The following is a 138,240-nucleotide window of genomic DNA, read 5'->3' on the forward strand; positions in this document are numbered from 1 at the left end:
AAATTTAGAACCATATTTATACTAATTACCCAATATAATCATATAACACAAATTAATCATATATGTATATTCATTTTAATTGCATAATCTGTTTTCATTTCTTATTTGGTTAATTTAAGATGATTAAATTAAATTGCAACAAATCACAATAATTGTAGTGAGCTTCTCTGAAATAATAACTTCTAAAATCAAATTAACGTGTGTTAATATCCAAAATGAGATTAGAATCTTAATACTGCTATTACACATTTCCAGTATGCTAAAGTATTTTTTCTTTGAAAAACCAATTCAATAATTGGAAAAATTTTTAATATTATATTTATTTCTTAGCTCAGTCATCACATTTTGCCTTCCTTAGAAAAAATTAAAAAAAAAAAAAAATCAGATTTAATGCAGGTACCAAAAGCTCTTACATTGACTTACTGTATAATACAGAAAACTATAAATATCATTATATAAAATAATAGTGACATAATATTTAATTCTAAATTTATTCTCCTGCTTGTATTGTAGATATTAATATTCTAAAAATAAAATCCATCATTTATATTGCATTTTTAAATATACATAATTAATCTATCAATAATTAGAACTGTTCATAAAATATATAATGCAGATTTGCGTGGGTGGGTATGATACAAGGCAGGGGTGTTTACAAAAATGTCACACAATGCTAGGATCTTAACCCTTGAATAATACTCTTAGAACGATTCATTTTAGTTCCTGAAGTGTTGCATGCTGAACCATATTGTTTATATCATTGTTTTGTATGTTATACATATAATCAATAAAATAATGCAATATTTGGTACCACATGCTGCATATTATTACAATTAAGACAGTTGATCAAGGATGTATTACATAATTTCAGGAGTGGGTTTCTACAATAGTGTTACAAAGTGTCACATAACATGAGCTGATGGTTGAAAAGTATGAAAATAGTGTTACAAAATGGATTGTCCATAAATTACATATATACAGAAGTTCTTATTCATGCAAAATATGGATTTATAAATATATTATCGATTAATATAAATTTTATGAAAAAAATATGTATTACGATGAGTGAAATGTATGTACATACTGTAACTAAATGGACCTGAATAAATAACAATGAATACATCTTGTAAGATTTGGTATGTATTTCAACTAAATATACAGGTTGTTTCAGAAATTTTGGCCAGGATTTATAAATTAAGCCTGATGAATTCATATAAAGTGCATCCTTCACATACTAACGAGTCATCCTTGCTATGGCACATTGCAGCAGCCTGACCAAGATTCCATGAAATCTAATGTACTGTTTCTCAAAATGTAAGAAGTTATTCTATTCAATAAAATTATTAGCAATGAACTTGCAATAAAAAACTGTTATTCACCTAGAATTAATTTAATACTAATGCAACTTATTACAGTAGATTAATAAGAGCAGCATAATTATATCATTATTTATAGACTATATTGCAGTACATATTTTGATAATTAAATTCTAAGTAATGCAAATACCCAGAAAATTAAATAACTGAAAATTTTGTGCTATAAATCATGAAGAGAATTCAAAATTTTAATTTTGTTAATGATAAATAGAACAAAATTAAACTATAGAATTATAAAATCAAATGTTCTGTTTAACACAATATATTTCAAATTTTTGGAAGGAAAAAGTTCTGTGAAATATATATAGGAAAGTGTCATTTGTTTAGTTAGAAAGATTATTTACTCAGCAATAAATTAAGATTAATATCTTGGAAATTCTTAAAACATTAATGTATTTAGAACAATAGAAACAATGTGTTAAATAACAACTTCCAGGAATGCGTCAAAAATCAAAATTTGTTCGGATATAAAGAAACATTAAATATTTTTCAACATAATCATCCCAAGCTTTGACACATTTTTTTCAAATTCAGAAGAAATTTTGCAAAATCATTTTCTTTCAAGATTCATAAATTTTTTCTGATTTGTCATGTATGAGTTCCACTGACTCAAACCATTCCTTCTCTAAAATTTTTTTACTTTGATTTATTTCATTGTCATTCAGTGCTAGATGAAGGAAGAGGGTGGTCGCAGAATAAGTTTCATATCTCGCCAGATACACAATGATTATAACTACTGCATATGCCATTGTTCTGAAGTATCCAATTTTTCTGTTGGGTTGTTTCAAGTGAATTACTTCACATAATTGCCTTAAAATGTTAAGAAAAACGTGTTTTTGTTGAAAATGAGAAACAAACTTTGCTGTTGCACATATTGGTTTAAAATCTTGCTATGCTGGCATAACATGTTACTATATCTATGATTTATTCAATTTTTGTGAAAAGTACAGAGTGAGAATAATAATAGAGAAGAAGGTAGTATTATGGAACCCCTCCATTTCAGACTGATAATAGATGGAAACTCTAGCAAATTGTGGCTGAACTGCACTAAGCAGACATCCATAACAAGGGGAGGACACTTCCCACTTCAGTTATGTGGTTGCGCTCAATGAAACAGGATGTTTGTTTTCAACAATTCCAAACTTTTGAATGGTAAGTGAATTTAATTATTTCTAAAATATAAATCATGTATTTTTTCAAATTGATTTTTTTTAATTTTCAGATACTTAGAGCCTATCTGAAAAAGCCAAAGAGACAAAGATGGAGCCAGGAGAAAATGACAGAGGTGGTGAGTATGGTAAGGGACAAGAAAATGGAGCTGAAAAAATCTGCAAAATTTTACGAGGTGCCAAAAACTACTTTGCAAACTTTCCTTTTGCAAGCAGACATTCGTCCAGAGCAATTTGTAAAAAGGACACTAGTTAGAAAGCCAATTCTTCCTGAGAACATCGAAAAAAGATCTGGTGAAATATATATATATATATATATATATGTTGATGGAGGTCATATTTTTCTATTATTAAAGCATTTTTCGATAAAATACATTGAAGTAAATGATTCTGTAATTAACTTTTTTTTGTACTTTTCTAATTGTTTTTGAATACATTAAAGCATTTTTTTTTGAAAACATTCAATGGGTTCCATATTACTACCCGGCTTCCCAAAAACTACTTCCTGACTTTTCTTACAGAAACCTTCAAAAACCATACTTGTAGTTATGCTCACAAAAAAGCCAATTAGTAACATTTAGTTTAGTAGTTACCAGTACTTTCACACAAAAAAATGTGGACATAGTTACGATACCTTGTTCACAATTCACCATAATGTAAATGGAGTTCCGTAATACCACCTTCTCCTATAATAATAATAAAGTGCATAACTCAAAATGATCATTAAATTTTGTCGTTTTGAAAGCTGTTTTAGTTCTTTAAATATCAAAGCTAAAATTCAAACATTTAAATCAAAAAATCATGACAGTAATTCCAAAAAATTACTGACTGCAACTTGTGTTTATATTATATAAAATATCTTTTTTATATTAAAAATTTGATTTTCAGCATATTGCTGTAACACATCCCTAATTCTGTTGAAAACAGTGTCATTACTTAAAGTAATTTTCTCCTGTGTCTCTTTTCCAAAGTCATTTTTATGAAATTAAAGATTTTGAAAATCATTTCTAAAAATTTTTTCTACATCATTAGAAGTGATGTTCCCAATATGTTTATTAAAATGTTGTTTCCTTAACCATTATCAATACAATACTGAAACTTTTCTGGATTTCCTTTTTCTTTTTTATTAGTTTATCTTTTCTACTTAATAATAATTCTGAATTTGAAATACTAATCTTTCTAATTTACAAAAAATTTTGTCTCAAATCTCTCTCTTCACTTAAATTCATTGTCAGTCAGTTTTAATTAAAATTTTTGTCAAATGCTTCATAAGTTTGAGAAATTCATTGTACTTTTTAAAATATTATATACAGTGAAACCTGTCCAAAGCATAACCTGCCTAAAAGGAAAAAAAATTCTTCAGAATGGCATGATTTTCTATGTTAAAAGAAAACCTGCCAAATGAGAGAAAAGTATTCAGTATTTTGATTCTGGTTTACACAGGTTTTACTGTGTATATATATTAATATATATAAAATAACGAAAACCATAATGATCTAATGCACATGCTTAAAGATTATAAAGGTTTATATATTAATTTATAACAATAATTTCCATTTTAATTTTTATATGTATATATATATATTTAACATAATGCCTGAAACATATTTTAAATTTAAAAAAAATAATAAAATACATATATGATAAGCTAAATAAATTTAAGAAGAAGATACAGCAGAGGAACAAAAAATTTTATTATGTGATGTGATGTAAATCTACACTTATGCATCATGATCACAACTGAAAACACTGACAAACTGAAGAAGCAACAAATAAACAAAAGCACAAACCCAGCTATAATTTACTGATATTTTCAATTAATCATCACATATAAAAATTAATACTACAATGCAATTTTACATTTGAAAATGATACATTTAAATTTCTTATTGAAACACTTATGCCAAATGACACTTCAAATGCAATATACTGAATGATGAAATTTTTTTCTTCCCGAAATTCAGAAAACAAATCCAGTTCAGTATGAGATAACTTACTAAACACAAATATAGTCAGAGTTGGTTGACTGCTATATAAACAGTCAAGTTTTATAAACCATTCTTTCTTCGGTAATATCCTAACTAACTAGATATTAGTTTTTTCGTGCAGTAGCAAATGGTATTGCATTTCAGCAATGACATCTTGCATGTCGATTACATGTCAGGATATAAACAATGTTAAAATGCAAAAGAAGAGATACTTATGCTTTCACCATTTTAGAGATATCACATTGTGTTTCTCTTCTCATCAAATCTTTGACCCACCTAGATACCAATGAGATGAAAAAAATCCAAATTGTTTTTTCACAAATACTACTTGTAAAAGTGGACAAGATGCTGAACATTCACAAATACCAGTATTCGTACTGATGTTTGGTGAGTTATTTCTAAATGGGGTGGTGCAATAAACATTTTCACAAAAACTTAAATTTTCTGATGTATACAGTGACATTGGAAAGTTTGGTAAAGTACAAGGATCCAAGAGGATCATTCCTGGCAGGAATACAGATGATAGGAATTTTCCATTTTATGATTTACCCAAACTTAAGCTCCAAAACTAACTACAGTGATATAATATACTACAACAAAGATTTTTAACTAATATTAATTTCTGACGTTGGTTCAACCTTCATAAGAACACTCTCACAAGATGTAAAGTTATCACAATTAACATCCACATTAATACAATCATGAACTGATGATCTACTTAGACATGAATCCAAATGACACGATTCCTGTTTGATAAGCTGTTCTTGTTGAATAAATTCACATTCCTCAAAGACACCATTACTTTTCTGTGGTTCACACATTTCTTCAGTTGATAATGAAGTATTAAACTGTTGAGATTCTTTTTCTGCATTTGAATTTTCATCTTCACTTTCTAATTTTACCCCATTTTGCCTATGTGTACAATGAGGACAAATATAATCTTCAGATTCACTAATATCAGTGACATTCAATCCAACACATAATAAATGAAACCATTCTTCACAACCACCATCACATTGGACCCAATTAACAGCTTCTCCTAAAAAATATACAAATAAATATAATTAAATTCTGATTAAAAAGATACATTTTTTAAAAATAATAAAATGTTCCAGATGTTCTAATATAGTTCCAACTTTAAGTTTCACAAAATACAGTGAGTCCTTCATATAATAAAGCAATTGTTCACTGTCCCATTATTCATTGTTTTGTTAATCTGTCATTGATGAAATTCAGGGGATCTGACAATGCAGACTAGTTATTAAAAGTCAATAACAGATTAACTAAGTATATTTGTTAATTATCAATAGACAGCATAGATATATTTACCAGGATATGAAGTATACAGATTATGTAAGGTATACTGTGCTATTACATCATCAATAATAAGGACTTACTGTATATTATTTTTACAATTTTATTTAAATGTACTTGAACAAAATTAAAAATCACTAAATATCATTAAACATCAGTAACAGTACAATATGTATTGTAATTTGAGTTTAATAAGAAAACGTCAATGAGAAATCAAACAAAACTAATATAGAAGTCAACAAATTACTTATGAAAGTTTTGAAGTTTGTGATTAATCTAAAAATTAATGATTTATAAATTAATGACATCTATATCAGTCTATATTTATTTATTTTGAATAAATATAAGACTTCATTTCTCAACTTTACATTAAAATTGATAAACAACAACTTATAATTTCTCTGTAAAAAATTGTAGAACTTTTTATAGTTTGAAAAAAATTATAACAAATATAATTTTTGAAAATTTCAAGGATGAAATATAGCATTTAAATAATTTATTTTGGATTACATTTGTAATATAAATTTTTAAATTTCTGTTTTTAATTAAGAAATAAAAAACATCTAGCACAAGTACTTTATATATATATAGTGTGTGTGTAATGTATATAAAATATATACAGCATATTAGTATGCTGTATATATTTTATGTATAAAAAAATAAAAATAATACAAGTTTTAAAAACATTCATTATGAAAATAATCTACTAAAAGGTTGAAAGTTAATATAGTACAATAATTTATAAAAATTTTGTTACACACAATAATAAATGTAGTAGTATATTTATATAACAGACAGTAATGAAAATATAAAATCCTTACGAAACAGTTAAGATTTCATAACAACATTAAGAGTAAAAATGAGCTAACTTAAAAATCTAAGTTTGAAAATATTTAAATATAATGAAAGTAAGGTAAATCTTGATGTACAAGGTCAAAAATAAAATAACATCTATTTATATTAAGAAATTTCACAGAAAACTCAAGTAATATAGTCACAATCAAAATTCAGGCATTGCATTATCACTATGAATCATTCATATCAATGCCTTGTAAAAAGCTAAATTCATTTCAAATCTTTCATTTCCCTCAAAAGAACCTCAAAGCCTAACAGGCCAAAAAGAATCCTTCAAAGACCAACTATACAATTTTCTAATTTTTACTGCTTACTCATGCATCACACTAAATTTATACTCATTTCCAAGATAACAGTATACTCACAGAACAACAGAAAGGTTGCCGAAGAAATTCATAGAGTTGTAAGCAACAACTCCTGATCGACTCAATGGTTCTCCGGCAGGCCTACAGAAGACATACAGAAGACATTTACACAACACACATTGACTTAATACATAAAAAAAAAACAACAAAGAAAAAAAAGCATCATTCATCAGTGAAATCACAAATGATTATTAATCTGCTAATGCTCTATTATACTATAATCAACTCTCATTAAAATATTAGAATACAGTAAATATTTAAAAACATTTGACTAAACAAAACAAATAAAATAAATATTTGATACAAAATCTAAGGTTTTTTTTTTAAAATTCAATTCAATTAAAAATAAATGAAAAAAAAATCTAATAAATATGGCCATTTAAAAACAAATTTTCAGACTTGAAAAAAGCACTTATAACTAACCAAATTATTTGTATTGACCAATCAGTTAAGCAGAATATTTAATTTTTAATTACTCAAGCAAGGAATCATGAATTCTGACAAGAATATAAATAATTTTCATCCCTTGTTGGACTCAAAGTAAACAGCAAAAACAATAAAACTTAACCTCAAAGCAGTATTCCTGTTGTGTGATACAAAATTCAAAAAAAGTTTTAAAATTAAATTTAACTTTTTTTTTTACTAATTAGAATTTAATGCTGGGTAATACTTCTGAGAAATAATTTGTTTACATTATAAATATATTCATCTGCAATACCTTGTGTTTAAGAAAAAAAAGTAATTGGAACTAGATAATGAACACTATTACTTAAATAATATCATATCCTCGTAGTTTTATGTTCTTAGCACACAGTGATTAAATATTTATACAAACAGAGAAGAAAGATTTAAAGTAATGCAAATAAAAATATATACAATTGTGAGATAAGCTGGGGGTTATAGGGGGTTACCCTAGTAACCACCTAATCGGACAAGTTGTTAAAACGCGATCTCCGTGTCTGCTGGACAGCTGAATTTCGAGTGGGGAAGTCACGTGGGATAAGTCGCCAGGCGTCATTAGATAGACAGGAGACAGGTTAGACAAATAAACAAAGCGTTTATTAAAATCTAAGGTTAACAAGGTCTACAAGGCTATACTCGGTTAAATGCGATTAACAACTAGATATATATATAAGAGCAGCTCTTAACTAAGCCTATTCTCGTAGAGAGAGAGTTCACAATGCTCTAACAAAAATACCTCTAAGAAGAAATGAACGATGTGTGTTGAATGGTTCGTAGGAATGATTTGTAGTAATAGTTGATATGGCAAGCTGTATGGAAGTTCAAAGCCATGATCTGTCTTCTATTGGAGTCTTCTCCTTTCGTTGAGCCAGGAGACAAATGTATCACCTGGACAAGTATAACTTCCGTTGGATCGGCCTGAGCTTCTGGGGGCTCGAGCTTTTATTCGCTTGTCATGGGAAAGGAGTCACATGATAGTCATATGTTGACAATAACGGTCCTATGTGTCAACTTCCCCATCTAATTGTTATCACAAATGGTGACCTCCAATCTAATTCTCACAAGGAGTGTTTTTTTTCTAATCGAAATTGTTTACACTTTTTTTCGACAACTGCATTAAATTTGCAGATTTCACACATTGAAATTATAAAATGCTATAGTTAAGCACAACTATAAATAAGATTTTTTTCAAAGAATTATTTAAGTACAGAAAGTATTTTCACTCATATTAATTTCAGAATTTCATTCAAACTCATGAAATTCAAAATCATAATACAACGAAATCCTGGCATGTAAATATCCTATTTTGTATTTTAGGAATTTGAACAACATCAAGCCATACATTAACCTATTTATGGCCAATGGTTTGTATGTAAACAATTTTTAAAATGGACCTATTATAGATATACGTACTTAACACCTTACTCTTGCCGAGAAAAAATATATTTATTTGCAACAAACAAACAAACGTTTTCAGCCTGCTTCACAGGCTATCTTCATGCTTGGAATACATTTGAAATTAAAATTCAAAATTAAATAAGGTACAATCAAAATAAAATATTGAATAACTAACATAAAGCAAAAAATAACAAAAAATATATAAAAATGCAACAAATGAATACGTAAGCATTAATAAATGCAAATTTCTAAGACATACAATAAAACCATTATATTGATTGGTTAGAGCCCTTATTAAACTTCTTAACCATAAACTTCCATGCAGAGGGAAGACTTTCTGCGTCCCTCGCATTAAGACAGCCTTCTTGTAATCTACTTCTAAAAATCTGCAACTTTTCCGCTGTCAAGGCTAATGATGGAGACGATAAAGGATTTATGATGGCCGCCTCATTCCATTTGACCGTAGCTCCTGGCGCTTGCGCCATTTGGGACAAAACTGTTGCATTAGACCCCTTTCTGATATTATAACTATGCTCCTTGATTCTAATTCCTAAACTTCTAGTGGTTACTCCGATGTAATCTTTTTTAACGCCCAATTGCATGTTTTCATACGGAATTTTATAAACTCCTGCTTTCTCTTCTGCCTTTATAACATCTTTATCATTCCTGAGGATTTTGTATAAATTAGGGGCCCTTTTTATAAGCATCTTCGAACTTTTTCTGTGTGCTATTTCTTTCATGACTGTATTCATACTTTCATTATATGTAAACTTTACAAATTTATTGGGAGCATTCTTAAAACATCCTTTCTTGATGTTGTGTTCATATTTCTTAATTATTCCTAGAATTGTACTTTTTTGGTAACCTAGGGTCCTGGCTACATTTATTATTCTATTTATTTCTTTCGTCCTGTCTTGTACTCTTTCGCAATACAAAAAGGCTCTTCTTATTAAAGCCCTGAAAGCTGCAATTTTATATTTATACGGATCCTTGGATTGGGAGGGAATATACAATGGGCTGTGGGATGGTTTAATAAAAACACTAGTGGACAAGTGGCCTTTTTTGAATGTGATATCGATGTCGAGAAAATGCAGATTCAAGGAACTTTTCTGCTCCAATCTTAAAGTAAGGCCATCATTGTTATCATTGATCTTATCTAAAAAATCCTTAATTCTGCTGTTACTTCTCCATAATATAAGTAGGTCATCAACGTATCTGCTGAAATACACGATATCATCCTTAAAACCATGAAAAATTCTTCTTTCCAGCCTCCTAACTACCAATTCGCATAGGATCCCTGAGAGTGGACTTCCCATAGGGACCCCTCTTCTCTGTCTGTAGACCTGTCCATTAAACACGAAACAAGACTCCCGGCAGACCAAACTAGTTAAACTCTCTACCTCTTCCGTATAACTAAGCAATTCCGAGTTATTGCTGTATAAGAAATCCAATAGTGCCTCCTCGCACGATTCTATCCTTACTGACGGATACATGCTCTCATAGTCGAAAACCGTTGCAACCTCATCCTCCATTAATGCTATACTTTGCAGATCCTTAACCACCTTCATAGGATCACGGGCAACAAGAGTATCCGTGTCTAGTTGCAAGGATAAGTATTCATGCAATTTCTTTTCTAACACAAACGTGGGACCCCTGCACTTCTCTACAACAGGTCTTATTTCTTTACCGGTTTTATGCACCTTCGCGAAAGCAAATAATCTAGGTGTTCCTGGCCTAGGGTTCCTGCATTTCTTGAGAAAAGGCAAAACTTTGGAAAGCTTAGAGACCTCCAGTTTCCTGACCCTTCTATCCAAGCTTCCAATAAGATTGCTGTTGATCTTTTCACACTCCGTCTTTTCGATGTAATCCATTAGTGCTTCGTTATATGTACTCCTTTTCATGATGACTAGTTGTTTACTTTTGTCAGCCCTAGTCAAGACCAAATCATTATGTTTTAACCAATTCTTCGTGAGCCGGATGTCACTACTCCTAAAATCCTGCTTACGGCCCCTCTGCCTGTTGTTGAGGACTGCTTTCCATCTGAAGTACTCTTTTTCTAAATCGTCTAGCCCAACAATGCCTCTTTCAATTTCCTGTACTGAGGTTTCCCAATCCATAGCCTCCACAGGCACAAAATTTGGGCCTTTTATTAGAAGCTTCTTAATTCTTCCTGGTACCTCAATTTGGTCCCACGCGCGGAAAGCAATAAGATTTTTCTTTGTACTTCTAACCTTTTGTTTATGTATAATCCATTTTAATTTCTTTACATAATTACTAGTAGAATTCTTCTGGACTGCTTTCAGCTAGATCTGAAATTCAGGTTTTGTATGGCTTGCCTGAAGAAGTCTATTCGGATTGCGAAGAACAAAAAATTCGGATTATTGAATGATCTCGTTAGCCTAGAAAACGCTATATACAATGAAGATCCAGAGAAACTAGTTGATGTGAATAAAAGAGTGGTCGATCTAGCTGAAGCAGTCCAGAAGAATTCTACTAGTAATTATGTAAAGAAATTAAAATGGATTATACATAAACAAAAGGTTAGAAGTACAAAGAAAAATCTTATTGCTTTCCGCGCGTGGGACCAAATTGAGGTACCAGGAAGAATTAAGAAGCTTCTAATAAAAGGCCCAAATTTTGTGCCTGTGGAGGCTATGGATTGGGAAACCTCAGTACAGGAAATTGAAAGAGGCATTGTTGGGCTAGACGATTTAGAAAAAGAGTACTTCAGATGGAAAGCAGTCCTCAACAACAGGCAGAGGGGCCGTAAGCAGGATTTTAGGAGTAGTGACATCCGGCTCACGAAGAATTGGTTAAAACATAATGATTTGGTCTTGACTAGGGCTGACAAAAGTAAACAACTAGTCATCATGAAAAGGAGTACATATAACGAAGCACTAATGGATTACATCGAAAAGACGGAGTGTGAAAAGATCAACAGCAATCTTATTGGAAGCTTGGATAGAAGGGTCAGGAAACTGGAGGTCTCTAAGCTTTCCAAAGTTTTGCCTTTTCTCAAGAAATGCAGGAACCCTAGGCCAGGAACACCTAGATTATTTGCTTTCGCGAAGGTGCATAAAACCGGTAAAGAAATAAGACCTGTTGTAGAGAAGTGCAGGGGTCCCACGTTTGTGTTAGAAAAGAAATTGCATGAATACTTATCCTTGCAACTAGACACGGATACTCTTGTTGCCCGTGATCCTATGAAGGTGGTTAAGGATCTGCAAAGTATAGCATTAATGGAGGATGAGGTTGCAACGGTTTTCGACTATGAGAGCATGTATCCGTCAGTAAGGATAGAATCGTGCGAGGAGGCACTATTGGATTTCTTATACAGCAATAACTCGGAATTGCTTAGTTATACGGAAGAGGTAGAGAGTTTAACTAGTTTGGTCTGCCGGGAGTCTTGTTTCGTGTTTAATGGACAGGTCTACAGACAGAGAAGAGGGGTCCCTATGGGAAGTCCACTCTCAGGGATCCTATGCGAATTGGTAGTTAGGAGGCTGGAAAGAAGAATTTTTCATGGTTTTAAGGATGATATCGTGTATTTCAGCAGATACGTTGATGACCTACTTATATTATGGAGAAGTAACAGCAGAATTAAGGATTTTTTAGATAAGATCAATGATAACAATGATGGCCTTACTTTAAGATTGGAGCAGAAAAGTTCCTTGAATCTGCATTTTCTCGACATCGATATCACATTCAAAAAAGGCCACTTGTCCACTAGTGTTTTTATTAAACCATCCCACAGCCCATTGTATATTCCCTCCCAATCCAAGGATCCGTATAAATATAAAATTGCAGCTTTCAGGGCTTTAATAAGAAGAGCCTTTTTGTATTGCGAAAGAGTACAAGACAGGACGAAAGAAATAAATAGAATAATAAATGTAGCCAGGACCCTAGGTTACCAAAAAAGTACAATTCTAGGAATAATTAAGAAATATGAACACAACATCAAGAAAGGATGTTTTAAGAATGCTCCCAATAAATTTGTAAAGTTTACATATAATGAAAGTATGAATACAGTCATGAAAGAAATAGCACACAGAAAAAGTTCGAAGATGCTTATAAAAAGGGCCCCTAATTTATACAAAATCCTCAGGAATGATAAAGATGTTATAAAGGCAGAAGAGAAAGCAGGAGTTTATAAAATTCCGTATGAAAACATGCAATTGGGCGTTAAAAAAGATTACATCGGAGTAACCACTAGAAGTTTAGGAATTAGAATCAAGGAGCATAGTTATAATATCAGAAAGGGGTCTAATGCAACAGTTTTGTCCCAAATGGCGCAAGCGCCAGGAGCTACGGTCAAATGGAATGAGGCGGCCATCATAAATCCTTTATCGTCTCCATCATTAGCCTTGACAGCGGAAAAGTTGCAGATTTTTAGAAGTAGATTACAAGAAGGCTGTCTTAATGCGAGGGACGCAGAAAGTCTTCCCTCTGCATGGAAGTTTATGGTTAAGAAGTTTAATAAGGGCTCTAACCAATCAATATAATGGTTTTATTGTATGTCTTAGAAATTTGCATTTATTAATGCTTACGTATTCATTTGTTGCATTTTTATATATTTTTTGTTATTTTTTGCTTTATGTTAGTTATTCAATATTTTATTTTGATTGTACCTTATTTAATTTTGAATTTTAATTTTTGTATTCCATGGATGGAATTTTAATTTCAAATGTATTCCAAGCCTGAAGATGGCCTGTGAAGCAGGCTGAAAACGTTTGTTTGTTTGTTGCAAATAAATATATTTTTTCTCGGCAAGAGTAAGGTGTTAAGTACGTATATCTATAATGATTTGCTGAGTGCTTTATAATATTATGGACCTATTATAGCAATATTTTGCATTTTTACTTATAATTTTTTTAAGTATGTTGAATTAAAAAGGCTTATAATGATGCCTACTTAAGTATCTCTTAAATTAATTAATTAAATATAAGCAAAAATTTACAAAAATTCTTAAAATGCTATTATTTAATTAATAGCTTTTACAACTTATAAAATGAAATTGACAAAAAGAATCATATATGCTTTGTAAAAGTTTATCTGAAAAAAGAAAAATTTGTCAAAACTGTTGAATGTTTCATTAATTACAAAATTTATATTTATGTAAAATATTTATTAAATTTACATCATCATGTTGCAGGCTGAGAACCACTTTGTTCAATCTTTACTTTAAAAGTTTTTGAAAAATTGAGTTTGAAAGTTTAAAAGGACTATGAAGACAATCACCAGCATGAATTATTCTTGCTCTAGTAGCATCTAGTAGAGAGGAATCAAAATGAACTCAAGTGAAGATAGAGATTGGAAAATGGAACAATATAGTATTAAAAATCTCAAAATATACAAAAATAGAGAGAGAACAAAATTGTAAGTGATACTATTATAAATTAAAAATCAATAATATTTTAAATTTAAAAAAGTTTTACTTTTATAAAATTTTTTTTTTATATAAGACAAATATTAAAACACAAAACACTCCTTTAATTAATTCATCTTAATTCGCTACTACTTGAAACAATCATTTTAGGCTCAAAGCTAAAGAAGGTTTACTTCAAAAAATCAAATATAGAGATTAAACATTCATTTCTGACACAATGAAATAATTTAAAATTAAATTTACATTAACATAAAATAACACTATCAGCAAGTGAAAAGTCAATCAATTCATTAAAATTGCTTTTGAATATATTGGAACGACAAGCATTTGCTAAATATAAAAAAAACTTTTTCTACAAAATTAATTATATCGATAATACAATAATAAATTTGAAGAGAAAAAAATATACAAATAATTTTATTAAAGACAGCAATAACAATGTAATCAGGGAATTACATAGCTAGAAACTAAATGATTGTTTACATCCACTTTAGCACTTATTCTATCCTGTTTATGTAAGTGGCAAAATTGATATACGAGACTGAATTATTTTTGCTATCTAGACAACTGATAAACTTTACATATAAGATACACACAAACACACACACACACACACACACACACACACACACACACAGTAGAGCATTGATTATCCGAATCAATTGGGGACTGGGGTTGTTTGGAAAATCAATTTTTCGGATAACTGATTATGTACGAAAAAATACATTATTAATATAGTATACAGTGATACCTCATATAACGTATGCCTCAAATAATGGACGCTGTGAACAATGAACTGGCTGCGAACAACAGACTTTCCGGCATAATTGGTGACTGCTCCATGGGTGCTCTAAACTATGAGTTTTAAAAGGCAAAAGAAGGGTCCCAATTGTAAAATTTAACCATAAAATGGATTATTTGTTGGAAGAGCATTCAAAATAGCCTGGAAAAAAATTCATAAAGACACTTACATCACCGCGTGCGCTAACTCGCGTTTTCAGTTTCTAAATTCTCATTCATAAAACCACATAATGGACCCAGAAACGAAACCGTCTGAGCCATGGAAGACGCCATGTTGTTTTCCACCATAAACTACTGCTACAAGCGGCCGTTTTTGCCATTCAATGGCTTGCACTCCCACTGGAATTAAACAAATGTCGCACGCGCAGAGTTATGCGGAGGAATAAAAGAACGCACCCCATGTTCATTTTTTTTATGATACAGTATGGTTATTTTATGCTGCGGAATGAATTAGATGTTTTAACATGTATTTCTATGGGAAAATGCGTTTCATATAACGGACGTTTCACTTAACGGACGTGCACCTGGAACAGATTAAGTACGTTATACGAGGTACCACTGTATTAGTATATTAGTATATCCCATGTTGAAATTTTTTTCTGTTGCATGTCACTTTGTGTTGAATTTTCGTCAGTGTTAAGCCTAACAAAAATTTTTATAATAATCATTGTGGCTATTGTATCATTAAAAATTACTTCTTTATTTTGTACAACACAAAATAAATATATTGAAAAATATAAAAACAAAAAAATTATACTTTAGAAGTTCATCTAGTATCAAAAACATTTGATTCAGCAGGACACACGTCCTGACACAGAACACTTTCAGTTAACCAATGTTTCCATTGATCAGTGTTCGGATAATCGATACTCTACTGTGTGTGTATATATATATATAATTATAATGAAAAATTATGAAAATAAGTTTATAACTAACTAAAAGAATGATATTTGAACCTAGATTTTTAGATGCAAATTACTACTACTACTCATTCTCTAACATTTAATATTTCAACGAATTTGCATTTAATTCATCAAATTGATGTTCAAAAATATTCAGTAAATATCAATAAAGTCAATATTATTATTATTCTTTTACTGAATATTTTCGATGGATGAGAACCTACAATTGTTAAATTTAACATGAATATTCAAAATATGATATAGGAAGACAATGTAGTATTTGAATGCAAAATTAAATGTTACATCAATTTGATGAATTAAATGGAAATCATTAAAATCTTAAATGTTAGAGAATGAGTAGTAGTAATAATTTGCATCTAAAAATTAATAATAATAATATTAATAATTATTATTATTATTATTAATGACCACAAATTGATATAACATTCTAATGTTTCATTCCACTAACTAATCAAAGAGTATCTTTTAATTTTACATAAATTATTCTTAAACAATGACAGAAAAATGATTTTTAATGAGAACAGTGCCAACACACTACCAAATAATCATATATATCAACAGCTAATAGTCTGCTAACATATTTGGTGAGAAATACCAAATATGCCAGTAGACATTTAAATAATTGTTATAAAAAAAAAACAATTTAATTCAAAGTTGAATGATAGCCATCATTAAATAATAAAGAAAAATAATTTTTCTGTAGCTTAAAACAAGGCTGACTTTTAATGTTTTGTTTGACTAAGAAATACTTAACTATAATCTTAAATATACTGGCCAAATTAAAAATAAAACACCAAGAAATACAGTGAACTCATCCTATAACAACCTTTAAGGAACCTATCAAAAACAAACCTTTATCAAATAATTGTTACATTGTATTTTCTGATTAGAATAGATTATGTCATACAATTTCATGTCAACATAAGAAAAATACTCTGAAACTTTGAGTGTACAAATCACATGTGCAACACACACATTTGTTTAATGGCAAAGGTTTTAATATGATTGAATACAGAGGGGGTTTCTTTATTCTGAAAATGATCCCTATTTTAATAAGGATTTAAAATTATACAGGTACACATAAGGGACACAGAAATATATGAAAATGGACTATATTTCTGTCCCCCTTATAATAAAATATATTATATACTTTTTCTTTCACAGAAATCTGGATAAATAGAACAACTATATTAAGTAAAAGTTATGAACAGAAAAAATACAATCATGTCTCTCTTGTTCTTCACCTTAACACTGAACGCATGCTTCTTGCTTGTGTAGTCATGGTGTCTACAGCAAAGATAAAATTTTGTGATGATGCTTTTCCATTCTGTGCCATATGTTGGCATCCAGCTTTGAAAGAGTTGGTAAAAAGGGCTCAATCAACAGCAATTCTTGAATGCCATTCCTCTACAATCCCTGGTACAATCAATTATAATAGCAAATCAAGTTTACTTCAGTGGTGCAATGAATACCCACAGATGTGTGGAATGTGTGGTAAACTCAGTGTTCATACCCTTTTAAGCCCATTAATAAAAAGTGGAGTTTTTCAGGATAAAACCTACCAATAAATATTGTAACAATATCATGGAATGCTATTAAAAAAAATTGAGATAATGCACTGTCCAGATAAATCCTTAAATCTGTTCTCTATTGAAAACATCCACAATACGATAAAACATTGCATTAAATTCAAGTCCTAAATTGCAGCAAATCTGGATACTTTCTTAAAGAAAACATTTAGACAACTTTTCAACTCAATACCAAATTGCATTGAAGTCAAAGGCAGTCACACTGATAATTTCAATGAATATTTTTAAGGAAACTAATTTTTTTCATGTTGTCAACCTAATCATTTTACTAGTAAACATTACTCTTTATTCAGGCAATATTTCATTAAGCTGAGACAAACAGATTTTGATATTTCATTTTTAATTTACACCAATGTACACTGTATAATATCTTGCATGAAAAAAAAATTTTATTAAAGAACTAACACATCTATTCAAGTTTTGTATAAATATAAAATTTAAAAAAATATTACAGCAAAAGTAATATAATTTTTTTTATAAATATAAACTATATAAAATTTCAAAAAAAAACTTCAGTTTGCCTCTAGACATATATAGTTAAATAACAATATAGTGACTATGTCTACAGACACATGTAGACAACAATGTACTATCATCCCACTGCAATCTAAGCACACAAATAAATTTAATGATTACATATGGTCTTTGTATTTAATATTTCCAATTGAATATAAAGAAATCAATTTTGTAGTGTCTATGAGTTAAAAATAAGACTAACATCTTAATAGAACAAAATAGTGAGTTTAATAAAATAATAAATTAATGTAAACAGTCAAAACTGTTTGTTTATGAAGAATAGTTTAATAATAATAAACTTTACCTGTAGGACGTAGACATCTTGTTGCTGAACAAAAGTCGTCTCCAGCATCATCACCATTATTTTCTCTTCTTCCCTTCTTTGAGCTAGTTATTTTAGCCCTAGTTGTTAAACTGCTTTTTTTAATCTTTGGTTTTTCAAGCAATTTTTGCTTGGTCCTATTAATTTTTGGTCCATCTTTTTTGATAGTTGCACCATTTTCTTTTTTTTCTTTTAAGTCGTTAGGTTCATTTTTAATTTTCAATTGTTTTTTTACTGAGTTTTTAATCTCATGTTCAGCATTATTATTTCCCATATTTACACTATTATTTGATCTTGTATTGTTTGTATGTGCTGTACAATTCCCCGTTTTCTCATCATTTAATTTATTAATTTTCATTCGTTTCTTCCTTGGTTTACCATTTTCTTTAATACTGGATATTTTAGATTTAGTTTGAAACTGAAAAATGAAATATTAATATTTGAAAACAGATTAGTATTTATATATAAATTTACATGAGATACAGTGCACTTTTGCTTATCCAAACTCTGCTTAATTTAAACATTTCACATCAAATGTTCCAGCAAAAAAACAAAAGAAATCAAAGATTACTTTTTTTTTATTTATTATAAAACAGTAATCTGTGAAATTAATATATACTACACATTTTAAAATAAGTAAATGTACCAAAAAAGTTTAAAACTATGTTTATCTGTAGTGCTTTTTTACATTTTTATATCTGTATAAACCCACTAAACAAAAAAAAAACCCCTGTAAAGTAATCAGTTCAGCTAAGTAAACATGCACTGTATTTATTAAATTTTTATTTATTTATTATTTATTTAACTAACTATTATTATTTAATTAACTAACAAATATGCCATTTATTATATATTCTTAAGAATATAAGAATCAAGACAAACAAAAATAATACTGAATAGATGTATTATACTTTACCTTAAAAGAATAAAGCTGAAAATTACTCTCACAATAACTCAGAAAACTTATTCTTTATTAGATACAAAACATTTATTTTTTAATTGGCCACTCAATCTTTTAATTAATTTGAATTAATTCATAAATACCGTAAAACCTGTGTAAACCAGAATCGCATAATACCAAAAATATTTTTTCCAATTTAAAAGTTTCCATTTTAAACAGATTCTTTTTTAACACAAAAAATCATCCTGTTTGAGAATTTTCCCATTTAGGCACGTTTCTGCTTTATTCAGCTTCCGTTTTGGACAGATTTTACTGTATAAATTTTTACATAAAAATCATACAATAAACTACAATTCTAGATTAGAATATTGCAGAGTGATTTGAGCAATAAATAAAAACAGGCAAGACTGGAACAAAAATTGAAGTTAATAAGAATGATTTACAACTTGCATGTTAATTGTGGCTAAAATTAGAATCATCGTCAAAATAAAAGTAATGTAAGTAGAGCAAATGTAGTATTAAAATCATAAAATTTCAATAAATGAAAGTAAATATCATTTATGTACTTCACAAAGAGAGATATTCCAGAATATTATAAAAGAAAAACTTAGATCAGACAAGTTGGCATTTGACTATAAATATTGCATAATGTTGCTTCAAAGAACACTTGTGATTAATCACAAGTAAATCTTAGGAATAGGTTCAATAATTATTGCAATGATCACTTTTTTCAGCAATTCAGATTCAACAATTTGAAGGCTCCATCAAGTGTGTTTATATGAGTGATGTCACAAATAACATTCAAAATACAACATTTGTAAGGAACTGAGTTCGAGCGTTATTTTTATTTTATTATTATTTTTCGTTTTATTATATTTTGTTTGGGGCTTATGTTTAGTTAGGACGAAGGTTCCCTACCACTCTCTTATTAGTAACCAAAAAAGATGATGATAAACCAACTCACAAAAGAACGAGCGCCGTAGGAAAAAATCACGCGCACTTGCGCTGCCCAGCGGAAATAAAGAGTCCGCAGAAAAAAAATATGGAGGGGGAAATCCCCACACTCACTAGAAAAGAAATACTTACTAAACCGTCATAAAACATCCCAGAAAATTGTGCTAAATGCTTTGTAAACGGTTTATAAGATTTTGTCGGAGAATTGAAGCTGCCAGAAAAAAATTTGATGTTAGAAAAACTATGTATGTAAATAAGGGGAGTAACCTAGCTGAATTGTGACGTCACCTCACAGCATAAAACCAGCATGCTAATCGAAGATGATCGAGGCGATTCCTGATCAAGGTGTACTACTGAGTGAAAAATTTGAGGCAAAGTCCAGATTGAGAATTAGGCGATCCAAAGTGTTTAAAGAGGAATTCGACTTGTTGATAGCAAAAGGATTGAGGAAACAGGTTCCTAGTATAGTAAAGTGACGGATAGACATTTAGTTCGTAAGAAATTTTGTTCACAGTTCTTAAGTATTTGATTTGTCGAATTTTCAAAGGGAAATTAAGATTAAGTTAAGCTAAGTAGCTGAGTTTTATTGTCGGGTTGACTTGTTGATTTTCGTTAATAAATTTTGTTTTGGATTATAGACTATTGTACATAGTTAAATTCAATTTACTAATTAAATATATTTGAACTTTTGCTTTGACTTGATATTTGTCATTATTCTTACTAATTTTTTCGGTACACGCGTAAAAGCCCAGGCCTGGCAAACTAATCTCGAATCCGCGTAAAGTACCCGTTAGGTTAACAGAAGTTTTACCGGCCGCAATTAGTGTCGGTTTCCTAAGATACTAAAAATAGTACTTTACACATTGAATGCTGTTTAATGAATTAAGTTGAATGTAGATGATATTTTAACAAAGCAAAACTATTATAATATATTTATTTCAATACATGATAATTTTTGAACAGTGTCCAGTCTTCATTATAGAAATATAAACACCAACCGAAACCCGATGCACAGCAAATAGACACCTACAACTGCCATAAATAGTCAGGCTTATTAGCCCGATTATTTATGGCAGTTGTAGTTGTCTATTTGCTATGCATCGGGTTTCGGTTGGTGTTTATATTTGTATGTTTATGCCTTGCTGAATATGCAATGACTGACTGAGTGCCTTGAGTGGATGTTCCTGGATGAGGGTGCAATTGCGTCCCCAGTCGACACCATAATAACTGATAATGGCCATATCTTAAACTTATATATACCGAAAGAGAAGACTGAACCAGAGATCCAGGTAGCATAACTGGCAATGCATCCACATGGTAAGCAGGAGTCGTGGGTTAGTGTCTCGTTTCAGGCCAATTATTTTTTTCCAGTTTAAGCTAAATTATTAAATTAATTACAATAATTATTAATTTTAATATGAGATGGCACCTAACACCTCCCTCTAGTGTCAAATTCATTTGTAATTCTTAATTAATATTTCCAAATTATAGCCCGATTATTTACAGCAGTTGTGGGTGTCTATCTCCATTATAGACTTCATAAAAACTTTAACATTCAGTAAGTTTAATTAACAATAAATATTTAAAATAAATATTTTTATAATGTGAATATGTTGAAAGCCATGTTATTAAATGACTGTATTAAATGTATTAACCTGTAATTACATGCAGTTTTTTTTTTATATTTTTTACAGGATCACATGCATAAAGCAGCAATTTTCCACTGATTTTTCATGTAATTGCTGTTCCTCAAATTTGATGATTCTGAAAAATTCTGTACTGTTGTCTTTTCTGCATATGCAAAATTTCACTGTCATACATTGTTTAGTTGTTTATGATATATTATTTTGTTTATGGATCAATGTCCTTGACTGGGTTCCCAATGGAAGCCCTTCAAACTTTACGATAACGACTAATATGAATGAATTCAGCTGGAAATAATAGGAGGGTTGAGGTGTTCCTCAGAAAGATCAGAAAATGATTTTTCTGTTTTTTTTTTGTGAACACAAAATGAACCTGTGAAAACATTTAAATTGTTGATGATTATATTAACCTAGGCTACCTTATGGAGACAAACAATCAAGATAGTAGCAACACACACACACACGCGCGCAATCATTATGTCATTCAAAACTGACACATCCATGAGCCATGCCTACCTCTTGTCACTATTGTGAGAGATTTCCATGACAAGAGCTTACCAAAAGTAAGTGTGGAAAATCCCCATATTACACATGCAGTCATGTGACAACAGGAAAAAACTGTGCGCAATCACATGCAAAAGGTACTGATTTTCTGCAGCAGTTTTATGAGATCTGTGATTAGCAATAAAAAAAATTATTTTTTTAATCAAAATTTTGAGCCAGATAGATAGCTTGTAACAGGAGGATATCATGGAAGTACAACTAAGCAACTCAATGAAAAATGATTCACAAAAATTTAGTAGGTACAGAAAATTGCCACTATCACATGTGACCATGGATTAATAACATAATTGTTCAGGTGACAGTGAGTTTCAGAATTTGTTACCATAAACTAGTTACACCAGTTTTCAAGAAGACAAAACTTGTCTTTATATAGACAGACAGCAGCCATTAAATTAAAAAATTAGTGATTGCTAATTTTTAATTTTCACAAAATATTAAGCCAATAAAACCTCTGAAAATGTTCAAGTTTATTAAATAATTTTAGATAAAAAATTTAATTTTTTACTTTGTCAAAAAAAAATTTTTTTTTTTTAAATACTTTATTTATGACTTACATCTCAAAAATCAAACTATAATTTAAAATTTGATCAAATTTATGATCATTCATAATAATTTCATTAAATTTTATAAAAAATAATGAATACAAGCAAGATAACAATAGAAAATTACTTAGTATGTAAAGCATGCATGCAAGCACAAATGCAGGCTTTTGTTTTTTTTTACAAAATATAAAATTGAGTTTCATAAATTCAAAAGTTAAGCATCCTGAAAATTCATAATTAACAATTTTAACATTAATTTTAAAATATTAAAAAAAACTTATATGTTGCATAAATAAAACATGATATATATTAATAATAATTACATTTAAATAACTTACTTTCATTTTCTCAATTCCTTTACAATCTTCAAGCTTCCTTTTCTTAAATTTCTTTTTGTGTGTTTGATTAGATGAGTCAGTTTCCTAGAAACAAACAGATTCAATTAAATTAAAAATAACAGTGATTAAAATGAATCTAAAAACATTAAACTTAAATATCCTACTTCAGGTTCAGAAAATGGATCTAAGGATGTTAATGGATCTCTATTAAGTCTAGTTGCTTGAAGAATTCGCCAAATATGTTGTGTTTCATCTAGAGATACTTCTAATAAATCACCTTCCATCATCAATTCTTCTAACTGAGCTTTTGCTACATCAGATAATTGTAAAACTGGACTTTCTAACTGTCTAGGTATTAATGGAGATTTTCTTGCATGCTTTCTTGGAGTAATTCCTGTTAAATGCATGTAAATTATTAGTATTATGAACTAAGAGAAAAATTAAATAAAGTTTTAGTTAAAAAAATAAGGTCACATTAAACTGTGCTAAATTAAAACTTAATAAAAGTTATACCATAAAATTTTCAACATTTTAATTGATTAACTAACTACCTGTTGTTGATTTTGATGCTGAAGAATAAGCATGTTCCAAATTATAATTTAATGGGATCTCTGAATCATCATGTCCATTAGCAATATTAGTAATATCATTTCCGTTTTCAACAGTTGTTTCAACATCCATAATTAAGGCTGGTTCACTCTATAGAAATTAGCAAAAACATATTAAAAACTTATAATTTAAAATGTAAAATCATTATAGGATTTGTTATTAATGAAAATAATTTTAGAATTAATTTTCAAATTTTCAACATACAGATGGTACTTCTTGTTCAGTTGCTACAGGTGGTACTTCACTTTCAGGAATATTTCCTAATGAATTACCAATTTCTAAAAAGAAAAAAGAAATTATTAAATGTCAATCTTAGGAAAAAATATATTCTGGAGAAATAAAAATTTCATTCTTATAAAAAAAATCCACTTAGTCACAACCAATACATTCAATAATTCATTAACTCAGAAGAATAATTCCTATTATTATATAATAATGATAGATTTATTTAACATATTTAATTTTGAATAAATTTATATTAACTCTTTCATTTTTTAGTTTATTTCAATTTTATTATATAACTAATATACTGATTAAATTTTAAATGCTTCTCTAATGTAGGATTAATGTAGGAAGGCATTTCCCCTCGCATAACATCATGCACAAGAGAAGGCAACGAGGAACAACTCTGGTTGTAACTTCCCCCAAGATACACCTTGGCGCTTTACTAACCACTTATTAACCTGCGCCAGGTGCTCATCGATGTCAGGATTTCTGATATCGCATGCAGAGAGCGAGAATGTAGGATTAGCATCTTTCTAGAGGGTGTCCCACATAAAACTAGTGAAATGAGTAAATTATTGTAATCTTCATATTGGGAAAAAAGGGACAAATAAAACAAAATAAAATTAGACAAAAAAAACTATTTTGAAAATTTGGTTTTATTCAATTGATGAATGAAGTTGGTTTTATGTGGGACCCTGTATTCAGTTAATTTCTTCAATTACAATCAAATAATTACAAAACTATTTTATTAGTAAAATAATACTGATATCAATCACAATAGAAATATATTATTACTGAAAACTGTAAATAACTGATGAATTCTTTGGTATAAAATATAGCTAAACATAAAAAAAAAATGTAGATAAATTCCATAATAAATATTCCTTCAGACAATTAAAAACTAAAAAGTAATTAAAAATAAGATTATTTCCCCTAATGAAAAAAAAAATTACTTATTTTAATATAATTTTTCAATATTGCAATTAAAATATTCTTTAGATTAAAATGTATCTTACTATAAAATTACCATTTAAAAAAAAAAAAAAAAAAAAAAAAAACAGGTTCAGCAGCTTTATATCTGTCTTTTAAGTTTATTTATTTGAATGATTTATATCTTATACTTACAATTTCTTAAACAATTAAGTTTAAATTTTATTAAATTTTCATTCTTTAATGTATAATACCTTTCTCATCTATTTCTTTGTTAGTTTGCTGCAAACCAGAAAATGCAGTTTGGGCTACATTTTGAAGATGAGGTTTCAATTCTGGATTGCTGGCAGCTTTCATTAATTCTTTGCTAATAATTTTTTCTGTTTTTTCTCTTGCTGCTTGTTCTACTTTACGTTGTGAAATAACTGATAACTTTGCCAAAGCAGCTGCCAATTCTTCTGTTGCAAGAGCTTGTCTTGCATTATCCTAAAAATGTATTAACAACAGAATAATAATTTATAAAAACTTTAACAGTTAAAATATTTTATAAAAAATTATAATAAATTTTATATAAATAATATTTCAAATTATTATAAAAAACATAATATTTTAAAAGTTGTTTTTCTTCTAAATGTTTCTATTTATCAAATCTTATTAATAATTTTCATATAATTTAGCATGTGCTGAACTCTTAACTGCTGATTCTCTTCTATATTTAAATAATAGCATTTATTCTGTTTACCTAATTATTCTCAAATATTTTATGACAACTATTTTGAAGTCAGAAGAATCAAGAAAATAAATAACATGGTAAGTTGCAAATGGTTAGTTGGTTTAATGCATTTTAGCCATGCCTCATGGTAAACAGAGAGAGACTCAAAAATAAATAAAATTTGCATCATTTAAGAAAGACTGTACATGAGTATCACTGAACTTGCTAATAAGCTGTGAACTGCCATTTTACAAAACAAATGAAGAATCTGTGTTACAATGTGTTTGTGGCTCAGTGTCTATATATAAGTTTACATGTAATACTTTTTTCATATATTTTGTGTATAATAAATCACAACTTTTAATATATTTATAATAACTTATAGCAAATCAAAAAATGTTTAACTTTATCTTTCAAAAAATTAGAAAAAAGTATGAAAACTACTTTTTGAAAGCTATAAAAAATAATTATTTATAATTATTACTAGTAACTGTGATAGCTCATAGCCTATAATAATAAAAAAATACATTTTACAGTAAAATTAGGTTAAGGTATGATATTTAGTTAAATATTTAAAATTTAAACATTAAACTAAAACACTTAACTGAAATGGTTCTGAAATTATAAAGAAAACACTGATATGGTTTTACATTTATTTAACAAACAGAATTTACCTGCCAAGTCATAGCTCTTTCTGTTAAATTTTGCAAAGCCTCTCCTTCTGGCAACCTTACTGGTAATTTTTGTAAAGATACTAAAAGTGCTAGTATTGTTTCTAAACGTGGTCTTCTTGAACGCATACACATAGGACATAGGAACTTGACCTCATGTACCAAATGAGATACTGTATTTGTTGCAGATTGTTTCTTTGAAGAGGCAGATTTTGGAAGAGGCACACAATTAGCTAAATAAGATTCCAATTATAAAGATTTAATCAATAGTTTATTTATATTTAAAAAATGTAAAAATATTTGATTGTAACATGCATTTTCATAGATTATAAAACTAATAGTATTTTATGTGTATTTTATAAATTTAACTGAAAAGTTTTTTTTAATTGAAATTACAAAATAGTAATTTAGCAATGTCATCACATTAGAGTTTATTTGTATCATGATATCTATTCTTATTTTTCAATAAAGACAACATACTTTTAATACATAAAGGAGTTAAATATTGTCAAAATTTTTCTTGATTAGATTAGAAATTAATTAATATAATTGAATCTTTTTAATTTGAACATCAAGAAAATTAATAAAAAATTTGAATAGCTAACCAAACTTTTTTGATATTCAAATGTTTTTGAAAGTTAAACTTGTTTTCTGCAAGTTTCTAGCATTCACTAATACTTCCTTCTCTGATAAAATCCCATATTTTTCTTTATTTTTTTTAAAACTTTAAACATCAACTTTTTAAGGAAAAGATAAAGTTAAGTATAACACATTCCTCACCTAAATCTAAAAACATAGCTAAACAATTCTGCAAGCTAGATACAATGTCACTGAAAACACATGACAATTTCATCTATATCCCAAAAGTTTACAGAAAATATGCATTTTGGAGAATCCTCAAAACACACAAAATTAATTACATGCTATTTTCCCTTTTAAAATTTAAATAATTCAAGTTCAAATCAACCAGATTCAACTTATATAATTTGCCTTAAAGATAAACAGCTTAACTATTTCTATATCTATTATAATTATTAAAACATTTAGTTAATTATTTAGAAATTTCTACAAGAAAAAATTAACTTATTGTAGGAATTTATGATTTGAGTCCAAGTTAATCTTTCCTTATAAATAAGATACATGTACAATTTAGAATCATCATATAAGTCCTGTTGTATTATGCTCCATATACATTATATTCTTGTTATGCCAATCTGGCATATAATGTTCATTGTCTTCCCTAAAGTATTCAACAAGAATCTAGACTTGTCTGGAAATCTCTAAATTATTAATCAATTAATTCTAAATATTCAAATGTTTATGTTTGCAATATTAATAAATTTAATAAATGAAAAAATTCATTACATAGTGTTTATGATAAATTACAATGAAGTATAAAAATAATATCAAAAAGAAAAACTTATTACATCTGCAAGTGTATTTTGTAATAATTTCAAAATTGCTATATGGTAATTATTAACTGAGAATAAAAATATTAAGTTAATATGAAAAGACACTCTTTAAAACAAAAATCTTTAAATTTCATTATCAAATGAATGGTATCTTACAGTACAAACCACTAACATGCTCAGTTCTTTCAAGAGGAAAAAACCATTGCAGGATGTCAAATTTTTCATATATTAATGATATGCTATTTTTTTTTTTTTTTGAGACAAAATAATATTAAATACAAGCAACATTGTTGGCATTAAGTTCCTTGTTAATTTTAATTTCAACTGAGTATCTCAACAGGTTATTTTTTAAAATACACATCAAATACCAGCTATCTATTTATTTGCTTATTTTCATTTCTTGTAAAAAAAATAAATATGGCATGTATAGATGTCATAGCATATTGATTTTATTTTCAATGTGCTTTTTATTGATCTTAATTTTAATTATAAAAGAATTTACAATTTTTCTGTATTTAAATTTATATATTAACATGATACTTATTTACATTATTTTAAATAAAATGTAAAAAAAATGAAGCAAGTGCAAAAATACTAATTGCATCTAAATGCTATCTTTAGTTTAACTTTTAAAAATGCATTATACAGTTATTCTGTATCATATTTTGTTTTAAATAATAATTTTAAAAAAATTATATATAAAAATATACATAAAAAATTATATCAGATGTTTATTAGACAAAACATAAATCTGTTAACTTTTAAAATTTTATTCACAATTACTCTGATTTCTTAAATCAGTATTCTAATTTCCATAGTAATTTAAGTAGTCATTAAAAGCTATTTTTCCGATTTATGACATTTTCCATAAAAATAAACACTCAGTTTTTCTGCCAGGATCTATTCTAAGAATTCATTGATGTTACAGAAATTTTGGGTATAAAAAAATTTGCAGAAAAATTGGGTGTTATATATCAGGCTTTAAGTTAACAAAACTGTCACATCCACTTAAACATTTAATTACATTTTCACTTACCACTTTAGTTATAAATTAGTACACTAATCTTTTTTTCTTCAAACATTGTCTTTTAGATTGAACTTTCTTAAAATTTTATTAACTTTTCATAAAAACATATTTTCATTCTCAATTCTCAAATATGTTAGTTAATAATATAATTATCATTAGCAGAAACTGTTTACCATGAAACCAATCTTTGCATAATTCACATTGCAACATATTGTTTGTAAGTCCTTTATGACAAATACAGTAACGAGAATCACCAACATCCTCAGCACGCTTCCTCAAATTTTTTATTCTTAGTTGATGCATAGCTTCTTTTTCTAATTTTTCTGCCTGTTTGAATCCAGCTACCTGAAAGTTAATTTAATAAAATAAGATTTTAAACAATTTCTCATTTCATTTATGTAAAAAGTTTCCTACAATTGCTGCTGGATTTTTTATTTCTTCTAATTTTACATCCAAATTCTGTATTTGCTCATTTTCTTTATCAGATGTATCTTTACCTCTTTTTCTCTTATTTTTTAATGTAGGATGAACTCCAATATCTGATTTTGGAGATAAAACCTATAAAATTAATATTTATTAAACATATTTACTGAATATATATATTTAAAAGTATTCAAATATTACAATATATATTACACCAAAGAAAGTTTATGACTAACCAGCACATTTGAAATTTAACGAAATAATTCAACAAAATGAAATTCATAACCAATATTTATATTCAATCAATCAATCAGGTGATACCAATTTCAAATTTTAAAATTCCCTGATCACTTCTACCCTATTTTGCAGATTGTTGGGCATGTTAGTTTATCCGAGGAGACCATGAAATCAGATATTTCCATATGGTAAACACTGGCATCCCTCTCCAAAGAGTGCATGAAATTCACAAAGCATTTTTTCATTATAATATTGTAAAACTGTCAGCATTACATAAAAAATAACAATTATATGTTTAATTTCTGCATTTTGTCTTCTTTCTAATGACATAAAATACTTGTGGACCACTGAAAGTGCTTTTTTATGTTTATTTTATTGTAAGTTGAACCAAACCTGCAAAACTGAACATATCAAATTTCAGAAACTCACTGTAAATTACCTCAACCTTCATCAATTAGCATCCACTTTGTGTGAAATTTGAGAGGAAGGTGTTATTTTTCAGAGTCAGGGTAGATTGTTAGTGCAGCCCTCATTGACTTACTACTACTACTACTACTACTACTACTACTACTACTACCAGCAATAAGCCACTAATTGTTTTATTGCCCTATAAACAAAAACTTTCTTCTGACAGTTAAATTACAATGTTGTTACTTTATAGTTCTGCAAAGAATGTTTTCTTTAACATTAGTATCATAATCTAAGAAATGTTCTCTTAAATTGTAATTTACATTTTAGTATTATTTTCAATAATTAACTTACATACATATATTAGTTATATAAATATTGTTTACCTCCATTAATGTGTAGTAAGAATTTTTTTTCAGAAAAGTGCGAGCTGTTCTTTCTTTCCATGCAGTTGCAACTTCTACTTGAACTTCTAAATGTTGCAGCTGCTCTAAATGTACAGGAATGGGTCGACCTTTATGTACAAGATATTCAACTATTTCCAAATACGTGTAGTGATCTCCATTCTAAGAATAAAATTAATTATATATTGCAAATAATTTATAACAATAAATTTCGTAAATAAAATATGTTCTTACCATTACTTGTTCAACTTTTGCAATCCATTCTTTCGCTTTCTTCACAGCATCTTTAACATTGAGTGTATTTGGTAAATGTACAGGTAAAAGACTTGTTTCATTCACAATTGTTTCTAACACTGATAAATTATTATATGGTCTGTAAAACAAATGTAATTACAAAAAATAAAGAACTTCATAAAGTAAATTAAATATGTATTCTCAATGAAATAAACTTGAAATCATATTTTATTTTAATTTCTAGTATGGGGACTTTAAATTTGTATTATTTTGAAGTGTATAATCTAAAAAAAATCTAATTACACACCTGTAAAAAAAGTTTAACAAGAAAGTCAGTGAAACATGATAATATTTAATATTTGTTTTTCTGTGAAATGAAATAAAAAACTCAGTTGATGGAAACAATTCTGTAAATTAACTGAATTTTTTATTTAAAAAGTTGTTATAATATTAAACTTTTAATTAAGTTTATAATAAAATCTCATAACAGATGGCAACACACAATTTTATTTATGATTAATAATATGATTTATTTTTTAAATAAAATCTCATAACAACTGAGAAAGTTATGCAACTCATTGCTGGATTTTATTTTTGTTAATATATGCTGATTCAGAATAACTCTATATATATATATATATATTTAGGTTAAATATTATATCTGAAAATGTAAGAAAAAGTATTCAATTTGTTTTTATATCCTTCCAGAACTATTTTATTTTCTTTCTAATGCAAGTTTTCTATAAATGATGGAATTTATATATTATCAAGTGTGCAAAACAGTTATACAACAGATGATTTTCTATCAATGCAAATATAAAATTTCGTTTTCAAAACTGGGATATATGAACAATTGCTGACAATAAAATAGTTTAATAACTTTTTAATATTTAATGTTATTTTAATAATAAAATTCAGTTATTGTGTACAAATTTTTAAAATGAGACTATTACCAGGATAATTTCTTTTATACTTAAAAAGAGTAAATTTTAATTTAAGTAATAGCTTTGTTGAATTCTTATTTATCAAAAAGTTAACAGTTTGAGACTTCAAACTGCTTAAGATTTTAAGTTTTACTGTCATCAATTTTTTGTCTTCATAAACTTTAATGTATTAAAAAAGAAAAGTCTGTTCAAATTCTATACAATAAAATTTTCTCAAGAGAAGGAATTATTGATTATTGACAGAATGAAAAGAATTACTGATCTATAAAAGAAAAAAAGTGTTTTGTAAAACTTTCATACCCTTTTAAATATTCTGTTGTATTTTCTGAATTTAATTTTGTTGTAAATTAATGCAATTTAGAAAAATTCTAGTATCTTTTTTATTTGTACAAAATAAGGGAAATTATATATCTAAATAATCATAAATTAAGTATTTATAAATATCATCATGTATCAAATCTTAAATAGTAAGTTAATAGTTATTAGTAGCAAACTCTAGCATTAATACAATTACATCACATCAGTATAATAAAGAATAATGTAATTATAATGTAATGTATACACATTTTACTACATCTATTATTACACATGATTTATAAGCATATCATGAATCTGTAATCCCAAATACATTACCTAAACTAAAAAATCATTGATACAGACAATTCAAAAAAAGTGATATGGTCTGATATGTAAGAAGCAATTAATGTTAATGATATAACAAGACATTTTGAAAGGCTCCCTCAAACTTTTTCTAATTCCAACTGATTCATCCCTTTCTCCAAAAGTGCAAAACATGTTATAAAACACAAAGTATAAAATGTAAAATTGTTAAAATTTTTTTAAAAAGTTATAAAATTGAATAATACATACTTTGCTTGAAGACATGTCTTTGCCTTCTCCTCCCATTTTTCGCCTGTAGTTAGCATTTCTTGTAGATCTCCCATAGTTTTCTCTACTAGCTGATGTGGTGGGATATTAACACCCATATCTAAGAGTTTTCTTAACGTATCTAATGTTACTTGTTGTGGATTAGATAATGAAATTCTGACTTCCTCTAACCATTGAGTTTGTTGTAATTTCTAAATTTGATTTCAATACGTAAACAAACATTTATTAACAGATTATATATGTATGTATATTCTCTAAAATATAGTAATTCAAATTAAACTAACTTGTTTAAGTTTAGGAATTTCAGGCAGATCAACATCCAAACTCAGTCCAATATCTAATTGTTTTTCAAGTTTTTTCAAATCAGTCATATCTTCAGAAAGCAAAACTTTTGCATCTCTTTCAAAACCAAGAACTCTGTCTAATAAATCCTGAAAATTAAAATTTTAAATTAATATTTCCAGCACGAAATTAATAAGTGGAAAATAATTAAATCCAATTCCTTATCAATAACTTATTTATCAACAATATCTACTATTACTGAATTCTACAACTATTGAAGATAAATATGAATTATAAATTGAAAATATCAATTAATAAAAATTACAAATAAGATAAGAAAAGATGAATGCATGAATGTTTTTAGTCACAATTAGTAAAATGAAGAAAAACTTCTAAACCAATATTTTAAACATATCTAAAATATTAATAATTAAAAATAATTCTTACTAGTTTTAAAAAGAAAAATTAACATATACAGATCTATATTTATAAAATTTATATATAAATATTATTATAAAGTTTAAAAATAAACTTATTTATTTATATTTCAAACTTTATACAGAAAGTTCATGAATAAAATATCCCCTAGAAATAAAAACAGCTCTTAGACATTGCTTATTATGATAATTAACTTTTAATTATGAAAAAATGCTTTTGGCTTTATTTAAGCTATCTGCAGTTATACAACTTGTTCCAATAAACATTCAAAGTTAGAGTTTAATAATAAATGAATCAAAAGAATAAAACATCAATTTTATTATGATGGTGCCAAGGTTTGCAGATTTCAAAGATTCCCTAAAAATTTTTAGAAAGTCTTTGATACTTTATTCTTAAGAAAATGTACAGTTTTAATCAAAAATCTCAAACACATTTTAAAGATTTTTCTAATTTAATAATATACAGTATATTAATTAACAGTCAAGTGTGAAGTTATAAATGATAAAAGCTTAATTTGAAAAAAATATGGAGTGATCGAATCTTTTGTCTAATAATTTTTTCTGTATTACATGTATAATTTATTGAGCAGTCTAAAATGTATAATAATTGGTAAGAATTCTATTAGAACTATTACTTTAAATAAATCTATCATCAAAATTGTTTTGTTGTCAACAATCTAGAATTTTAAGAGATTTTTCATTTTTTACTGTGCCCCATGTGGGCTAATGAGAACCTTTTATCCTAGTCTATTGTGGCTTGGCTAGGCACACAAAGAAATGGCTGAGTGATGAGTCCAAAATATCTGGACAGACAACCCACAAAAAAATCCTGAAATTGCCAGTCCAGATTAATCCTGGGACTGTAGAGCAATAGGAAGATACCTTTACTGTACTGCCACCTGACTAGTTACTATAGAAATTAATTTCATTAAAAATTGATATTATTGTTATACTATTGCTAACAATAAAATACAAAAATGCTAATGTAATTAAGTGCTGAACAAAGAAAATCTATAAAACTGTCCTACTTTTGTGCAAATGACATCTACCATATTGATGAAATAGATATATTTTATTGTGCAACAATAATACATAAAAGGTTTTCGAAATGACAAACATGCAATATTGTTGACTGATCGCATAAATGATGTTATGTCATTCAAAACATCTCAAAAAATGGTAAATAAAAGCTTTTTATGACCAGAAAAAACACTAAACCTTTGTATTTTAATAAACTTAAAATAAAACAGTTTAATAATCTCTATTATACAAACAAAATTTTTTGCATTTTTTCTCTGAAATTTTTTAGAAATAGCTAATGCATTGAGATGTGGAATTATAACAGAAGTCAAGAAAAGTTCTGTTGGTTCTTATCAATTATATGACACATTCTCAATTAGTGCATTTAAAAAAAAAAACATTTAACTTGGAATATCTCTCTCTCAAGATCACATCCTTGATGCAGTCAATAAAAATGGGAATAATAAAACCTTTGTCTTTTATTTTTTGATGTTAGCGATAGGGTTCTATTGCTAACAGGAACTATATGATGTATAGGGCATTGACATGTATGATGTGCTGATCATCTATCTAACTCCTTTCAGGGAAAAATTTTTGAATTGAAATAGTGTGACTTCCAGTGCAAACTGAAGTTCGTATATAGTTAATCGGAACCAACAGCCCTAAGCTTTCCATACCTGATCCCAATTTTCATATATTTAACTCTTCTCAAGATTAAGGAAGGACAGACTGACAGTGGTAATTTAGGTCTACAATTTTTTCAAACTGCAGCCCAACAAATTGACTTATTGGTGATTTTATAATTTTTTTCAACTGAGTAGATTGATGGTAACTAATAAAAACCATTTCTTTTTCCTTTGGAAATCCAGGAAATAAGAGATAATTTTGACTGTAATAGTCACCTCAAATAACCATGTGAAAATGAGATTCATAAATAACATTCATAAAAATCATAAGATTATAACTGTTATTAAGAATATCAATGTTAATATATTTAATATTAAAGTATTTAAATGTTTCTATACATGTAATTAAACTTACTTTAATAAGAACTGTTTCCTTTATTTCACAGGCAAGATTACATATCTTTTCATAAAATAACTGAAGATCTTCTAATGTCAATTGAGAACTGCATTTGTTTTCATTTGACTGCCGATTTCTAAATGGGAAATTTAAATATATATTAATTATGTATATACAACTTGGATAATGTATGCATAATTGCTATTATATTCTTATAATTTAAACAAATGATTTGCAAATAATATTAAAATTTTATTCTAAAAACTCAAAAACAAAAATATTAAAACTATATATTTTTTATTTCAATCAATAAAACAATGCACAAACAATGTAATTTTTTTTTACCATTAAGGACAAGAAAAAGCACTTGTAATGTCAAATGGCAAACTATAATAATATAAACTGTATAACTGTGTTAAAAAAGTATTGTAAGTAAACTATGTAAATAAAATACGAAATATAATATAAAACTACACAATAATTATGTCTTGTTTATTGTTAAATATATTATTTTACACAAAACTCTGCAAGCAAGGATTACTTAAATTCTTGATATTCTTTGTTTCTATTAAAAATTACAAAAAAAAAAAACATATTACTGATATTTCTAAACATATCAAATAAAATATTTTTGCAATTATAAATTGATAAGAATCAGTGAAAGAATGGTAACTTAAAATAATTCATGTATTATCAGTAATGAATTCATTGCAAAAATTACAGATTAATCTTTGTCTGAATATAAAATATAAACCATATTTTTAAAATTAAACAGTTTTGAAAAAATACATTTTACTTTTAAAATTCCAAATTAATATATATTGGTATTAATTAATAATTTTTTAATTGTGCAATGAATTGTTTCACTTTAAATATGAATTTGTTCATTTCACAAAAATCACTAAGGTCCGATTTACTATGTAATTTGTAGTACTTATTTTTATGTTTTACTTCAAATTTTTAAATATTCAAAAATATATAATTTTGTGTGATATATTTTTTAGATTATTTTAATAAATTTTTATTAATTGCTAAAAAGTGAATTTATATATCAGTACTGATATACATAAATATGCAAATTTCAGGAGATACTTGATATAAATTGTCTATTGTATCTACACAAATGGGTATAAACTGAATGTTTAAGTATAGAGACATTATAGAATTACTTCAAACATAAAATGATTATGGGTGAAAATGGGTGCAGAATATTTCCAGGATAAAGAATTTTACACACAAATTTTTCTGAAAATTGTTGCATACTAGCTAGCAAACAAAATAATATTTTATGAAAGGATTAATAATAATTACTATATAGTTTGAAGTATTTTAATTAAATCATACAAAAAATAACCTATAGTATAATTTGCTGTGCAACACTAAAGTGCTAAATTAATACAAAAATGTTTTCAAAATTAAAAGAACAGTTTAAACATATATCATCACAGTATTTAGGAGGATGCACACACGTGGTGTGGCAAGGAAAAGCGGTATTGCAAACACATCTTGGCCGCATGGCAGAACAACCACACAAGCGGCAATCCACTTACATTTTGGCGCATGCGTTCAGTATTCAAGATGGGGAACGATACCGACACTGTTGCTATCCACGTATTTACAAATTTTGTTTTGTACGGCTTGCTTTATTTAGCTAAAAGATTTTATTGAAAATTTAAACAAAGATTTTGGATTACAGATATTTTCTTGGATCAAGAAAGAACTGATGTACAAAATATGCTTATTCCTTGATTAAGATCTCTTGATAAAGAATACTATTTCGAGTAAGATTTGGTTGTTTTGTTCTTTGAATTACATTATATATGATTATTTGTGTAGAATGTGTGTTAAATTTATTATCCTTTCCTCTTTATTCTGATGTTAGTTATCTTGGTTAACCACGTCAAACTTTCAGTCATTAAAACACCGCATAATTTTATTTTCTCACGTGACTACCAGATGAACTGTTATTGGCTGATAGAAACACGTCTGGGCGGCGGTTGCTGCAAAAAAATAGAATTCAACCAACTTTTGCAGCACAAGAAAAGCGGTACAAAATAGACTTCTGCGGCAAAAAAGTGACATCATTCTGCCGCTTTTCCTTGCTGCACTGCATGTGTGCATTCTCCTTTATATACAATTTGTAAACTTGATGTACTATGTTGATTAATTGAAATAAAATTGAAGTCAAACACAATTAATCTCATCACCATGTGATGCATTTTAATTCAAGCTCATATGAAATGTCATCCATTAAATAGTATTTCAAAGAGTTTTGAAATAAAAAGATTTTCAGTTTTTTTAAACTAAACCACAGCTTCAATTTTTATGAAAACCAAAACTGCCTAACAGAGACCTGACTTATTGTACATAACTGAAATTTAACAGATAAATGAACTGATTAGAAACAAATTAAACAACAACACTTGCACTCCCTTCCTGCTATCCCTCACTACAAAATCATTCTGTAGGATTGGGGGGGTCATGATTTAAATCTGAACCAGATGCTATAGCAAATATTGCAACGTAGACACATGCATTTCAAACTCATTATGAGTGTGCACACTTAATTTTCTTTTCATTTTTTAACCTACCACTTAGATACTTAACACTCAAATTTCACTTTCAAAACAGGATCTCCCTGCATTTTTGGCAGAATTTTTCCAATTAATGTCTATAGACTTTAAAATAGCATGGATGCTGCTTTATTTTAGATTTTTGCAGCTATTTGATAATATTAATTTTCTACTGCAAATTTTTCCAGGGCTGCTTTATTTTTCCTGTACCTTGTTAGTGGATTTGGACATATTCTGCACCACTGCAATAGATAGATCATAATCAGTTTATTACACAAAAACAGATATGACTATCTCAATATTGATTGTATGCTGTGCCATTATGTTCTCAGAACTTGGAATAAAAAAAATGCAGCTAATATTTGAACTAGCAGTGTATGTTGAATTAACTTACCTTGTCCTGACCTTACGACTTAACAACTGTTGTGCAACTGATGCACATTTTTCAGCATCTTGAATTGCTGTTTCTAATGCTACTAGCAAATCACTTTTTGGAAATTTCTTTTCTTCTGCTTCTTGAATGAGTTCCTTTAATTCTAAAATTTCTAATTATGGTAAGAAAAATTATTAGAAATTAGAAATGTTATTTTTCTTAACTTTACATACATTAATACACGATAGTTTTATTATAAATTTTATATTTTTATAGTTCTATGCCTCTAAATAAAGAAAATAATTCAAATGTTTTAAATGACTAAAACAATAACGAAGCATCAGTGTGGATACTTCTATACTCATGTTTTTTAAAAAAATATAAAAACTGATTAATTCATTGAATATATCTATATTATCTTATTGAACAATCTAATCAATGATAAAATTTGGAGGAATGCACAGTACCGGAAATATGTATTGTAAATTGACAGCAAAGAATTTTACAATGATGATTCACAAAGAACTTTACAAACTTTGAAAGCATATATAATTTTAATTAGAAGACTTACAGAATAGGTTGAAATGTTAATTTATAGCAAAACACATTAAGTTCTACCTCAAACAATCATTTTGGTTTGATATGAGAGCAATTAGTGATATAGCAGATATCACAAATTCAATTTCTTGCAAAACTAATCAGCATATCTGTTGTCACTTCAGTAACTGCAATCGTTATTCATGTTTTGAGCTCAGCATGATTTACAGGTATGATACAGAAACACAATCTTTAATGAAACCCCAGAAGTGAAAAAGTTGAGGCGTGTCAAATCTGGGAAACAAGATAATCATGCTATCAGTCCTGTTTGACCAATCCATTGACCTGAAAAACATGTATTTGGGAAATCCCAGATATCTATATAGTTGTGGGGTAGTATGCTGTCTTGCTGAAAGTGCATCTTTCTGTATCATTGTCATTTAACTGTGAAATAAAATAATTTTCCAGCATACTCAGATTTATGATATTCTCAATGATTCTTTACAAGGCTCTACACTATGTGCTAATGATAGTGTACAAGGCTCTACACTATCTTTGCTAAAAGAAAAAAAAATATTCACACAGACTGCATGAATTTCTTCCATAGCTACTTATAGATTTCAAAGCCCAAAATTCTGCACTTAACAACTGAGATGAAATGTTAACTGATAACTGAAGGACATTGTTGATCTTGCTCTTCTTCAATCTTATGCAATATATTTGCACAAAATTCATGATAAGCCACCTTTTCTACATATGTATTTTTTGAAGCATTTCAAATTTATGTGATTTTAAGTGCAAATGTTTTTGAAAATGTGCCAGACTTAGTTGAAACTTGCATTTCACAAGACATATGGTGTACTGATTTCCTAGGATTATAAATAAAGCTCATCCTCATGTGTTCATTAAAAGATTCAGAAACACTTTGTCATGACAAATTCCCTGAATGCCTAAAGCCTTGGTCACACTATGCGATTTCCAGCTGCGCAGGCAACTGCAACCGCAACAAGCGCGAGTCGTGCGCATCTTCTCGTGGTCACACATTGTTCGTTGACGTTGAAACTCGGAAACACGTGACTATAATAAACTAATAAAATTACAGGGTAGCTTGTTTTTGTCTACTTTCGTGAGTGTACTGACATTTTACATTCTACTTCAGAGTATTTACAGAATTTTAGCCACTTTTCTTATTAAAATGGCAAGCAGTTCCTTTTCTGGAATGAATAAAAGGAATAAAGAAAAAATGCAATAATTTTGTTAGAGCTGGCGAGAATATACAAAGAGAAAAATAAGAAAAAAACGTTCATGCTGGGTTAAAACTTGGCAAAATGAAAATCAACAGGCTAAACAATTGTGCTTTCACCAGCTGATGAATGAATTAAGGCTTTTGGATGCCGAAGGTTATAAGGGATATATCCGTATGAATATAATTTATACTTATATATAATTTAGGCAAAACGTTTCATAGTTTGGCATGCCAATTTAGAGTGGCCCATAATTCGATATCAGTCATTATCCTAGAAGTTTTGGATGCTATTTATCAATCTTATAAAAATGAATATTTGAGGGTAAGTGTTGTTTAGAGGCAAGCTTGAATGATTTAAATTCATTTATAATCGATATATTTTTTTCTTTTATATCAGCATTTATTTTATTCAATTGTATATTATTAAAAGTAATCAAACTTTTTAAAATAAATCTAACAATAACTTTTATAAATTCAGATTTGATTTATATCAAATATAGCATTTAAATGTACTGAAACTAAGTTAATACGAATGTTATAATCAAGATATGTTGACAAATATACAACACAAAGTATGACGTGGCACATAGACGTTTTCTGATTGGATGCGTGTTTGCAACCGTCGCAAGTAGAACAAACTTTTTGTTTCTAGTTGCAGTTGCAGTCGTGCCGGTTTTCGAGGGGGGATTACTAGTTAACGGGAACAGCCGTCGCGGTTGCAGTCCCCTGCGCAGCTGGAAATTGCATAGTGTGACCAGGGCTTAACAGAACAACCAATCTCAACAAAATTTTGATGTTAAGAGCAAGTTTCAGGTCTACTAGCATAATCCCCACACTACTTATTGCAAAGATTTCATTTAATTTCAGGGATTTTGTTTCTCAAACCAACACACAGAACAAGTAACCATTTTCAAATGCATGCCTCATAATGATGGAATTCAGTACTATGACACTACATGAGACAAACTTGATGTGTTTACTATAAAACGTCAACCAAATCTCAGTCTTCAAATTAAAATTCTAATGCTTTTAAAGTTGTAAGGTTTTTTAATTATTCTGTACAATCAATTCTCAGTTCAATGGGGGTGGATTTAGTTTGATTAGTGACAGCAGGAATGCAAGCACAAATAAGTTATCATATTGTTCATAATAGTGCAAATCTAATTAAATTTAGTGAAGTGTTTACTTTGTTGTAGTCCTGTCATCCATGCTGTTTTATAGTTATGTTTCTATACTATAAACCATTTAGTAGTGTCTTGGGGCTGCCAAGAAAAACAGAAAATCCTTATCATTGAAGAAAAATTACATTCAACAGCTAGATAAAGGAGCAAATGTTAAGCAGTTAATGATGCAATATGGAACTGGATAGCAAACTGTATGTGATAAAATGTTACTTATTTTCTATGATATTTCTCACAGGATCACTAGACTTTTCAAGCAGATTTAAAACAATGTAAATCAATGTAAAAATTAACATACAAAGATTTGCATAAAACAACTGGTATTATAATTTTTCAAAATTAAATTTTTGAAATTTTACAATTTACATTAATCTGTTAAATTGTATTTTCTTTACAACTTGTTTTTATGAGAAAAAGAAACTGGATGATGCTTGAGTTACAGCAACTTAAATGGTTTAGTCAACAATGGGCTAGTGGAACACTGGTTAATAGGTATATTTGCACTAATCAGGCAAGCATTTTATGAAAAGTTAAGATCTATTCTGTGCTTTGTCTGGCTGATTAAACCAGACAAAGCACAGAATAGTTCTAAAACAGCACTATGGCAGTAGAGAAATAAGTATCATCCAGGGAGAGAGATCAAGTGCTGACCATGAAGCTTCAGAGGAATTTCAAAACAAATTTAAAGAATTCACTTTTGCAGGATATTTGTTGTCTAACCAAAATACACAATTTAGACAAATCTGGCCATTTATGGAATGATCTTTGTAAAATTTCTGCTTCTTAGCATCAGGGTTCTGATCCAACCAATGAATCAATGTATAATTTCATGCTCAAAACAATTCTACTGAGCACAACTTTTGAAAAAATATATCAATGAATGTATCAGGTTAAAAGTCTTCTAGAAAGAGCACAGCATACTTTGAAGCAATTTACAATGTAACTTCATTGTAGTACAAAGACATCAACCTTATCAAGAGTTTGAAAATAGAATTTTCCTGATTCTGCTGATTGAGAAAGATTCTTGTCAGTTTCCAAGAGAAGAAACTACAAAAGCATCAGAAACAACACCTTGCTTAAGGCAGAGAGAATGTGGATGAAGACTATATGATTCAATGATTGCATTGTGACAATTGTGACCCAGGATTAGAATAATAAACTGGAGTTGAATTAGGTAATCAAATTCTAATGGGCAAAAGAAACATGCAAATGGATGCAGCATAAGAAGAGGAAGTTTCTTAGAGAACCAAACTATCTATCTGCATTGAGGGCTGCTTGATTATCTGTAAGGAAAAATGACAGCCTTCTCAGATGCAAGACAGTGCTGCAGAAACTGTATGCGTCAACAAAGAGGAAAGAAACAATTTAAAAAATAAACATCCATGAATATTTTAAACCATTGCAAAACAAATTACATAGAGATGTCTAAATTAGATATCATTAGACAGTTTTCATTCAGTTAATGTACTGTACTATTTATAATTATCATAGTTATGTAGCATAATAAATGTACAATTAATTACTACAATCATAATTTTTATTTAAAATGATATTGTGTAATCTTTTCTTTTCTTTCGAAGACACAATGTAGTGACGTAAACTTAAACACTGGGCGAATTTTTCATCCTTTTTATTCGGTTGGTCTTCGAACCGACCGAATAAAAAGGATGAAAAATTCGCCCAGTGTTTAAGTTTACGTCACTACATTGTGTCTTCGAAAGAAAAGAAAAGATAAGAAAATACAAAACACGGTTTCCTCAAGATAGAACTATATTGTGTAATTTTTAAATGAGTAGTCTTCATGATTGTTAATGAGCTATAAACTCACCTATATTTTTATATTATAATTCATTAAGGAATCTAAAAAGAAAAAGCAATAACATCTGATAATTCAATGAAATTAGAGGAAGGAAATAAGAAATCATAGATGTTAATATATTTACAAAAAAAAGCAGAATCATCAGCTTATCACAGCAATCAATTGATAACACTATGTCAATGCCTATGTCAATCATATTTGTATAAAATCAAAATCTTTATGTATAAAATTTTTTATATATTTTGAAATAAATCTGATAAATAGATACTAATATCTAAAGAAATACATCAGGTTATCTTTCTCTTATTTATTTTAACAAATATCTATTGTCTACTTTAGAAAGTAAACTGTTTTATGTTTAAATAATTGTTTTTCTGTGGTAAAAGTTGAAGTATTTTAGTTAGAAAACAGTAACACGCATTCTTACTTGGATTATTTTACTATCATAATAAATTCTCTTCATTAAATCTAATATTGAATTTTAATATATATTTACCAAGTTTATTCCCTTCTGTTGCTTCTAATGCATTCTTTACTTTTATTGCCCAATTATCAAATGATTCTGCTCTCACTTTCAATCTGTGTAGCATTACAGGTAATTCATCTAGGGTATATCTATATCTATAAAAAAGTATAACAAATTATTTGAAGCAATTAAGGAACAAATATTAAAAATAACATAAATACCTAAGACAGTGTTCTTCAGGTAAACAATGACATAATCTGTCCTTGTGAGTGATACATACCAATTTACCTAAGTTAAATTTAACCAATAAGTTAAGAATTCAAAATTTATTTAAACAAGAAATCTAATTTTCAACTTACTACTATTACAGTTACAAGTAACTGCAGATAAAAAGCAAGTAGTTTTACAGTAATCACATTGTCTTTCATCATCGGGTAATAATTCAAATGCTTCTCTCTCAGCTTCGGTGACACCCTAACATGTTAAATATGTCAAAATTTATTATTAAAATTAAAAGTTCGCTTTTAGAATATAATTTTTTAGAAAATTTTATATATTTTTACCCATTCAAGAAGAGACTTTCTATACTCTCTTTCAGTTTCAACCATTTTTAACATATCTTGATAAGTTGCAGCAGCAAGACTAATATCCAATCTTTCTGGATCTGCTGCCATTTTGCATACCAATTCATCATGTGAAAACACACAAAACCGATGAAGCATACTGTAATGTGAAATACACACTCTTCCAATTGGTAACTATTAAATAAAAAAAAAGTTTTTTTAAACACTTTTTTTAGTTTATATCATATTAAATTAAAAGATTTTATGATAGCTGGCACAGCAGACTGAATTTAGAATATTTCATTTACAAGTTGCAATTATTTTAAAACAGATTTCAATCTAATATTTCAGTTTCCACTTAATGCAAAACAAAAATCTATTTTGTTCCAAATCAAGTTCAGTCCATGAACTTAAAAGTTTCAATCTTAATTAGAACAAATTAGATCTCAATAATATATTCCCTGCAAAGTCTAGATTTCGTATTTACAATCAACACACCTATATAATATGAAGAACAATTTACAAGCGCACAGCCCAGAACACAAATACATTTCTCGTCATAATTTTTTTCTACTCTCCCAAAATCTTTGCAAAATGGACAGAACTTGTTTTGGGAATGAGCCATTACAAAGAGAAAAAACAAAAAATGAATAATTATACAAACCCAATCAGCTGGTGCAAAATTAACAGCTTCAGCAAAGTTATAACCCTGATTAAACCCGGCATGATATGACCTGGGAAAAGTTATTACAAACTCTCCAGCATGTTGATTGGTTCTATAGATCTGAAAAAAATTATCTGTCTGAGAATTAAATATAAATATGTTTTTTGTTCATTATTTATAAAAATATTATTTCAGAATATCCAATAATCATAATTTTTCATTGGCCCGGAACACAATATCATCATATTAATAGAATTTATGTCTAAAGATATAATTAAAACATTTAAAATATAACTTATTTTATTAAAATTTTATTCACTAAAATTTATTTTAGCAATTCTCTACTAATTAAACTAAGAAATGTTTAACTGATTACACTTTGAAAATTCTCTTGTAAACATATATAAAATTACAATTAGCACTAGAAATCCACAAATGTATGAATTTTAAAATACTAAATTCTATAAATTATAAAAACATACTTAACTAGCATTGTTTCATTAGTTAGAACCAAAGTTTAAACACACTAATTGTTAAAGTTGACTACTTGAGAACATTTAAAATCATAAAACACCACTGAATTAATTAGATTGTTATATCAAAAATACTTGATGGTTAAAAACAAACTTGAAAGAATAAAGATAATAGAAAATTACAGCAGATAAAATAAAATTGTATATTTAAATATTTCATAAATTCTGTTAACAGATTATATCTTTTTCATTTATTATAAAGTGATAAAATATCTACTTTCAATATATTTCACATTAATCTCAAATTAATTGAGTTTATCTTTAATACTTATCCATCAAAATTATATATATTGTATTAATTTGTTATTTAGTATTAATACTAATGTTTTAAAATTTTCCCTCAACAATCTATCAATTCTTTCACAATTAAAACTGAACACAGTTTATACATACAGATCAAAACTTTAAATGAAAAACAGACATTTTTATGAGTACTTTTTCTTTTTTCTATTTATTTGTTGAATGTAAAGATATACAATCAATAAGGTGTAAATATACATCTAATACTAATTTTTGATAACTTTTACATTATTATTTTGTAACTTATCAGGAATATCAGTTATTCAAATATTTAAATTTATATTATAGTAATGCTTTTTCAGAGACTATCAGAACAATTCATGTAAATACTAATTTTGTCATTTTGCAATGAAAACCTCATAGGTTATGGGGGAATTAAATATAAAAACTAATAAATTTAACTAAATTTAAACTACCTACCATTATCTAAGTAATGTTTGAATTCTTAACCTAAATTAGTCATTAACAATTAATGAGCCAATACTCGGTTCTTTAAAAGAAACAGTTGAATGCTTATGTTAAGTATGCTTTTACATGTTATATTTTCTGATCAGTTACCTCAAAATATTAGGATTCTATTATATTATTAAATTAAATTTTATAGTATTCACTAATTCTATGAATAATCGAAAAAAAATAACATACTGGAACACCAGCTGACATAAGAATGTTTGGATTCATTATAGTTACTAACTGATGCAATAAATCTGGTTGTGAACGAAATAATTCAGGAGCTGCTGATCTCATTGAATCTTCAAAGGCTTCAGCTTTATCTCCTGGTACACCATACCAAGTTTTTGGTTCACCCCTAAAATTAATATTTTTGCAGATTTATATAACAACAAATACATAATAATTACAGATATAACAAGGAGAATTACTAATTTATATATTCGGTTGTTCAGAAAGTAATTTCATTTCTTCCATAGAAATATAAATGCAATATTCTTATAATAAATAAATATTTTATTGAATTATATATTGACCATTTTGGTCAAATACCTGTTGTCATTGTTTCTGGTAGTAGCATGATTTCACATTCATAAAAATTTTGATCTTTGTTTACAAAAAACTGATCCAAGTGATTTTTGACATTGTCATTTCAAGTAAATGTCTTAAGTTAAAAAAAAATTTGTATAGACCGGAACAAGTAATAATCTGAGTGTGCCCGATCTGGCGAATATGGTTGGTGTGATAACACATCCTTTCTAAGCTATAACAGTTTCTGATGAGTTACCAAACTTGTGTGAAATTTGGCATTATCATGGTAAAACACTACACTTTGTTTGTTGATCAATTCTGGCCTTTTCTGTTTGATGATATTACTCAATTTGTTTACTCGATGGTAGTACACTTTCAAATCAATTGTTAAATTGTCTGGTAAAAGCTCAAAAAAAAATTCTTTAAAATCCAACCATAGAGAGCATCTCTTGTTAATAACATGTATAACCCATATATCGAGCTTTGAAACTAAACCAATTCGTTTTAAGTCATAATAAACGGTTCAATTTAACAGATTTAATCTTAGTGATTTCACGTGTTGTTATACGACAGATTGCTTCAATCAGTACCTTTATTTTGTTTTCATTGGCTTCAAATGGCCATCCAGAATGTGATGTATCTTCGATATTAAAATTGCCAGAACGCAATTTTGTAAACCAGTATTGGCACTGTCTTTCTCTCAACACATCTTCTCCAAACATGTACCACAATTTTTTTCTTGTTTGAACAGCATTTTAGTTTTTTAGTTATAAAAAAGCAAAATATACCGAAAATGATGCTTTCGATTTTCCATATTTGATGTAAAATGTCAGCTGTCGAAGTATATAATGAAAATGCGGTTTAAAATCAAATTAACTAGTAAAAATACATCTAATTCCTCTAGTAATAAAAAAACGAAATTACTTTCCAAACAACCCAATATATTTAAAAAAATATATGTTTCTTATTTTTTGTTCTTTATATACACAGGGTTCCTACTCAAATTTTTGTTTTGAATTCCCTGATTTTCCCTGACCAACTTTGTCCAAATTCCCTGACATTCACATTTCTTACGGTGTGGAATATCGACATAATAAAACAGCATTTTATTTACTGCGAACATCGAGTATATCTATCCCTCTTTTTGCTTAGTTGTATGTTTCAAAGACTGCCACATTAAAAAAATACAGTATGCATACATCCTGTAGAAAAATGTATGATAGAATCCACAACTTCAATGTAATGAAAACATAAGCAATTTACAAATGAAACACGAGCTTTTTATTTTATCATCATTTATCAATATTATTTGTATGTAAATCTAGTAAATACAAGATAGCATAAAATCAACAAACAGTATTCTTTGATATACAAACAGTACTGTAGTGTACTTAAAATGAACTCTTGACTTAGAAACACATAATTTTAAAATCTTTCAACAAAAAGAGTAACTTTTTTTAAACAGCAACATAATTTTAACAAAAAGTTAAATTTAAAAATTTTCAAATAAAGCATTTTTTCCCTCATAAAAAAATCGATCATGTAAAAAAAGAAATAGTTTTCTTTTGTCAACCACATTATTTCAAAATGGCGTAAAAATAGATTGTATATAAAGAGGGATAGGTGTAAGTTTTTACTATAGCTTCTCTAACAAATCCACTAAATCTAGCAAAAAATTAGCTGAATTGGCAACTCATTAAAAGAAAAAAAATGTTTCGTTGCCGCCATTTTGATTTTGGTTTCAGTGTAAAGGCCAGAGTTTTAATAATTATTTTTAATAATTTTTATTTATTTATTTAATTTCGCATTAAATTTTGTCTTTGCATAAAATTTTCTTAAGAATGCAGACAAAATTTATCTATTTTAACCCTTAATTACAAATCTTATAATTATTGCAAATCATATCACAAACCATCTTTCTCACTTTTATAGCAAATTTTAATAAATGAACTGATGTTTTCGGAAATCTTAAATAGCCTTCCTCAGGTTTAACATAATTTCAAACGTCAATTAGAACATAAGATTTGAAACTTCGCGTTTCGCTTGTGAGATATGACGACTCTTTCCCTTTGGGAAAATAAAGAGGATAAAGTTAATTCTCCCAACGTCAGGAAAGTTGAGGGACTAATAAGTATCTGGGAAACATGGTACAAATGGATGAAGACACCTCTTTACCATTTAACCCATTTAGCTATATTGTAAGCATATTTTTATAATAAAGTTGTCTTCGTTTCTCGTCTTAAGTTCATAGTGGCAGTAGTGGAATCCGGAGCAATTTTCAGCGAACGGTCCGAAAAGGAAAGTTCATTTGATTTCTGTTTGATGTCTAGCACTAACGTAAATCACTCGAGTTTTTCCTGAGTTAGAAAAGTCCTCCTTTTGAAAGGCAACTGTTAATTTGTGGAAGGAAAAGGTAGCAGCAGCAGAGAAATAGTGGAGATAAAGTGGGAGGAAAAGGCAAATGACTGGAGGTGATTGGTGGCAATGGCTATGGAAGAGATGACTCTCGACAGCCTCGTGTCTGAGTCATCAGCTTTTATCACTTTCCTATCCCTCGATCGTTCCCTGAATTGGTTTCGGACTGTCACCCACGCTTTATGATGGGGATCTAATGGATTCTCCGATTTACTTATGCCAATCGAAGAATCGGAGTTCACAGACGTATTCATTGTCTTTTCAAACAATGGAAAATCCAACTCCAATCCAAATGATCGATCTTGAGAGCTGCACTGTCTTGACTATTTCTCAAGTTTCTATAAAAAAGTTTTTATTCATTCCTTTTTTTCATCTAATAATTTAATTTTTTTACGTTTTTCTATTTTAGTGAGACTTGTATTCCTATGACGTCATAGTATTACGAAAATTAGGATTCTTAAAATGTATAGAATTTAAATAAAATAAATACATTCAAACCTGTTTTTGTGTGGTGGATAGGGACCACATAAAAGAAAATGTATTTAAAAAAAAATCCTCTAAAAGTTTTATTTTTTATATTAATTATTTCCACTTAAATACAAATCTAACATTAAAAAAATTTGCTGGGAAATCATTCCCTCAAAATAAACACCCTCCCAAAAAGTGGTTTTACAGAAAAACTACATAAAAACTTAAAAGTAATCGTTAAAAAATACTTTTATTTGATCAATATAGCTGCAGGAAGTGTTATTCTTTCATTTAACAAGGCGTGAAATTTCACACCTGCAGTCTACATTTAACACAATATTTCTGATTTTTATGCTATTAAAATACGAGGGGACCGAAAAAAAGGTAAGAGAAAAAAATTTTACTGAATAAAAAATGAAAAAAACTTGCTGATGTCATAGAAAACATCTAATAGAGTTTTAAAAAATTTTACAGAAGTCAATTATGTTCCAATTTGATTGAAATTTTCATATACCGCACAAAAACAGGTTTGAGTGTACAGAAATAAACATCAAACGAAATTACAATTATATGTTAATAAAATATAGAAGTTCAGCGCGAATCGTAACTACAAATCTTTTTCTTTTGCAACATAACTATAAAAATTGTTTTGTTGTTGTTTCGCACAAAAGATACTAAAAAATTAAAATAAATTTGATTAATTTAATTAATTTTTTAAAAATTTACCAGCTTTTTAAATTTATAATTAATTATAAGCAAGTTAACATTGGTTAAACTATCGGATTACCTAGTTGATTTTCAAAACGATAACTACAGTATATCTATTACAAGTATGATGCCTAAATTTGCCAAAAATCGGTGAATATTTGTTACCCAACATCATTGCTGTTAAACTAATTATTAAACTATGTATTGAAGTTGCAGAAATTAACAGGAGAGGGGGAAAAATACACTTGCAGTACAGTTCTTTTCAAGGAAAGTCGTAACAACAAATGTAAAAAACTACTAGTCGGCGCCAGCATTTTACTGTTAATGTCAGGTAGCTAGCTATTTATAATTTTTTATGTTGTATAGTAATGTTTTAAACATAAAAAACAAATTACGGATTTTTACTAATCTATTTAGCTATTTTGAAGTAAACAATCTAATAAATTACGATTTCAAGTTTTAAAAGTTTATAAACTAATTTTTAATTAGTTATTTTTTATTCTAATTAACAAATTCATCTTTTTATAATCGCTGAATTATTAAAATTAAAAATTAAACACTATTACATAATAGTAGTTTATCCTGTTATTAATCCACAACTGTAAAATTATATGGCAGGGGTGAGCAAACAAGAGTTCAGTGGGAGCTGCAATGTAGGTTTTGCAAAATGCATGGGAGCCACAGTTCTGTACTGTCGTGGTGGATAGTATGGTAAGGTGCGCGATTTTATTATATAATACAGTCAAACCTGTTTTTATGCGCTCTTTTTATGTGCGATTTTTTTAATGCAAATTTTTAATTTGTGCAGTATAGTTGGCGACTAGTCTCGTGCGATTCGTCATGTCTTACGTTGACTTATTATAGCTAAATAAACTTATTATAGCATAAATGCACTTATTATAGTAATATTATTGCATGAATATGCGAAAAATGAAATAATTTACTTTTTAAGTCAACAAAACACCACCTGGACAAAAATATGTAAAACAGACGATAGACCAGACGATGCAGTCAAGTGCTGACATCTGTTGTCAATAAATTCTATTTCGTACGGTTTTGAGTTATTTTCTATGTGAGACTTTTTTTATGCAGTCCCTGTTGACCGCATAAAAAAATTTTTTTAATTGTGTCGCGAAAACTATTATTTACAGCCATTCGTGAAGTTTTGTGAGATTTTTTTTATGCGTTTTTTTTAATGTGGTCCCTATCCACCGCATAAAAACAGGTTTGACTGTATAAAACAAATAATGAATTTTTTTAATAAACATATTTTCACAAAATTATAAAAATAAAATTGTAAAAATATTAATAAAAAACAGAAATTAACACTTTCAGCAAGAGCCGCATTTGCCCACGCCCATGCCTTATATGGCTTCAGAACAGTGAAAAGAGCCATTTCAGATTCAAAACAGATTCTGGTATATTTTCTTATTAAAGATTGCAGCATTACTTCTTGCCGCCTGCAGATGGCTACGCTTGGTCAGCCATATTCAGCAAACGAAATCAACAAGGCAGTTAAGGAGAAATTCCCTGACTTTCCATGACTTTTTCTGAAACTAATGAAAATCCCTGACTTTCCAGGTGTGTAGGAACCCTGTATATAGGTAATTTTTATATCATTTCATTCCAAAATTTTATAAAAACGAAAATATAGTATTATAAACAAATAATCACTTTTTTCATATTTAAACAAACATACAAATTAATGTCTACATAAAAATGTTAATATAGATAAATATCAGTCAAATCTTCAAAATAAATTCATATCTGAATTATTATTATTATTATTATTTACATTCTTCATTGTTTACAAATCACTATAATTTAAAGCTAATGTACCAATGTAAGTAGTTGATTGAATAGCTCCAATGATCTTCATTATGCCAGCAAAATGTTGCAAAACACATTCCTACGTATGTCCAAGGAATCTGAAAATAAGATAATTTATTTTTGTAATCATTACACTTTCATTTTATTAGAAAAAAAAGAAAAGTACAGTATTGCTAATATTTACTGACTGAAAATCTAAATAAAATTTAGATCACAATGTATACTAAAAAGCACACAGTGATAATAACAAGTGAATATCATTATAAAAAACTTAATGTTATTATAAAAATTATCATCTTACCTTCATTCCTGAAATATCTGCATTAATGTGTCTTAAAACTGACCCTTCTAATATTGGTAAATTGTTTAGATTCCAACCAGAATTAACATAATCCTAAATTTAAAATAATAATTTATTATTTCTATTAAAATTTATTAAAGCTTCATTGAAAATTTATAAAACTAAAATAAAAATATTAAATGTTATTACAATTAACACTTTTTATCATTTACACAGACATATCAAGAACATTTTTGGAAATATTCATGAAATATCTATTTTAAGAAGACTGGAAACATTTTTAAAGAAAAATTTTTGAAAAACAAAAACATGAATCAAAACTTGTATTTTTCAATGCATAATGTATCCTCCAATAATTTTTTGAATAAATCTTTTTTTCAAGCATTCTGTAAAATATTTTCTATAGTAATTTTTGTTTTTCATTATTACTTTGTAAAGTAGAAAAAAAACCCAAATATCTTTAATTTTTTTTTTTTTTTGCAAAAATATAAAGATAAACAAGGATAACAATGCAAAAATGAATATTCAACTGTAGATAAAATAAACATATAAACATTGACACTAATGGATATACTGAAATCTTAGCAGAGGTGATTACCTGAAATCTCTGTTCTACAAGAGACTTGTATGATGATGATGATGGCAGATTTGCTACATTCCACCCATAATGTCACTTTCAAATGCTTACACTTTTGCATTGCTGCTAAAAGCAATCATTTTGAATGTGTACTACAGCAAAATAAAGCTAATTGTTTCTGTATTCATTTATGCAATGTTGGTTTCTATCCTTTAGAATCAGAGATTCTTTATATGTTATGCAAAAATCTAATGGTGTTCTTTCATAAAAGCAAAGTAGTGTAAAACAAAAGCAGGGAATACCTATATACAACTTTTGTAAATTTTAATATGAAAAATTATAATTCCACTATTTTTGTTTTCTTTATTATTGTTTTCACTGTTTTGTTACATAATTATAGTTTTCTTCCTTAGATTAAAATGAAAAAATAATAAAACAAAATCAATAATTTGAAATGATAATTAAGCATTAAGTAAATCTTAATGCTTAATGATAATTAACTTAATGAATAAAATAACTTGAAAATTTAAATTAATACAAAGATTAATGCTTAATTAACCAGTACAAATAAAAAACTAACATATTTACCTCATCTCCATAAACTAAGCTTTTAGTATTCTTTGTTGGAAAACCAGAACCATGTTCCATAGTATGTAAATCAGCTCCATATTCAACTGTTACATCTTCATCAACAGCATTCACAATGCGCCAAAATTCTTTTTCAACAACTGAAGGAGGAACCATCTATAAAATATATTAAGAATAAGTTCAATTTTGTTTGTTTATTTGATTAAAAACTAAAGTACACAGAATAAAATAACTTGAAAATTTAAATTAATACAAACCAAATCCATAAAATAACAACCAAATATTTCTGATGTAACTTTATAAAGTTAAAGTAACATATCATAAGCTTATCTATTTCTATCTTTGTATTTACTCCAGGAAAGCATAGAATACTTTGTTTAATTTGGAGTTTTTCTTGTTTGTGAAGTTAAGTAACATCTTAACTTCATCATTTTATCATCTGACAGTTGAAAGATTTAGAATAGAGTAATTAAAACATGTTAAATGTAATGATTATGATTTAAACTTGGTCAGCTCATGATTTAAATAATCAGTTAAAAATATTCACCTAACAATTTGAAATAAGCAATATATTGTTATTTACTATGTTTTGAAAATAAAATCAATATACAGATAAATGAATTAATATGACTGATTAAACACATTGCATAACACAATACTGAATGCTTTTTATTTATAAATTGTTTGGGAAGTCATGTAAGATAATTTGGATGATAAGATAATTATATATACATAAGCTGAGTGAAAAGTCATGGAACATTTATAATACAAACAAAATTATTATTTAGCCATGAAATTATGCTTCCTGCCCCTGAATATACTCACACCAGCTAGATGAAACACTGTGATAGAATTTGTTATCACACAGATTCCAAATCTTTGAGATAGCAGATTATATTTGAAATTCCTTTTTTCATTTACCGCTGTGACAGATCATGTACAATGTATGTATATTATATTCTATGTATGGCTGCATGAAATACTGCAGCCATACATAGAAAATAATGTACTTGTATAATTCCTTGATTGTAGAAAAGGAGTCATAATAACAAGGATTCATGTCTGAGGAGAAAGGTAGATGCTTCCTGTTATCCAATGAACTGTTCCAGATGTTCTTTCACTGGATTCTATAAGATATTGAGCATTGTTGTACAAAGAGATGGTAGATTGCATCTAGAAAATAATGACTGCTTTCTTCTTAATGTTGATGTAAGTGATTCTCAGAAAAGCATCTACTGATAGTTTCTTGAGAATCACATGACAATCAGAATAGCTTTCATTCTACAGGATTCCTGTCAATATTTTTTAAATCCTGAATCCTAGTGATCCATTCATTTGATTGGAACTTCGGTTTTGGCTCATAAGTCTGTGCCTATATTTTATCTATGACAAATGATTTAACAAAGAAATGCATCATCATCACTTGAAACCAGTCTAACTGAAAATTTTCTGTAGCATACTGATGTGCTTATACTACATTTGAACTATAGTAAGTTGATGCAGGACCAATCACATTGAAAACATCATATATCATAATGAAATATATGCCAAAATCACTGATTTGAACTGGAGCTAAAATCTTTATTTATTGCCTATCAGCACAAAGACTGCATAAGTTTCACCTATTCTTCTCAAATGTGATTCCAGTACAAATGATTGTCCTCTGCATTTTCTTGACCATGACAAGAGGTTCACTCATTGTGCAATTGTTATAGGGAATTTGCCACTACCATATCTCCCCAACAGTTCTTTATGTTGCAACCATATGCTAACTAAATTTTGATCCAACAGTATTGTTTATCATCCAATTTTAGAGATCACACACAAATTTGGTTTTCCAGTTCTACAGTATCAGGAGTGTACCATGTATATCTCATCAATAGCATTTCCATGCACATAAATCTACAAATGGGTTTACCATGTGCCATTGAAGAGCAGAGCTCACATCAGCAGTGTGATTGGTAAGGTTCACTGATGACGATGGAGTATTTCAACAGGAAAATGGAATAACCATCTTTGGTTTCCAGTAGATGGTTGGAAGAACTCTCTACAGACTACCACCATGATTTTGCTCCTAAGCTCCTCAATATGAACCCTTTGGAGCATTTATGAGACACAATGGAAACCAGCTTATGATAAATGAATCCACCCTCATCCAATACAACAGGATTATGGTCTAGAATGCAGGATTTGGGGAAAGCTATCCCTGCAGAATGGATCTAGCAGGTTGTTGACTCCATATCATTACATGTGCAAGCACTTCTAAGAGCTAGAGGTGAACCAACTTATTATTAGCTTCCTATCCCATAAACTTTTGATCTTTCAGTGTAAAGTGTTAATTGTGTTGGTTAGTGAATTGCTTTTTATCCTTATGTTACAATATGAAACTATGAGCACTAAGTTTTGGCTGTACGAAGGACGTATCACATGCTATGACATTGTCAGAGTAATCACACAGATTTATTATGATAACGGTATGCATTTCAGACCTGATGTCTGTCCCTCTTCAGCCATACTTGTTACAATATGGTGGGTTTTACAGGCATCTACAAAAATACAAGCAGTTTTTTGTTACAAAAATTTGGGTTTATGATTAAAATACAGTGGTACCTTGGTATTCGAACATAATCCGTTCCAGAAAGAGGTTCGAGTACCAATATGTTCGAACTCCAAATCATTTTTTCCCATTACAAATAATGTAAAATAGATTAATGCGTTCCAATCCCCAGTTGATTCGCTAGTATGTTTTTTATTGTTTCTTTATTCTTTAAAATAGTCGATATCGTCGACTTAACCATAGAATATTTGACAGCAAGATCCGAAACACGCACTCCATTTTCATGTTTAGCAATGATTTCTTTTTTCAGTTCGATTGTTGTTCTCACTGTTTTCCTTTTCACTTGACCACTTTCACTTTTATTCTTCTTGGGACCCATGTTTAAGGGCTAATAAATCAAAAGAAAAGGATGCTAATTCAAAAAATATAGCACAGCGTAAGTTAATGTGCATGCCAAACAATGACTGTCTCGTAAAGACCAACAACTGCCGTATTATCGGGCTAGCAAATGGCTATAGTAATATTAATAATTTAAGATAATTTGGTACTAGAGTTAGGCGTTAAGCGCCATCTCTTGCTAAATTTAATAATTGGAATTTTAATTAAATAATTTAAATAAATTTAGGCCTAACTGGACTGTCTCGTAACTGATGCCGCCGCCGTGGCGTTGGCGTCGACTTGGCGGGCTTTCCCGTTCGAGTACCAAAATTTTGTTCGGGAACAGGGGCATTTTTTTTTCGAAATTTTTGGTCGAGTACCGATTTGTTCGGGCTCCGAAACGTTCGAGTACCGAGGTATGACTGTAGTTCAAAATTACATTTTTATACATACTAAAAGATTCATTCTATTGTGTTGCTGATGTGTGGATGACTTCATTTTTGAGCTTTTTCAAAGACATTATATTATGTTTTCTGTACAAATAGCAACAGAAATTAAAAACTGTTGCTTAGTGAATTTAACTGTGAAGTAAATATTATGAATATATACAATGTTATAAACAAGATTACAGTTACCAAAGTAAGAGCTGTTTTAAGAAAGATTACATACGTTTTTGCAGTCAACCAGCTTGTACAAACAATCTTCTCTACTATATTAAACTGTTTGAATTTATTTTGGATCTTTTCCAAAAAATTTTTGACATAAGGAACCTTACAGATTTTGCTGGTGAACTAATGTTTTGGACTATGTTTGGTGTTCTATTAGCTAATCTACCTAGCTATTTTAATTAGATGGTTTTGGAGTAATTATTTAACAAAAATAATTTGATAATTTCATTTATTTTGGAATTTTGATCTATTATATCTGTAGTTCTATTTTTAATTTTACTGGTAAGTTGAATGTGTTTTTCTTTATGTATAAAGGGGTCTCTGAGTTGTAATCTGTAACTTTTTTAATGTTGCGTTGTTTAATAAATCTATTAATTTTAATTCTATTGTTTAGTCTAGTGATTAAAATGTCCAGGAAGGGTGATTGGAGGTTTCAAATGTTAAATGTGCATTATGCCACCAGATAGTATTACAAATGTTCTATTCTTTCAACAACAGTGTTGCCATTGCTTTTCATTCAGCCCATTTATGTTAAAAAGTCTTAAGAATGATCTGAACAAAGATTTTTTTAAAAATTATAAGTTTTTAAAATAATGACATGATCTTTGAAAAACAAAAATATTCTAAAATTGTTTATAAACAAATTTTTTTAACACAATGATGATTAATGACTATTTAAAATTAATAATTATATTATTAATATAGAAACACATACATGAACAGCCATATTGAAATAATTTGATTTGAATTTATCAGCCATTTCACCAAATTCTTGAAGTGTATATTCACGTTGAGCCTGCTCAAATCCAAATGCCTCCTGAGGTTTTCTAACTTCCTGTAATTATCATAACACAATAAATTTAATTTTCACTTAATTACAAATCACAAGATCTACACATAAAAAGATTTAATATTTAAATATCAAGATATTTGAAATTCTAAAAAATGATTTTATTAAAGCAAATAATACATTCCTATATCAATAATTTATTTAAAATTATAATATAAGAAAATTACTTAAATCATTAGAGATCTTTAAAAAAAATTTTACTTCAAATGACTAAATCTTAAATCATAATTGATATTCTGGCAAGGAAGTTGGGTTTTTCAGAATAGTCTTACAGTTATTTGTTTATGAAAAAAAATTATTTTTCGAATAGAAAACAGAAATGCATGCCATTTAATAATGTATAAAAAAAATAAAGAAAAAAGGACATATTAGGTTTGAAAAATAATGTCATCCAAATGACATCCATCTTTGTCATTGCATTTCTGTGGCCTTTTGAAGAAGCTCACCAGGATCCGGCAAGGATAAATGACTTAGATTGAATATAACATCCTCTTGGGTTGCAAATCACCATGATGGTTGTGTATCACTTGTCAGTTAATGCCATTTCTCAGTAACAATGGAGTGATGGAGCACTGTACATAGTACTTATTGTTGAAACATTTTTTTCAAAGTGATGATTCAGTGATGCTCACTCAGTAGAAGTTTCAAACTCATTTTATAATGTCGGATGTCATGACAGAATTTTGAGCCTGAACACTATTCTGAAGTGGATCAAACCGACGACAGGTTCAGCACTGCCAAGGAAAACTTATGGAAGTGAACAAACTGTTTAGACTTGTGAAAACATTAAACTAGTGAGACAAGCTGTGGAGATTAGCCCTCATTGTTCAACAATAAAACTTGCTCACACTCTACAGCTGTCAGAAAGATAAGTTTGAAGAACTTTACACATTTAGACCTAATCACCTATACAAGCATTAGTTCAGCAAGCAATAGTCAACTTCTCCACAAAACTACAGGAATGCATTGACAAAGATGAATGCCATTTTTCAAATTTATTGGGCTCTTTTTCCTTTGTTTTTATTTTTTTTTACATTATTAATTGGCATATATTTCTGTTTCTATTGAAAAAATTAAAATTTTATTTTCATAAACAAATAACTGTATACAATTATTCTGAAAACATCCCGCTTCCCTGCCATACCCTGTATTAGCTAAAAAAAAGTTGCTGAATTTAAGAATATAAACATCAATAAACATTTATATTTTAAAATGTGTCATCACCACCATGAAAATAATCACACTGACAAAATCTACATTAAATAATTTATACCAAAAAACTTCTATGTAAGTCTTTTTTTGTATTCATTACCACAAGTTAAGAAAACTAAGTTAAGTAATTATAAATATTTAATTTTATAAAATAAAATATATTTCTATTTAAATTAAAATACAAAATTGTAAATCACATTTAAAATTACAATTTATAAATTTAATGACAATTTTTTTAAATGATTTACGAGATTAAGAAAATAAATTTTCAAATAGACAAATAGTTTTGAATCTTGCTAGATCAGCGCCATGGAAGAAGTATCAGAGACCAACTGCAATATAAAGCAATGATCTCAATATAAGTTTTAAGTCATCATTTCTAGCAAGTTTCTAAGTAAATAATAATAAATTTTGAATATAAGGAAAATTAAGAAATATTTGCTTTTCTTACTTAAATTTTTATTTCAATTAAAAAATACAAGTCACACCTTTATTTTCTTAATCTTAATCACAGAGTTCTACAAGTAAATAAAAACTGTCATATTCTATTCATAATTAGTATTTTAAATTCAAGAATCTTCTAATTCAAAATACATGAGTTCTACAATAAACAGCATAAATGTATTTCTTGTTATGTGTTGTATCATGTATTTCACTTTTGATACTGAAACCTGCTGCATTTCAGATTTACAATTCTTCTATAGTTTCTTGTTTTAAACTATTTATTTTTGAAAAGTCACATAATCAGGATAAACATTAAAAATAATTAATATTAACAGCAATAAAAAAGAATATATGTTTGTTTTTTTTTTGTTGTGCCTACTTGCTACTTCCAAAGTAACATTTTACTTTATTCAATTTACATCCTGTGATGATTTCTTTAATCATTTGCAAATAAATAATGTCTTCCTATTAACTGGATAATCTGTCTTTTGACAAAGGATAGATCAAATATTAATCTTTTGTCAACTATAGATCAATCATTATTTTTAAATTATTATTTCCAATAGAATTTATTCAATTTTTATTTACTCTGTCTTACATTATCAAATAAATATATTTTCATACAGAAGTTTTTTTAATATAATTTGAAAAGGAAAATTTACTATTTATTACCTCAGCAACACATTTTGGACATCTCCAATCTCCCTTTGGAATTTCATTAAGTGGAGGTACAAGACAAAATGTATGATAACTATCATCACACCCATCACAAAGTAACATACTTTCTTCAGCATCTCCTCGACCACAAGTATGACAAACAATTTGATCTATCTAAAAAAATTATATACTTTTACAAAATAATTCATTTAAAATATATTTAATAAATTTTTAACCAGAATTTTACATTAATTAATTAGGTAAAATATGATGTAAATGTAAGGTAAAAATTTTAAAAACAATCATTTAACTTATTTTTATGTTACATATTTCATTTATAAGTTAACAAATCAAAACAATGAAACTTCCCTAGCTAAAATAATTTAAGGAATTTTACTAAAAAATTGATTAAGTTAAAGAATTAATAATGAAAATTTAGATAATTTAAACTACATAGTCAGCAATAATCCCAAAATATTTTATCATTTAATTTATTATTAACTAGATCGTTATTTCTTAATTTAGTCGCTTAAAAAAATTTTAATATTTGTCATAAAGTTAAAAAATGTCCTTAAAAAGTTTTAATATCAATGATTATTAGACAAATTATATTTTAAAAAAATCAGAAACACTAGTTTTTAATTATGAAAACCATTATTGGAACTTAATGAAATATTTACTTTTTTCAAAGCTATAAAAGGAATATTTTGATTTAAAATTAAATTATTCATTTATCAAAAACAAATTATAAATATATAATTGAAATAAAATATATTCATCATTTTCTATCTTTTGTTTGTTTATCAAGATTTTCATCAAAAGAAATATATAAATATATTCTAAACAAATTTATTAACTCAAGAAACATTTAACTTTTATTAAATACTAAGTTAAGTAATTATAAAACATTATGAAAAAAAAATTAGGTAATTATTAAATATGTTAAAAATATAACTCCTCAATATTTGAGTGTGTATTTTCCTTATATTCTGAACTAAAAAAAACTGAAATTTACCATTTTATTAGATGTGAAAAACATAAAAATGCTTATAAATTTAAATATCTGAGGGAAAAAAATTGTTGCAATGAAAATTTTTTAATGACATCTCAGCAACATGTATAAAAATTCTTGAATATATCACATACATTTTTACTTTTTAAAATATAGTTTCTTGTCGAAACAATTATATAAATGCGAAATTAATAATATGAACAGTTATAATATTTATAATGTTCTTAAACATAATCAATAAATCTTATAAATTTTATGATTATGTATTTATTTATAATTTATAAATAAATACACAACTTCATGGATACATGGGTTAATTGTTAAATAAAATAAATCTATTAAAGTTGCAAATATTTTTAGCTAGTACAGAAATCACAATCAAAATTATTTTCAAATGAATATCTATCATGTTTTTTGAATGGCAGATTTCAATAGAAAAAGTGTGTGTGGTATTTAAATAACACAGTATTAAGAGTACTCTTATAACTAAGTAATAACTTACATTTATTTTAATTCACATAATTATTGCAACTAAGCAATCTCATTAACTTTTCTTTTATAAAAATTTAATTTTCAATCTGAACATCATTTTCAATCTAAGATATATTTTAAAAATGTGTTTACAATTAAAGTTCACATTTTAAAAAGCTATAACTGGAGAACTATACAGTGGAACAACTTCAAATTTAAAATAAAGATGTGTTCAGTACAGGAATTGTATTTGGTGCAAAAAAAAAAAAAAATTAGTTTGAAAATTGCCACTAGGGTGATATATAGAACTGCAACAGCATAATAGTAATTAAAAAGCATGACAAAACGTATGGTTGTGGAACATTTAAAAGAAGTTGTGTATTGTGAAGAAATAGCCAACTTATCAGACCTCAAGACCAACTTTACACATCATGTCCACAATATCTTGAGAAAAACTATGTTCTATGGTTGAGTATGCTGTTTTGTAGTTTCAGCACATCACAGACATTGAAGGACAGCATACAGAACACCTTATTGCATAACCACAGACAATGATGTTTCATACATTTTGTGATGCTTTTTAATTACTACTAGGACAATATATGTATTACCCTAGCAGCAATTTTCAGAACTCATTTTTTTTCTGCACCAAATAAAATTCTATCACTGAACATATCTTCATTTTAAATTTGAAGTCATTCAGCTATATAGTTCTCCAGTTATAGCTTTTCAAAATGTGAAATTTAATTGTAAACACACTGTATACATTAGGATATTTTAACTGAAATTAACTGTAGATGTTGAAATATATAGATATATGTATTAAATTAGTTAATAGTTAGTGAAAAATAGTTATGTTTTAAGTCTTCAATTATTATATTAACATTTACAATGGAATAAATCTATAAAATTCTATTGCAAAAAATATTTAGTTACATAAAATATTCAGAAAAAATTAAAATAAAAGAAAATTAAATTTCATATTTTGAAACATAATAATATAAAGAATTTAATTCACTATGGATAGATTATTTGCCATAAAAAAATTTAAGGCAGTTTCTTAATTTTGTTTTGAAAAAAATTGCTTGTAGATATATACCATATATTTCCACAGATAAGACAAGATATAAATTTTCACTGAAGTTTTATAGTTTTAGCATATATCTGTCCTATAAGACGACCCCAAACTATCAATGGCCTATGAATTTAGTTTAGATCAGCGATCATCATCTGGATAATAATACTGTATAGCGTATACGGAATTATGTCCTATTCATACTTTTTTGAATGAACAAGTTTTATTTTCTGCCTTGCTATTGTTGCAAACGTTCGCACTGATTTGGGAAATGACCTTGACTATTCACAAAAACGCTGTATGGGCTATTCTATTTTGTGGACATGCCCTACTCTCTACTAGTATATAATTACAGTTTGTCCGTTTTTTTATAATGGTTTTAATTTATATAAATTTCAATCTAATTTTTTTGTATCTGTCCTATAAGACGACCCCAGATTTTAGGACCCTTTTTTAATGATTCAACTATCATCTTATCTGCAGAAATGTACGGTATGTATATGCATGCATTTGAGTATAAATAAATGTAACAGCTTTATTTATAGCTTAAATAAACAAACGAAAAATGTGATTTATACTATTTTCTTACTTTTTTAAAAAATAAATATAACCAAATCCTGCACTAAAATAGTTAAATCAAGTTTTCATAATAAAAGCAAATACTAAATTTATTTTAAAAAAGTATTAATTTTTTAAATTTCAAATTACAATAATTATTATATAAAAGATTTTTTTTTTTTGCCAAAGTTTTAGTTCAGAAATGAATAAGGAAGCATATTTTTTAATAAAAAGTTAATAATTGCATTAGCTATTTATAAAGCTTTTGAGTTCAAGTTTCACTCACCTGGAGAAAACTTTCTAACATTAAGTATTAAATATTATCACAACTTTATTACTGAAAATTAAAATTTTCATTTGATAAAGATAATCATTTTAAAATCAATAGAATATCTTGCATCAATAATAAAAAAGATGCATTATGACAAATAAAATCATATTAATTTTTTAATATAATTTATAAAAAAATTTAAAACTAAAATTACAGTTAAACTGATGTTCTTGATAAAGACAAAATATCTTAAATGTTAAAAGTTTTGCACTATTTATACTTATTTTATTAAGTATAAACAGCATATTATTATTTTTGTGTATATTTTAAAGTATGTTTCAAAGAAACAAACTTTAATGTAAAAATTAAATTATACGCTGAATAAATTTCTATTGACATCAGTTATGTTCAGAATGAATATATTTTTCATTTTTTAAAATAAATTTAATAAAGATTATATTTAAACATAAAAATTATTACATTATTATAAATTAAAACATCAATTTTAAAATGTTTAAAAATTAAATATCTCACTGAAAACCTTTCTTTGATGAAAACTCTCTTAACATAAAAAAAACTATATTTTATTGAATTTTACAAAACAATTTTTAAAAAGATATTGAAGTTGTAAACGTTTTTGCATATTTGCCTGAGAATATATAGTTTTATAAAAGCAAAATATACATAATAACAAATGTATACAGTATATAAACTATGAACAGATACCATTATATTTTGATGGGATTATTAAGTAACAGATTTATTTCAAAGTATTAATTTAACAATAAAAAAATTATATTTTGATTTTAAAGATTAAACACATTATAAAAGAAATTTTTTAAAATAATTTTCTGGTCTCTACACTAATACTTTTGGCAGCATTTTTTAAAGTTATAACAAGAATACTGAATACCAACAGCCAACACAATTAAATCTGTATAATCTACATAATTATCCCATCAAAAACATTTCCATATAATTTATTTTATTTGAAAATAAAAATACATAATGACAAATTTCAAATATTCATATTGTTGTAATACATATAAAATCAAACCACCATCCAAGCAAAGACTATTATAATTATTTAATACAAAAGAAATAAGATGTTTTTCCATGCACAAAAATATCTTCAATTAATAATAATATTACTATTTTCCAAAATAAAACAAACAAAATTATAAATTTTCATGTGTCATGATTTTTTGAAAAATCTATTTTTAGTATTTTGATTATCTATTTTTGCTTGTAAGTATCTTAATACACAAATAATTACATGCAATATCAGATTTCTATTGAAATCTTTGACTTTTAAATAAACATAAGAAAATTTAGAGTAATGAAAATTAATTATACAATGCATCATCTGAATTTTAGACTTATGACATAGCATTTATTAAAATATTTTTGTCATGAATTATAATGCTATTGCTAAACTTAATGTGCTGTAATTTGAAAAATTCATCTTGTTTTAATAAATTCAATACAAAGTATTCAAATTATTTTTGTTCAATGCATTTGTTTTTGTAATCTTTTATATATTTTTTTAAGTATAATTAAAAATAATAAGAAACAACAGTATTTCTTTCTCAAAATTAAGAGGAAAAAATTTTGCATGCATTAATAAAAAACTTAAAAATTTACTCACTCAACTTATTACTCTTATATGAACTGCACTTGAACAAATACAAACTCTAAAACCATCTAATGCAGTAAAACTTTCTTTATTCAAATGTTTTTGTAATCATCATCTTAAATGATCTTGAGGAAAAACCACATTCTAAAAGAACAAATGCTCTTTTCCTGAAGAAGATTGTTTAAGATGACTGAAAATATTTGAATAGAGAGAGTTTTACAGCATTAGATAGTTTTAGAGTTTGTATTTATTGCTCATTTACTTCAAAATTGAAATACAGTAGTGTTCTACTGTAAAATTAATAAACTATTCTTGCACATATTGTTTTTAAAAAATATTTTTATCTTAGTATTTTGAAATTAATGATTTTACAACTCCAAAAAAATTAACAGTTTTCAAAACTAATTTTGAAGGTAATATAATTATATAACTAGAAACATGAAGTTTAATATTTAAAACCAGACATATTCTAATACTGAAGATTGAGTGTCTTAAATGTTTTAGACAGATAAAATATCTGACCCCTTAAAGAAATTTGGATGTATAATTTTACTCAAGTGACAATTTTCTTCTGTAACCAAATTTTTTAAATCTAATTTTATTACATAAAATCAGGTTATTTCTATTTTAAATATACATTCAATACAGATATAATAAATGAATCTGATCAATCAGTTCTTATAATAAAACAACTGTAAGATGTTCCCATTAAGTAGCATAAATTACAACTAACTTGGATATGAAATAAACTTACAATTTCAAAAATTAGGTAATACACAGAATAGTTGTCTAAAATCAGAAAACAGCATATGAAATTTTGATAGTTTGTTTAATAATGTGATTACTTATCATAATTTAACAATACACATCTGATGAAGTGAGACACTCAAAACATATGCCACTTTTAAACAACAGACCATGAATATACTAATTAGGATTGTCTTTTAACTTGTTAAAAATAAACGGCAATAAAATATTCTTACTGACATCAAAATTATAATCAGCCATTTAATATTAACAGTGGACAGATATTAAGTCTCATAATAAGATGATATTACTCCACCATATAATTCATTCTTAACAAGTTGAGAGCATTATTTACAGGACAAATATGCAGGCAGGCATGCATATAGAAACTAGACAAAAAAATTATTGATTTATGCCACAGCATTTGTGCTCTAGTATATGTACATTATTTATTACATCTAATAGTTAAAAAATTAATCATAATAATTTCTACATAAGTTTAGCAGAAGAATAATACAGAAGAATAATAAAAAACATAAAGTTTGATGGTTTTGTGAACCAAGAAATTCCAATTTGATTTGCTACATTTTTAAATAATCCAAATAGAATAATAATTCAGAAAAACTCAATTAAAAAAAAAACTGTCTTTAAACTAAAAATGTTATGCCTTTCTGGCAACCCTAATAACATGCATTTCCCAAGTTACTCTAAAAATATCCAAAACAGAATATTAGATCACAGTGATGATGATACCAAATGAACTGTCAGATTTTCATATTTTTATTTGACTATATTAAGACTAATTAATAATCCAAAACAAAGCAATTTGTCTAGAGGCAGACAATTAAGCCATCAACTCATGATAAATTTAATAATTATACTTAAATTAATTTTATATTTCATTATATTCTGGAAGAAAAGATTGGCCCTCAGCAAGACTCAAACTAGCAACTGCTGCTTACCATTCAATCACACTGCCAGTTATGCTACCCAGGCTTCCATCTGATCTTCACTTCCAGAGATATTAAATAATTAATTTGGATATAACCACTCACAAACTGGAGACAAGTTGCAACCATGGTCCTCCACAGCTTTATGATTATATCTAAATTAATTAAGTAATAGCTCTGAAATCTAAGATATGACAGCGGTCTGAGTAGTGTAATGGTTAGCACAACTGCACAGTAAGTAGGAAATGTAGATAAAATCCTGCTCCCAGCCAATTAATTTATTCATAATTATTAAATTTACGTGAGAAGGGACTTAACTGCCTACCTCTAGCTAAATTGCTTTGTTCCAGATTATTAATCAGCCTTAATAGAGCATGATAAAAAAAATAAGCAGATTGTTGTTATTACTAATGTATTGGATTATGTATGTTATACATATAATAATAAATTTCAGTGCGTATATTATTAACAAAAATTATTATTAATAATAGTAATCATCAAGTTAAATAGTCAATCAAAAAACATTTTAATATAATTAAAATTATTGGTAAGAGTGAGTTTGCTATAAGCATGTATAAGCAGAGTTACAAAATTAGATGTATTTGTAATAGCTAAACAATCTAATTCCTCTATATACTCTGGTTTAATCTGCACACAATCATGTTAAAGATTTCTCATCATAAAATAATTATTTGCAATGATGAAATGAAGAGAAAATAATATTTCAATGCAAGATGAATAAAAATACAACTGAAACCACAAATTAAAGAAAATAACCATAAAAGAAAATAATAATAATGCTCCATTGTACTCTTATTTCTTCTTTTTTAACAGTTTGCAAAATCTCAGAATAATTGAAGATTTCAAACATATGGAAAACCAAGAATAATTTATACTTGAAAAATAATCAAAAAGTCTGAATTTATTACATCTGATTATTAAATGACTTCAGATGAGAGAAGACTAAGGATTCAATAAATAAGGTATCAATTTTAAAAAAAAAAGGACAATAGTTTATAATAGTACATAATCTCATTCTACAAATGGTGATTCAAATAACTGTTGCAAAATATAACATACCATTATTAAATCATCCTTATTAAGCATCTTTTATTCTTTCATTTATCTTTCTGAGGTTTAGTTAAAGAAATAAAAATTAAGTTTTTATAATGATAAAAGATTGTTTTACAGCAATTTCATATCAAAAAACACCAATCTGATATATTTTAAGAAAAACAGATAAATCAATAAGTAGAAGTCTACAAATAAGAGAAATTCAAAAATGAAGCTCAGCAAAAAAAAAAGTTCATTGTTGATCTCATAAGCAATTATACAGATTATTATTATTTAACAAGATGATAATATATATAATCCATTTGTATTTATAAATTTTCTCTTCTGATCAATCAAGAAGTTTGATAACACATCTTTTTATTGAACAAATATCCACCAAACCAAAATGTCAAAAAAATGAAATAATCATTTAATTTTTTGACACTGATCACAATATGCATTTCAATTTTTCTATCTTCAACTACATTTTCTTCAAAGTGGGCATATAGCACACAGATCCTTTCCCATTTAAACAAATTAATAATTCTTATATTCCAGGGGTGGGCAAGCAAGAGTTCAGTGGGAGTCACAATGTAGGTTTTGCAAAATGCATGGGAGCCGCAGTTCTGTACTGTCTTGGCAGATAGTATGGTAAGGTATGTGTGATTTTATTATATAATATAGAACAAATATTGAATTTTTTTAACAAACATGTTTTCACAAAATTATAAAAATAAAATTGTAAAAACAATAATAAAAAAACAGAAATTAACACTTTCAGCAAGAGCCGCATGTAACTCAAAAAAAGCCGCATTTGCCCATGTCTGTTATATTCCATTAGGCATCTAATGTTTTTTACAATATTTTCAATTTTTAAATTACGTAATAAATGTGATGTCACTTTTTCAAAGATATTCCAGAACTCTAGAGTTAAACATTCAAAATACACCTCATTGGACTGAAATTTTCAAATTGCAGACCTATAGATTTCAACTGTCTGTCTTTCCTTAATCTTGAGAACAAAGTTAGATAGATCAAGATGTGGAAAACTTGAAAGTTGGAGGCCCCAATTAACTAAATACAAACTTCTGGTGGTTTAGACCAGAAATCACAAAATTTTTTAAATTTAATTTTTAATCATAAAAATAAATAAAATAATTTTATTTAATTTATTTTTATGATTAAAGATTGCAACCCACAATAACTTTTTGATTTTTTAATGATAAGATTTCTGTTTTGTCATGTCTTTAGCCCATGATTTACATAAATCTGAAATTCATATTGTGATCAGTGTCAAAGAAGTGAAATGAAGTTTTGGTGAGTAAAGTATGTTCAATTTCTATATATCCCCTTAAAAAAGAAAACTTATATTCAAGACAAACATTATTAAAGTCCCTGCTGCCTATAAAGATAAAATTTATAATACAATTATACAAAACTGAAATAAAGATTATGGAAAAAAGTAAAAGTTTATAAAAATAAAATGAAGAGGAATTGCAACAATGATAAAATTCAAAATGCTAATTACAAACTACAGGAAATTAAATAATTTAGTTTTTCAATTATTATTTGTATCTGTTTAAATTAAAACACTACGGGTATACCTCGAGTTACGTCGTTCTCGATTATACGTTGTTTGTCAAAAAAGTATATGGAAAAATAAAAATCAAGCTTAAGTCATTTTATTCGACTTTACATCCGTCCGCCACAAATATTGAAGTCGTAATATCATTAGAAAAGTGTTAAAAGCGCATAAAATCATATTAAAATATGTACATTTACAGTAAACGTTAATATAATCATCATAAATCCTAGAGAACGGAACGAAACATGAAAACATCTGTGTTTCTGTTCTATTTAGCGGTCTTTAAGTGCTCATTATTGGCGTTTTCCACCGTAGTTTCAACTTGCGTCGTAACTACACAAGTAAATTCGACTTATGTTGCCTCTCCTGGAACTAATTACAGACGTAAGGCGAGGTATACCTGTATTATTTAATCCATGATAATAATTGCCTGATATTTTTGAAGTATATTTCTCAACTTAATTATGAATTAATAATGGATTTCCAGAAAATTCATATTCATTAAGTAAAATACAACTTTTATTTATTAAAAAGTAATTCCTTATTTAACAGGCTATTTCTTCATATGTATATGGAATTGAAATTGCCAATGATGATATTTTATGATAATTTTCAATTTCCTTTATTTTTTTAATTTCTCTCATTTAAAAAATTTTAAATAAATCAAAATAAATGGTAATCAGAAGGAATAATATCTGCAGAACAAAAAGCTGGATAACTATTTCCTAGTTTAACTTTTGTTACAGTATCATAGCAATGTGTATGCTGATAAAAAAAATAATTCTTCATTACATTCGATAATGACATGTTAGTCATCATATTCCCTAAATTATCTATTGAGAACAACTTTTATCTTTACTATTTTGCTTTTTTATTAATTCATAATAAATGACTTCTTTAAAAGAATCAAAAAGGAATGAATTTCTTTAAATTGTGATATAAAGCGCAACCTTCATATGAAAATAATATAGTTTATCCGTTACAAGAAAGAATGAAACTTCATAAGTCGTCATCATAATCTCTCTAAATACTACATAAAATCCAATTTTTCATTTCATAGATTTTTTTTGAAACAACTCAAACTTCAATGTCTTATAATGAAATCTGATTCTTTAGAAATACTAAATACCAAACTGCATATCAGTAATGCATACCAAGAGCACATGAATTCATTATATGCAGTTCAGAAGATACATAAACATAAAAAATAAAAGTTGTCTGTAACTTCAAAAAATCTTTTCAGGTATGGCATTTTTAGTAGGATGATATTGCTGCTTTTAACAGTGTGTTATTGTGGGGTGCAATATTGACTACATGTGTGATATTGTCAAATTGTATTAATAGAAATAAAAATAGTTAATACTATAGCTAAATCATCCTTGCTCAGATAAACTGTAAATTGTCTCACTCTCCTCAGTAGAGAATAAAATTATCTTGTGGCCCAACTACCTTCATTTCAAGTGAAAGCAGTCCTCAAGTACTAAGTTAAAAGGTTGTACACTACTGCTAAATATCATAATAAAATAATGGAAATGATTTGCAAGTATTTCTCATTAATTTGAATAACCATCAATATTTTTTTTATTATAATTTTGATATGGTAAATATATGTTCAATTACTTCTGTTGTTAGTCAAGGAACTATCACTGTTATGTAATTTTAAAATTACAAATGACAAAAGACAGCCAAGGGCAATTCTTTTCATCAATGATGTCATAAATGGCTTAAGTGTCTCAAAGTTCTTGAAACATTTTTTGCATTTTTTAACACTTCTTTTCTTATAGACTTTTCTGTTATGGATATAACAAAAAACATTTGTAAAGCTTTTTTAGTTTGAACATTACAAACTTTAAATGAATTGTACCAATATGCAGATTAAATGCAATCAAAGAAAACTGTTTGCAATTAAATAGCAATATTATAGTGTTGATTTCAGTAAAAATAGCACCATCAATGTCAAAATCTGAAACCTAAATCTCACTTTTAAAATTACACTGATGAAACTTCACTGAAAACTAAAATGTATATACAGAATAATAAAACACCAATTATTAATGTAATAAAAAAATATAAAATTCTCAGTTATATATATTCTTAGAATAAACTATTGAAATTAAATATTCAATTATTTATATATTTTAAAATATTTTTATTGATGAATGACTTAAAATAGTAAATGCTATGTGGAAAGTGAAAATAACTTGGTATCTTGAATATAATTATAACAGCATACAATATGAAAGATTTTATTAAACTAATTATACACAGTATAATTAAATGTTTTGTGAACTTTTATTTACTTTTTCTTTTGCAGATTTGTGAAATTTTCCTTGAATAAGTAACTGAGAATCATTATTTCAAAATAAAAAATTTCTTTGCAGATGTTCTTCCCCCATTTCTTGGAATAGTTTGTGTTGATGATAAACAAAAATTTGTAGAAAGTAAAATTACACTAGTAAATAATCCAACTATCAAAAAATTTCAACCATAACAAATATATTACAATAGCAGCCATTTTCTATAATTTATATTTAGTAAACAACTAAATGTAATCCCCCTCATAAAATAAGACAATTTAACTGTAACTGTTAATTATTGATCAAAAATTTTATGACTACAACTTTTATGATTTATCAATTACACATCACTTACAGCAAATTATATTTTTAAAATTATGCCATTAAATACTCATAATATTAATCATTAACAAATAACACCAAAACAATAATTTTTCAGTATACTAAACTAAGAAAGTTATCTAATAATTTAAATAATGAAAAATATGAATTGTTATTTATATGATATGATTAGCATAATGATTAGCATGATATGATTAGCATAATCAAGTTGTTGCCAAGTTTGTATCCTTCAGTTAGCTATATGCAGTTGAAAATATTGATATCCAAAAATCTTATAGAATTGATTTGTTTTGTTTTTATATCCATAACAAAAATCATTTATATTTAACAACTAATATTATGTTAAATATACTATTATATAACCTGTGCATATTCAAAGTAGAATAATATTGTTAAGTATAGAATTTGAAGAAAATATTCTAGTCATATATTTCTGTTTATAACTGAAAACTTATAAAATTTAAATTACTATGTATATGTACTGTATACTTGCATGCATGCATACATGGACCCCTAAATTTAACTACTACTTTTGCTTCTAGAAATAATTTTTAAAAGTAGCTTCATCAAATCCATTTCTTTGACTATCATTATTTAACATGCAAATATATATAATCAAAAATACATTGCAATCAAATAAAATATAGAAAAAGATCTGTTACATTGCATTTGAATATATAAATGATGTTTTGTAGACTAAATCTTCAAATTACAATATAACACAGGTTCTCCACAAAAAAATACCCAAATTAATTTCTTAATAAAAAGATAAAAACAATAACTGCAAATTATGTTGCATTATTAGTTAGTTTTACAAAAAATTATATTAATGCAAATTCATAAAAAACAAAAGCATATTAATACTTTAAATATATAAAATGTATTATATAAGACTGATATCTTAATTGTTTATAATTTACAATCAGTTGCTTACAGGTGTTGATTTGCACTTTCCTTTTTCTTTACGCTTAATTAACATTTGTGATTTTGTGCATTCTTCTACTTCTTGTTTTGCTAAAAAAATTATAAAGTACTTAGCAAATTTATTTCTTTAAGTATAATATAAATTTTTTAAAAATATAAATAAGTATAAATATTTTAGATTAAAAATGAACTTTTATAAATTAAATAAAATATTAAATATAAATTAATATATAAATAAAATTTGATAATTTTATTCTTTAAAATCATAATTGTAATCTGTTTGGGGGAAAAAAGTCAAACTGTTTATTCTTTTATAAAGACTTTTTTAATGTGCTTTTATTTCTGTTACTGTTCTTAAATAGGAAATTTATCCAATAGATCTAGCAATGTGAACGGACCAGATCAAAGATTATAAGTGACGACGTATTACAGATTTTAAGTACTATCACAAAAAGGTCATTAATTTTCTTTATAAAGTGTGAAGTTATTTTAAGTTTCTTTCAAATTACATAAATTACACATTAAAATCAAAATTGTTAATTTTTTATACAAAAAAATTAATTTTATAAACTCAATTAAAATCTAAAACAATCTTATTTTAATTAGTTATTTCATATGAAGAAATAATGGCATAGGCTGCCTAATTACAATATTTTTTGTTTTTTGAGTTCTCTAAGATATTATTATTGTAGAAAAAAATAGTTAACACATTAAACAAGTGTCTGAATGTTTACATGGCTTTTGTTGAAAAATGAATGTTCTATGTTAAAATTTTCTTACTTATTTTTGGTGTCAGTTTGTAACATAATTAATGATTTCCTCTTGTATTATTTAAAATATTTTGTAAATTGTGATAATACAACTGTTTTTTTTAAAAGATTTAATTTTTATTAATTTCACATACTTACTCTGTGCACAGAAACCTGGCATTTTTGGACCAGCTCCGTAAAACTGCAATTTTTTTAGTTCATTGTTAGTAGAATAATCAATATCATCCTGAAAAAAAAATTTGTAATTTTTCTTTGTAATAAATTTAATGCAAATCATTTAAAAACTCCTGTTAATTTCATTTTCTATTTTGGTTTGATTTAAATGAATTCATATTTTCAAATACACATTTCACATAAAATATTCATTTTTATAATAATATGCTTTATCATCATTAAAATTGTTTAATTTAAAAGAAAACTCAAAATTTTTACTTTGATTCATAAACAATTTACTGCCAGAACTGTTTCTTCAGGCAAACTGACAAAAACTATTACAACTTCAATCTATTAAAAATTATGAAATTTACACAAAAACTATAAAACAATGTGAGTGAATAACTCTAAATAAAATTCACCAATATAAATAAAATTTAAACAATTTACCGTTACAAATTTAAATTGTTTGTGTTACTTGATTACTTAATTTTTTTTTTCAAAATATATCTTGTCATTTTTTAATACAATAATTTTTATGAAATATAATTTAAAATATCTATCATGATTAATTTTAGACACTTATAAAATATTCAAAAACAATAATTATATAATTAAATTATTTTGTTTTATATATTTGTGTTTTAAGTAACTTTGAGAACTTGAAAATTATGAAGTATATTTCCAATAAATTTTTGTTATGGCTAGTGTTCATGTTTATAAAATCAGTTTATGTTAAATTTACCATAATATCTTACATACATAAATATATTAAATAATTTCACACTATTTTGAACTTCTCAACCAACAAACTAATATATTTAATTTAATACTCAAATTTTGATTATATTTATTGTTTAATATACCACTTTCAACATATAGAAAAACTAATTGAGATATTTTAAAAATCATTTTAGTGCTTTTTTAAGCACACATTTAATCACACATTTGGTGAATCAAACAGATATCAAGAAACCTCCTACTGCATTAAGGAGTATGATTTAAACCTAATCTTCCTGACTTTTATTTATTACCAATTTTTAGTAGTAATTTGGTACCTAATCAATATTGGCTAATATCATGTCCATTCATGCAACCTTTTCCTCAATTTCCATGAGAAAAATATCTAAAATAGTTCCTTTGAATTATCTACAAACATAAGTGACTAACAATAAAAAATACTACGTAATTACAAAACATTACTAAGCAATTCAGAAGTTTACATTTCACAAAAAAGATTGTTCAAAGAATCAAGTAAACATGAAATTTTATTTCTTAGGATAGATTAATTCATTACTATAACTTAATATGCAGTCATCAGGACAAAATATTTCAAAATACACAGTACACTGTTTTATAGAAAATCACAGTTGACAATAGATGCAGATGTTCATATTTGGTGATATAAATATAGCAACATCAAGCAACACTAAGTTGAATATATTAATATTTTAAAAATGAATTATTATAACAACAGTAATGAAAATTTTTAAATTTGTAAATTATTGTTGTTAATCTACTTTAAAAGATAAATACAACAGCAGAAAAAACTTCTGTTATTCTGAACTAGAAAAATAAAAACAAAATTATATCTTTATAAAACTGAAAAACCAATAATATGAACTATGTATCATTTTTCATATACAGTGGTGCCTCGTATAACATACGCTGCAAACAACGGACTTTCTGTTTGGCCGTTACGTGACTCGAGCAACGGACTTTCCAGCATAATTGGTGACTGCTCTGTGGGTGTGTTCTTTAATAGCAGTCACTCTGCGTCTCCACTACTATGGGAGTGCGCTGCTGTTTGTAGGCATTTAGGAATGACGGTGAAAGAAAGAAAGATGGCGGCGCCCGCACTATCGATAGTATCGTGACGGAGGAATCTATAATTCTAAACTGTGAGCATTAAAAGGCAAAAGAAGGGTCCCAATTTAACCATAAAATGGATTATTTGTTGAAAGAGCATTCAAAATAGCCTCGAAAAAAATTCGTAGACACTTACATCATCGCGTGTGCTAATTCACGCTTTCACAATTTCTAAATTCTCATTCATAAAACCACGTAATGGACCCAGAAACAAAACTATCTGAGCCATGGAGGATGCCATGTTGCTTTCCACCGTAAACTACTGCTACAAGCGGCCATTTTTGCCATTCGACGGCATGCACTCCCTCCGGAATTTAGGAACACGTTCCGCAGGAATTTTTAAACGAATGTCACTCGCGCAGAGTTACGCAGAGGAATAAAAGAATGCACCCCATGTTCATTTTTTTATGATACAGTACGGTTATTTTATGCTGCGGAACGAATTAATGTTTTAACATGTATTTCTATGGAAAAATGCATTTCGTATAACGGACGTGCACCTGAAATAGATTAAGTACGTTATATGAGGCACCACTGTAAACTATTCATTTTTATGTTTAGACTAAGGGTCTGTTTAATCCATTAAGAATGATGGCTGAAATCTTGTATAGCAACATAAAATGTCTACTGTGCACTGAAACACTAACAATCTGATATCAAAGAAACAAGAACTTTACAAAGGAAAACATTTAAAAGGTCAAACTTCAAAAAGAAAAATCTTAGTCATCTAATATCATATTAGAAACATGATCTTGGTCATGTAATATCAGTGTCATAACAGTTGTATAAATATAAGATCAATGAGATAAGACTTCAATAAAGTATGATCATTCTTTAATTTGTTGTTTTGATACTATCCATGAATAAAAAATCATTTTTATTTTTTATTCCTAAATAATGATCCTCTATAAGTAAGAACTTAATGTAGTTTGTTTTGATTTATATCAAAATCTATTAGAAATAATAAGCTAAACAACAGACAAAGAATAGAAATTATAAAGTGTGTGTTAAATGAAATTATGTTAATTGCTGTTACAGTTAAACATGCAAAATAAGCAATAATACATATTTATGACTGAAGATAATCTATAAGAAATAAATAGGTCAAGTTGCAAATTTTTTTCACTATTTGAATAGCTACCATTGAATAAGTAAATGTACTTTACAAAATAAATTCAGCTAATTTTTTCTGATTACAATTTGTTACTTTTTAATTAAATTATTAATAAAATTTGGTATAAAAGTAGAAATGCCACTGTTTTGCATACATAGTAATAATTACAATTATTATAATTCTAATTATTAATATTCATATAAGATGGAGACTCTACATATCTTCATATAAAAATATATTAATAATACAATGGAAAAAAAATGGCAAAGCCATGGCCTACAAGATGTGGCTAAATTTGTTTTATATTTTTCATTTAATAAGTTCTATTCATTTGATTCAGTGTTTGGTATTGTATATAAATTTTTTTGTAATACATTTATATAAGAAAGAAAGAAAGAAATTTGTTGTTATTTTTGTAATAAACAAATTCAAAAAATGTCAATAAACATCTAAATCAAGAGGGGGAACATATCAATCAAACAAAAAGTTCTACAATTGCATGCATAAAAAATTACTCATAATTACTGAAAAATTAAGAAACAATAATTTTTAATTCTATTAAACTTAGAAAGCATAAAATAGCTTCTGGATAGAGTTCCTAATATTTTTATTTATTCCTCTCTTCACACACATACATACATATAGTACATATACAAATTAAAAATATTTTTACATGTTAGAAGAAAAACAAAAAATTTACCAAATAAAATTTCTTTTATGATTATAACTTTTTAAAAACTTTTTGAGCTCTATTTATTGCATCAACTCTGTGAAATTCACAGATTCATCTAGTAAATATAAAATAAATAATGATGATGATGTTAATTACATTTATCATAATTTATCAGTACAAAAATATTTTAATACTGATAAATATATTTATTATTTTATTTTGTTGATTCAAATTTTTAAAAATTTGAATTAACAAAATAAAAATTTTTGATACACTGCATACTAGCATAATATTCATTATCAATAATAAAATAATTCTAAAATGAGTCCTCTGGTGATAAATAATAGATCAAAATTTCTTTATTATATCCTTGTACACGTCTTTTTTAAATTTTAAATATAAAACAATGCACTTTTAAAGTAATGAATTATTTATACAAAAAATTATTTGGAAATTACTTTTCTAATCTGAAGAAAAAATATATTTACTGTTATAGATGTTATTTAAAAGTAAATTATTCTTCTATTAAAATTACACAGAAAATACTAAAAATGGAATGCAACAGTATTAGCAAGAATTTTCAATTTTTGCAGACTGTTTTAGAGAGTTATGTTTTTATTAACTAACTCCTCTAAGTTACAGCATTAATTATAATTTAGAATTTACTCAGGAGTATAACTTGAATAAAGCAAAATTAAAGTATATAATAAAATTGGTTCCAAAAGTGTTTTCTGTTTCCATATTAAACAGGTTTCTACTTTGTAGAAAAACCATTTGAGACAGATTTTACTGTATAATTATGTAAAAACTTTAAATATAAAATTAATTTACTTTTTTTCTATAAATACTGACATGAAATAGCTAAATGGAAGCAATGTAAGTTCTCAAATTTATTTTTTACATATTACCAAAAGAGAACTTTATAAAGTAATCTGATAAAATTACTATGTAGTTGTTATGTTATAAAATTGGAATTATTATTTCTGCAGTGAAAAATCAATAAATCAAACTATGAATAGAATTTGACACCTAATTTTTTTCAACAGAAGCTTTTCATCTATTCAAAAAGTTATACTGAAAGTATTATGGAAATTTTTAGTACTAGAAAATTAACCTAACAACGTTCAATGTTTTAAATCAAATGTGAATCTGTTTTAGCATATTAAAAATTTTTTATTACTAAATTAAAAGTAAATATGAAGAAAATTTTATGTACTATGTCAGATTCTTTAGCATGACGTTTAGATCGCCTGGAATACTGTTCTGGAGGTGGTTTAATGGCTTGACGAGAAGGAATACCATGAGGAATGTAATCTTTGTCTTTTTTATCTGAATCTTCTGTTTCTTCACTAATATTCTAAAAAAATAAATAAAAAAGAATGACAAAGCAATAATTTTATTTCACTAAAAAGTAATTCTTAAAACTATTACAAAATTCTTTTATCTTACACTACATACAGTACTTAAACAGTAATAAGTAACAGTAAGCTTTAAAAATTTTTTATAGATAAAAAATACAACACAGTATTTAAAATTTTTCATTTGTAAATACAACCTCCTCTTCCTCTGCAAACAATGCACTCTCTTACATTGCAGCATATTTGAAAAAGACTGAAGTTAACGAGTGTGTGTAATTTTTTGTTGAAAACTGAAAATTCAAGTATTTGTTTGGTGCTTTAATTACTATGCATATCAGTTCCCATTTTCTTAAAATAAATTAAAAAATATCATTTCCTGACTTTTTACTCATTAAATGAAGTAAGTAGATTTACTACATTAGATCCACTTTGTTATTTATTACATTTTTACTCATTACTGTGTAATAAAATACATTTGCTATAATTCATACAACAATGACAGGAATCTTGAACATTTATTAAAATTATTATTATTTGGAAAAATTTTGAAACTTACAATTTCTCTTATGCTTGCTCCACTTTTAAATATATCATATGGATAAAGAATGCGTTCATAATGCTGCCTTAGTAATGACCCAATACTACGTCCATGTGGATAGCCCATGCGAGATGCTATTTTAGCCCATCTTCTCTCTTTTGTAACAACTTCCATTCCACCTTCTTCTTTAACAATCTAAAAAAAATTAATTTATATCATAATCATCTATAAGTCTCCACTTTTAATAAACAAGTGTTTTGACGATTATCAAAATATATTTGTATTTTATATTCAAAGTGTTTTCATAAATAAGAATATAATAAATATTTCATTTTTAAATCAAACTATTTCACACTCTATTATTCAAAATTTTTAAATGTGTTACTTTAGTATTCACATGTACTCTATATAAAATGAAAGAACTAAAATTTATTTTTAAATAAAAGTTTTCTATTAATCCAAGTTGCACTGATACATTAATCAGTTCCTTATTCTAATTGTTTTCAGTGATTTAATAAAATTAAATAATTGTAAATAAATTACTATATTATATAGTACAATAAAACCTGTCTATGGCAACCACCCATGATTCCTTCAAAAAGTGGTCTTTTAGACAGGTGGTGTTGTAATACTATATTTCCATATGTATTTAGTGCACTTTTTAGCCATTTCTACAAAGCAAAACTCAAGGTGAAGAAAAATAAGCAAATTTTTTCAACAATAGAGCTATATTGGTATTGTATTTTATTCTTATTGGATAACTCGATTTACAGGAGTCGTTATTTTATAAGGCAGTTTTAATACCAATATTTTAAAGATTAATGTTGTACTTGCACACACTCGATTATAATGCACACTTTCTTTTTCCAACTTAATTAATTCAACTTGGTTCTTTTCATTCGTTCTTTAGTTACATGTATTACATCATTGATATACAAGCACGTCATATCTCTCCATCACTTTGGTTTTAGTTTTCGTTAGTTTAATCTTATTTTAACTTAATAAATATACTGTATTTTTTAAATATTTTCTTAAGTATAGTAAGAAAAATTATTAATTAAGAATAAAAGGATTTTATTATTTTTTCTCGTAATACGATTTCATTACATTCTGCGATTATCCAATGACATTCATGGAATTGAAAAAGGAAGGTTGCCTGTAAAACTGATCTTTGCATTAATGCGTTTATTGTTTTTTGAATATTTTGCACGTGAAAATTACTTAGACATTATTTTTCTAAAAATATTGTGGAAATAAGGTAGGTTGATACAGAAACTATTTATCACACATGTACTGTATATGAGCTTCAGAAATAAATTTTATCAAATGATGAGATCAGCTGATTAATTGTATTGTGTACAATATTTTATATGTCAAGAAAAATACTGTAGGTCTACGGTACGATAAACTGACAGCAAGGATACAGTATGTACCCTTGTATGTAGGTGCATGTACTGTATCTGTATTTAAATTTGTGTAAAATACAACACCATTTTAAAGCAATTTAAAACAGAAAATTTAATAAATTAAATTTACATATACAGGCTAGACAATACATATTTACATGTGGGTATTAAAAAATTCCATTACCTTAGTCTGTCTAATCTGTTTTAACTTTTGTTTTAGGATCACTTCCTCAAGCTCATTTTCAATTAAATCTATGCTTTCCAAAAGTCGTGGTCTTTCAAGATTGATGAACATTGCTTTCAACCTTGAAATTGTGAAACGTGTCTCTGATAATGGGAAAGGTTCAATACGAACATCACTTTGTTCTTCATTATCGTCATCATCTCATTGTTTTCTGTTATTTGTGACAGTCTCTGATTAGTCTTTTCCCCAACCATAAATGGATCCTCCCAGTTGTCATCCAAATCTTCAAAGTATGAACATCTTGAACATCTTCAATAGCTACAACGTCGTTAATTTGTGCAGCAGTACAAAGCTCTTGAAGTTCCGCTTCTAAAATATTTACAGCATCAGAAGCATCTGCAGCCTTGTGAAAAAAGCCACACCTTCTAAAACACTTGCTGATCGTTTCAGAATTTACTTCCTCCAGGCATTTTTAATCCATTTAACAGCATCCAAAACAGTCAGTTGTTTAGCAAGTTGTGTTGCACTTTCAGTACTTTTTATCCAAACAAGAAAAAATTGTACATGTTTTTTCTGTAGAGTATCTTAAACTCCTGGATTATGCCTGGTCTAATGGTTGAAGGTAACTTGAAGTGTTTGGTGGTAATATTATAAAGCACTCAGCAAATCATTATAGATATACGTACTTAACACCTTACTCTTGCCGAGAAAAAATATATTTATTTGCAACAAACAAACAAACAAACGTTTTCAGCCTGCTTCACAGGCCATCTTCAGGCTTGGAATACATTTGAAATTAAAATTCCATCCATGGAATACAAAAATTCAAATTCAAAATTAAATAAGGTACAATCAAAATAAAATATTGAATAACTAACATAAAGCAAAAAATAACAAAAAATATATAAAAATGCAACAAATGAATACGTAAGCATTAATAAATGCAAATTTCTAAGACATACAATAAAACCATTATATTGATTGGTTAGAGCCCTTATTAAATCTTCCATCTCCATGAAGTATGGTTAAGAAGTTTAATAAGGGCTCTAACCAATCAATATAATGGTTTTATTGTATGTCTTAGAAATTTGCATTTATTAATGCTTACGTATTCATTTGTTGCATTTTTATATATTTTTTGTTATTTTTTGCTTTATGTTAGTTATTCAATATTTTATTTTGATTGTACCTTATTTAATTTTGAATTTGAATTTTTGTATTCCATGGATGGAATTTTAATTTCAAATGTATTCCAAGCCTGAAGATGGCCTGTGAAGCAGGCTGAAAACGTTTGTTTGTTTGTTTGTTGCAAATAAATATATTTTTTCTCGGCAAGAGTAAGGTGTTAAGTACGTATATCTGTTTGGTGGTAGAAATTTCAATTCAACATTTGAAAGTGAAATCTTTGGAATGGAAGGCAGAATTGTCCAGAAAAAGTAAAATTTTCCTGTTTTGGTTCCTCATTTTTTCATTTAATTTTTCTAACCATTCTTGAAAAATGTTTGCTGTCATCCAAGCTCTGGAGTTGGCTTTCCAGGTTACGACCAAAGTTGCAATGTCTACCTTTAAAGCATCTAGGTCAAAGTGACTTAGAAATGACCAATGCTGGTTCTTTCACTCCTAATACATTACAGCAAAACATTACAGTCAGGCATTCTTTTGCCATCTTGCCTCCTGAACACTTCTTTCCCTTTTTGATTAAAGTTTTATCCAGAATGGCACAATGTGTTATAGCCTGTGTTATAGTCATTGCAAAAATCATAACCATCTATCATCGAATCGTTTCCAATCTTCCACATTAACTTGATTGACGTCACCAATTTCACCACACAGCACAAGGTGCGATAAACAATGTTATGATGCTTCTGGAATCTTTCCAGCCATCCATTGCTGGCGCAAAACAACAAAACGCCTAATTTTTCTGCAAATTCATGTCCTTTTGCCTGAATGATTGGTCCACTCAAAGATATCCAATTAGCACTTGCCTTTTGAAACCACTCCCATACCAATTCGTTTATCTCTTCATCCGGCTGCTTTCTTTTTCGTTTGCTATCCTTGTTTCCATTGCTTTCCCATTCCTCTGATATCGACCTCTTCTGTTGCAAAATTTTGAAAATTTGCATTTTCCCACAGTTAAATTTCTCTGCTAATCTCTGTTGTGATGAACCATTTACAAGTTCTCTAATAACTTTAATACAATCTTCTAATGACAGTGCTTCGCATCTCTTTCATTTTTCTGACATTTTCAAACAAACAGAAATGAGTTTTCTTTGTAGCTGGACTAATTCATTAACACCTGCACCTAATTTCAAGAGTGGAAGAAGTGCACGAGATGGGTTCAAACAAGAGTTTAGACTCACTTATTATACTAGGAGGGGGGAAATGGGTTTAAACAATGGTTTAGACTAGATATATTCGTGGATGTGGTCATTTATTACAGTTGTTGTAGGTTGTTTCGAACAAAAAAAAAGTGATGCCCACAGTCGCATTACACAGGTGGTCGTTTAATACGGGTAACTTATACGAAGACTATGTATAAACTATTCTGTGACCGTTTGCAACCTGTATAGATAAAATATCTGAGAAATGTTGCTGTTTAATCAATACAGTATATTTCTGAAAAATATGACTATTTTTTTTTTTTGCACAAAACTGTATCTCATATGCATAGATTTTAGCAACAATTTAGCAAAACTTTGTTTACAATAAATATTTTTTGATCTACTGAAAATCTATAGATTTAACTTAAAATTCATCAAAAATTTTATCTAAATTAATAAATTTCCTAAAGTTAGGGTAACTGCATGTTATGTAAATACAATCAGTTTAAATTCATATGGAATAACACATATACTTGTAATACTGTATTTACTTGTGTATAAGATGATCTCACATATAGGATAAGGTAGGACTTTAAAGATCAAAATAAAGAAAATTAGATATATTAATACAATTCTAATTTTAATTTGTTTAATCACAAATAAAATATCAAATACACGTAAATGCACACATTGTCCCGCAAAAATTACTGGCATTTTAAAGTTTAAGGAAAAATCTTGTAAAATCAACGACAACAATTTGTTCATGTAAAGCTGGACAATCAGAAACCTTTTTTTGCCAATTCTTTTTCTTGCCAGTCAAATCCACTCTCCATCGAATCCACACTATGAGTTTCTCCAAATTCTGATTTCCAAATAATCATCTGTTTACATGTGGGAATGGATTAAAACTTATATCGGGCTCACGTGTGATTTTGGAATTTCAATTCGAAATTCAATTCAAAAGCTTTCCTTTTCCTATTGCTATTCATCTTTACTCCTGACAATACACAAGAATGATTCAAATGACCCAGATAAAATAGTTTCGTTTTAAACACCAGGGTGAGCATCTGGTAAAAAATGTGAATACACGGTTCACAAAAATTATTGTCAAAACACAAAGAATCTTTCACTTGCATGTATAGGACAACCTAGGTTTTTGAAATAGTGAAAAATGAACAAAAACCTTGTCTTATACACAAGTAAATACAGTATATATAATAAAAATTTATGTCATTGTAATAGACATAAATATACTTAGATTTTACACCTGCATTATAGATTAATTACAAAGTCAACAACATACATGAAAATTCCTTTAGAAAATGTGGAAATTTTGGATTTACAATATCTCAAATTTATGAAAACTAAGGAATTTGAAAAAGCCTATGTATAAATATTAACATGCTTATAGTTGCTTTATTTCTAAAAACCATTTTTGAATTCTTATTTCTCTACACTTTCTGACTTAGTTCTTTATCAAAGTACAATATGATCATGAATAGACAAATCTATCCATAATCCAAAATCTTACATAGCTGAGCAATTAAAACTTATAGCAAAATTTTATTTTAATAAAAATTAGCCCATTAATATGCTGTATGTGCATTTTTGCTAATAAATAAGATTTAAATAACACATGTTAAAAATTTAAGTTAAACTGAATTAACATTAATTATTATGTTTTAAAATTATAGTATAGTAAGTTACTCGTTAAATTATGGCATAATTTATTTCTACAAATTAATATTATGACATAATAATTCTTACTTTATGTAGAGTATAGAGATCCAATGCTTTCCTTTCCACATTTGGAATTTTTAACGATGATCCCTGAAAATATAATTAAAACAACATCTAAAACAAATGTATTAAAATTTAGTTACATAATTTATATATATATATATATATATATATATATAATAGAAATTTTTTTAAATAGTAAAACAAGAAAACTTTTAATATAGAATTTTCTTTAAAAAAGTAATTTAAATGTAAGTGTAAACAAGAAATTTTAACTCAAAAAACATTTCTGTTATCTTGAAAAGATAACGTATTTATATAATATCCATATAAATAAATGAATCAATGTTAATGAGAGATTCTCTTATTGATATTTTTCATCTGTTATAAAACGTAGTTCCAATGTACAAATTTGTTCATATTCAACAGACAAATAGGAAAGGACAAAATTGTGTTTGTTCAAATACAATTTTTCATGAGATGACTATACTTTGCACCACTAAGTAACATCACATAAACACAAGAAAAAAAATATGATATCAGCTGAACATAACTTTTGGAGGAACAGACAAACATCTCTCTCTCATACTCTAATTTAGTGATATGTTGTTTATGAATTTGTATTGCACTGTTATACTGTGTACTTTTCTTAATAAAAGTATTTATTAATACAGCATCTCAGACATGAATAAGTGTCCCAATTATAATAATCTAAGTAGTGAACAACAAAAGGAAAGTTATAAGTAGTAAGGAGAAATATAAAAAAAACATTTGGAAAGAATATATGGGTTAAAGTGTTTATTGTCCTCCTCTAATTTTCTGATAAACCCTATTATTCTTATTATGTAAAATTATATATAGTAGTAATTTTTAGAACTATCTATACCACATTATAAGAGAAATAAATGTACTTTAGAAGAAAATTAAGCTTATTTCTTGTTAAATAAAATTATTATTATTAATAGTAAGTTAAGATATTCATTAAGTTTTTTAATATTTTCTTTAGAATATAAAAAAAACACTCCATTGATTGTTGTAATGTTATAATATGGCATATCTTGAAAAAAAAAATAAACTACTAAGCTACTCTTTGTCAATTAGATTAATTAAAACAATTATAATTATACAAATCAAATAGATATTAAACTTATTACAAGAAATTTTGTTATTTGGAAATAAAAATATTTAGTAACATTAAACAAGAGGAGTAACAAGTTTTATCACGTTACATGTTAAACTGCCAATGGACAAAATTTACAGGATATAAATTTAGTAGATTTTTAAAACTATCAGAGCATAAACTTATTGGAAAATTTAATGAACAAAGTTGCCAATGTACAAAGACACATTTATATTTCCAAATTATCATCTTATTAACCAAACAATGTTTCAGTAAATTTCACTGAACTACTAAATTCTTGGTTTATCTGCATACAACTTCATAACTTTTTTCTTTTAAATTTAATCATCTTACAAAAATCTACACGCTTTCATTTAATTCTCATTAATGTATAAAATAAAAAAAGTTAAGATTTGACATAAATTGAATGCTGAATTTAAACTTTATTTCATAAAATGTATAAACAAAAAGAAATATTAATAGAAATTTTAGGTAATAAAATATATATATTAAATTTAAGAAAAATTAAACATTTATTTGTACATACCTGCAATTCCCAAAACTTAGCAATTTTATCCAGGAAATTTAGTTTTATTCTTGTAGTAGCCTATATAAAATAATGAAAAATGTTTATATTTTTAAATATTATTATTATTATTATTATTACACAATAAAATTCATAGATAAATAATCTTGATAATCCATTAAAAAACAAAAAATTATTTCAATTATGATATTGTTTGTAGCAGCTGATAAAATATGATATGTATAATATACAAAATTGTTTCAACTGTTAAATATCTTAAACAAAAAAAATTATTATAGATATTGAAGATGGATTTTTAATTTTTAAATTACTAAACTAAAAAATATAAAATCAATTTTCTTTTTCTATTTTTATTTTTGACTTCAATAAAACAATTAAACAAAGTGGAGTTGGATTATCTATTGATAATGACAGATAACCAGATAATTTTGTTTCTTCACAAAATTCGGTAAGTTATATGCAATCTAAACATGCAGACAATCTGTACATTTTGTACCAGTACATCACATCTGCTGTATGCCTCCAATGTGTTTATATATGGTTTTTTTTATCAGTCTGACAAAAGTTACAGTACATGATTATACTGTGTTAAGACAGAAAAATTTACAAAAATATTAATGAACACATTATTACACAAAATCAACACATAACGAATGTCAATACAATATTTTCTGAACATGTACAATATTTCTAGTCTGGTCTAGCATGCCAGATTATTATTGGGCATTTCTGGATTATAGCTATTTGCCAGAGAGTGCCAGGTTACTAAATATTCCAGATCATCATGTGCTGGATTAACAAATTTCTATTTCATATAAAATGATAATTCATGACCTATAATATATTTACAGAATGACAAATATTTTCAACAAAAAATGCTATTATTCTAATTGGAATACCTTAAAATTGCATTGCAGTCAAAATTTAAGAGCTAATTTTTCATTATTGCTGTTATACTTAATTTATGTAGTCTTAGATTTTAAAATTATGAAGAATCCAGATTCAAAAATTTGTAACACCAAGAGTTTAATATTTATTGAAAGTGAAAACAAATGTAGACAACTACTATGCCTTCACAAACTACTACATGTACAACTTACTGGGATATGTGGACACAAAATACAAATGCCATATTTCCTCAAATCCTTATTTATTTAAAAAAGTCAAAATCATCAGTGCTTATTCACGGCCTGCAACTATTCAAGATCCGATACTTAATTTTTACACAATGATTATTCTAACTACTGCAATTCATTTTGTTTCAGTATAATAACATAGTTTGTCAAAGCAAAACAGCTTTTAATTAAAAAAAAACTTCAGTCATCCTATCACTAAATTATAAAGCAATTACTGATATTTTTATTATTTTTAATTACTACCATAAATTAACAACAAAAACAATTATTTTATTCAACTTAGGCCGCGACTCCACTAGCCGTAAAAGGGCCGTAAAACCCCTCACCGTAAAAGCTTTTAATCACGTGACCTCATGGTCACGTGATTAAAAGCGAGTTGAGCAGTGTTCAACTCGCTTTTACGTTGGTTTTACGACCTGCTCAGGCATAAAATATCATGGTCACGTGATTAAAAGCTTTTACGGTGAGGGGTTTTACGGCCCTTTTACGGCTAGTGGAGTCGCGGCCTTACTGTATGATTTTCTCAATAGTCCAACTAATCACAACAGTAAATACTACTGGAAAATACCAGTAAAAAGACAACCATTTTTATACAACATCATATCATTGGTATGAGAATATCATACATGAGAACTGTGCAATATCATATTTTACGTAAATTTTTCTGAAAATGTGTTCTCATCAATGTTGTAGTTTACCATAATCTGAAATGAAACATTCAATATTGATGATGTGAAAATCTGCAAAATTTTGCCAACTTTTTATTTGAACATGATTAAAATTAAACACCCACACACTTATTTGAGACAGGTACTTATCCATTTTCACTGATCAAAATCCTAAGCAGTCATTCAAGGCAGGTGGCTAATCAAGTTCCTGTGCCAATTCAAGGAAATATGGTAATAAACTATACGCAGTAAAAATTTTTAAAATAGCTTGAATGAAAGGAATTTTATGAAACATATCTTAAAGGAATAAAAGTAAAAAATTGAATTGCACATACACACATTAATTAAAAAGGAAAAATTATCATCAATTGCTTTGCTAACTAAAAAAATTTGTAAAAAAGATTCAAAAGTGGACTTTAACAGATTACAAAAAAATCACTACTATATAATAAGAAATAGGAAAATATTTTAAACATCTATTTTTCAATACACCAACCAAAGCCAAATTATCAGGCTAGAAATGGCTATAATAATAATAATAAACTTTATAATTTGGTACTAGAGTTAGACATTAGGCATCATCTCTTGCTAAATTTAATAATTATAATTTTAATTAAATTATTATTATTATTATTATATTATTATTTATAGCCATTTCTAGTCCGATAATTCAGCTTTGGTTGGTGTATTGCTTTAATGTATACCGGGTTAGCTGATGAAGTTTGTTTAATCTATTTTTTTTTTTATTGAAACCAGATGCATTGAATATCAAAATGAATCATGTTGGTATCAAAAATGGAATTTTAACAGTTATATTAATAAGATCAAGAAAAACGATACTTTTATATATAAAATCAATATCATCTCTTGTAATTATTGTCAGGAATGCATTCTAAAAATTTCAATTCCATATTGCTACCATAAAATTAACAGAATAATTTCATCAATTTCAATTTTTAACTAGGTAAAATATAGTTTTCTTCTATTTGCAATATAGTTAATTTATGCATATATTTATGAAGTTATATTAAGTTAACTTCATGTCTAGTTACATCATCATCACATTTTTACTTACCTGAAAAATTTAAAAAAAATAAACAGAGTATATGTAGGCAGTTTTTAATTTAATAAAAATAGATATAGTTAAATATTAACTAACTATTTTGTGAGTTTTATGTTGCCATTTTAAATAACTCTTCATTAATTAACAGGGTTTCTTAAATATTTTAAGTGTAAAAACTTTTTAAATCAAAATAATATTTATTTGCATAGACTATAGCCATTTCTGAAAGTTTACAAAAATTAATTATTACATTATTCATTATTAAACATATTATATTTGATCTTTGCAATCCATAAATCTTGGCACCACTATTTAAAAATGGGTGTGAATTATGCAATGGAATAGGTTATATGATGATTTTAAATTTCAATCACAAGTTAAAGTTGATTCACACTATGCAACTGACTGATGGTAGGCAACTGAATCACTGAACCAATAATTATCTATTCATACAGGGTGGTTATAATTAAACTGACCATATTCAGTCCCCTCTAGAGCCCATTCTGCTCGTTGGATTTTGATGAAACTTGGTATATACCGTATTTTACGGACTATAAGACGCACTTTTTTCTTCGAAAAATTGCCTCCAAAATTCAGGTGCGTCTTATAGTCCATAGTGTCTTATAGGTATTTTTTTTTTTAAATTGCTTAAAAATTAAGGTGCGTCTTATAGTCCGTAAAATACGGTATGTTATATAGACCCATTGTCTATGTAACATATATACCAAGAGAATTCTACAATAAGAAAATAGTTCAAAATTCGATCCCAGGTGAAAATGTGGCACCTAAAAAAAGACAAAAGCAAGTCAGAAACTTTGAATACATTCTGTGATTGAGTAAAGTTTAATGTGTTCTCCATTAATATTAATGATGTGTTCAAAGCACAATACCGCATGTTCAATGGTAGTACGAAGAAAGTTTCCAGGAATTTGAGCAACATGGCATGTAATGCTGGCTTTCAATTTAGTCAGAGTCCTAATCCCTCATCCATAAACACCATCTTTTAGGAATCCACATAACCAGAAATCACAGGGATTCAAGTCCAGTGAATGAGGAGCCCAGGTATCCTGAAAAGCTCTGGATTTTACATGATCCTTGCCAAAGTTAGCATGAAGCAGTTCTTTGACTTGTTAATCAATGTGGGGATCTGCTCCATCTTGCTTGAAGACAGTGGTCTGTAAACATTGCTGCAGGAATGACTTTGTTATGAAAGTTAAAGGAGTTCACAGAACACACATTTGTGACAAAGCATCTTTTAGGGCTTTCAGGAATGAGATTTTCAAAGAAAAAATGGCCAAAGAATAAAACCAACAGTAAATCCATACCATGTGATCACGTGATCAGAATGCAATGACTGTTGGTGCACAACATTGAGCTGTGATGAACTCCATATGCCACAGTTCTGATTATTCACCACTCTATCTAATAAAAAGTGTTCTTTGTCTGCCCACAGAATCTTCCAAGGCCACACATCATCAACAGTCATTCTTGCCAAAAACCAGAAAGTAAAAATCAGTGAGTTTTGCAGGTCTTCAGGTGCACAATGTGGATCTATCTAAGGATACCATTTTAAAATGAACCACAGAACTTTTCGTACAGTTGACCAAGGAATGAACAAATCACATGACACTGTTCGAGCACTTGAAGAATATTGTGAACTGGAGGCTCTGTCAACCACAATAACAGCGACTCGACTTCTTTGACAATTTCTTTAGCAATCGATTTCCAGCCTCTTCCTGGCAGCACACCCAAGTCTCCAGTTTCTTCAAATTTCGTAAACGTGTTTTGCAAACCATTCTGTGACATGGGTCTTTTTAAAGACTGATATTCTTGCAGTATGACTGAGCTATTGCTACCATTCTAATAAAAGTTTTACCAGCAAAGCTCAGTCTTTCTTCTATAAGGGCATGATTAATGATAAAGGCACACAGAATGATTTTCTGGCTTTAGGCTTTGAATGCAGTCCTTTTTTAGTAGGTCTGCCTACTTTGCATAAGGATTTCACAATAAGCATCATCTGGCAGTGATTTTTTTTTATTGCAGAAAACTCTTCCCCTCTATCATAAACTTTTTAAAATGATACAAAAATCTATAAAATAATGATCATAAAAGTTCCATTTTACTTTGTTAATATGAAATTCACTTATTTAATTATAATAAATTAGTGTGAAGTTTGTTGCTGCTTGTTTGAAGTAAGTTTATGGATTCTTGGCTCTTTTCCACAAAAGACAACGATCCCACTCACAACATTGTTATCAATAAATAATCAACAATAAACAATCGTGTGTTTAGTTTTAGATTCAAATAAAAAAAAAAACCTCCAATGAGTGAGAAAAAGCAACCAAGCCTTTTGCATTTCCTCTGTAATACTTTACATAACTTGCAATGATCAATATCTGAATTTCTGCACGGACCACCAAAATTTTCTTGTCTGGTCCATGGACCACCAGTTGGTGACCGCTGATCTGTATAACATATATACCAAGTTTCATCAAAATCAAAGGAGTCTGAATAACATCAGTTTAATTATAACCACCCTGTACATTCACGAGAAATGATACCAAGTGTTTAACTATACTCCCCACTGTTTTTAAAATCTTGACCTATTTTGATTGATTAATATTTAATTAATCTGTATCATATATTGATGGATCTAAATTCTATTCTAGGCTATATTTAAAATATTATTTAAATCATATCTTACAATTTCTGAAAGCAAAAACAAAAAATATTCTTAAACATTAAATTCTTATTTAGTAACTTAATAATCTTTGAAATAAAATTTTGTGCATGTATATAATGTTCCAAGTAGCATGACTCAATAATATTCATATATTATGTTTTTTAAAAAACACACCAATTATTTTAATTAAAAATTTTAAATAAGAAAATTTTAAATAAGAAAATTTTAGAAAAAAACTATAGATATTATGAGAGTAATCCCAAAAGTAAGACCTCCTATTTTTTAAAAAATACAAAGAAACGTTTATTTTCAAATAATGTTCATATCATTTTAAAGCTTGAACATTTATCCATTTTTCTACATAATCACCATTTCAGTCAATGCATTTTTGTAGGCGCTGTGGTAATTTTTGTATGCCCACATCATACCAGCTCACCGCGATGTCGTGTTAAACCAACTGAAATTCATCGCCAATTGACGGAAATGTATGGAGAGTCGTGCATAGATGTCAAAAACGTCCTCAAGTGGTGTAGGGAGTTTGCATCTGATCATACTGAAATTCACAACAAAGAAAGAAGTGGGAGACCATCAATTTCCAGCAAGACTGTCGTGAAGGTTGAGCAAACTATGCATGAAGATTGGTGAATCACTCTGGATGATATCTCCATTTTGGTTCTTGGGATTTTCCCAAAGCACCATTCATAGGATTTTAATGGAAAAGTTGCAATATCGGAAGGTGTATGCAATATGGGTCTCACAACATGGCGGCGAGCTGGTATGACAAGGGCATACAAAAATGCATCGACTGAAATGGCGATTATGTAGGAAAATGGATAAATATTCAAGCTTTAAAATGATATGAACATTATTCAAAATAAATGTTTCTTTGTATTTTTTCAAAAATAGGAGACCTTACTTTTGGGATTACCCTCATAGAAATTTAAAGTTATTAAAACACCTCCTAAACTTAAAAATTTAAGAAAATTATCAGTTTGTTCAATTTAAAAAGAAAAATTATTTTCTTTTTAAACTGAACAAACAATATAGAACTTAAGAAAGTGACAGGAGGTCTCTCATTAGAAAGCTCTCTAATGAGAGACAAAGCCTATCATTTATTCAAATTTAAGACAACAAAATATTCAAAAAAATAACTGTTTAAGTAGATTTTATTTGTTGTTTTCAAGTTCTGACTATACTGTGATACCATTAAGCTCACTACAATTAAAAGCATTCAAGTAATAAATCTATACATCTACAATGCATACGTTTACATTAAGTTGAATTGCAAGAAATTCTTTATAATGAGATGCCAAGAATACAACAGAAAGTAGAAATTATCTATATAGTGTGTAACAGAGTTGCAAATAACAGTAGTTATGAAGATAAAAGATGAAGGTCATGATATATGTATCCCTTATAAGAAAACAACTATTTCTAGAAATTTAAAACTATTGAATTGTTTAGAACAGAGGTTGCCAACCTTTTTTTTCTGAAAAGTGTCATGTGAGCTGTAAAAGATAAGTCTGAAGTCAGATTCAAAAGATACAGTCAAAGTTTTTTTTAATTTCTGAATACCAATGGGCATAAATAAAAGTGAAATTTGCAAGATTTTTTTTTTTGAAAGAATGTAATCAAAATTGGGGTAAATTTTGTAATATCCAATATTAAAATCTCTCTAATATTCATTAAATTACGATGATCAATATTTTATGTATTTCATTTTTGAAAAGGTTTGTTCACAAAGGTATGTAGAAGTAAAAATAGAAAATATCTGCAGTGAAAATTCAAGATTTAAAATTCTCTTCTAGTAAATATTTTTGTATAAAAATTTAACAAACTTCCTATTTAAAGAAAGAAGTTTGTTAAATATAAATAAATATAAAAATCATTTGCAACAAGGTCAATTAATTCTAGTTGAATTTTCAAAATGATTGTATGCTTTGAACAAGTTCAAATGTCAATGACAAAACATGTCAGTGAAAACAAGCTATGCAATTAGATAAATATGCTTTGAGGGCTGTAACTGGCATGCAGGCAATTGGTTGGGATCCCTGATTTAGAAAAACAAGACTGTTTTTCTGCAAAGTGTACATGCATGGTATTGCTAATAGATGAACACACAAAATTGACAAATGAAGCCACATTTTCATTGTACACCCATTATTGATTTTATATTACATAAAAGCCAAAAGTGACTTTGCAGATACTGAAAAATAACTATTTTTGTAGTAAGATATGAAACATTTGTATGGCTACTTGGACTGTAAAAAAATTAATGTGCCAACAGTTAATATCTAAAACAAAGCTGCAACATTATAACATAAAACCCAAAAGTTATAGGAATTCAAACAATTTAAAAACTAAATTTCTTTAAATAATATCAATAATGAGAAATACAAGTGCTTTAAATAACATTGTTGTTATATGTGCAAAAGAGTAATTAACAAAAAGAGGAGGGGAAATACTTTTGTTATAACAAAAAAAAAATTATATTCATAGATTTAGTATAACATCTTTTGTCTCAAATAATAAAATGTATCATTTTTTTTAAGTGTGAAATTCTTAATTGTTTTCAGATGGACAATAATAATTGCTAAACATAAAATTCTCTTATGTTGAAAACAATACATATCTGATTCTTGCATTTAAGTATTTTTTTACATTGTTTTCGTTAAATTTATAAAACATATAAAGATACAATTTAATGCTTGTCTTTGAAATGTAAATATTCAATAAATATTAAACATTTTTTATAAGAGTTAAAAATTATTTTATTAATTGATTGATATGGGACTGAGTCATCCCAATATGTTAGTGACTTAACATTTGCATAATAATACAAGACAAAAAATAATCTCTGTAAATCAAAAAATTTGTTTTCCAAAATTTATTAAACATTTTGACAGTCCTTTTTTTGTATATACAGTAGAGTGTCGTTAATCCGAATCAATTGGGAACTGGGGTTGTTCGGATTAGTGATTTGTTAAGATAACCGATTATGTACGAAAAAATATATTAACCTGTCCGATGTTCAAATTTTTCTCCATTGCGTGTCGCTTCGTGTTGAATTTTCGTCGATTTTAAGCCTAACGAAAATTTTTATAATAATAGTCGAGGCTATCGTATCGTTAAAAATTATTTCTTTATTTTGTACAAACAAAATAAATATACTGAAGAATATAAAAACATGAAAATTATACTTTAAAGTAAATCTAGTATCAAAAACGTTTGATTCAGCAGGACACAGTCTGACTGAAAATCGTTCAGATAACCGGCGATTCAGATTAACGACTCTCTACTGTACAAGTATAGCACAATTTCATGCAGCTAGTCCATGAATTATTTGTGTTTAAAAGCCCATTTGAAAGCAAGTACAAGTTATCTGCTGATTTTAACTTGCAATTGCAAACTCTAATTTATCAAAAGCATCTCCACAAAAATAAGAAAATTTTTTTGCATACTCCACAGAATACTTTCTTGCTCAAGCACACTGCACTTCAAATGATAAAATTGTCCAATATATCCATTCTTTAAAAACAAGCTACAGTAGAGTCCTGCTAGTCCAAACATGTTTTGGTCAGTGGAGAGGAAATTTTCACTAACAGGAGGTCCACTTAGGGGTGTTACCCTTTCTCTTTCATGAGCGAACCATGTGAATAAAGCTTAATCAAGCTTGTCAAACATTGAGAGCCTTGCTGTTTGTCAATTTTCAACAGATTTTTCTGAAGTAGAGGCACAAAACCGCTTGATCTTTGCATGGTTCTCCTCCCCCCAGTCGGTTTTTGTGGCCTTGCCCACTCCAAACTCTACTGCCAATTTTATTGTATTTTCACTCTTGTCCAGCCTTTTCAAAATGTCCAGCTTATCTTCCAACGTACACGTTGTGTGTTTCCATTTTGTGGCCATTCTTAGCAGCAGACTAAAAGTAAACTAAAATAATGTAGAGCGAAGAGTACATTCAACATCCACAATTAAGCATGATAACTCACACAGTAACATCAGTCAACTGATGTCCTGAACTGTGTATTAAAAGCAACATTTTTTACAGTTAAAATAATTTTAAGGTAAACAATGAAGGCAGGTTGCCATTTCGAAATTACAAAACTTGTTTTTGTTAACTGTTTGTGCCTTCTATTGAGTACAAATCATCAGATGAAATAAAGGGTGGAGTGCTGACATCACTGATGATGATAGATCTATATAAACCAGACTTGTTTTACTGCTTGTTTCTGCATTATTTTAATTATTCAGCTAATCCAAAAATCTGCTAATCTGAACAGGGTTTGGTCCCAATTAGTTTGGACTAGCAGGACTCCACTGTAATTATTTTTGTTTTAAAAGGGAAAGACATTTAGAATTTCATTCTTCAGTAAACAATAAAATAAATCAAATGTGTTAAAATAATTACATAAAGTACCATATTTGATGTCACATAAAATGCATTTTTCAAAAGTATGTCCTTTAAAATCATCTGTAACCTATATAGTGAAGGACAGGTTTGGGATCTATCTTGGAATCCCCCTTCATTTAACAAACCAGACAATTTCAGAATGACTATATATATTGTCCAAGAATTCAACCAATTACAAAAATTCATGAAAAATAAATCAGTAAAAAGAAAGTAGTTGCCATATGTTATAAAGCAACTCAAACTTTTTCCAATTGACAGTACTGGCATTCCCAGCATTCACTACAAGAAAATGACATCAGCAGAAAAGACAATATACATGCTTTGGTTATGAGAAACTGACAGTCCAGTGACTGTTGAGATGAGGCATTTCAGGCATAAATTCAGTAAGGAACCTGCAATGAAAAATCAGTGAAATGATGGCTACAGCAATTTCAAATAACAGGGATGTATCATCTCAAAATGACTCTCTCCAATTGATGGATATGCTAAGGTCCAATCACTCACCAAATCTACTGACTCTGGATTTTTTCCTAGATAGGGTAGAGTGTATGCAAAGAACACCAAGGATAGGATGTAAGCAAAAAAGGTATCTGATGTGGAGGAACTGAAGGCATGGATTATGCAACCATGTCAACCATAATGTTCAAATGATTCAAAATACATGGAGATTTTACATATAGGTTGGACATTGTTCATACCATCCAATAGTGCCAATGTTCAGATGTGTTGAACCTAACATGAAAGTAACTTTTACTGTAGCTCACAGAGCAACTCAAATCAGTTTCTTTTATCTCTACTGGTCTATTTTTATGAATTTTCATAATGGGGAATAATTCTAGACACCTGTATATGGTATATTGCATGAATAGTTCATTCAATTTAACGAAGAGAACAATTAAAATGATAATAAATATATAAAAAATATTCAGTAAATGACTGATAATTCTTAAGTACTGGCATTATTAGTGGTCAGGCTAACCATTTATTTAGTTGTTATTGTACACACTAATTTACATCAATACTAGAGATATTTCCTGCATCAACAAACAGTATAACAATACCTTGAAAAGCAAAACATCCACCAAAGCATAAAATGCTTCAATTACTATCAATACTTCTGTTGTTTGTGATAACAAACACCAGAACTGAATTAATGAGATAAGGCAATACAGCATATGTGTGATCTGCCAAAGAGAATACTTTCTATGACAAATTGACCATGTAGGTGTTATCTCTTGGAGAAAACTCCAAAAACTCCACACAGCCCAAATGTCAGGTACAAACCTGCAACCAAATACCAGTGTTCAATGATTTTATCCATTTGACTATTGGTGGGCATAAATAACAGAACAATTATACTATAATAACAACAAGTAATAGAATTATACATAATTTAAATAAAGTAATACATAAATTATCCTATCCACAAAGTACATGAATTATGCTGACAGTCATTTGTTTTTGTAGTACTGATCAAATCTAATACTGACAAACCAAAATATGCACAGAACAGATAACTACAATGACAGCAATCAACTTTACTAGTCTGCAGAGAAATCTCTTCAGGATAGCATAGCGGCAGTTTAAATCATTGTACAATTCATTAAAATATAAAGAAAATCTAATCTGAAGTGCACAGGTAATCTGAAATATAAGATTTAGTGAGTAGTAATTTCCCCAGCAAAATCTAAAACAAGCTCTAGAAAATTTCCCTTTAACATATTCCACATGGCATCTTGACAAGAATTTATTACAACTCTTAATTAAAGCATAAAACGATAAATTATATTAATAAAACTTACCTCTAATTCATTCAATCTTTGAACTCTTGGTGTAAATCTAAAGTTGTCGACATCCACTACAAATGGTGGCTGCCAATCCTAAAAAAAATTTTCAAACATTAAAAGAATATAATTAAAACATTTCCATTATTTAAAATTACTAGCAGTCTTGTAAATATTTATTTTCTGAGAAATGACATTGAAGATATAGTTTGATTAATATGTCTCTGCTGCTCACAAACATTTTATTTGTTTTTAGGTGATTTTTCAACTTGGAAGACATTGAAAAATCTCTGGCTCTTTCTGACATTTTCAAATTTTTTCATTTTGGTATTAGCAGTCACATTAGTAATTGGTGAAATTCTAGGGAATCCTCACTTTTATAGATTCCAGTATAAGATATGTATATACAGTTTTACTGTTCCAAAATCCAAAAAATGTCTGGTCCCAAGTATTTCAGATAAGAGATTATTGATCTATATTTGTATTAAATTATTACTATAATTTCTGGACAACATATTTATTTAACACAGTTATTAAATTTCTTCGAATGATTAAATACCATACTAAAATTACAATGCAAGTTTTAAAATTATTTCATCTTTTTTAAATGGAAAAAATTTTGAAAATGTTGCAAAACAGAATAAATCATTCAGAATTGTAATTACAACAGTAATATTTAAAATTAAGAAACTAAACCGACTTCCTAATTACAAACAATTTCTGCTTTGCTAACTAGTTAATATACTTTATTTCATATCTGAAAGGGTCTCTTATATGTTATTCATATATGGTAATATTGAGTGATTATATTAACATTTTCATTTAATTTTAGTATTATTTGCTAAATCATCATATCTATATTTATAACACACTGGTGTCCAAAATTAAAATAATAAACACATTTAGCATAATAAATTGAAACTGCTACAAGTAAAAGTTTTGAAAAAATAAATATAAAATTTGACAAGACAAACTAAACTATCATATCAATTGGAAGTGACAATTGAAGAAACACACAAAGCATGAAGCAAAGGGAAAATGAATGTTCCATGAATCTGTGTAATTTGACTATTTTTGAGAGTAATGTGATCAGGTTAATCAAATTTTGATAAAATGACATTGTATCATTGTTTAGATCAGAGGTCACCAAACTACGGACCGCAAGATTAGTTCATCTGGCCTGCTGCCACATTGTGCCATGAATGAGCTAAAATATAATTATTTATATGGAAATATCGTAGATTTTAGACAAACTTACTATGTAGAAAAAGTTAAAATAAGTGTAAGTAAAAATGCCAGAGTTGGTCCAATCTGATTTTTGCATTTGACAGTAATATAAATTTTAGGAAAATCAGCAAAGTGAAAAATTCGGTGGTTTTTGTGACTTTGGATATAAGAGTGCTTTTTGTGTACTCACAATGAAGTTTCTAACAGAAGCAATTACCAGTTTGCTGCAGCAATTGTGTTGGTGTATTGATAAATAAATATGTTTGTTTTCTTTATTTTTGTGTATTCAGTATACTATATTGAACAACATGGTTATGTGGCCTGCACTTGTCATTCTCTCAGTTATCTGGCCTGCTGTGAAAAAAATTTGGTGACCTCTGGTTTAGATGATGCAATGTCATGCAATGGAGGACAAATCAATAGACTTGAGTTAGACAAGTCCCAAGCAAAAAGGTGACCACATGGCTACAACTGTCCAGAAAAGTGGTATACTTGCTATGGAAACAATTCCAAGAAGCAAGAACTATCACCAGAAGAACAGGACAAGACTGACCAAAATCAACAATCCCTCATAAAGGTCATCAATTGGCTTTAACTGCCCTATGCCATAGATATGACATCCAGGCAGCTCTCTTGTGAAGTTCACTGCTGCCACTGGAACATTGGTTTTAAGGTAAACTGTGTATAGACAGCTAGCAGAGGAGCTTTATGCTAGACAACCAGTGATGTAAGAGGAATTGAGGGGAACACATTAGAACCTATCTTTCCTGATGCTATGAGCATCATCTCTAGACAGAGAACTAGTGGGTCCTTGTTATGTTCTCTGATATAGTCTTTAATCTGATTTTTAGCACATTAACATCTGTAAAGCAGTGTTACTGGGCATTGGGCACACTATCAACCCACAAACATCAGGGAAAACAACTGCTATGGTGATGTCCTAGTATGGGAGGCATCATATTGGATGGCACACCCCCTGCACATCTTCAAGGGAGGAATGTTGAATTCTCAGCACTATGAGATTGGATCCATAAGCCACATGCAAGACTTTTTCAGGTAACATCAAATCCAGTTCAGTTTTATAGACAACACTAGGCCACAGAGATCAGCTAGTTAGTGATTTCCTTGAAGAGAAAGATATTCACAGGATGAAGTACTCTCTGGACCTAAACTTGATTGATCATTTCTGCAATGCTCTGAAGAGGGCTAGGGCATTATGTCAGCCCCTCTCAAGATCCAAGAGCTGAAATCCATTCTTGTGGAGGAGGGGAGTTTTATTGCACCAAAGCTTTCTCTAGAATCTCACAAACGGCATGACTGTCCATTGTGGGTGTTGTATGGCTATCACAGATGATCATACTCCTTATTAGTGTCTTTTTTCTGAGGGTCTGCTACCTCATGTTTTGAATAGTTTTAGCAAAATCTCAAAAAGTTCATTTTTTTTCATTTTATAGGACTAATTAATTCCTCATGACATGAGGTATCCATGTACAAAATTTTGTCAAAATTTACCAAATACTTTTACAGATATCCTACAATTTGCGTTTGTTACAATAATTTTGGACACCAGTATAAGTATATTCTGTTCAGTTGAATTTAAATGCATTTGGAATTATAAAGCGATTTCTTCTTCAACTACATATAAGAAAAATAATGTTTGTTCAAAGCAAGCAAATAGTGATACTATATTAATATCCTCCAAATATGAACCTATATATTTGCTAAAAACTATAAAAATCTTTATTCAATTTTCAACTGAAAATTTTTGGAGTGAAAAGAAGATAAAGAATAAAATCTATTCAAATATCTGAATAATTAAATAAAAACATTAATATGTACAAAAAGTAGATAACAAAGCACATCCTTTGTACATTGAAAGTGTAATAACAAAGTAAAGCAGTTAAGTAGCATGAGAAAGAGGATCTATCAGAATTTTTTCAAAGTATATGAAAGAAAATAGAAAAAAATGTGTAAGACTATAAAATAAGTTGATAGAAAAAAGTTTGATAATGATATGAAAGAATCTAGAAAAACAATAACAGCTTGTGATGATGTATGTTAGGATATTTTTAAAAAATATAAAAATGTTTACACACACACACACAGTAGTGTCGGATAAGATTAGAAATGTAAAATACAAAGTAGGTTCAAGTCAAACTAGGACTTTTGTTAGTATGGAAAAAAGTAACAAATGTTGAGTGAAAACTGCATTTATTTTTCAATATACTCTCCTGCTACATTTATATGCTTATCACAGTATTTAACTAATGCTTGGAAAACTTCAGCATAAAAAGATTTGTCAGTTTGCCTAAACCATCCTAAGATAGCCTGTTTCATTTTGTCATCAGTGCTGAAATGCTGACCTCCCAGAAACTCTCTTAGAAGTCCAAACAAGCAAAAATTACTCAGTAAATCCATGCTGTAAGGGAGATCTGGCAATATTTTCCACCCAAGTTACTATAATGTGCATGCAATATGGTGAACACTAAGAGCTCGTATTGTTCTGGAGAAACAGGACACTTAGTGAGCAAACCAGGGACCTATTCTGAGCTCTTCTGATAACTCATAGAAAGTGATAAATGAGACATTCAATAAGTCTCCTTAGTGAAAAGCAGTTAACAAACCTTAGGCAAATTGCTATTCTCAGTTCCATGTTATGTAGGTTTCACTACAAGTAATTGGTTGAAATGCATCTGGGTTCCATGCTATCGATAGCAATTATGCTTTAATCAATTACAATTTAGTTAATAACTCTCCAATACTGGGATAGATTTGTTTGAGAAATAATTTTAAATTGTAACATATATGAAAAATAATTTATAACTGTGGATATACTTTGTTCCAGAAACAATTTTAAATTGAGCTTGTAAATCATTCATACAAATGCATTCGATTTTAATGTAGCTGTTTTATTCTGTTATATATATTGTGTATGTGTACAATTTAATTAACATTGTCTTTTTGTCGTGTGACTGCAACTCACCGTTTTCCAAGCGAAGCATGTGTTTTTAGTATTGTTATGTACCAGCATTAGCCAAATTTTTTTGTGTTAAAATTTTCTCAAAGAAGAGACAACGCAGCCAACAAACTACAAGTTGTCAGTTCAAAATATTAGTTACTGTCCCCAAAAAGAAAGATTTCTCTTTTAAGTAATTTCATAACAGGTTGTGTGTCAATTATCTAGGATAAGATTTTCACAAAAACAACTGTTGTGGGCTTGAAACCACAATGGTTGGAATAGTCATTCAAGGACATCTGGCCATGTTTAAAATGTTTACACCATTCAAATGTTTTACTGTGGCTGAGTACCTCATCATCATACTGTGCTTGAAGTCCTCATAAATATCCATGGATTTTATGCTTTCTTTTCACAAGAAACTTCGTCACAACTTGCTGTTCCATGCAAGTAGTAACATTGTTGTCTATCATTTTGAATATCCATCATGTGACTGGCTCACAATAAATGAGCAGCCTACTGTTAATAAGGTATATTTTCCACTTGCAGTAGTAAATAGTACTGCCATGTTAGAATCATTTCTTGTATTTGTAAAACTAAAAGTTCCAGTATGACTCAAATGCCTCTCATAGTTGAGATCAATTAGAAGTTCTGGAGTATCAGATAGAACTGGAGGATTAAAAAAAAAATTATGTAGGCTCACCATAAAAAAAATTTAGAAACAAGAATGTTGAAATTTAGAAGATAGGATATTAAAAAAAATTCAAAATGCAACAATAAACCTTGCATAAGAAAAATATAATAAAAACACATGAATAAGACAGAATGATGATGCAACAAGTTTAAGAAAGAAGAAATAATCATTTATATATATATATAATCAATAATCTGGGAGAAAATAAATAAGAATCCTTCCACACCAATAAGATGTGTGGAAAGGTATACAGGGCAGTTTTAATGTTACATTATTATGTTGGGTTAAGCTAGATATACTCGGTTAACACCGGTGGCTAAGTACTATGCCGGACCAAAGTCAAGGCATAGTAACCAAAACAGAAATTAAAGAAGTGTATCAGTGTGTGTGTCTGTATTCAGGAATTTTCTCACAATATGACATGTATTCAATATAGTGGCCTTCTGTAGAGTGATATATGTGTTTCTATTCAATTCTAATGTGCCCAGGCTTTTGTGTAGTGTGTGTGGTATGACACCTGTAGAGGAGAGAACAACAGGTACAATAAGCACCCTATCCATCCTCCACAGATGCCTTATTTCCTGGGCGAGTTCTGTGTACTTGCTAATTTTTTCAGTGCATGCGTTTTGTATATTGTGAGTGTTTGGAATGGATATGTCTATAATGTATGTGATTTTATTGTGTTTGTCAATGAGTGTGATATCTGGTCTGTTGTGGTAAATTGTTTTATCTGTGATTATGGCTCTGTCGTAGTACATTTTGTGCGTGTTGTTTTCCAATACTGTCTGTGGAATGTATTTGTAATATGGTTCGTGGATGTCTACTAATTTGTGTTTCCTTGCAAGCTCTTGGTGTATTATATTTGCTACTTGATTATGTCTGTGTAAATAATCTGTTTGTGCCAAGAGCTTGCAACCAGAGGTGATGTGTTGTATAGTTTCTGGCATGATGTGACATTTTCTGCATGTGTCATTTGTGAGTGTTGCATCTTTGAGTATGTGTTTTCTGTAGTTTTTAGTATTTATGACCTGATCCTGTATGGCAATCATGAATCCTTCCGTCTCCCCAAAGAGGCATCCCCGAGCTAACCAGCTGTTTGACGCAGTTTTGTCAACAAAATCCTGGGCCAGATCGTAAGGATGCCTGCCATGGAGTGCCTTTCGAGCCCACGATTGCTTAATGGTGTCTATGCTTTTTATATGTTGTGTTGTGTCCTTATGATGTGAGTGTAAGTTTAATGGTGTGTTATTCGAGTCTGCTAGAGTTACTGCTTTATGTAATTGTGATGTTTCTTGTTTTTTGTAGAAAAACTCTCGCAGTGACTGTATTTGTTTGTAGTGAAGGTTAACTATGTCAATCAGGCCACGTCCGCCATCTTTACGTGGAAGGGTTAATCTTTCTGTGGCGGATTTAGGATGATGTTGTTTATGCTTAGTAAGTGTTGTTCTTGTTTTCCTTTGGAGTTGCTCAAGATCTGTGTGAGTCCAATGTATAACTCCAAAAGAATATGTGAGTACTGGGATGACATATGTGTTTATTGCTTTAACTGTGTGTTTTGCATTTAATTGTGTTCTGAGAATAGCATTTAACCTACTTTGGTATTCTTTAATTAATCTTTGCTTTATTTGTGTATGTTCTGTTAGTTTGGCCTGTTGGAATCCTAAATACTTGTAGAACTCGCCCTCTTCCATGGATTCAATAATGTCTCCATTTCCAAGTGCAAAATCTTCTTTCTTCAGGATTCCTTTTTCTATGTGAACTGTTTTGCATTTATCTAGGCCAAATTCCATTTGTATGTCCTTGGTGTATGAATGTGTGATTTGTAGGAGTTGATGAAGTTGTTTTTGTGTGGATGCATAAAGTTTTATGTCATCCATGTACATGAGATGTGACAGTGTAAACTGTGTTGTTTTTTTGTGTCTAATATTGTAACCATATTGCGTGTTGTTTAACATGTTGGATAATGGGTTCAGGGCTAAGCAGAACCAGAGAGGACTCAAGGAATCTCCTTGAAAAATTCCTCGCCTAATAAAAATTTGGTTTGTTTGTATGGAAGTGTTACTAACCCTGAGATGTAGTGTTGTTCTCCAGTGCTGCATAGTGTTTTGAAAGAATGCAATGAGTGATGGATGTATTTTGTACATGTGTAGGATATGTAGCAGCCAACTGTGTGGAACACTATCGAATGCTTTTCTGTAGTCTATATATGCCATGTGTATGTTTCTGTGTTGTCTGTGTGCTTGCCGTAGAATGACTGAATCTATGAGTAACTGTTCTTTGCATCCCCTGTGGTTTCTACGACAACCTTTTTGTTGTTCTGTTAGAATGTCGTGTTCTTCAACATGTTTGTATATTTTGTTTGCAATACAGGATGTCAATAATTTGTAGAGTGTTGGAAGACATGTAATTGGTCTGTATTGTGTGGGGTCTGTGGTATTGTTGTTTTTAGGTTTCATGTAGGTGATGCCCTGAGTAAGAAAATTTGGCATGTCTTGTGGATTGATGATGATGTGTGTTAGATGTTTAGCTAGTTCCTGGTGCAGTGATGTGAACTTTTTGTACCAGAAATTGTGAATGTTGTCTACACCAGGTGTCTTCCAGTTGTGTGTTCTGTTAACAGTGTATTGGAAATCATGTATGTTTATTTCAACACAGGGCATAGTTGGTATGTTGTGTAAGTTTTTGTTCTCCTCCTCGATCCATCCTGCTTCAGCATTGTGCGTGACAGCACTGGACCAAAGAGAAGACCAATATGTTGTGAGTTCTTCTTCTGTTGGTGTGCCACTGTGCTGTGTATCAGTGTTTGCTTTGTTATTAATTTGTCTGTAAAAGAGTTTTTCATTGTTTGTAAATAATTTATTTTGTTGTTTTCGTAGTGTACATGTTTTGTATCGTTTGAGTCTACGTGCTTTGGCAGCAAGTTTTTGTTTTAGTGTATCAATGTATTCTGTAATGCGTGTGTTGTGATGTTCATGTTTTGTGTGTGTTTTTATTTTCTTGAAAATGTTTTTGAGCTGTTTCCTTAATTTGGGTGTTATGTTGTTTTTAGTGTATTGTGTTAGCCTGCCTAATTGCTGTCTAATGTCATTTATTTGTGTTTCTATTCTTCTCTGCCAGGCAGGCTTGTGATAGTATTGTGTTTTCTGTGTATTTGTCTGTGATTGTACTTTCAGTCCATGGTGTGTCACTACTGTGACTGCCCCAGCATAAACTAATGTATGAATGTCTGCGAGTGTAGAAATTGAATGAATGTAGTGTGGTAGTAAGTGAGTGTTTACATAATTTAGTGTTTTTCCTACTTTCTTTGACGTGTTGATTTTTGGTATTCGTGGTCGTTGTGTGGGATCTGTACCTGTATATTTAGTGAGTGTTTCCTGAAATATAAGTGAGAGCGTATTAACTAAATCCAAGTCTATGTTATCAGTGATGGATGAGGAAGTGTCTGTAGTATCATTAGTGGTAATTGTTGTATGTGTGTTATTATCAATGCTTGTTGCTGGATTATCCTGACAGGTTACATGATCTTCATTAATGTTAGATGTTTCTGTCTGTTGATGTATTTGATCAGCAACCTGTTGTTTGATAAGTTCAAGTGTTGTTTGTGGAATAAGGTTGTTGTGTATAATTGTTCTTTTTTGATCAACAACCCTTTGTTCGGTGACAGTGAGATGAGGATACTGTTGCGTGAATCTATGGTGTAGTTGTTGTCTGTATGCTGTCATGTTTGTTTCGAGTTTTGTGATGGTGTAATAATTACGGATGATAAACTCGTTCATTTCTACTGTCCATTTCATCCGTTGGCGTGGTTTTCCGGCCTTTGTGGTCTGTGGATGCATTGCCACAGAAACACCAAGGCTGGGTTGGTTCCTCACATCTGTTGAGGGCATTGCAGTAGCCATGCTTGGGCCGGTGCTGCTTTCGCCACCGGTAACCAAGGGAGACTGTGACCTATTTTTCGAACGTGAGCCTCTGCCTAACCCACGAACGCGGACCTTGTTAACCCGGGCGACGTCCGAGCCGGTATCACACTTTGATCTAGTTATTACCATGATGAATATCTCCACAGAATGTGGGCGTGGTCACTCTTAGCTTCATTTCTCCCCATAGACCTTACTGGCATGGGTGTCCCTACCAGGAGCTTATGCTCCAGCCTGCATTGCCCTATGGATCAGTAAAATTACTGGGCTCTCCCACCACGACCAGGTGGTGACCCTGGGAGAGACATTATTATTATTATTATTATTATTATTATAAATAGTTTCAAGATTTATTGTAAAATTGCATGAAATAGTTTTAAAGTGAAAAAAATTGTGTACAGTTTTAAAAAAAAAATATACTAAAATATAAACATAGCATGCATCTATTATAATAAAATATTATATAAAATTATGTTTATGTTCTCCAGAATTTAGAATTCTGGAGAACATAAACATAATTTTGTAGTTTATATTGCTAAAATTGAAAGGAGATTTTGAAAATACTTTCAAAATTCCTGATCTTCTTGAAGTTTTGAAGTCTTAAGTGGAGAAAATATTCTTTGTAGTAATTTAATTTGTTTTGAATAACAAGCTAAGTTTCATTTTATTAAAAAATTCATTTAAAAAGCACATTTCAAAATGCTGTTCTCAGAATAAAAATTGCATTTCTAAAAAGTTTTCATTCCAAGAAAGCAATTTGAATTGAATATTTGAATAGATTCCTTAATAAGTAAATTAATAACACATTTTTGAGTCTCACATTTTCCATTCAGTTATAAATATAGAAATAACAAAAGAAAAAGTTGACAGCCTATCAGTTAAATAAAAAAAATGATTTTTTTAGCTGATTTTTAAAGTGGCGTAGCACTTTTTTCTTTACTTACATTTAAAAGCATTTGGTTTTCACAAATTAAAAAAGATAAGAATTATTGAGTAAATATTTTTAACCACATGGTTTAATTCAATTGTTCAAATACTATTTCAATTCTCATATTTAATAATTTTGTGTACATCATTATCATTAATGCATAAATTTAAATCAGAAGAAAAAAAATTAGCCTATAATTATTTATATGAATGAAGTAAACAGCTTCCTACATCATGAATACAAAGTAATTGATCAAAAACAGTTAAATCAATAGGATAAGAATCAGAAGAAAGCTAGTGAAATCTGCTTGTTAAAGTAAAATTGCAGAAAAGAGGATGAGAAGAAAAAGCTACAGTAAATGATACTAAAAATACGAGAATAAATCAGTTGATAAACATAAATATATAGAATCAAATTTTTCTTCATTGTTACATCTGAATATACTGATAACACAATCTATATTTTGAATCTAAAAATATGTAGATGTACAGATATTCAAAATCCTGTTAACCTCATTGCTTTATATATGTATAGGCCTACATAAACAATAAGAGCTTTAACAAAATTTTATATATCTATAATAATGAACCATAGGAAGATTATATATAATAATCTTACATTATTAATTAAAAAAACAGCTGACATGTAAAAACAAACACTTTGTTAGTTATATTTTAAATTTATATATTTTTATATTCTTAATTCAATTTAATAAAATAAAACTCTGCTTATCAATGTTAATTAATTTTAAATATAGTGTCATATATACAGCTATTTTTTTTCTATATACAGATGAGAAACTGCAAATTATTTCTTTCCTGGAGTAATAAGAATTGAATATATAAAATAGGTTTAAATCAAATTTATGTAGAGAGTTCATACATAGAGCTCATAATACATTGTTTTTGATTTAACAAAGATAGTTGGTATATTCAAATTTAGCTGCTATCGAATAAGCAGCATATTTGTTTTTGTCATATCCTATCAGACTTTAATAGGATTTGTAACTGCCAAACAAACACACTATATACTATTAAACTAAGCCCGAGACTCCACTTGCAGTTAAAATCCTTCAATTTAGATAAGTATATAATAAATAAGCTAAACATAGTATTTTAGTACAATGCAGTATAGTATCTTAATTAATAATTTGATAATAAAAGTTAACATATTACAGATATTTTTACTACATTTGTAATACAAGTACAAAAAAAAGTCATAGAATATAAACATTGTCTTTATATCAATACATCATGTATACAACTGTAAGGTCAATAGTACTATCACTGAAAAAGCTTCACTAGCAGAGCTGGACCTCCACCACAACCCAAGCACAAATAGACCATGTTATTGTACATAGAAGACCATAGAATTATTTTGACTAATTTCATTCATGAAAGTTTAGACCATACAAAAATAAATTTTGAGTCTTTTTGCCTATTAATATCCTTTTATTCCAAACCAGGAACCACAAAAAATCAGCTGGCGACGTGAAACAACACTTCCACAAACAACTTATGAACACAATCAAAGAACATCACAAAATTAAAAATGATCTCAACATCAACCTTTTCCTGTCAAAATAATCCTATGGGCTTCTATGTACAATTATGTAAATTAATTCTAGGCTGCCCAAAATCCACCAGAGGACTCTCAACTTTGCAATTATATAACATGAATGCTGTCGTGGAGAATTTTAACAAATTTTTAGTGTGTAGAGGTTAGCCTACAGGAAAAGGTCGACATTGAAATCATTTTTAATTTTGTGATGTTCTTTGATTGTGTTCATAGGTTGTTTGTGGAAGTGTTGCTTCACGTCACCGGCTGATTTTTGTGGTTCCTGGTTTGGAATAAAAGGATATTAATAGGCAAAAAGACTCAAAATTTATTTTTGTATGGTCTAAACTTTCATTAATGAAAATAGGTCATGTGATTAAAAGTAATTATGGTGAAGTTTTTACACAACTGGAGTCTCAGCCTAACAGTATGTTGTTCAACAATTTTTAGCTTATCTCAGCAGAACTGCAACAGCTAACAAAGTGAGCAAGAGTTGAACTATGAATTGGTATTAAATCTGAATGGTCCAACCAACAGCATACAGGCTATATCCAGCCCCTTCTTGGCAGACAATTGGTCCTTGTCATTTGATAACTGTAGCATTTTCATTAGCATTCTTCCATATATGATCTGCCACGGTCCATTTTCGTGTTATCAACAGAAGACATCAAAAATGGATAAATTCTTGAAATCAATGCTTTTTAAAAAGTGTTTTAACCAAATATTATAAAACTTTTGTTTAATGAAATTTTTTAATTTTTACACTTGATTCAAAAATATTTTAGTGCATTTAAATTTTAGCAAGCAACTTTCAGTGACTAATCATTTTTCATTTGGATAGGCATATTACTGACAGAATACAATTATGTTATGAATGAAATTTAACTCTCTTCATTCTTATCAAAAACTAGAAATATTGATTCATTAAAATGTTGTCTAGCTATACTCTTTGTTATTTAATTAAAAATTCAAAATGTCTTACTTTCCATTTAAACAAAAAAAATACTACTTTAGCCCATCACTTAAACTCAAAAGTTCACTTTGACCCCTGAACTGAAAAAAGTTGAACCATTCCGGTCTAAATAAAAAGTTAGTTCTAATTACTATTACATACAACAATTACTATTCTAACAGTTTCTGAAAGCAAACAATAATTCTAAAATAGATCATACTTTAATGAAATTTATTATAAATATATCCATTTTCTTTTTCTCTTAAATTATTCTACATTTATTCTAAGTAATAATTAAGGTTTACTTCCATCAATAATTTTAAAATTCTTCTAAACTCCAAGCAAACCACTTAAGATTTCAAAATGTTTTTTTGCAGTTAAACTATAGTAGTGGTAAGAAATAAAAAACAGCAACAACAACACTATTAGTCAGAAAATAGTTTTCTAATTCAAAGTTATTGCTGATAAAATTTTTAATTATAACCTTATATATTTTTAAAGGCAACTAAAGTTTTAGATTACTCACAATATACAGGAAAGTATGTTAATCACAGACCACATAAATTAAAGATCTAACTATAAGTAAATTATATGTATAAATAAATACAAGGAAATGAAAACTTAAGGAAATGAAAACTTAAAATTAATATTTAAAATATAATAATAAATAAATAAAAATATAGAGAATTGATTTTTTAGAATGTTATTTCATCTCTTAAAATTGAATTATGCTGTCTGAAAATACTTAAGAACATATTTACAATGCCAAACAATTGCCAGATTCAATTGGGCTACTTTACAGCTATTATTTTTAATAGCAGTAAAGTAGCCATAGTAGGTGATTATAGGATGTCGGCACTAAAGGCATACATATATGTCTGGAAAGAAAGATCAGACAGAGGTCCAGGTACCATAACTGCAATGCATCCGCAAGGTAAATGGGAGTTAAAAGTTCAAGTTCCAATCCGGCTAATTCTTTTCTTTCAGCATATTCTAAATTATTTATTAAATTTAATGAGAAGGCACCTAATGCCTACCTCTAGTACCAAATTATTTAGAATTTAATTTAAAATAATAACAGTAAAGTAACCCAATTTAATCTGGCAATCTTTTGGCATACTACTACAATATCAGGCTTCAGGATGTTTACATATTTACTAAATTTCAATTACATAAAAAATTAAAAAGTATTTTAGTTTATTGTGAAATTTTTTATTGTAAATAATTTCTACAATTTCTGTTTAATCCAATAATCCTATTTTAATCACTCATCATTCTTTCACTTATTTATTAACAGATATTTACAGTAACTAAACAATGATTTCATGACATTTTATTTATTACCAATTTAATTATAATATTCAAATTTATTGGATAAAATATAGTAAATGAATGATGCTAAAAAATGATATTTTCAAAACAAGATGAGTTAATCTAAACTAAAAATATATGAAAAATAATTTACATAATATCAAAACATGAAAATTATAAATGCATTAATTTATAAAAAATCTTTACAAATGTATTTTCATTTTGCAACAGTTTTCTTATGAAAGAAATATAAGTACGTGTTTTATTACCTTTATTTCTGAAATTATTTTATTGTAAGTTCCAGCCTGTTTTAACATTGTTTTATTTATTCATTCATTCATTCTATACATAGGTATGCAATATGTCAATGACCAAATTTTGCCACAACACACTCAAATATGAACAAGAAAATTAAAAGTAAAATAAAACAAAAATTAAAGTATAAGATTAAAAAAAATAAACAGTAAATTTAGAAAAAATTCAGTTTGAAATAAAATATTAAAGCAATTTGATATTTATATTATTAAGATTATTCATGTTATGGTGTTAAGTAATTAATATGATTTTTTTTTATTAAATTTGATTAATTATCTTATTAAGATTTTTTAAATATTGCATGGTAACACCACCACAACCAAATTTTTGCCAGTTGCATATCATCACATGTTCTTAATCATTAAATTGTTTTATTAATTTACTATTTCCAAAATGGAAGTAACTAATATGAAGTTAAATGTGTTGTGTTTTCACTGGTGGATTGATCTGAAGGCAGTGATATCACAAATCCATTTACTACAATAAACTTTTAAAGTCATTTGAAAGAAATTTATGAGCTTTCACAATTTTGTTTTAATAAAATACAAAAGAACAGGTTTCTAGGAAGTATTATATAAATAAAATGTAAAAATGAAAATAAATTTCCCAAAAAAAGTTGAGGGAAAAAAAGATAAAATTTAACAACAGTGCAAATCCAAACACAAACATTGGCCTCACTGATACAATGCTGCCACTAACAAACAAAATTTCTCTTTTACAATATTTACACGATTATTTTTAGATATTATGAACAAGCAATCAATTAAAGATAAGAAAATGCAGAAAAATCAATGTAATATCATTATATAATAATAAGACAAAATTATAATACACCATATAGCTTCTTACATTTAAATAAATTTTTGATTATATATTATAATAAATTTAAAAAAAAACATATCAAATTAATCATCTAAATAAACATGAAGATCTTATTACACCTCATTGGATATTATTAATTTTGTAATTAATAATACCAAAACAAAAAAACTTTTATTTGTTACCAAAAAATTTGGTTCATATTAATTGCTCAATTACTGTCAAATTCAAAACATCATTTGCTTATTACATTGATGATAAAGGCATCTTTGATAAACAAACAATTATGTCCTAACACAATAGCTGAATAATTTACGAAATTTTTATGATAAGGTAAGTTTTCAATACAACAAAACAGAGTAATTTAATCTATTAATACTTTAAAATTTTTAATGTTTTATAAAAATTCACAATTTTTAAATAAATTGCTTTTATTTAACAATAATAATAACACTAAAAAATAAATATTTCAGCAAATAATCTAGGACATAATTATTTTCTCTCACAATAGAACATACCTTACCAGTAAACCAAAGATGGCCTGTTCAATACTTCCCAGGAAAAACAAAGGAAAAAAAAAGCAAAATTTTTCATTGATATCAATTACAGAATCATAGATTAATATTTAGTTTTACTTTTGATTTAAAACAAAATTTTTTAATTATCATTTAATATCTTCATTACATAAAAAATAAATTCAAAAACTTATTTTTAAATCAATCAATCATAATAGCTAACTACTTCAATAGAATAAACTAAATGAAACAATCAGGCTACTAAAAACACTAATTAATCTAAAAAATTTTAAGTATTAAAGCAATATTGACCCAAATGTTTAGAAACAATATATTTGATTAAAATACAAAAATTTATGTAAATTTTTCAAAAAATATGAAAAATTCTACTATATAAAAAGATTCTAAACAGAAAAAGATTATATATAGAATCTATAAATTCTACTATAAAAATAGTTAAAAATTATTCAAATAAACTGTTTCCAAATTCTTGCATAAGTTGAAGATCAGAAGAAGATTCAAAAAATATATTATACGAAATTAAGCTTTAAAAATGATCTTTTTTAATGTACGGTGCATTTAATAACTATTTCATAGAAAATATTGGTATATATCTTAAATTCATACATTAAACTGTGAGAGTTTTTACCTTCTATCAACAAGAATATCAGAAGTAAAACAAAAAATGTATTCATTCTTAAACAAAAACCAAATCAAAATATACAAAAAATAAACTTGAAATCCACAAACTAACATTTATTCATAATTTAATTTTAAAAAAATATTCATATAGACCAAAACTTATTAAAACTGGAAATAGAAATTTTTGCATCTTTTAGAACAGACATAAAACCCTCAAAACAACAGCCGGATGGCCAAGGTGGCAGCATACCATTCTGGGGGACCCGGGTTCGAATCTGGACGGGTCAAAAAATCCCCAAGAATTTTTCCACAGTATGTCGGTCCCCGTCCCTCACCACCCAGCTGCCCCATCACTGGCTTGCTAAAAAGAAGCCCTCTTAGTGCCCATAGGGTGGAAAGAGTTAAAAAAGAAAAAACCCTCGAAACAGGAAATCCATTAATATAATAAAAATTACATTCAAATAAATACTAGGAACTAATCAAATATAATTAAAAACGATGATGAATCTAATTAACAGAATAATTAAAAAGAAAAAATTAAAACTTTCCCTTCAATTTGGAAAATTTAATTTTAAAAATAAATAAATAAATAAAATGTAATAATAATAATTTTAACTCAGCTCGACTTATAAATTTACATTGCAAAAGTAACTTTTCTACTAATGACAATGGATGACAACTTTTAAAAATGGCTTCTTTATTAAAAACATTTGACATCCATTAAAAAACATTCGAAAGCGAATAGTTACACATAATTTATACGAAATTTTACCCGTTTATCAGAATAATTAATAATAAAATCACGCGATATCGCTTATAAAAATCGGAAGTAAATCATCTCTTCTCTTTAAATGGGTCGCCATCTTGAACGATTCACAACAAACCTCACGTATCAAATGTTTTTAAATCGTACGAAGTTGTTAAGATGGAGAATTAAGCGATTTCGTCGACTGCAGTTTACGTTTAATCATTATTCTACGATAAATATTCCGGTGAAAAGCATTACTTACCGGAGGTGGTTTGATTTTACAGATACCAGTTTGTTCGGCTATCGGTCTGATTTTCGATATATAACCTAAAGGATCCTTAAATTCTTCTGGCGTAGGTCTAAAAATCGGAGCCTCTGGAGGTGGTATGAACTCACAATCCGTCGTCCCCATTTTTTCACTAAATCGTATTCTTACAAAGAGAAATTCTTTCCGTCCATCTTGGATTTGTATAAACGATGACGAAAGCAATCCCGCAGTAATCGGGGGGGGGAATAACTTCGCAGAAAATGAAAAATTTATTCGTTTAGATATAAATTATATATTTAATTATTAAATATACCGGCACGTTTAAAAAGTTTACGTAAATAATTTATTTTTTTCATACGTCGATTAATTTTGGGGTGAATTGTTTACGGTATGTCGTGAAGGTGTCGCTGTCGTTTTTATAATTAATTTACGATGTTTGTCGATTCTAATGCGTGATGCTTTAAAAATTACATATTTAAAGAATGGGAAATTATTAAAATCGTGCATTGAGATAATTTTATTGTTAAAACTTAATCTAAAATATTACAAAATATTAATATTATTATTATTATTATTCCATTGATCTTTCATCATTAGATGATCTACTTCAAAATTTATAAAATCAATATTCTCCAATTTATAATACAGTGCGATCACAAATTCGCTCCGGAGTGGGCCACGCCCATGTGGTTCGGCCGAGTGTGACGTCATAACTCGTCACTGAGGGCGTCCATTCGACAGAAAATCCGGCGCTGTGTACGTCTTATCTCTTGTGTGACGTCGCATGGTTTCTCATATATCCGGCGGACAGGCCTCTTTAAATGGTCACCAGGCGGTAGCACCTTGGGGAACATAGCCTAAATGGCTGCATCTCCATATAAACAAAGAAAGGAAGTTGCATGGTTTCTCGTCATGCTCACCACCGAGCCAAGTGTTTCTCGTGGAGTCTGTGTTTAGGGCCGGTGACATGTATACGGAAGATGTTAAAAAGATGTTTGCCAAAAAGTTTCCAGGGTCTACGGTGCCTCATCGAGATACAGTGCGGGATCTCATCTCTAAGTTTCGACAAACCGGCTCCGTCGCTGACGAAGCAAGAAGCGATCATCCCAGTATTTTAACAGACAACAAGCTGTTGGAAATCAACGACAAGATGTTAGCGAACCCCATGAAAGCGCTGCGGAAGTTAGCTTGGGAGACAAACATCAGCTACGGAAGTGCACAGAAAGCTTTGCGGCAAAAGATGAAGTTTTATCCTTACAAAGTGAGGCGTGCACAAGAGTTAAAACCTGCAGATTTTGAGGAATGGAAGATGTATTGCAAATGGTTCCAGCAATATAATGTATTTCCCACACTGCTTGAACAAACCCCATCTGCCTGTGCCTCTAAGACGAGTCCAAGAAAGTTGGCAAAATGCCAGTGACAGACACCCATAAGGTGTCTGAACCACTTATGGAGTGTGTAATAAGTTGTGATATTTTTCATTTGCTTTAGTTTGTGTATTATAAACAGTTAATTAAATCGAAATATTTTAAAGTTATTTTATTTACAAAAGATTTATTTTTTTTTATAGTATGTATGGAATTGCCTTTCTGATCTTTAATGACGATTCTATGTAAAGACTTCAGGCAGAGGAGTGCCAGCAGAATTATTAGTCCTGGCCCCAGACATAGAGGTTCTCCATGGTAAAAAAAAAACAAAAAAAGCTAGTTTCTTTTGATAAGTGGTGGAAAGAAATGTTGTTTATTTTATTTATACATATATTTTTGTGGTTTTCAGAGAGAAGTTGAGCCCAACATTGGGACCATTCATTAATTACATGTACAATTTTTGAGCTACTTTCAACCTCCTCTCTATTGTCTACAATATAATTTTGATAAACACCCCTTAATCTTATGTATAATACTTGTACATAAGATTAAAAGGTGTATCCGAAAACATCCATGGATCCTTGTGATATCGAAGAAATGACTTTAAAAATATTTGCAGAACTGTTGAAATTGATAGTTTAGTCACGTGACTAATAAATAGACTTATAAGAATAAATTTGTATGCCATTAATACCCCTACAAAAAGTCCATGTAGACAATGCCTTAACTGCCTCCTTCATGTGCAGTGATATATGTTTTGCAAACCCCTCCTTCTCTTAAACTGTACACATAATTAATGAACAATCTCATCTCATTTCTGATTTATCCAAATTCCATTTCACATCATATGTGTCAGGTTGCACTGCATAGTGCCAAAATTGCCACTTTGCAATATTTTTATTAGAAGGGTGATAAAATCCCTAGTCCACTTATTTTGACATTCAGTGTAAAATTGAATCTCAAAGCTTGCTTAAGGAAAAACAACAAAATGTCAAGCTCCTGTGCAATCAGAGTCATGCACATTACACACCTAGGGATGTCATGCTGTCACGTGACAAGCTCAGACAGGAAAACAGGAAGTGATGTTGAGAATAAAAGGCAATTTTCATGCAGTGCCACCCAGTGGTTTCAGATTGGGAATTTTTTGGGGTGACATTTTTTTCACTTCAATCTTTTTTCAGTATACTAAAACATAAAAATTTTGACATGACAGAACCAAGGGTTAAAATGAATTTCTTATACATTTTTACTTCATTTGCTGAGCTTACAACCAATCATCTTTTTCTGCTGACAGTAAGTTTTTTCAGGGGCCTTGTTAACGCAATGCTTACAATTTAGTTTTGGCTTGATGGTAATTACACTTGAGGTGAAACAGTTTTGCCGTCTCTGCTTCCAGAACAGTTGCCAATAAACAGCAATTCTAGTACTAGCACTCTTCTATGAACTACGTATAAACAACTGTAATGTACTGTGTTCAGCATATTATTTTTATTTTTTATGCTTTTGAACATTTTTGACTGTTAACTTTGCCACTTGGCAGTCACCTTCTCAGCTCAGCTGTCCAGCCAGCCTGCTATAATCTATCAACTTTTTTCCCATTTTGGTTGCTCTTTCATTGTCTTTTGTTCTAGTACCTTTTAGGTAACATCCAAATTATAATTCATCCATATTTTCTTTTGCACACTTTCCTAGAAGTACCAAACACATTTGGAGTCAAGTTGCATGATTGGGCAATTATTCACAAAATGTGCAACTCAAACAACTAAATCATTTAATTAACATATTTGTCAGTGTTTTTTTGTCATTCAATGTCAACCTTCTCAACATTTTGAAGTTGACAGATCTGCACTTATATAGTTACATATTTTCAATATCTACAAATTAAAATATAATAAAATATCTGCAGATATGGACTTTAGGACACCCCAGATATATATGTGGAGAAGTCAAATTTTGATCATTTTGTTTGTTTTTGGATATTTGAATGAATATTATGTAGTTTTTGATATTTTTTTACATAAAAAAAAATCAGCAAAGCTGAAACAATATTTAAATTAGCACCTCTCACTTCACTAGTTCAAAGAATGTTTTTGGCTGCTTAAGTGGCCCTTATCAGGTATAATAGATAGCTTATTCAGAAGAATCTGTTGCATTCCAAGACATTTAAAACTTTTTAAATTTTTACCTTTAGCTGCATGATGATGATGTTTCAAACAGAATATAATCATTCTTTGAACATTGGTTCTGTTTGGAACATTGTGCATCTGAAGACGAAAATTTAAAAAGCTTCAAATGTTTTGGAATGCAACGGATTCTTCTGAATAGCTATTTATACTTGTTGAGGGCCAATTTAAGTGGCTGAAAATGTTCATTTGAAATAATAAACTATGTGCTGGAAAGAGGTACTAATTTAAAAATTTTTTTACATAATTTTAAATTTCTTCTTCTCAAATTTTTGTATTTATTTGTAGACCTTTTATTTATTCATATAATAATGAAGTTTATGAAAATTGCATTAAAAAATTATACAAACTATTGACCAATATGTTTAAGGACAGTTAATTTTATGTTAAATTCAAATTGAGTATTTAATATTGGAGTTCATTGTTAAATTATTAATACTTTCCATGCTCTCGATATTACATCACTCAATAACTAATTTGTTATGGAAGGATATAAGATTTGTTGTTAAACTATTTGAATTATTACCTAAACTATAATTTGTAAATAAATATTCAAAGATAGATCTAGTGTAATGTTTTTCCTGAAGATTATTCAATGATTAAAAACATTGTATAAAAACCACACTCTGAATGGAACACAATATTCAGAAAATGGCCCAATTTTTACTTTATCAAAGGTTTCTTCAGGTATAGGTAATTCAAACTGAAACAAAATTAACAGAAATAGAGCAGAACAAGTAAACATAGAACAGTACATTAATGTAAAGTGAGTTCATTAAAATAGTTTATTTGTAAATACTGTACTGTATTTACAGTATATGTATTTATTGAAATTCCTACTTAATTTAAAATTAATAGAATGTATATGAAATGAATTCATAAACAGTAGTTTCTGGATACCTTTTGATTCTAGTAAATATGCTTATTTCATAAAACAATGATTCATAATTTCCTTCTGAAATTTTTTTGTCCAATTTTATTTCAAATAAGTTTTAATTATGGAATTAAAATTGTATTGAGAATATTAAAGTGCTTGGTGCATGTGTTTTTTTTTTTTTTTTTTTATAAAGGAAAAGCTTATTTTTTTATTTGTGAATTTAAATATAATGAGTAACTGAATTTTGAAAGAAAGTATATTTATTTATGTAAACAGATTATTATAGAAAGAGAAAAGATTATTGTTTATTTAGCTTCAGTAGGAAGTAAATTATTAAGTGATCAAATTGCAAAATATGTGGAATCCACTTATTGTAATCACAGATATTGTCATTCATTTAATAATTTCAGAATTAGCATTGACCAAAACTTGAATGCTTGTTTGAATATATGTTTTCTCTTATTTTGTGATTCTTTTTACTTGCTTTAAATTTAATTTCTCCAATATTCTGTTAAATATTCTTTGTATCATAATAATCATAAACTCTTTCTTAACAAAACTTTAATTTAACGTACTTTTATTTTTCTTTCCCAGCTGTTACAGAATATAATGTAGGGAAAGTATGATGGTCAGTCAAATTTTGACTCTCCCCATTGGTTTTTTTGTATTTCTTGATGTTTTAACACTCCAGGAGCCAGGGTCGGATTATCGAATAGGCAAAGTAGACAAATGTCTAGGGCCTGTAATTCGGAGGGGCCCGGCTTCAGTGCAGAAGATTTCTCCGTTTCAAAATGAGTTAAAAATTATTTAAGAAATTCGATAGGACAGAAAAGGCTGTATTTGACAATTCCTACTAAGCTCCGCTCGACTAGCCATTACCTAAAAAAAAAAAAAAAAAAAACAGGTCAACAGCCACCCGTGCGTCAGAAGTAATGTACGCCACGGGATCTCTCGCACCATCTAGAAATATTCCTAGGGCCGCCTCTTGTGGTAGTACTGATGTATGGTTATGATTTATTTTCTAAATCTAAACTTATACGTCGCGACATTGCATATTCGATATAGCGTTCAAGTTGCTCGAGTGCAAAGATATTACAATTCAATAGTGTTTTATAAAAGAGTTAAAAAGGGTGACACTATGGTGTGACTTGGGGTGACACCATGATATCCATACCGGTTGTCACCCATGCTAGCTACGCTAATGTCACATTATATAAGATTTGTTTAGAAGCAACTTATTTAAATGGGGCCCCAATTTAAATTTTGTCTAGGGCCTGCTAGAGGCTTAATCCGCACTGCCAGGAGCCCAAAAGTGTCAAAAAAAAGGGCAACTCTTTCAAAAATCTGTGTCCAGTGCCAATGTTTATTTTGCATTACATTTCATGATTGGATAAACCAAAATTTGCCAAAAAATGGAAGAAATTTGACATGGTTATTTCTGTGTATAGGGCATTGATGCTGTTAGATTTTGGTAACTAAAGGTCAAGGGAGTGGAGAGATAGAGGGGTTAAGTCAATTACTGAATTAAATATGAAGAATAAAGAAATGAAAGATTGAATAAATTCAAAAAGTTAAATAATTTGCAACAGCTTATACCACAGAAAATTGTTAGAAACCTTTTCATTAAAATTTGCATAATACATATATTGATCTTTATGTGGGAATTAATAGATTTTTGATTTGCTTTGTTTACTACATCCTGATTTTACTAACTGCAATATTAGATTTAAAATAATTTTATTAATATTTAGCTAATTTCAAAGTTTATTTAATACAATAGCATGGGTATTGTAATATTTGTTTTGTAAGACATAAATCATTCTATACAATAAAATACATTTATCATAATCACTTGCCTATATTGATGATAATAAACATATGTAAATAAGTTTACAATTAGGGAAAATTCTGGTTTCCATTAATTCTAACAATAAAAGGACATGTTAAAACAATTAAAAAGTTATATAATTTAATGATTGATTAATAATTCATCCAAGTGCTGTTTGCCTGCTAGTTTTTATAGTTTATTGTTAATAGCAAATAGCATATAATTGAAGTAAAAAGTGTTAGTAATTTTAAACTATTGTATTATGAGTAAATAATGTTTAAAAACAATTAATATTTAATACATAAACTACTAGTTGAGACTGATAATAACTGATACAAAGAAGGTTTGTTCTAATGATGGATCTGGGAAGTTGTTATACAGATGTAATTTATATAATCTCTCTATTCACCGGAACTTGTAATAATAAAAGAAACCCTTCTAACCTTTTTTACCCGGATGTAATTTAATTATGCTATTTTATTAATACAAAGATTCATAAAATCACCAAGAAAACAACTGTATTCAAAGGAATCAAGAATCATGTTAAAGGAATATTGGTGTAATATCAATTTTTGTATTTACTATTATTTTTTTATTTATTTAAGTTATTAATAATATAACGTTATTATTGAGTGGAGGAGTGTAAGTTGAGCTCTGCATTGTCAAAATGTTTTGTCTGTGATTGAAGTTTAAAATCATTCAACCACTAAACAATTTTTTTGCAAATGTGTAGAACTTGGAAAGTAATGTTGTGATGAACCTAGAATTTTGAAATTCAATCTATGGGATGAGATATTTGAGGTCAAAGATGACCATGTAAAGACTATAGGCCTAGTTCTAGCTTCATACGCCAAGCAACAAGATACTGAGGTATTGTGGGACCAAGCTTCCGTCATCAAGCCGACAAACAATAGACATACAATCAAACATCTAGAAAAGCTAGAAATATATAAAGCCCAAGAAAAAACGGGATGTATCAATCATAGAGACGCGGATTCTTTATCAACCGCATGGAAATCGTTTTATAAAGATAAACAATAACAACATACAAGAGATGCGGCCACGTATTTTTGTTTACATAATTTTATTCATTTATTCTGTATATTAGGCATCATGCGCGATATATTTATAGTTGCGCATGCGCATTTATATTATTTTCGTATTTAATTCTATTTTATCGTTCTTTTTTTTAATTTGAGTTGTAACTGAAGATGACCGTTGAAAACGATCGAAAACGTTTTTATTTTTGTTAAAACATTTGTGCTGGACAATTAAAGGTGATAATTTTCATATTAAGTCTAATTTCCAGTAATTTAAAGTTGGTTTCTAGACTATAGGCCAATTGCCATGTATAAGCTGGTCAAAAGCTACATGTCAATCACATTTCCAATTGTCAATTTACATTAATCTCTACAACAATTTTTTATTTTAGATTTAGATGAGTTTTAAACCCTTTAAAAGATATTTTTAACCATTCTTAGAAACTGTAGAAACTAAAAATTCAACAAAAAACTTTCAGGAAGTGGGCAAAATCACAATTTTGAGTGATTGCTAGCCTTACCTTATAATTTGTGCTCTGCAGAAAAAGTGCCAAAATGCAAACAGCTACTCGGTTTTTTCTAGGAAAATGAAACTGATCTCCATAGGTTTTTCTTCTTCAGCATCACATCAAAACACGTGGTGACAAGTTTCTAACATTGTCTAAGACAGTTTAAAACAAGAAGCTTCTGGAGAGAATGTGCATCCAATGTCATAAACAACAAAAATATTTAAAACACCTACATGTGCCACCATAGACTCTGCATGTTAAACACACAAAATAGAGAAGCCTATGCTGTAGAGCTTTGTTTCATTTTTGTAGAAAATGCCTAATAAATTTCAGATTAGAATGATAATTCCAGATAAAGCTGTTCTGCAGAAAGTTAGTGTAATTTTTTTATGTTTGAATGGTAATAGTGCAAAGAGGTTATCCATATATTATATCAAAAATGAGTCATTTCTTAGCCCTCTCTCTAACATTACAGCTTCATAATCAGCATAACCCCCTTTTATTGGCCAAATGGTTGAGTGGTTAGGGTGTCATTGTCTTGCTCTGAGAATCCCAGGATCAAATCCCAAAAACAACCCCAAGAATTTTTTTGGGATTGGTCTATCCCAGATGTCAGGCCTTGTTCCTCACCATCCAGCTGCTCCATGTTGACTTGATTAAAAGGTCCTTTTAGTGCTTTTTTGCAGAAAGAGTAAAAAAACACTTTATTACTAAAATACAGTGGATGAAATTAATTCAAGGTATTGTCAATTTCATATTACTGTATTTTTTACGCCATTTACAGTATAGAAGTAAGACATTGAGTTCAAGCAATCTCAACTATTGGGTTGGCCCATAAGTTCTGGTGTTTTTTTTAAGTGAAAATTTTGCATGAAAAATAAAATGTTTTGGCAATGTGTTTTATGTTATTCAATAGAGAATTATGTGCTCTACAAAATAGTGTGTTTAGTTTTTTTATACTGATATACTTTTTATTCTTTTCAGGTCATTAAAGTGGAATGTAAAGTCGACAAAAAAGAGCATTTTCGACACCTTCTGCTTTTTGCATTTAATCGAGGTGCCAAAGCCACAGTAGCTGCTCGAGAGATTTGTGAAGTGTATGGCAAAGAAGCATGCCTCTTAGGAAGGTGTCAAAAATGCTCTTTTTTGTCGACTTTACACTCCATTATTGACCTGAAAAGAACAAAAAGTATATCAGCATAAAAAACTAAACACACTATTTTGTAGAGAACATAATTCTCTATCGAATAACATAAAATGCATTGCCAAAACATTTTCTCACACAAAATTTCCACTTAAAAAAAAAAAAAAAAAAAATGCTAGAACTTATGGGCCAACCCAATTCTTACCTGTTATCTAATCATTCTACGTTGATAATTGGCAATCTGTTGACATGTTCAGTAGATCTTGCAGGCAAGAGATGCTTGGGAACCTATTATACATTGAATATCACAATGCTAGGTTGCAATTTTTAATTTAATTTAAAATATATGCTCACGATCCGAGATTAGTGTCTTGCCCCTGTACATCATACTTTTCCTATTAGCAATAGAGTTGTGCCGGTCCTCTAACTGACACCTTTCGGGGAAAATATTTGAATTGAAATAACGTGACTTTTGGTTTGCAAGATTAAGGAAAGACAAACGGATGGTCTAACGACAGTGGGAATTTATAGGTTTTACTAGTAAATTTTCGAAAAATATTTTCCTCATTAAAAATATTTATTTATATCGTGTCTTCTATTTCTACATTACTTATGAATTAGCAGTCACACAAGGTGGTAATTTTGGTGAATTTGCATAAAAACTTTTTTTCGTTCGGTTCGGTTCCCCCAAGATTAAATCTTAAGTGCACCACTGGAAAATTATATATAAATTGTAACAAACTTATTCCACTCCGTAAAGGGACGTAAACTTGACAATATCGTTCTCTATATTCACTATTCCTCCCTCACGGGTTAACAGATATCAAGAAGTTACCAGTCTGTACAATATTTAACACGTGGAGAACTGAATATATCTTGCTTTCAGTCACTTTTTCGGTTTTTATTAGGGAGCCGTCTCCGAAGCAGTGTGGCCGAAGAGAGCACGATCCTTTCAATATATGTATATCCTAATGGTGTGCGATACTCTGTGTGAGGTTAGCCGATTGGGTGGAAATGGTCACGACAATCGAGCAGTCAATACTGTCGTGTGGGAGTGGAGACTCACGGAGGCAGGTTTTCCATCTTAAAACCGTTTAATATTACAAAAGTTTCTTACAACGTTTTGCCATTCCCGCTCCGTGGTTAAGTCCAATGAGAAGAAGCCCAAAAAGGGAAAAGAATGGCCGCCACACCAATTTTCCGGTTTTTATATCTTCAGCAATAAATCCGCAAGGTGTTTAAAACCACGGGGTGAGAACACAACAAACGTCACAAATATGGGACAGAAGTACCACACAAGAAACAAACCTTGCACCACAATGCATTAAAAAAAAAAACTTTATTAAACTAGAAATGCCAGTACAGTACCGAACGGAACTTTCTAAATTCAACAGTTACTAACCGGCAGAAGTGAAAGCGAGGTTATTGGTCAGTTAGACAATGTTCTTTCGTATTGTCCATTGTTGATTTGCATACTGCAAATGTTTACAAAAGATAAGGTTTTGCCTAACTTGTGTCTATCGTTATCTGTTTAGAAAATTATTTGGGATTTTATTCTTATGTTTATAAATGAGACTACAATATTAAATTAGTAAATGCAATTCTATTCATTATTCATCTTACTGTAAAATTATGTAAATGAAGTTCTAGGGTAGGAAGAGTTGAGATAGCAGTCGAAGTAAGACAGCTCAGTAATCGAAACAAACTGAAACATAAATAAAGTAACTAACGAAATACTGTGTAATTATAAGTTTAAATATTTCTCTTGCTACCTCACACACCCACACTATACGGAAAAAGAATCAGTATAGAGAGGTTTCGAGTCGTTATGATGAGTGACATCATGACGTGCAATTATCCGGCGCCATCTTTGTGGTTTGTTTACGTTTTATTTGTGTTTACGCGCGCTTAAGTTTGAGTTCTTGTGTTGTTTATTCGTTGCGAATATCACAATGGTGAATTGTTGTGTAATTGGGTGTAATGCTAGTTTACTCAAGAAGAAAGGTGTGTCATCTTTTAGAATTCCCGGCATTATTTGTCATCAAGGACCGTGAAGCTTTCGCGACGAAGGCAGTTTGCACGGCTCTGGAGAATTGACCAGAAAAATTTCAATACGAGTAAAGTCAATATGACACAAGAGTTTATCAGAAACATTATATTTCAGGTAAGCAATAAAATTTGATTACTATTTATTAATAAATGATTAGATAAACTTTTGCACGTGTATCATAAAGTGTGTACAAGCCGCTTGCATAAATCCTTTTGTTAATACCGATAAAATATAGTTAAATAATTTTAACAACCGCAGATTTTTAGTTTGAATAGATAATGATTGTGTTCTACTTTTATTTTTCACCTTTCCGTTCGTTTTCTTAGTCTGTGCTTGTAATAAATATAGAGTTAACCTTAAAGGGTTAAGCAAAGATAATAGCTTAGCAGAAGATGAATTAGAAATGAATTTTGAACCATTATTCTTCCGGTCTAATTTACATAAATAAAAGCGTGTGTATTTTTTAAGATATAAACCAATAATTTCCACTGTTCATTTACAAATAGCTAAGTTAGGTTATTTTGGTGAGCAACATTAACATTTCTTTAAGATATTCCCCTTTACAATGATTATTTGTTACTAATGTAAAAAAAAATCATTGCATAGTAAGTAACCTTCACGTTGTTCATGACAAATTCTTATTTATTATTTATATATAACATACCGTAATGATTTCTTTTCAATAATAATATATTATTGAAAAGATATTTTTACCCCGAAGGAAAACATTCCTCATTTTATGACTAGTCACCACCAGACTGGGTGCCAACATTATACATGGGGTATGAGAGTGGCAACAACCCAACTGCATATCGGGAGCGTTATGAAAGAGCACATAATCATGAGAAGCACGGCCACTTGGGCCTCTAAAGATTTGTAAGCTTTCATTTGTGAAAGAGAGTAGTAATTTATTTTCAAAACCAAATACAGTGGAACCCCAGTTAACGAACGCCCTGGTTAACGACCAAATCGGTTAACGAACTTTTATTTTGCAAAAATTTTGTCTCGGATAACGAACGTAACGGTTTTTTCTGTCAAATTTTACTTGCTGTTAGGCATGTGCGAGCTAAGCATTGCTTTTCCGAGTGTTTGTGTTAAGCTTTTTTTTTTCGGTTTCGTGATTTATATAACTTAAATTTTTCAGATATGATATTTTCTAATGCTAACTCTATGAAACTGTACCATTCACAGCCGAATATCGAACGGTATTCTGCCAACCAATCAAATTTCGGAAAAAACGGACCAAATATTTAAACTCTGCACGCTCGAAGACCACTTAAAAAACATATTTTGTGCTGCTCCGTAACTTTATATTATGCAATTTTCCTATTCGAATGCCGCTGTCCTATAGAAAGAAAGGGCTGCTGCGGATGGAGGTTAAAGTTAATTCGACTAAAAGTAGTCGTTGACCTCTTCCCAGAAGAGAGGATGGTCAACAATTAATCATTAATACAGTGATACTCGGTTTTCGTCGATAATCCGTCCGAAAACAATCGGCGAAATCCGAAACCGACGAAAACCGAGGCAATTATTTCCATATGAATCAATGTAAATCCAATTAATTCGTTCCAGACACTCCAAAACATATTTTATAGAGAATTAATATAGTGTTAAATACTAAAAGCAGTAAGAAATTAATGTAAAAAACTAATTAGCATAAAGATAAAAGCATTAAGATGAAAGCAATGGAATTGTTCGGCTAGACACGCGGGGTAATGTCTTATCTCGTAGAAGTTAGTTGGACACGAGCTTCCAGCCTATATTGCCCCGTGGTAAAGTGTGACGTAATTGTCACGTAATAGTAGTTGTATCCGTTTATGACGATCGTATCAAGGGGAATAATGCCTTCCGGGAAATCCGTTTAAGGGTAACTGGCTCCTATTCGGGCGTTACAGACGTGGACAAAACCCGGAAAACTTCACGTGGCCAGTCCGCCCTGGCGAAGCGCGAACTCACGACCGAACTCCCAGTGTTCGGGGAACGGAAGCGTTGGTCGATGGTGGGCCGTCGCGGGGTAATGTTCACACAACGAGAAACAACACCATACTCCGCCGGAAAACGCGTGGGTCGCCCTTTGTTTTCGCAAAATTAGCAGCGAGATCACTCGAGCACGCCGACGAAATCGAGGCAATCGACGCAAACCGAAACAAATTTTTCGCGAAAATAATTGATGATAACCGAGGTACTGTATTACTGTATATGGCGCTACGTGTAAATCAGAAAATTGAATGTAGATAGAAACTAATTGATTTACGGAAAGTCAATAGATATTTTGGGGTGGTATGTACGACATGATCTAAGTTAGAGTATTTAAGCGGAACCACCGAGTTTCGTAGCAATTGGTCAAACGGTTTAGCAGTGTACAGCGAAAAAAACAAACATCCTCATATTCATATGTAAATTACACGATTCCTTTATGCTTATGAAACAGTTTCCGTGCTCTTCAATGAAAATATCTTTAGATAGTTTTAGCATTTTGCAAATATCCCTTACAACCGTGTTGACAAAGTTTCGCAGAGAAGATTAATTAAGACAACTGTAGTGTTTGTACCAGAGCCCCTTTAGCCGCCACTCGAAAACATCGAGCGACGTTTCCACTTCCCAGGACGAGGACCTAGAGGTTGGATTTCGGAAAGCGGTGTCGGTGTTATGTGACGGTGTCGTTTACTGTAACGAGGCGTGATATATAAATGATTGGATGCGACGAAAAACTAAATAACGGTTCAATTGTGAATGTTACGGCGAGGGGTGTTTGTAAGGATGTGTTGTAACGAAACCGTCGAAATCGTTTAAATAACGAAATTCGCGCTTCTTCGTCGTCGGCATAGTGCAGTCGTGCACCGAAGACCTCGATATCTTTCTATCTTTTCTCCGCTCCTCTGCCAACACCAGCGTTACGTCGTCGGTCCTTTTTCTTAGGTCGTCGTCTAGCTTGTCCATCAATTTGTTTCCGGATTCTAAAATTCGTTCCGATTGATAAACTAATTCCTGCCTGGTGCCGAGGACAGCTTATCGCGGTCCAAACTGGGTCAGATAGAGCGTGTAATTTGTGATATACCTGGCGTGGATTTTTAATTAACTATATTAATTAAAAATCCTCACTTTCGAGCTCCCGGGTTGCACGTCAAACGAAAGCGTGCTCGCTTCCGTTTAACGTGCGACCCGGGCACTCGAAATTCTAAACAATAAATGGCGAAATAAACGGTTTTACAATACAATGATTGATTGTTTCTGTAATAATAGCATCGAAACAATTATTACATTTTCAAGTCAACTGTATGATTTATTAATTCTGTTTTTCTATTTAGTATTTGAATATTAGTTTGTCTTCCTACAGTTTCAAATACCTGTCGGCAGCTTATATAACATAATGTTCGGTGTGGAAAGCCAGATGAAAGGAGAGAAAAGAAAGACCGCCGATATGGTTGAGTCTGAGGAGGGTATTAATAGTAAGGATAGGTGAAAATAAAGCATAAGTGTGCTCAAAAGCACTCTTATATTATTTCAAATTTACGAAAGAAACTTTTACCGCATTTACATCTTATTTCATTTGTATTATGTTATCATTATTTTTACATATAAGAAATATGAATTTAAAATCTTAATAAATAAATATAAAATGTACTCTAAAGCGTATCGAATCACTTTTTGATATTTTTTAAAATACGACACCGACAAAAGCGATTTTGAAAGTCATCGATGAACTTTCCATTTCATTTTCGGAATCTAGAAATTAGGTTCCAGTCTAAAAAGTCTTGTAATTCATACTTAATATTTAACTGTTCATTCAAAACTTTATGTATTTAACGTTTAATAAATTGACCGAGATAATATGATATCGAGCTACTTATTTCTAATCAAAGTACTATGCGCATTATCTGGTGAATGTTTCGTCGAATTACGGCGCTTATTATAATTAAGAAAGTATCGTTGGGAAATGAAAAAACTCGTTGTTAGGTGTGAAAAATTGAATACTTATAGGCTTTTCACAGGGTAGCGCTTTCGATTCCGCTCATGGAAGTGCTAAATGCTCCGTAATTGCCGAGTTTCGCAGCAATTGGACGAATGGCTTAGAACGAACAAACTTTTGATTTATATATATATAAATACAAAATACTGAACATCAAAAATTGTTTTAAAAACAGACACAGAAAAATAATACGAAAAATATTGTCGAATTGGCGCCCGACGTGGCTACATCCTTGCATTGGAGGAAGCTACACGATCGCTTTATTTTCTATCCAAAAGAAAAAGGCTTGAAAATAGCAGGGCGACGACATTATAAAAGCATAATTGAAAACACTATAAACTTGGTATTGGTGGTCGAGTCGCACAGTGGCAGCCTGCTATGTGGGTGGTCAGATTTAATATAACTTTCTCAGCGGGAAGACGAAAACAATATAAAATAAGAATAGAAATTAAATACAGGTAAATGCTTCCTCGTTGTCATTTCTATTTCAGTTTGGCTTTTATATTTAACTCTTTCCGTCCTGTGTGTACTAAGTGGGGCCACTTTATTGTAAGCTCCATTATGGGTGGTGAGGGACGGGACCCGACGCATTCGGACTGACCACCCTCGAAAAATTTCTGGGGTTCTTCGACCTTTCCAGATCTGATGGAGGACCTAGAGAGTGGTAAGCCGCTACATTAACTGCTCGGCCATCCGGCCATTTACGATCTACGGTGTACGAATGTGTTCGTAGCAATTGGCAAAACAAAAAGTTCATATTGAACATTTTTATATGCCAAGCGCATAATACTATCGAATACTGGTAATTGGTCGCGGGTTCGAGCTCCACAAACGAGCTGGCTACGTGCAGTTCTCCTTTGCATATGTAACAGTCGAAAATATATCTTAATCAATATGGCATCGAAGAAAGAGAAAGGTGATAGTGACAATAGAAAACAATGCCCTATCGCATCTGAGAAAAATTTTGATTAAAAGAATAAGACAATCAACTTTAGATCAATTTCTTGTTCCTTACCAAAAGAAACCTTGACTAGAAGAATCTCTCGATGAAGTGCTACCCGTTATTTTTTTGGAGGGGGATTTCCTTTCTAAGCATTAAGCTCCGTATATCTCCACTCCTCTGCCACCAACTACAACAAACGAAGGTATGTACTGTCAATGCTATTTTATTAAATAAAGTTTACATGTTTGTTGCTGTAATGATAGTTACTACGTTTTCTTACATTTTCATCAAAGAAAACCTACTGTATTTTACAAATAGTCACAAAAATTTCGGAGGATAGAACGGGTAAGTTGTATTCGCATTAATTTCTATGGGAAAAATTGCTTCGGTTAACGAACGGAGTCGCGAAACGAATTAATAAGTTAACCGGGGTTCCACTGTAGTTTATGATGATACCAATTCTACTTTAGGCCACAACTCTTGATCTACAACGAAGATACTGGCTTCGTATAGATCGACGCTTTGACGTAATGAAACTTTCTCTTCATATAAAGCAGCATCTTGATCCTGTCAGACTACGTAACTAACCCGCCAGAAAAGCATCTTTTTTAACTTTTTCCATGATATAAAAATACTGCAGTTGTATTAAGTTTAAATTGAAAAAGCACTGCCAACCTGCCAAATAACAAATTAAGCAAGCAAGCGGAAGCTAGACCACAAACATGGCGAAGGGGCGGAGCAAACGTGCATTTTATCACGTGGCATGCGACCTTGAAACGTGTGTGTGTATATATATATATATAACAACAATTTCTCTGTTTTCATTAACATCTAATTCTGATAATGTAAAAAATGTTTAGGTTTTTTAGGTTTTTCATCTAAATATCACGTTTGTTTGTTTAAATATTAACAAAAATTCAAATTCGGAAGTTTAATTAATCATTTCATTTTAATTAAAAATATGATGTTCTATTTGACTGTGTCCTCTATTGTATCGAATACCAAATGAGTTTCTCCCGCTTGTCAGCACATCCTTCTGGAGTGTCTTCCTCGTTCGGATATGTCGGGCCCCGTCCCTCACCACCCGGTCGCCCCATTGTGGGCCTGGCTGAACCCATAATGGGCCTACTAAAAGAGGCCCTCTTAGTGCCCACAGGGCGGAAAGAGTTAAAAAAAAAAGGAGTGTCTTCCTCAAGTTGGTTGTCTGAAATAAATGTTTGTTTGTGTCCTGAAGATTCTTAAATTACGTGTTTTCTTATATTTTTATTCACACGGAAATCGGAAATAGAAACATTCCAATATACAGTGCGATCATAAAGTCCCCTCCGCAGCGGGCGGGGAAATGAGAGGAGCCTTCTAGGAACGAAGTAATGACGTTCACAGTCAGATCGCGCGTCGAAAAGTTAATTTAAATAATTAATATATTATCTACAAAAATAATTATCTGAATCCGTTTCTCAGCTTTAACATGAAAATAATAATAATGTGGACACGGTATAGAAATAAACAGTTCAATATTTATCAGTGCCGACATCGCGCTCGTGAAGAGATTGAGCAATGGGTAAATGGGTGGTTCGAAATACCGTAATCGTCGTTTTGCCGTTCTAATCGATCAAATATAAATAAATATTTTTTTTTTTTTTTTTTTTTTTTTTTAAACTCGTTTCCGCCCTGTAGATAATATACAAGATCTGATATTTTTTAGAAAAAGTATCCGGCCTGAGATCAGAAAAAAACGCCTGCATATCTATTTGATTCAAGTACTAGTCGCCTTTAAAGTAGGTCTCTTGTGAGTACACACTTCTTTCAGCGACGCTTCCACTGAAGGAAGCAGTCATTTTTCGGAATCTTCGGATCGGGATAACGCTTCGTCGCGTTAGACTTGATCTCTACTTTGAAATCTTTCCTTTTGGGTGGAATCTCGAATGTGGGAAAGAGCCAAAAGTCGGCCGGAACCGTGTCCATAGGGAAGCTGTTGAATTTGTGCAATACCGAGTTTTGCAAGGAATGTCTGGATGAGATAAGATTCGTGGACGGAGCTTTGTCGTAATGTCGAACCAGTCGCGAGACTGCCAGCGCCGTGGTCATAACAGTAGGGTCATAAGCCAAAGTATACCGGACATAAAACAGTCAGGTAGTATTTTGTCCACGAGCGGCGTACTTATCACGAACTTTGCCCTGGTGATCGAAAAAATAGGCCGGCGAACAGGTCATTGAAAAAAAATACGGTCGGATACTACTATTCGATCAGACCTTGCACTTATTAAAAGCAATTTTCGTCCAATATAAGCAGGTTTCTCAGTTGCAGAAACGTTTCTGATCTAGTAACAATAAATATATGTAACAGTTATATAATAATGTTCTCACGCAAAATATCTCTTAATATTTTTGTAATTTCTGTAACTGTTATAAATTTTGTGTCTGCTAGTGGTGAAGTGGATAAAACCACTGAACACTGGTAGTGACCAGATCACCGGGAGGTTAGGGTGGCAGCTTACCACTCTGAGGTACTCGGGATCGACTCTGGGCGAGTCAGGAATTTTTCGGGGAGTGGCCTGTCGGAATATGTTGGGTCCCTTCCCCGACCATTCAGCAGCCCCATAGTGGGCCTAGCCGAATCCGTATTAAGCTTGCTAAAAAGGCGCTCTTAGTGCCCATAGGCCGGAAAGAGTTAAAAAGAAAACTGGTAGTTTAGTCGCACGTTTGCGTCTGGATACGTGGAGTTTTCCGTGTTTTCTTCACGAATTTAAACATCTAGAGTGCAGTTTCCCATTGTAAATTCTTCCGGGAGTCATTCCCTTGGCAGATCGCCACTTGTGGCGTTACGGTATCTTAATTAACAAAGCCAAACACAAATTTTATATAGAAATTCGTTCAGCTAATTCTCTTATAATTATGTAAAAATTTTAGCAATTAATAGTCTGAAGGTTTATTTATTTGTTCTATTTTAGAAAAAATAGCATTTGCTGAGTGATTGTTTCAATTCTTTCTCTAGACGAACCAGATCACGTAAAAATCCATCGTTTGGTCTAACTTCGCGACATCGTCTGAAAGTGGTGAGTGCGTGTACGGCGCTCATATCTCTTATTAAATAGGCGCACACGATAGTTGCCGATCTCGACATGCCAATCATACAATGAACCAAAATCTTTCTTGTTTTTACAGCAGATTCGAGAAGGAGCACAAATTATTCAAAGTGGATAAAGCGGATTGTTCGTCGACCGTGTCCATTCCATAATAAGCAATGCCCGATTCTTGGTAGAAGTGCTGTCCTGTCGTTATCTGTCCGAATTATTTCCTTCTGCGGTATTTAGTATGTGACTGATTCTCTGATTACGAAGATATTTCTTACGTAAATTTTGGGATAAACTTCGTTACAATCATCCAAGCGACAGACAATATTAAAAACTGTTTCTGTTCGCACTTGTGGTTTAACATGGGTAAGAACTTCTCGAAGACGGTTGAATTCGGTTTTTTCGTCAAAATGAGAAGTAATATTACCTATTTGTTATTTGAAAATATTTCCAAATTAAATGCAAATACTTCCTTACATGAAAAAAACACAACAATATTCATATGTATAATTATAATAGTGTTTAATCACAACAATACAGTTTGTAACGGTTTCGATAGATTAATTAGAATTAAAAAAATAAATTATCAAAATTAGTGATTTTCAATAAATTATGGATATTAAGAATTTGTAAATACACGCATATTTAAATTAAATTGAATTTCAGTTAAATAATAACTCATTATAATTTTATGAATGATTGATCTAGAAACATGATCCGTAATAGGGTCAGTCATTAAGCATAATACCGGCGATCCTATTCATCTAGTTTGTGTAGAACTGAATGAGAGGGCGCTAGTTGTCGTGTAAATAGAAGAAACTTTTAGAACTTTGTTTTGAGTGGGTCTGTAGTTGAATGCTATGGTAGTAGTACTTGTTTGAAAGAAGAAGAAAAACAGTAATAATTCACGACGTGAAAGGACTAGCAACATCTGCATGGCAGTTGGGTGCAGTATACGCAATGGTATCGCAAAAGTGTATAGCCTAATATTAATGCCAGCGGGTGAGAAGTTTGTAGCGATATCGCTCTCTCAAAGCGAAATCCTGCTCAAGCAAGAAATAGAATCTCGCCCTCGCAGATATCTAACGCCGATTTTTATCGCGGTTTGACGTTCTCGTTTTATACTGCATTTGTGCATTTGTCCTTAGCTCGTTTTCGGTGTGTGTACAATTCAAATATGCCTTCTTCAGCGTATATGAGCAAGATGATGACGATCGAAATTTCCTTATAGAGAAATTAATTAATTCAGTCAGCGATTAAAAAATTACCAAAATAGACATAGAAAACTTTATCGTCGATTCATTTTATTTCTACAGTCTCGAACGATAGGGAAAACTTCACGTTACTGAATGGCAATGTTGACTACATTTTTCGCCTTTTAACTGTCGCTATCACATTCGCTCTCTTACTAACGAGATGCTAGTAAGAGAGCGAATGTGATGACTTCAGATGACAGAGATTGTCATCTGCATGATGATGAAATGTTTTTAAATCTCGTCCAGACTGTACTTTTAGTATGCAAGCCACGTGTTTTACTGCTAACACCATATTTTGTGTAATTTTCCGCTTACTAAATGGTTATATCAGCCCAACGATTTATAATTTTTAAATGATTGCTTTGTATAAGAACAGGTTATGCCCATAAAATAGTCGTGGAAGTCGAGAGGAGTAATTTCAGGCTATTTCGTAGTATCATCGCCAAAGAGATTGTGGAGTCCAACGTCTAAGGGATCAGGCCACTTCAGGTCAAATTGCTTAAGCTTTTATTTATACAGGGTTTCAGTCTCATCATCCAAAGTACGATAATAATCACTCATAATTATTTATTTTTTGTTACAACTGCTTTTGTTTTTAATATGTTAAGACGATTTCAACGCTTTAAACGCGCAAGGTGCAAACAAATCAGGACCATTCACGTGCACAGCTAGCTGGAAGTGACAGAGGTTCCCCGCTCCTATGATGCTTTGCGCTTAGTTGTTTTACATAAGTCATCCATAAAAATATTATATCTGGGTATTTAGTCTTAAATTATTCCTATCACAACAATGAATAATTCTAAACCAAACATTAAGCTCGGCTATTTTAAAACACACATCGCCGTATGAGCACTAAGAAACCTTAGATAAATCAAGCCCATCGTGGATTCGGCCAAAGCATACAATGGGGTGGCCGGTGATGAGAGTTGGGGCCCGACATATCCGTAGATGTGGCCGAGTAGATAAAACCACAACACTGGTAGTCTTAACACTGGTCGTGGATTCAAACAGAGAACTCCGGAAAACTCCAATAACCAGCCTCGCCAACAGGCAGGCCAAGTGGAGTTTTCCGGGTTTTCTTCACGTTAGCAATACCTAAATAAGGATAATTTCCCACAAAGTCCTTCCGGAAAGCATCCCCCTCGGCAGATCGCTCATGTATCGCGTTGCCGTATACGAATAAACCAAACTATGATAGACCGCCTATAAAAAATTCTTGGAATGTTGTTGCCAGGGTTTGCCAGAGAGGAAGACTGAGCCTTCATAGTTTCCGAGAGGTTTTTTAATCATATCAATCATGGGTTCTGTCAAACCCACAAATGGGACAGCAGGATAGTGAAAACTAGAGCCCGATAAATCTGAAACAGACCATCCACGTAAACTTTGAGGTCTCTGATCTACATTCAATTCCAGATTTTCCGTAACAGCAGGCAAAGATCTTTTATCTCTTCGGCCATTTAACCCTATCATTACGGTATGTCCTATTCATGGTTGTGCAAATGTTGCGTTCGGTCCCTCCGTATTTCATTTTCGTCATGCAGAGGTGCACTTACTGTATATGCTACTTTTGGAGCATGTTCTTGGGATCTGTTTGTTATTTCGGAATGGAAGAAAAGACGAAATTGTATATTTCTCTATAACTTTATACTTGACATTGATTAGCTACTTATATTAAGAGAGAGAATAACTTCCGTCTCTAAACACTGAAATTGGCAACTTTTTTTTGTCGTTTAAAAAATTCTGTTTATTTTCCAGAACAGAAAGGTTCTAAAAAATGAACAAAACGTTTTTTTTAACTCATCCGTTTTCCTCATTATAAAGTTGGTATACCTAATTGCAATCCAAATTTTCACTCTCGTTCGTTTACTTTTATCCCCGTTTTATTCTACCTTATGGACACTAAAAATTCAAGTCCATTGTGGGCCTGGCCGATCCCACAATGGAGTTTGATCCTTTGTCCATTAAACAAATGATTCAATGGGGACAACATAGTGGTAAGGGATAAATGCCCGATATATCCGGAACGGACCTTTCATGAAAAATTCCTGGAATTACTCGCCCGAATTTGCTATCCGGTCAGCGAAGAAAGTGACGCCTTAACGCTTCGGCTATCCAGTTGGCTCGTCATCGTCGTTAGGCAAAAGAAAAAATGTCCCTAATTTGATTGTAGATTTTTTTTTTTGGCTCATAGCTTTTTCAAGCTGTTTTTCCACCATGTATTCGGAATTTGTTACTCTAAAAGTTGGCAATCGTACTCCCGACTTAAGAGAAGGGAACGGATTGTGACATAGCGCTTTCTAAACTTAGTAAACATTGATAAAAAATTAAGTCTACACTGGATGTTCTATTGGTTTTCGAAATAATAGGCTAAGAAAATGAGTTTTTGTCGTCATTCTACATAAAGATCGAGTTTTTTTAGGACATCATATTTATTTTTCAATTAAATTATTATACTTAGAATTATTAAACGCACTTCATATTAATCTGTCAGTGTATAAGATGATAATTAA

At 29.1% G+C, this 138,240-nt stretch overlaps 1 protein-coding gene across 3 annotated transcripts; it reads right to left on the reverse strand.

The window, feature by feature from the left end:
- Window positions 1-4,215: 4,215 nt before the first annotated feature.
- Kdm5 (Lysine demethylase 5) lies at window positions 4,216-115,720 on the reverse strand. 3 transcript variants are annotated; one of them, XM_067263292.1, is made up of 35 exons: window positions 115,484-115,720; window positions 98,659-98,736; window positions 86,896-86,955; window positions 85,256-85,318; window positions 79,596-79,772; window positions 78,898-79,038; window positions 74,011-74,053; window positions 73,113-73,192; window positions 60,197-60,355; window positions 57,734-57,853; window positions 53,416-53,571; window positions 52,251-52,343; window positions 51,959-52,047; window positions 46,193-46,355; window positions 44,715-44,834; window positions 44,051-44,245; window positions 43,847-43,961; window positions 43,709-43,775; window positions 43,518-43,642; window positions 38,260-38,410; window positions 35,311-35,428; window positions 32,815-32,961; window positions 32,513-32,721; window positions 30,699-30,837; window positions 30,447-30,626; window positions 29,407-29,550; window positions 29,166-29,337; window positions 26,557-26,786; window positions 25,425-25,656; window positions 24,220-24,293; window positions 23,958-24,105; window positions 23,571-23,800; window positions 23,407-23,490; window positions 18,447-18,882; window positions 4,216-5,572 (listed from the first exon to the last, which is right to left on the reverse strand). In XM_067263292.1, the coding sequence occupies exons 1-35, from the start codon at window positions 115,631-115,633 to the stop codon at window positions 5,139-5,141; spliced, it is 5,322 nt and encodes a 1,773-aa protein (XP_067119393.1). In that variant the 5' UTR covers window positions 115,634-115,720; the 3' UTR covers window positions 4,216-5,138. The 3 variants fall into 3 exon arrangements, with proteins under 3 accessions (XP_067119393.1, XP_067119392.1, XP_067119394.1); XM_067263291.1 differs by having other exon boundaries at window positions 74,011-74,098; XM_067263293.1 differs by lacking the exons at window positions 73,113-73,192; window positions 74,011-74,053.
- Window positions 115,721-138,240: the final 22,520 nt, after the last annotated feature.

This window comes from Centruroides vittatus, unplaced genomic scaffold (genome assembly GCF_030686945.1).
Source record: "Centruroides vittatus isolate TY-2023 unplaced genomic scaffold, ASM3068694v2 contig_1758, whole genome shotgun sequence".
NCBI classification, from domain to species: Eukaryota; Metazoa; Arthropoda; class Arachnida; order Scorpiones; family Buthidae; genus Centruroides; species Centruroides vittatus.

Bases quoted from the DNA above. Each gene is read 5' to 3' on its own strand.
- Kdm5 (XM_067263291.1), bottom strand. From the start codon at position 115,633: ATGGGGACGACGGATTGTGAGTTCATACCACCTCCAGAGGCTCCGATT. The intron at 32,962-35,310 runs GTAAGTTTAATT...TTTAATTTTCAG, and splicing joins AGGAAACAGTTCTTATTAAA to GATTTATTAGACAGAGTTCT. The intron at 30,627-30,698 runs GTAAGAACATAT...TTTTATTCTTAG, and splicing joins CAAAAGTTGAACAAGTAATG to AATGGAGATCACTACACGTA.